Source organism: Bufo gargarizans, chromosome 6 (genome assembly GCF_014858855.1).
Source record: "Bufo gargarizans isolate SCDJY-AF-19 chromosome 6, ASM1485885v1, whole genome shotgun sequence".
NCBI classification, from domain to species: Eukaryota; Metazoa; Chordata; class Amphibia; order Anura; family Bufonidae; genus Bufo; species Bufo gargarizans.
In genome coordinates this window covers 287,874,015-288,016,415 of record NC_058085.1, presented here as the reverse complement: position 1 = coordinate 288,016,415, position 142,401 = coordinate 287,874,015, and the positions used below count along the sequence as shown (strand labels likewise).

The 142,401-nt window shown below is 45.6% G+C and overlaps 1 protein-coding gene across 1 annotated transcript; it reads left to right on the top strand.

Moving 5' to 3' along the window:
* The first annotated feature begins 91,251 nt into the window (after positions 1-91,251).
* Positions 91,252-138,529, top strand: STOX1 (storkhead box 1). Its single transcript, XM_044300225.1, has 4 exons — positions 91,252-91,552; positions 130,421-130,573; positions 134,512-136,810; positions 138,373-138,529. The coding sequence occupies exons 1-4, from the start codon at positions 91,252-91,254 to the stop codon at positions 138,527-138,529; spliced, it is 2,910 nt and encodes a 969-aa protein (XP_044156160.1).
* Positions 138,530-142,401: the final 3,872 nt, after the last annotated feature.

Here is a 142,401-nt window from a genome sequence, read left to right as displayed (position 1 = left end):
AGAGGGGGCAGATTCCACTTGTCTTCCATCAGCACCCAAAAAATGAGATTGCGGGGTGCCGATGTGTGTATAGGCAGGCTGGAACCTGGTATAGACCTCAAGCCTGCCTTGAGTAGTCACTGACATTTGATTGCTTTTGAAATACAATGCACTATTCCTTTTTTTAAAGCATGTATTTTTTTTGTTTTCAATAAAGAATCAAATTTCTCATACACAAATTTTCAATGTTTGTCAATATTTCAATAACAAAGGATAACATGAAAAACAGGGTAAGGGGTAAGGCAAAAAAGGGTAAAAGTGACAAGGGGTAGCAAGCTCTATCATATATTTGATACAACTTTGTTGTATCAGGATTGTAGCCAGTAATGCCATGTAACTCTAAATTTGGCTTGATTATTACTTACAGAAGCATTAATCAGTTCACAAAGACAGTGATTGTTAACCAAATCAATTATTTCCATTAAAGGGCTTCTGTCACCCCACTAAAGTAATTTTTTTTTTTTTGGGGCTACTTAAATTCCTAATACTGCGATATATCAATATATAATGCTCTTACTCATTTTCGTTCAGCAGTTTCTTCAAAAAAGAGACTGTTATAATATGTAAATTACCTCTCTACCAGCAAGTAGGGCGGCTACTTGCTGGTAGCTGCCGCATCCTCCTTTCATAAAGATGCCCCCTCCTCATGTTGATTGACAGGGCCAGCGAACGCGCTCGTCCTCTGGCTGGCCCTGTCTGCGTTCAAAATCTGGTGCCTGCGCCTTACCTGTCTTTAGTAGGCGCAGGCGCACTGAGAGGAGGACGCTCGCTCGGCCGCTCCATCCTCAAAGCACCTGCGTGATGATGTCACATCTACACCCGGCGCAGGCGCACTGAGGAAGGAGCGGCCGAGCGAGCGCCCTCCTCTCAGTGCGCCTGCGCCAACTGAAGATAGGTACGGCACAGGCGCCAGATTTTTAACGCAGACAGGGCCAGCCAGAAGATGAGCGCTTTCGCTGGCCCTGTCAATCAACATGCGGAGGGGGCGTCTTTATGAAAGGAGCATGCGGCTGTTTTTAAGAAACTGCTGAAGGAAAATGAGTAAGAGCATTATATATTGATATATCGCAGTATAAGGAATTTAAGTAGCCCAAAAAAAATGACTTTAGTGGGGTGACAGAAGCCCTTTAAGGGAGAAGGAAATTTTCATCCTAGTTGCTATGATAACGTGAATAATAACTGTTCTATAGGTCTTGGGGAAAAGATCCAGATCAATGGAGAGTAAGCTTTGGGCCAATTAGAGTGAAATGGAAGTATTACAAATTTGGAATAAAATGAGGTTAATTGAGATCCAAATTGGTTTAATCTCACTACATTCCCACCAAATATGTTCCATATCGGCTTTTGCTCCAGCAGGAGATGATGTGGGGTACATTTTGGATAATCTATGGGGAGTAAAAAAACATCTGTATAGAATTTTCCTGGAATTTTCCAGATTGTTGACACATCTGGAAGTGGTACATGAATGCCGACTCCCATTGTTCTGAGGATACATTTAAATTTATCGTTGATTCCCATTTTTGTAATAAGGGAATGCCCTGAAACAGACCTGGCTCTCTCCCTAGCTGCTTAGCCTATGCAAAAATCTCAATGGTAGATGATCGCATATCCTCGTTCCTCGACTGTATAACACCTAAACACCATATAATAGTGAGGGGACACGACCACCGGCTCCCTACACTTGATACGGAGGGAGTCAGGGTCACCTGGGATCCAGCAAACAGGAAAACACAAATGAATGAACAAAACTTATCTGTAGAAGACTCAGTAGTAGCATCCAGCATGCACACACTCCAGGAAGTTGTATAAACCGCAAAGTGATGCAGTATGGGAAGGGATTTAAAGGGATGCAATCAGTGCAACTACATGACAGCTGAGAGAGGCTAACGAGATGAGAAAACGAAAGCAAAACAAAAGGAACCTCAAGCAGGAGGTTCTGAAGAACGTCTGACAGAGCTTCTCAGATGTCTGGTGGTGACAAGAAGTTTCAGAGGTCATGGGGAAACCCATCCCAGATAAAAAGTGCCTAATTTGTACGTTCAAGCTATAATAGGACACTGAGCTAAAGGACTTTAAAATTTGCATCACTGTAGGTAGAGACTTATTGGGTTGGTTAATGCCAAGATAATATCATCAGCAAATAATCCAATTTTATGGGTTATTTCTCCTACTTGTATGCCTGTAATATGTGGGTGATATTTAATACATTCAGCTAAAGGTTCGATTATTAGTGCAAATATAATGGGCAATAGGGGACATCCCAGCTTTGTTCCGTTATTTATTAGAAATCGGTTGGATAACACTCCATTAATAAGTACTCTTGCCGAAGATGTAGAATAAAGTGCACCCACAGCCCTGGCAAACTGTCCCTGTATTCCAAATTTTGACAGTACTGCCTCCAAGTACCCCCAATGCACTCGGTCGAACGCCTCCTCCGCGTCCAGAGACAGGAACAGGGAAGGCGTTCGTCCTGTTTTCACTAAATTAATGAGATCAATTATATGTCTAGTGCCACCCAAGGCTTGTCTCGATTTTATAAATCCTACTTGGTCATGGTGAACAAGGTGTGGAACTATGGACGATAACCTATTTGCTAATAATTTAGAATAGATTTTTAGGTCAGAATTTAGGAGAGAAATCGGGCGGAAATTTTCTGGATAATCGGTGGATTTACCCGGTTTTGGGAGAGCCACTATGGTGGCTTGAAGCATTTCAGGTGGTATATTTCCTGTAGTCATTATATGAGAGAATTTGGAAATGAGATGTGGAGATAACATATCCCCAAAGGTTTTAAAATATTCATTAGTTAATCCATCAGGTGCTGGGGATTTATTGTTTTTTGTTAATTTGATGATATGCTAAATTTCTTTACTCTCAATCGGTTTATTTATTTGCTCCAATTGTTCTAGGGACAATTTAGGTAGTGAAATGTCGGATAAGAAGTTGTTAATTAGATCCGAGGTTCCGGGCCCCTTACCCTTTTTTTTTTTTTTCCCCCTGTATAGATAACAACATGTTAAGTGGGATGTTTTGTGTGGTTGTTTTGCCGTATTAGGCTGTGGATGACGGACGTATCCCGCATTTCCCCCAGCAAGTGAGATCTCCATTTGTATTCTTGTTGTCTCCACAAGCATGGATACTTGTATGAAATTGTTCTTAATCATGTTGCAAATTACAAATTTTACGGACTGTAGGATTTTATAATTGTAATATGGATATAAATTTTTGTATTATAAATTAATAAAATATATAAAAAAAAAAAAAAAAAATTAGATCCGAGGTTGGATGGGCACTAGTTTGTTGTTCTTAAGATTATATAATTTTACATAATAATCGGCAAAGGTATTAGAGATTTCCTGCGGATTGATCACTTTTTCTTGGCAGGAGTTATAAATAAATGGTATTTTTTTCCTATTTTGTGTAGCTTTAATTTTATTAGCCAGGATCTTACTCGCCTTATTGCCTTGTGAGTAATATTTTGCTTTTGATTTCCTTAAGTTATGTTCATAGTTATTTTGATAGAGTTGATATAATTCATATCAAAGTTCTCTAAGTTGGTTTTTAATGGTCTGGGAGGGGTTTGTCTTATCTTTAATTTCTAAATTAGTTATATAGGTGCATAGCTGTTCTGTACGCATTCGTCTTTGTTTTTTTAAGAAGGATGAAATTCGGATGAGATGGCCTCTTATGTAGGCCTTGTGAGCACACCAAGTTGTCATTAGTTGTATCTCCGGAGTGTAGTTGTACATGAAGTATTCTTTAAGTGCCTCGCTGATTTGAGCTTGTGTGGATGGTAAGGATAAGTGGTAATTTTATGACAAGACACGGAGGCTCCTATTGCTTTAACTCTCTTTACTGTTACCATAGCAGCAAAGAATGAACCAATCAATCAAAAGAAGAAACCATAGCAACCAAACTCCTCCCCACTATCCCAGTATATAATGCCTCCACACTCTGGGATCATCCTCTTTCTTTGCTGCTACCTTAGCAGATAAGTAGCCTGTATTTCAGCATTGTATTTATGAACGTTATTGAACTTATTTTGTTCCTTTTCTGAATTATTCCTTTCACTTTCTGGATTCTGACCTCCTTAGTTGCCTTGGCAACGTTACCTTATTTATACAGCTTTCTCTTTTGTCTGTCTGTCCCTGTTTATTTACCCACTCGGTTGTCCGCGCCTTTTTTTGTTGTGGTTTTTCCTCCCAACACCTTTTTCGCCGCCTTCCCCCCCTTCTCTCCTACCTCCCGGTTTTCCGGTGTATATCCTTCACCGCTCTTCGCTCCGCCCGAAGTCTCGCGATCGGCGAGATTTCGGGCGCCATCTTGGTTTCCCTCTTCTGCGCTCGGCCGAAGTCTCGCGATCTCCGAGACTTCGGCCGCCATCTTGCTGGGAGTCGTTCTATCGGCGGCAACTCTACCTCACGTCCCGCCCTCTCTTTCGCCCGCGCGATCCCGCGATATCTCGGCGTACACCACAGGGCTGCGCGCCAACTTCCCCACGAGTCTCCCAGCTCCTCTCGGCATTTGCTGCTTGGTTTACCTCCGGTAAGAGTCTTCCCCATTGACGGCCCCCCTGTTTTCTTTATCCAGACTCTGGCCCTCATTGTTTTCTTTCTTTTTCTTCCAGGTGTATCAAGTTCTTGTGGTCTGGGGTGACTAACTCCTACCACTTTCAGACATGTCGCGCCGTAGTTCCTCCTCTAGGCAGGATGCCCCTACTACCCCCCCTGTCCCCTCCACTGCCCCCAGCCGCAATGATGAGCCTCATGGGCTGCAAAATGCTGCGCTGCAGCAGTCTATCTCGGATGCGATCACGGCTGCTATGGGCTCTATGTCCTCAGCACTCTCGCAATCCATTTCTCAGGCCTTATGCGCACATCCCACTAGGTCCGTTTCGGACCCAGCGTTGGACCTTGCCAGGCCATCTGCCTCCAGAACCGTTAGAACCGATGGTAATCCATCACATGACCACGCGGTTGTCCCGCGGAAAAGAGCCTGCACGCGACAGGCAGAACGATCTCGCGCATGGAAAACGGCCAGGACCATGCCTGAGCCACGGTCTGATTCCGAAAGGGAATCGAACGAGGAGGCTCAGAACGAGTCACTGTATGACTCTCTAGAGGAGCTTGAGGACGTTGAGGTTGATCCTCTTGACTTATTTCCTGACCCCAGACCGCCCACCCCAGCGGTACCCGCACACGAAAACCAGGTGCTACCGGGCGACCTCCTGGTCGACTCCCTGGGCGCTCCTCTTTTCAATCCGGATGAACTCCATCATCCCCGCTCCGCGGAATGGCTCCCCACCACTCAGGTGGCACTCTACTTGGAAGAAAAAATACGTACTCCTCTAAGCAAGGAGTCCCGCAACAAATTGCGTGCGGAATGCCCCCGCCCTTTAATACCCAATAAGGTGTGTGAGACGCCTACGGTGGACCCGAAGATGGTCCAATTCCTTACCAAGACCAAATTTAACCCAAAGAAAGGCTTAGACTCCGCTCTGCGGGCCGTTCAAGATAAGCTCCTGGACATCACAGGTCCCCTCGCCAGGATCTTCGACATGGCGGAGTCCGCCAAAGCGGAGGGCAGAACTGTTGACCCGGTCGAATTGGCGGGATGGGTCCAGAGGGCCATCTGCATCGCGGGCAACGTAAACACGTCCCTAGCCATAGAACGGCGTAAAGCCATCCTGATGAGGGTGGAGCCAAAGCTCTCCAACCTAGCATTGTCTGAGTCGGGCAAGAACGCCCAGGGTCTTTTGTTTGGAGACTCTTTTATCAAAGAGCTGGGCAGATACGTCGGGGCCTTTACGGCTTTGGACAAAGCCCAAACATCTATGAAACGTGTATTTAACAACCGTTTTTCCAGTAGGGCCGGCAGTTCTAGGGGCCGCCTGTCCGGCCGGTCTGATTTCCATTCCCGCGGGACGGGACGAGGCTCCTTCAGTTATCGATCCTCCCTCCAGGATCCCAGGCACCAGCCCTCCTTCTTCCCGTCCAGGGGCGCTTCAGGACGGTCCAGAAGTTACCGAGGAGCTCCCTCCTACCGCCGACCAGTTGGTGAGTGCCCAACCCATTCTACCTTTGCTTTCTTCAACAGGTTGTGTCGGGGGCAGACTCCGTTTCTTTTTCCATGCCTGGTCCGAGATCACCTCAGACCAATGGGTGCTCCAGTCCGTCAGGGGTTTCACCATAGACTTGGTGGCTCCACCAAACCTGCTGCCTGCTCCCCGCCCCATACACCTATCCGGCCCTTTGCTACGACTTTTACACAGGGAGCTGGTGGAGTTAGTCCACAAAAAGGCAATAGAACCCGCCTCCCCTCACTCCGCCGAGGTGATCAGCGGAATGTTCCTAGTCCGGAAGAAAGGCGGCCAGATGCGCCCCGTTATCAATTTGAAAGCCCTCAATTCACTGGTTCGATACCGACATTTCAAGATGGAAGGCATCCATCTTTTGAGAGACATGCTTCTGCCGGGCGATTGGATGGTCAAACTGGACCTCAAAGATGCGTATCTTACGGTTCCGGTGGCTGCGACCTCCAGGGACCTGCTGTGTTTTCCTTGGGGAGACCAGCTTTGGCGTTTCACGTGCCTGCCGTTCGGTCTCTCGTCGGCTCCTTGGTGCTTCACCAAGGTGATGAAACCGGTGGTGTCTTGGCTCCGCAGCAGAGGGGTGCGCATGATAATTTACCTCGACGATATCCTTATCATGGCGCAGAGTCCATCCCTTCTCCGGTCCCATCTTTCCATGACCACCGGCCTCCTTTCCCGGTTGGGGTTCATCTTAAACCACGAGAAGTCTTGCCTCATCCCGGCGACTTCTATGGAATTCCTGGGTTTCAGGGTAGATTCTTTGTCCCTGTCCCTTCACCTCCCTGTAGCCAAGGTCCGCTCCATCCGCAAGGAGCTGCGCCATGCGCTTCTTCGGCCGCAATTGTCTCTGCGACACTTGGCACGCCTGATTGGTCTCCTGGCGGCCTCTATCCAGGCCATTTTCCCGGCACCCTTACATTATCGGGCTCTCCAGAGACTCAAGATTGCCCATCTTCAGGCGGGGTCCACGTACTCAGACTTGGTCACTCTGGACTCGGAGACGAGGGACGAGTTGCACTGGTGGATCCAGAATCTGTCCGTCTGGAATGGCAAAGCTTTACTGGGACCTTTGCCAGACCTGGTTATCGAATCCGACGCCAGCTTGCACGGTTGGGGGGCACACTGCAACGGGATTTCCACCGGGGGCCCGTGGTCACCGGAGGAGTCTCGTCTCCATATCAATGGCCTGGAACTATTGGCAGGGTCTTTGGCGATTCGCAGTTTCGCCAACGGCACAGTCACGACCTGTATCAGACTGCGGATGGACAACGTGTCCGCAGTTCGATATGTCAACGGGATGGGCGGCACGCGCTCTTCGGTTCTGACGTACCTGGCGCAGGACTTTTGGGAGTTCTGCCTCTCCAGGGGTATCGTAGTGATTGCGGAACATCTTCCTGGACTCCGCAATGTGGTGGCGGATTGGAATTCACGCTACTTTTCGGATTCCAGCGACTGGAAGCTAGACGAGGAGGTGTTCCTAGCTTTGTCATCACGTTGGGGTCCTCCTTCGGTGGATTTATTCGCGAACCGCTTGAACGCCCAGACCTCCAGGTTCTTCAGTTGGCGACCGGATCCGTTGGCGGAGGCGGTAGACGCTTTTCTTCAGCAGTGGGGGAGTACGCTGATGTATGCGTTCCCTCCGTTTGCGTTGATTCCCAGGGTTCTTCTTCAGGTTCAACACCAGCGGGCCGAGTTGATCCTTGTCATTCCTCTCTGGCGGTCTCAGCCATGGTTCCCGATAGTTCTAGACCTGTTGGTGGACACTCCGCTTCTCCTCCCGGACCTCCCATGTCTCTTGAGAGACCCTTTGGGGGAGTCCCATCCCCTCATCCAGTCACGTTTACTCCGTCTTCTCGCCTGCAGAATCTCGGGTGTCCCAACGCGCTGTCTGGGGTTTCGGAAACGACTGTTTTCCTATTGGAAAACGCATGGGCCCCGGGTACCAGACGTGCTTACCGAGCCGCCTGGGACTCTTGGGCTCGCTGGTGCGGAGAGCGGGATCTGGATCCCATTCGAGCACCTGTGATGTCGGTTCTGTCATTTTTGTCCTCCTTATACGATTCCGGTAAGGCCTATCGTACGATTAATTTGTATAGGTCGGCCATATCGTCACGCCACGGGGGTTTTGAGGGTTGTCCTGCGGGACAACATCCTCTTGTGTGCCGCTTGTTGAAGGGCTCTCGTCTGTCTCGCCCCCCCAGGCCTCGTTTTTCTGCTACTTGGGATGTTAGTTTAGTCTTGAACTTTCTGCTTTCTTGGTCTTCTAATGATCAGTTATCTCTACGACACTTATCAGCTAAGTTGGTTACGCTCTTATGCCTCATTTCTTGTAAACGGGTGTCTGACGTCCGGGCCCTGGATTTCGATGCGCGATCCTTTACTCCGGATGGGGTTCTCTTTAACATTTCGAGACGCACTAAGACTAACATTCGCTCTGTTTCCTACCCAGCTTTCCGACAGTCGCCTCTGTTATGTCCGGTTGCATGCCTTCAGGAGTACGAGTCTCGGACCGTTTCCTTACGTGTCTCTACGTCTCCTAATTTGTTTATTTCTTTTCGGAGGCCCTATGCCCCCGTCTCTAGTGTTACCCTTTCTCGATGGGTCAAAGAGATTTTGGGTCTGGCTGGGGTGGACACCGCTATTTTTACGGCTCATTCGGTGCGCAGTGCTTCAGCTACATCCATGTCGGTCGCGCGGGCCCGTCTGGAAGATGTGATGCGCCTAGCGGATTGGTCCAGAGTATCCACCTTCCGTGAATTTTACTTTCGTCCCGAATCGCATGCTTTTCATTCGGTCATTTCTCAGCTTTGAACTTGCAATAGGAGCCTCCGTGTCTTGTCATAAAATTTCATGATTTTCCTATTCCATGACGTAAAGTCATGATTTTATTAAAGACACGGAGGCGAGTATTGCCCTCCCTTCCCACCCCTTTGTTGGTGATTAGTGACGCTATTGTATTTGTTTCGTTTACACACATTATTGTATGTCAAGTTAGGATTGCATTCCTGGATGTGAATGTTCTTATTTCGTGCCATGATCATGCGATGTTACCTCGTGTTTTGTTTCATCCTGCAGGTTGAACGGTCACTCTTCTGGAGTTCCTGGTCCAGTTGGCGCTGTTGCCGCTTACGTGTTCGGTGAAGTCCGGGTTTCCCGGTCGGTTTCGGTTCCGGGATGTTGGTTGGTTCGGGAAGAGCCGGTTTCCGGTGAAGTCTGCGGTCGGTGTAGCCGCTGAAAGAAAGAGGATGATCCCAGAGTGTGGAGGCATTATATACTGGGATAGTGGGGAGGAGTTTGGTTGCTATGGTTTCTTCTTTTGATTGATTGGTTCATTCTTTGCTGCTATGGTAACAGTAAAGAGAGTTAAAGCAATACTCGCCTCCGTGTCTTTAATAAAATCATGACTTTACGTCATGGAATAGGAAAATCATGAAATTGTTAATTCTCCAGGGATTATGTGCTGGTTGGTTAAACCGTTCTAAGATTCGACATGAGATTGGTGTGTGGTCAGACCAGGTTATGGGTCCGATGTTGGATGATTGGACATTTTGTAAGGTCCATTTGTCAGCAATTATCAAGTCAATTCTAGAGTACTGTTTATGGGGGTGTGAATAAAAGGTATAATCGCGTCCTGATGCGTGCAATACTCTCCAAGTATCATATAAATCTTCTGCTAATAAGTATAGTGCAAATTGTATAGAGGGTTGGGATTTTGTATGGTTGGATTTATCGATATTTGGCGCTGGGGGTAAGTTAAAGTCTCCACAAATAATCAGAGAACCTTGTTTAACGGATTGAGCAGTGGATTTTACTTCTTTAATGAATACTAACTGGTTTATGTTTGGTACGTACAGAGAAACCAAAGTGAAAAGTGTATTGTAAGGCTCCTTTCACACTTGCGCTCGTCGGTCCGCTCGTGAGCTCCGTTTGAAGGAGCTCAGGAGCGGACCCGAACGCCTCCGTCCAGCCCTGATGCAGTCTGAATGGAGCGGATCCGCTCAGACTGCATCAGTCTGGCGGCGTTCAGCCTCCGCTCCGCTCGTCTCTGCACGGACAGGCGGACAGCTGAACGCTGCTTGCAGCGTTCGGGTGTCCGCCTGGCCGTGCGGAGGCGAGCGGATCCGTTCAGACTTACAATGTAAGTCAATGGGAACGGATCCGCTTGAAGATGTCACCATATGGCTAAATCTTCAAGCGGATCCGTCCCCCATTGACTTTACATTGAAAGTCTGAACGGATCCGCTCAGGCTGCTTTCACACTTAGATTTTTTTCTAAGTTATTAATGCAGACGGATCCGTACTGAACGGAGCATCCGTCTGCATTAATATGATCGGATCCGTTCAGAACGGATCCGATCAAACGCTAGTGTGAAAGTAGCCTTAATGGTGCATACAAGTATAACATATCTTCCATTGTCATCTATTTTGCACTGAATTACTTGGAAAGAAAGGGAGTCTTTCACGGCAATGATTACCCCTCTTTTCTTGTTCACTGCAGGTGATACAAATACATTAGAATTTTTTTTATTTTTAAGTCTGTGAGTGTCAGATTCATTCAGATCAGTCTCTTGAATGCAAATTATGTCACATTTAAGAAAATTAACTTCTTTCCAAAGTAATGAACGTTTAAGAAAGGGCTATTTAGACTGTTTGCGTTAATTGAGGAAATTTTTATAACCATCACTGGCAGTGAAAATAGTAACAGTTCAGCAATACGTTGTGTCGTACAGTGAGCTACAGAGCAAGTGCAGCACCGTCACCAAGATGGGGCAGTTGCTCCGCAACTCCAAGCACAAAATATATTGAGCTCGCTTGTCACTTAGAAGGTGATAAGGTAGATGGGTAGGAAAGGGGGGGAAACAGACAATGCATTATTCTCATTAGTGCATTGTATTTTAGAAGCAATCAAAAGATCGCCTGTTATAGTCCCCTTGTGGAACTATTAAGTGGTTAAAAAAAATTGAAATGGTCTTTACCTGCTTTTCCGCAAGGGCGAGAAAATAGAATGTTTAAGAAGTGGAGAGAGAAAAACATCTACACGCTGAATGACTTACTAACTGGACCAGACTATAAATTGATGTCGTGGGAGCAATTTGTCAATGGGCATCAGATGGAGACATCTCACCCACTGGCATTTTATTGTAAAGCCCAAGCGGATTCTTTAGGAGAAGTGGACAGAATGACCTGGTTTGAAGCTCTTCTGGGGAGAGGCGGGGTTATGATCTCCTTGGCAGATACATATAGACATCTAAGAGATATTAGTCTTATGAGCCTAGCGAAATCTGTTTTTGCGCACTGGGAAAGAGATGTGGGGGTGGAAGATTTGACCCTTAAAATGAGAGAGGGTTTAGAATATATCAGGAGGACTGTATACAGTGAGCAATGGAGAGAATCGCAATGGAGGATTCTACATAAAGCGACATATGCGTACAATCTTTCATACTCTAATGCCCCGGCACATTATCTGAGGGAATGTCCTAAGTGCTCGCTGCCCAAAGCAGACCTTTTACATGGGCTGTGGAGTTGCCAACGGCTGTGGGAAGATGTGATCTCGCTTATTAACCTCTTAAGGACATAGGGCGTACAGGTACGCCCTTGTGCCCTGGTACTTAAGGACACAGGGCGTACATGTACGCCCTGTGCATTTTCGATCACCGCCGCACGGCGGGCGGTGATCGGAACCCCGTGCCTGCTCAAATCATTGAGCAGGCACTTGGAGCAAATGCGCCGGGGGGTCCGGTGACCCCCCCATGTATGCGATCGCAGAAAACCGCAGGTCAATTCAGACCTGCGGTTTTCTGCGTTTCCGGGTTATTCGGGTCTCTGAAGTCCCGATAACCCGGAACAGGATGGTGATGGTGGTGTGATTTCACTCCACCAATCACCATCCAGCGATCCTGAGTGGTGATGGTGACATCACCACTCAGGATCGCTTTCTGATTGGTCTGTGGGCGGTCCGGCGGCAGATTCAAAAGAGGCAGGCGCTCCTCTCCTCCTCCTTTTGTGTTCCGGAGCCGGAGGAGAGAGGAGCTGCCTGCACGTGTCTGCTGCACCCGATCTGTGCCCCCCAGGACCCGATCTGTGCCCCCCAGGACCCGATCTGTGCCCCCCAGGACCCCATCAGGTACATAGGGACAGCTAGGGAAAGTTTGGTTTAGGCAGGGAAAAAAAAAGGGAAAGTTAGTTTTTGAACTTTGATTGCATCACCCTAGTTAGGGTGTCTGGGGTCCACAGCACAGCTGTGTGACCCTAGACCCCCCAGGGGTGCTGCCACTTGCCCAGAGCGATACGAGCCTGTGATTCCTGATTTTGTAGGCCAATCAGGAATCCAGATTTCCACAGTGGGCTACACTGAATATGACTTTTTTTGTCATTTTTTCAGTGACCCACTGGTAAATCTGATGGTGGAGCAGACGAATCTGTACGCCCAACAGTTCGTCGCTCAACACCCGGGCTCCTTTTTGGCCAGGCCCGGTGGCTGGACGCCGGTCAGTGCAGCCGAAATGAGGACATTTTGGGGCCTCGTGCTGCATATGGGCCTGGTCAAAAAACCCAGTGTCAGGCTGTACTGGAGTGGGGACGTCCTATACCAGGCCCCACTTTACAGTACAGCCATGACACGCTCCCGGTTTGAGGCCATCCGGAAATGTCTGCATTATTCCGATAATGCAGCATGTCCCCCCCGAGGTGATCCTGCCCATGACCGTCTGTACAAGATACGGCCGGTCATCGATCACTTTGGGGCCAAATTCATGGAGGCCTATGTACCTGGAAGAGAGGTCGTGGTTGATGAGTCTCTCATTGCGTTCAAGGGGAGACTCATTTTCCGCCAGTATGTGCCCTCCAAGCGGGCGAGGTATGGCGTGAAGCTATACAAAATTTGTGAGAGTACCTCAGGGTACACTTACAAATTTTGTGTATACGAGGGGCGAGATTCCCGGATTCAACCCCCAGAATGTCCCCCCACTCTGGGTGTTACCGGGAAACTTGTGTGGGACCTTATGTACCCACTGCTGGATAAGGGTTACCACCTTTACGTGGATAACTTTTATACCAGTATCCCCTTGTTCCAGTCCCTTGCCGCCAGATCCACGTCCGCTTGTGGGACCGTGCGGAAAAATCAACGCGGCCTCCCTGCCCACCCCCTCCAGGTACCTATCCCCAGGGGTGAGACCCGTGCCCTTACCACTGGAAACCTGTTGCTGGTCAGGTATAAGGACAAGAGGGATGTCCTTATGCTGTCCACAATTCATGGTAACGGCATCACCCCTGTCCCTGTGCGAGGTACCGCGGCAACGGTCCTCAAGCCCGATTGTATCGTCGCTTACAATCGGTATATGGGAGGAGTTGATCTCTCTGATCAAGTCCTCAAGCCATATAACGCCATGCGCAAAACCCGGGCATGGTACAAAAAAGTTGCGGTCTACTTGGTGCAGGTTGCCATGTACAACTCTTTTGTACTATCCCGAAGCGCTGGCAGCACAGGGACATTCCTCCAGTTCTATGAGGCAGTCCTCAAGGCCCTGATCTTTTCGGACCGGGAAAGAGCAGGCCGGAGTACCTCGGGAACTGTAGGTGCCCGGATCGTCCCTGGCCAACACTTTCCAGGTGTGGTCCCCCATACTGGAAAGAAGGGACGAACCCAAAAAAAGTGCAGAGTGTGTCGCAGGAGGGGGATACGGAAGGACACGACTACTCAGTGCGACACTTGCCCCGATCATCCGGGCCTCTGCATTGACGGTTGCTTCAGGGAGTATCACACTTCCATGGAGTACTAAATTTATATCCCAATTTAGCACTGACATCGGATAAAAAAAAATGGTTCTCAGACTTGAGACACCCAAAAAAACTAAAATAATTTATTAAAAGTAGACATAGGTATTGCCGCGTCGGTAATAATCTCCTCTATAAAAATGCCCCATTACCTAACCCCCCAGATTAACACGGTCCAGAAAAAAAAAAAAAAGGTGCAAAAAAAGTTTTTTTTTGTCACCTTACATAATAAAAAGTTTAATAGCAAGCGATCAAAAAGTCATATAGCCCCCAAATTAGTGCCAATAAAACCGTCATCTCATCCCGCAAAAAATGAGCCCCCACATAAGATAATCAGATAAAAAAAAAAATAGAAAATGACTCTTAGACTTTAGAGATACAAATTTTTTTTTAGGGTATCAAAAAGGATAATATAGTCTAAAACCTAAATAATTGTAAAAAAAGTTGACTTATTAGGTATCGCCGCGTCCGTAAGAATCTCCTCTATAAAAATACCCCATGACCCAACCCCCCAGATTAACACAGTAAAAAAAAAAAAAAAAAATAGGTGCAAAAAAATATTTTTTTTGTCACCTTACATAACAAAAAGTTTAATAGAAAGCGATCAAAAAGTCATATAGCCCCCAAAATAGTGCCAATAAAACCGTCCGCTCATCCCGCAAAAAATGAGCCCCCACATAAGATAATTGGCTAAAAGAAAATAAAAAAAATGACACTTAGACTTTAGAGATACCCAAAAAAAAATGTTGTATCAAAAAAGATAATATAGTCAAAAACCTAAATTATTGTAAAAAAAAAGTAGACTTATTAGATATTGCCGCGTCCGTAAGAATCTCCTCTATAACAATATCCCATGACCTAACTACCCAGATTAACACGGTTAAAAAAAAAAAAAAAAAACGGTGCCAAAACCGCTATTTTTGGCACTTTTCCATTTCAGTCCGTTTTTTCCGGTAACAAAACAAGGGTTAACAACCAAACAAAAGTTAAAATTTATTACCCTGATACTGCAGTTTACAGAAACGCCACATTTGTGGTCGTAAACTGCTGTATCCGTAAAAGGGAGGCCGCAAAAGGAAAGGACCGACATGGTTTCTGGAAGGCCGATTTTGATGGCCTTTTTTATTGACACCATATCCCTTTTGAAGCCCCCCTGATGCCCCCCTAGAGTAAAAACTCCCTAAAATTGACCCCATCTAAGAAACTACACCCCTCAAGGTATTCAAAAATGATTATACAAACTTTATTAACCCTTTAGGTGTTCCTCAACAGTTAATGGCAAATGGAGATGAAATATCAGAATTTCTATTTTTGGTAACCTTGCCTCACAAAAATGTAATATAGAGCAACCAAAAATTATATTTGCCCTAAAAATACTCCCCCAAAAAATGCCACCTTATCCCGTAGTTTCCAAAATGGGGTCACTTTTAGGGAGTTTCGACTCCAGGGGTGCATCAGGGGGTTTGAAACAGGACACGGTGTAAATAAACCGGTCCATAAAAATCAGCCCTCCAAAAACCAAACGGCGCACCTTTCACTCTACGGCCACATATTGGGTGTTTCTGTAAACGGCAGAGTCAGGGTAATAAAGATACAGTCTTGTTTGGCTGTTAACCCTTGCTTTGTTAGTAGAAAACATGGGTTAAAATGGAAAATAAGGCAAAAAAATGAAATTTTCCAATTTCATCCCCATTTGCCAATAACTCTTGTGCAACACCTAAAGGGTTAACGACGTATGTAAAACCAGTTTTGAATACCTTGAGGGGTGTAGTTTCTTAGATGGGGTCACTTTTAGGGAGTTTCGACTCCAGGGGTGCATCAGGGGGGTTGAAACAGGACACGGTGTAAATAAACCGGTCCATAAAAATCAGCCCTCCAAAAACCAAACGGCGCACCTTTCACTCTACGCCCCGCTGTGTGGCCGTACAGTAGTGTACGGCCACATATTGGGTGTTTCTGTAAACGGCAGAGTCAGGGTAATAAAGATACAGTCTTGTTTGGCTGTTAACCCTTGCTTTGTTAGTGGAAAACATGGGTTAAAATGGAAAATAAGGCAAAAAAATGGAATTTTCAAATTTCATCCCCATTTGCCAATAACTCTTGTGCAACATCTAAAGGGTTAATGACGTATGTAAAACCAGTTTTGAATACCTTGAGGGGTGTAGTTTCTTAGATGGGGTCACTTTTAGGGAGTTTCTACTCCAGGGGTGCATCAGGGGGCTTCAAATGGGACATGGTGTAAATAAACCAGTCCATAAAAATCAGCCCTCCAAAAACCACACGGCGCACCTTTCACTCTACGCCCCGCTGTGTGGCCGTACAGTAGTTTGCGGCCACATATTGGGTGTTTCTGTAAACGGCAGAGTCAGGGCAATAAAGATACAGTCTTGTTTGGCTGTTAACCCTTGATTTGTTAGTGGAAAACATGGGTTAAAATGGAAAATAAGGCAAAAAAAGAAATTTTCTAATTTCATCCCCATTTGCCAATAACTCTTGTGCAACACCTAAAGGGTTAACGACGTATGTAAAACCAGTTTTGAATACCTTGAGGGGTGTAGTTTCTTAGATGGGGTCACTTTTAGGGAGTTTCTACTCCAGGGGTGCATCAGGGGGCTTCAAATGGGACATGGTGTAAATAAACCAGTCCATAAAAATCAGCCCTCCAAAAACCATACGGCGCACCTTTCACTCTACGCCCCGCTGTGTGGCCGTACAGTAGTTTGCGGCCACATATTGGGTGTTTCTGTAAACGGCAGAGTCAGGGCAATAAAGATACAGTCTTGTTTGGCTGTTAACCCTTGATTTGTTAGTGGAAAACATGGGTTAAAATGGAAAATAAGGCAAAAAAAGAAATTTTCTAATTTCATCCCCATTTGCCAATAACTCTTGTGCAACACCTAAAGGGTTAACGACGTATGTAAAACCAGTTTTGAATACCTTGAGGGGTGTAGTTTCTTAGATGGGGTCACTTTTAGGGAGTTTCTACTCTAGGGGTGCATCAGGGGGCTTCAAATGGGACATGGTGTAAATAAACCAGTCCATAAAAATCAACCTTACAAAAACCATACGGCGCACCTTTCACTCTACGCCCCGCTGTGTGGCCGTACAGTAGTTTACGGCCACATATTGGGTGTTTCTGTAAACTGCAGAGTCAGGGCAATAAAGATACAGTCTTGTTTGGCTGTTAACCCTTGCTTTGTTAGTGGAAAAAATGGGTAAAAATGAAATATTAGACAGAAAAATGAAATTCTCAAATTTCATCCCCATTTGCCAATAACTCTTGTGCAACACCTAAAGGGTTAACAACATATGTAAAATCACTTTTGAATACCTTGAGGGGTGTAGTTTCTTAGATGGGGTCATTTTTGGGTGGTTTCTATTATGTAAGCCTCGCAAAGCGACTTCAGACCTGAAATGGTCCCTAAAAATTTAGTTTTTGTAAATTTCAGAAAAATTTCAAGATTTGCTCCTAAACTTCTAAGCCTTATAACATTCCCAAAAAATAAAATATCATTCCCAAAATAATTCACACATGAAGTAGACATATGGGGAATGTAAAGTCATCACAATTTTTGGGGGTATTACTATGTATTACAGAAGTAGAGAAACTGAAACTTTGAAATTTGCTAATTTTTCAAAATTTTTGATAAATTTGGTATTTTTTGGTGCAAAAAAAAATATTTTTTTGACTTAATTTTACTAGTGTCATGAAGTACAATATGTGACGAAAAAACAATGTCAGAACGGCCTGGATAAGTCAAAGCGTTTTAAAGTTATCAGCACTTAAAGTGACACTGGTCAGATTTGCAAAAAATGGCCTGGTCCTAAGGTGTAAAAAGGCTGTGTCCTTAAGGGGTTAAAGAGGTCTGGGATATTGAGGTGAGAACAGATCCGCAACAATGTGTGTTCCAGTATATTCCCGTCGGCCAAGATGTCTCGTTAGGTAAAGGGGTAGCGGAATCAGGTGTACACATTACCCCTATGGCAGTCAAAAAATGTTTGTTGCGACATTGGTTGGTACCAGATATTCCTATTATAGAGGAAGTGATGGGTCTCATAAAAAAAAAATCTGTATTTAGAAAGATTAGAAGTATGTAAGAACAAAGAGAAGGAAGTAGCAAAGTTTTTTAAAAAATTGAAAAAACTGGTTGAACATATCCTGACGAGAGAAGAAATTAAGGAACTAGTAACCCCATTCGAGCAAACCAAGTGGTATCTAGAGGCAAGATTGAAAGGTACTCTTGGTTTATTAGAAATCTAAGTGTAGGCTCCTAAACAGTTTCATAAATGTGAATTTGAGAGGAGGCGAGCAAGATTGGTATGAGTAGCAGAAGTTGGGATGGGAGAAGGGAGGGTGGGTGGATAGGGTGGGGAGAATAAAATGTAAAAGGATGTATTTGAATGCGGATAACATGGAATATGACTGTATATCTCATACGATGTATACCTACTGTAATATATGACTGTATGCCTCATGCATCCGAATAAATAAATGTTTAAAAAAAAAAATGAAAAAAAGTATTAAATAAAAAAAATTTCAATAAAAAAAAAAAAAATTCTATTGAAAAAACTATTTTCAATAAAAAAATTGTGAAAATAAAACCTCCCCCACATGCTTGATATCGCCACGTACATAACGACCCACACTACATAATTATAATGTAAATTATCCCCTCATACAGCTCCATAGACGGAAAAAAAAAAAGTTATAGCTCTTGAAAGGTGACGATGAAAAAATGAAGAAAAATGCTTGGTCGGGCCCAAAACAGGTTGTCATTAAGGGGTTAATAAAGCACACTAAGTGAATGGGATGTTTCAAAGCTGATGCAAAGGAAAAATTTAATAATTGCCCAGTCGTCCTATCAAATTCCACGTCTCATTTTACAGAGGACCTTTGGAAAATAAAAGCAGCAACCTGATTGACATGGGAATGTACTCTACTTTTCAATTACAACAGTTGTGATACATCTCCACCAGTGTGCTCACCTTCCTATATAGCATGTGACTCAATTTGGCCGCCAGCTAAGGGGCTGCCAGAAGGAGCCATTGTTTACGGCTCCATCTTGTCTAAGACGGATATGTGCATGAATGTTATATGTGAAAGAATAATTTGCCTGATACGCACCTCCAGTACATGCCCAGTGCTGAATCAGTATGTCCAATTACAAGACCCTTTGACTCCTGACCACACACGGGCTACACTGTGCATAGAACACATACCTTCCTTGACTCTGTAGAACTGCCTGGTTTTACCAGTAGGTGGCATCAGTGACATTTCAATGTTACTACATTTATCATGACCCAGTGGAAATGCATCAAAGAGCAGAAGAGTCGAAATGTTTCCATGCAGAATTAGGGAGCCTGTATGGTGGCACACAAAGTCCTACTGTATGAAGTTGTAGAAATACTGAGGACTGGTCTTAGGTTGGATGATACCCTCATCAAACCTATGGTCTATTGCAGTACCTCCTCAGTATGATGTACCGCCAAAAACAAAACGGAGTGTGCCAGAATGCACTCCGTTCGGTTGCATCCCCATTGCGGACAGAATAACGTTGCAAGCAGCATTTTTCTGTCCGCGATGTGGTGCGGAGGTGCGGTGCGGACGGATCCATCATGACTCACAATGTAAGTCAGTGGGGACGAATCAGTTTTCTCAGACACAATAAAAAAACGGATCCGTCTCCCATTGACTTTCAGTGTTGTTTATGACAGATCCGTCATTGCTATGTTAAAGAAAATACAACCTGATCCGTTCATAACGGATGCAGATGGTTGTATTATCAGAGCAGAAGTGTTTTTGCTGATCAATGATGGATCCAGCAAAAACACTGGTGTGAAAGTAGCCTAATACCAACATACAGTGACCAGATAACCACTCCATAAATAAAGTACTATAGAGTGTCTAACAAAAACAAATATACCGTTAATATAAAGATTCATTGTAGTCAAGTCCTCTTCAGCAGGGCCAGCTGACGCGTTCTGTGACTGCACCTGTTGTACAAGTGTAAGGCCAACCATGGTCGATGGTGGACTAGGAGCTGAAAGTGGCCCTGGAAGAAAAAAAACTAAAAGTGGCCCCATGTTGTAGGCAGATCCAGATTGACCGAAGGCGGGAAACACAAGTAGGAAGAGACAACAAAAGAAGGTGGGGCCAGCAGTACCTTAGTGCTGCAAAAAATACCACCCCAGCAGAACATAATACTTCTGCTCGCATCTGAGTGTTCAACTGTATCATTGTCCGAGGATGGCAATATAGTTGAGGGCAGCCGGGGCTACTGGCTAGGTGCATAAGTACATGATGCTCCTAGCATTAATTATTGTTGAGAGCTTAAGATTGTTATGTACACAGCCGGACGCTGAGGAGGGCTTCAGTGGCCCCTTGGGCATTGTCCCACCAGGAAATTTCCCTGTAGGGTCTATAGCCAGTCTATTTCTATAATGGAAGCCCTCACTAGTATTCGCTTTATAAGACACACTACCATTTCCCCTCAAAAAAGTGCAGCTTATAAAATGAAAAATATGGTATGTCATGATCAGGTTTTTTTTTTTTTTTAAGAAGCATGAAGCTAGCCTTGGATCTCCTAGAACAATACCCGTCCTACGTATGATTTACACTACTCAGCAAAAAGATCAAGAGTTTAATAAAGGGTGCAGCTTTCAGAGAGAAGATCATTACTATTTCTTATTGCTTACAGTTGGTTACACTTGTGCATAAAATCTACCGTGCTCTCTTTTGAACAGTCATCTGTCTTCTCCGAAATTGGTTTCAAAGTAAGCGTACCGCCATGGAGTGTAATTACCCTGAAACATAACCATACCTTTTTAGTGAAAATCTGGTCCTCAAATCCTGGTAAATGCCTAATTTAAATTTTATACAAATAAGGTTTTCAGTGCACTGTGGGCAGGGCCACTCCGTTTGGTGCACCATTGCTTCGCCATAGCACCGTCCAACGCTTCCCCCTCTTGTTCAGTTCATGAGACTTCAGAGCTGGTAGCGATGACACAGGGGAGGCCAAGTGCACTGAATGGAGCATCTCTGCCTACAGTGCACTAAAACCAAAGCATTTCTCCAGAATAGAGGAGCAGATTTTCACAAGACAGTTATGGTTATGTTTTAGGCACAGGGGCGGATTAGCCATAGAGATTACAGGAAAATTTCCAGGTGGGCCGATGCCCAGGGGGCCGCCTAAGCCCTCCTTTTGGGGATGTATTTTGAGCTGCTGGCAGTATTTTGTGATGGACTGTGGTATTTGGCTCTGTTGGGGTGGTATAATGTGCCACAAAATGGCATTGCTGGCCCTGCCTTCCATCAATTTGGACCTGACTACAAAACGGTGGCCACTTTTAGTATTTTTTCTAGGGCAACTTTAAGTTCCCAGGGCCCTCCACCCTGCATCTAAGTATGCTTACCTGAAACTGATTTTGGAGGTGACAGACTCCCTTTAATGAACACCAAATACAAGGTCATCCGGATCTGCATATACTTAAAGGATAACTGCATTACGCTTCTGTGTATCACCCATGGCTAGTGGTCCGTCTGAATGATAACCAGTGAGTGGGGGATGGATGTGAGTCATGTTGTATCTATCTAGCAATGCTGTGTCTGCTATAACAATAGATATGAAAAAAAAAAGACCAAAAAGACTTCAATTTCATCACAGCGAAACTTATACGAAAAAAGTGATCAATGTGTGTGTGACCAGAGCTTTGATATTTGGTTGTTCCTGCTGCAACAATGCCAATGGATATTAATAATGTAAGAATAGCATGCCTTCTGGTTATGAGTGGATTTCATTAACATACTGTTTACACAGATATACAAATAGTATGCAAACCAAGCAATCATCATACTGAAACCTATAGGGATTCTATTCTAGCAATATGCCACCAATGTCTCAGAGGAGAAAACCACTTTAATAAAATAATTTCAGCATAGCACAATGCAATATATTCCTAAAACAGAAACATATGCCCAATCTAGCACTAATGACATATGTTAGAAGTGCCTACTCGCCGCAGTGCATTTACAATCCCCCCAGGACTGTTTCAGCAGTAATATAGTATTGCTGTTTTTTGCATAAACCAGCTCATTCACAGTGCGGGGATGGTCATCAGGCAGCCTGAAGGCTCAGTACATCATGGGGCTTTCAGGCCCTTGACAGATGACACCAAGTGCTTGGTAAAATAGGTGGGAGCGGATGGGTTACATGTGCTTGCATGAAACAATAAAGGGAAAGAAACAGTCAATTGTGCAAACAATGGGACCAGACATATGGGCAGATTTATAATGTAGAGCTGTTGACAGCATGACTACGACATCCATAGCTATCATATTAGGGCTTCTGTCACCCCCCAAAAGTCATTTTTCATTTTTGGGCTAATTAAAATCCTTATAGTGCGATTATTCAATATATAGGGCTCTTACCTTTTTCTGTGGCTTAGTTTCTTAGTTTCTTTAAAAAACACACTTTTATAATATGTTAATTACCTGGCTACCAGCAAGTAGGGCGGTTGCTTGCTGGTAGCCGCCGCATCCTCCTTTAAAAAAAACGCCCCCTCCTCCTGTTGATTGATAGGGCCAGCGAGCGCTCTCCTCCTCCGGCTGGCCCTGTCTGCAATTCAAATCCCGCACCTGCGCCGTACCGGTCTTCAGTCGGCGCAGGCGCACTGAGAGGAAGACACTCGCTCGGCCGCTCCTTCAGGTAATTAACATATTATAAAAGTGCGGTTTTTAAAGAAACTAAGCCACAGAAAAAGGTAAGAGTACTATATATTGAATAATCGTACTATAAGGATTTTAATTAGCCCAAAAATGAAAAATGACTTTTGGGGGGTGATAGAAGCCCTTTAACCTCTTAAGGACATAGGGCGTACAGGTACGCCCTTGTGCCCTGGTACTTAAGGACACAGGGCGTACATGTACGCCCTGTGCATTTTCGATCACCGCCGCACGGCGGGCGGTGATCGGAACCCCGTGCCTGCTCAAATCATTGAGCAGGCACTTGGAGCAAATGCGCCGGGGGGTCCGGTGACCCCCCCATGTATGCGATCGCAGAAAACCGCAGGTCAATTCAGACCTGCGGTTTTCTGCGTTTCCGGGTTATTCGGGTCTCTGAAGTCCCGATAACCCGGAACAGGATGGTGATGGTGGTGTGATTTCACCCCACCAATCACCATCCAGCGATCCTGAGTGGTGATGGTGACATCACCACTCAGGATCGCTTTCTGATTGGTCTGTGGGCGGTCCGGCGGCAGATTCAAAAGAGGCAGGCGCTCCTCTCCTCCTCCTTTTGTGTTCCGGAGCCGGAGGAGACAGGAGCTGCCTGCACGTGTCTGCTGCACCGCTGCCTGCACCCGATCTGTGCCCCCCAGGACCCGATCTGTGCCCCCCAGGACCCGATCTGTGCCCCCCAGGACCCCATCAGGGACAGCTAGGGAAAGTTTGGTTTAGGCAGGGAAAAAAAAGGGAAAGTTAGTTTCTGAACTTTGATTGCATCACCCTAAGTTAGGGTGTCTGGGGTCCACAGCACAGCTGTGTGACCCTAGACCCCCCAGGGGTGCTGCCACTTGCCCACCAGTTAAATCCACCGGAGCCCCCTGCCGGTGAACTTGTCTGGTGTAGCCCAGAGCGATACGAGCCTGTGATTCCTGATTTTGTAGGCCAATCAGGAATCCAGATTTCCACAGTGGGCTACACTGAATATGACTTTTTTTGTCATTTTTTCAGTGACCCACTGGTAAATCTGATGGTGGAGCAGACGAATCTGTACTCCCAACAGTTCGTCGCTCAACACCCGGGCTCCTTTTTGGCCAGGCCCGGTGGCTGGACGCCGGTCAGTGCAGCTGAAATGAGGACATTTTGGGGCCTCGTGCTGCATATGGGCCTGGTCAAAAAACCCAGTGTCAGGCTGTACTGGAGTGGGGACGTCCTATACCAGGCCCCACTTTACAGTACAGCCATGACACGCTCCCGGTTTGAGGCCATCCGGAAATGTCTGCATTATTCCGATAATGCAGCATGTCCCCCCCGAGGTGATCCTGCCCATGACCGTCTGTACAAGATACGGCCGGTCATCGATCACTTTGGGGCCAAATTCATGGAGGCCTATGTACCTGGAAGAGAGGTCGCGGTTGATGAGTCTCTCATTGCGTTCAAGGGGAGACTCATTTTCCGCCAGTATGTGCCCTCCAAGCGGGCGAGGTATGGCGTGAAGCTATACAAAATTTGTGAGAGTACCTCAGGGTACACTTACAAATTTTGTGTATACGAGGGGCGAGATTCCCGGATTCAACCCCCAGAATGTCCCCCCACTCTGGGTGTTACCGGGAAACTTGTGTGGGACCTTATGTACCCACTGCTGGATAAGGGTTACCACCTTTACGTGGATAACTTTTATACCAGTATCCCCTTGTTCCAGTCCCTTGCCGCCAGATCCACGTCCGCTTGTGGGACCGTGCGGAAAAATCAACGCGGCCTCCCTGCCCACCCCCTCCAGGTACCTATCCCCAGGGGTGAGACCCGTGCCCTTACCACTGGAAACCTGTTGCTGGTCAGGTATAAGGACAAGAGGGATGTCCTTATGCTGTCCACAATTCATGGTAACGGCATCACCCCTGTCCCTGTGCGAGGTACCGCGGCAACGGTCCTCAAGCCCGATTGTATCGTCGTTTACAATCGGTATATGGGAGGAGTTGATCTCTCTGATCAAGTCCTCAAGCCATATAACGCCATGCGCAAAACCCGGGCATGGTACAAAAAAGTTGCGGTCTACTTGGTGCAGGTTGCCATGTACAACTCTTGTGTACTATCCCGAAGCGCTGGCAGCACAGGGACATTCCTCCAGTTCTATGAGGCAGTCCTCAAGGCCCTGATCTTTTCGGACCGGGAAAGAGCAGGCCAGAGTACCTCGGGAACTGTAGGTGCCCGGATCGTCCCTGGCCAACACTTTCCAGGTGTGGTCCCCCATACTGGAAAGAAGGGACGAACCCAAAAAAAGTGCAGAGTGTGTCGCAGGAGGGGGATACGGAAGGACACGACTACTCAGTGCGACACTTGCCCCGATCATCCGGGCCTCTGCATTGACGGTTGCTTCAGGGAGTATCACACTTCCATGGAGTACTAAATTTATATCCCAATTTAGCACTGACATCGGATAAAAAAAAACTGGTTCTCAGACTTGAGACACCCAAAAAAAACTAAAATAATTTATTAAAAGTAGACATATTAGGTATCGCCGCGTCGGTAATAATCTCCTCTATAAAACTACCCCATGACCTAACCCCCCAGATTAACACGGTCAAGGAAAAAAAAAAAAAAAAGTGCAAAAAAAGTTTTTTGTTGTCACCTTACATAATAAAAAGTTTAATAGCAAGCGATCAAAAAGTCATATAGCCCCCCAAAAAGTGCCAATAAAGCCGTCCGCTCATCCCACAAAAAATGAGCCCCCACATGAGATAATTGGATAAAATATTTTTTTACAAAAATGACCCTTAGACTTTAGAGATACCCCCAAAAAAATTTGAATCAAAAAAGATAATATAGTCTAAAACCAAAATAATTGTAAAAAAAAGTTGACTTATCAGGTATTGCCGCGTCCGTAAGAATCTCCTCTATAAAAATACCCCATGACCCAACCCCCCAGATTAACACGGTCAAAAAAAAAAAAAATAGGTGCAAAAAAAGAATTTTTTTGTCACCTTACATAACAAAAAGTTTAATAGCAAGCGATAAAAAAGTCATATAGCCCCCAAAATAGTGCCAATAAAACCGTCCGCTCATCCCGCAAAAAATTAGTCCCCACATGAGATAATTGGATAAAAAAAAAAAAAATGACCCTTAGACTTTAGAGATACCCAAAAAAAGATTTGTATCAAAAAAGATAATATAGTCAAAAACCTAAATAATTGTAAAAAAAAAGTTGACTTATTAGGTATTGCCGCGTCCGTAAGAATCTCCTCTATAAAAATATCCCATTACCTAACCCCCCAGATTAACACAGTTAAAAAAAAAAAAACAGTGCCAAAACCGCTATTTTTGGCACTTTTCCATTTCAATCCGTTTTTTCCGGTAACAAAACAAGGGTTAACAACCAAACAAAACTTAATATTTATTACCCTGATACTGCAGTTTACAGAAACACCACATTTGTGGTCGTAAACTGCTGTATCAGTAAAAGGGAGGCCGCAAAAGGAAAGGACCGACATGGTTTCTGGAAGGCCGATTTTGATGGCCTTTTTTATTGACACCATGTCCCTTTTGAAGCCCCCCTGATGCACCCTAGAGTAAAAACTCCCCAATACTGACCCCATCTAAGAAACTACACCCCTCAAGGTATTCAAAACTGATTATACAAACTTCATTAACCCTTTAGGTGTTCCTCAACAGTTAATGGCAAATGGAGATGAAATTTCAGAATTTCAATTTTTGGTAATATAGAGCAACCAAAAATCATATTTACCCTAAAAATAGTCCCCAAAAAAATGCCACCTTATCCCGTAGTTTCCAAAATGGGGTCACTTTTAGGGAGTTTCTACTCTAGGGGTGCATCAGGGGGCTTCAAATGGGACATGGTGTAAATAAACCAGTCCATAAAAATCAGCCCTCCAAAAACCAAATGGCGCATCTTTCCCTCTACGCCCCGCTGTGTGGCCATACAGTAGTTTACGGCCACATATTGGGTGTTTCTGTAAACGGCAGAGTCAGGGCAATAAAGATACAGTCTTGTTTGGCTGTTAACCCTTGATTTGTTAGTGGAAAAAATGGGTTAAAATGGAAAATTAGACAAAAAAATGAAATTTGCAAATTTCATCCCCATTTGCCAATAACTCTTGTGCAACACCTAAAGGGTTAACGACGTATGTAAAATCAGTTTTGAATACCTTGAGGGGTGTAGTTTCTTAGATGGGGTCACTTTTAGGGAGTTTCTACTCTAGGGGTGCATCAGGGGTCTTCAAATGGGACATGGTGTAAATAAACCAGTCCATAAAAATCAGCCCTCCAAAAACCAAACGGCGCACCTTTCACTCTATGCCCCGCTATGTGGCCGTACAGTAGTTTACGGCCACATATTGGGTGTTTCTGTAAACGGCAGAGTCAGGGTAATAAAGATACAGTCTTGTTTGGCTGTTAACCCATGCTTTGTTAGTGGAAAAAATGGGTTAAAATAAAAAATTTGACAAAAAAAAGAAATTCTCAAATTTCATCCCCATTTGCCAATAACTCTTGTGCAACACCTAAAGGGTTAACAACGTATGTAAAATCAGTTTTGAATACCTTGAGGGGTGTAGTTTCTTAGATGGGGTCATTTTTGGGTGGTTTCTATTATGTAAGCCTCGCAAAGTGACTTCAGACCTGAACTGGTCCCTAAAAATGTAGTTTTTGTAAATTGCTGAAAAATTTCAAGATTTGCTTCTAAACTTCTAAGCCTTATAACATCCCCAAAAAATAAAATATCATTCCCAAAACAATTCAAACATAAAGTAGACATATGGGGAATGTAAAGTCATCACAATTTTTGGGGGTATTACTATGTATTACAGAAGTAGAGAAACTGAAACTTTGAAATTTGCAAATTTTTCCAAAAATTTGTTAAATTAGGTCTTTTTTGGTGCAAAAAAAAATATTTTTTTGACTTCATTTCACCAGTGTCATGAAGTACAATATGTGACGAAAAAACAATCTCAGAACGGCCTGGATAAGTCAAAGCGTTTTAAAGTTATCAGCACTTAAAGTGACACTGGTCAGATTTGCAAAAAATGGCCTGGTCCTAAGGTGTAAAAAGGCTGTGTCCTTAAGGGGTTAACTCTTATCAGAGCTAAAGGGCCCTTTACATGGTGCGGGAATTCGCCAGATAATCGCTAACGATTGTTCAGTGTAAAGGTGCCGCCGATTACCCAATGAACAAGTGAAATGCTTGTTCATAAGCTAATTGGATCGTTTGTGTAGGCACCTAAATCGTCATTTGCCAGCAGCAGATTGTGCCTAAACACGCCCTGATGCCAGCAAACAATGTAAATTCATCGATCTCCTTAATCACCTGCTGAACTGTCCCATCTAAATGGACCTGTACCTCACATGGATCCAGAGATCTCCCCATTCATTGCTCCCTATCACAGCTCAGTAGGCAGTTGAAGGATGAAATTACTAAGCATGTGTGGCCATCAGGGTTGCCAGACATACAAATCCAGAAGGACAATTGCAACGTGCCGGTCCGCAGGGGAGAACACGTGAGGTTCACGGTGGGCCGACGGGTGCAACAGTTCATCGGTACTCACGGTTAGCAGATGCCTCCGTGGGTCAGCAGTGCAGTGAAGGGGAGAACCGCGCTGGATACTCCGGGGCACACTCTATTACAGGGGACACCGGCCAGGTGGTGATCGAGGTGCCCTTGATGGTGATTGGGTTTCTGAGTGCTTGGGCGGCTGGGCCCCTGAATTAGGTCATATCGTGACGCCAGCACCTTGGTGGTGCAAAATGATGAGAGTGGTTGCAGTATGGAGATAGAAGAATGAGGCAGGGTTGAATCCAACTAAGAACTTTACTATAACCAGGATCTTGATAACAGTTTACATCCAGTTATGAAACAGTCTCTTATGAACATGCAGGTTGGATGTGGTGAATCCCAGTAACAGGCTGTCAATGTAGTTATGTCTCAGGCTATGGTAGGTAATTGTGTACTCACTGGTATTCAGCTCCTTCGTTGCTTTAGTCTCAGTAGAGGTATTTCAAGACTTTATCTTCTACACACAAGTGATGCAACAGAAATCTTATCTGTCCTTAAAATAACGATGAGGCTGCCAGAAGCTAATAAATCCTTCACCTAGATACAAAGCGCCTAGAGCCTAGAATAATGGCTATTGTCCTTCCTTTGTCTTTTCCACAATCAACTTAGCAAAATCCCCTTGGCACTCCGGAAGAGTAGATGGTAGAACACAGATTTCACTTCGGCCTATTTTCCTGGCTTGACACTGAGATGTAAATTGGCTCCTCTGGGCCGTGGAGCCCAAGAGAGTGCTGATAGGAGAGGGGTCCTCTCCTTCCTCCCTGCTCCTCACTCCATCTCCTTCTTCAACTCCCACACTCTAAACCAGGCATCCTCAAACTGCGGCCCTCCAGCTGTTGCAAAACTACAACTCCCAGCATGCCCGAACAGCCTACAGGTATCAGCCTACAGCAGGGCATTGTGGGAGTTGTAGTTTTACAACAGCTGGAGGGCCGCAGTTTGAGGATGCCTGCTCTAAACTCTACCCTAACTAGGCCTGCACTGAGCTATACTGTATATACTGTGGTGCTATCCCCATCTAGTGGTGGAATGTGTGTAGTGCACCTGACAGCCTGGTAACAGGGGTTTCACATAAGAATGTAATACAGCATGATACAACATATGACATAACAAGTTTTTGCAGTGCCCACGTACACTAGTGGGACGCTGCACAATCCTAGCACAGGAGAAGCGTACACTTCGTAAGCATAATGCTGCAAATGCTGAAACAAAAACATCCATATTTGTCTGTTCAGTGTGTAACAAAACATGTAATGCTATCATAGGCCTTATTAGCCATCTAAGGATACATTGCTAATGGCCGAAGATCTATCTATCAGATGTCAAGGTCCTCATCGAAAAAAACGATGGACAAACAACAACAAAAATTGAATAACTCAGTGGCTGTGCTAAATTTTTAATTACATGCAATTACAAAAGTATTCAGATCCAGGTGCTGATTTGAAAACTGTAGAATATTTTTTGTGGGAAAACCCCTTTAAGGCCCCTTTCACACGGGCGAGTTTTCACCCGCACTGAATCTGAACCCATTAATTTCTATGGTACTGTGCACATGAGCGGTGATTTTCACGCATCACTTATGCGTTGCGTAAAAATCGCAGCAAGCGCTATATTGTGCGTTTATCACACAACGCAGGCCCCATAGAAGTGAATGGGGCTGCGTGAAAATCGTAAGCAAGTGCGGATGCGGTGCGATTTTCACGCACAGTTGCTAGGAGACGATCGGGATGGAGACCTGATCATTATTATTTTCCCTTATAACGTGATTATAAGGGAAAATAACAGCATTCTGAATACAGAATGCATAGTACAATAGCGCTGGAGGGGTTAAAAAAAATAAAAAATAATTTAACTCACCTTAATCCACTTGCTCGGCAGCCCGGCTTCTCTTCTGTCTTCTTCTTTGCTGTTCACAGGAAAAGGACCTGTGGTGACGTCACTGCGCTCATCACATGATCCATCACTATGGTAAAAAAGATCATGTGATGAGCGCAGTGACGTCACCACAGGTCCTTTTCCTGTATACAGCAAACAAGAAGACAGAAGAGAAGCCGGGCTGCGCGATCAAGTGGATTAAGGTGAGTTAATTTTATTTTATTTTTTTAACCCCTCCAGCGCTATTGTACTATGCATTCTGTATTCAAAATGCTATTATTTTCCCTTATAACCATGTTATTAGGGAAAATAATACAATCTACACCACCCCGATCCCAAACCCGAACTTCTGTGAAAAAATTCGGGTTTGGGTACCAAGCATGCCGATTTTTCTCACGAGCGTGCAAAACGCATTACAATATTTTGCACTTGCGCAGAAAAATCGCGCATGTTCCCGCAACGCCCGTGTGAAACCAGCCTAAGGAACTCTCATATCTTCTAAGGTAGATAGGGTTGGTGGCAGTTGAAGGATGGAACTGAGCATGTGCAGGCTCAGACTGGCCCACAGGGGTACAAGTGAATCCCCTGGTGGGCCCCTGAGCAAGGTGGGCCCCTAGTCTCCCACCCCCTGCACAAGTGGCACATAACACAGTGGACTTACTGCACTACATACATATATTCAATGTACAGCACCTCAACCAGCCTGTGTTCATATAAAACACTTGATAGATTATTATAGAAACTCCCCAGTGTATTATCATAGACACGATCAGAGCTGAGATGACTTCTAGGTATAGAGGAAAGCTGCCAGTGTCCTCTTCTCCCCAGGACCTACCTTCTCAAAGATACTGCAGGGACCCCCATATTCCATCATCTGGTAGCATCTTGCTGCTGTGTGAGCAGGTTATATTTGAATTTATCCGTATGTTGGGCCCCACAAACAATTTTTATACTGGTGGCTAGGGATGAGCGAATTGACTTCAAATGAAACATCTGAAGTCGATTCGCATAAAACTTAGTTCTAATACTGTACGGAGCAGGAGCTCTGTACAGTATTAGAATGTATTGGCTCCGACAAGCCGAAGTTATTACTTTGCAAAGTCTTGTGAGTAATAACTTTGGCTCATCGAAGCCAATACATTCTAATACTGTTCGGAGCGCTCGCTCCGTACAGTATTAAAACAAGGTTTTATGCAAATCGACTTTGGATGTTTCATCCGAAGTTGATTCACTCATTCTTACTGGTGGACCCTAGGCACCCAAGTCAAACACTGAGCATGTGTGTCCACCTCAGTGAGGTGGACAGAGAGATAAGCAAAAAGAAACATTATATCAACAGACCTATCCAATATATTGAATAACGCAGTGGCTACACAAAATTTTTATTTACATGCAATTACAAAAATACTATGATCCGGATGATGGTTTGAAAAATGGAGAATATTTTTAGTGGGACAACCCCTTTAACCATTGATAAGTTTACAACTATTGTTTCTCGTAAACTGGCACTCGCAATGGGGGAGAAGGAACCAGTCAGTGTAAGGCTACTTTCACACTTGCGGCAGGACGGATCCGACATGCTGTTCACCATGTCGGATCCGTCCTGCGGCTATTTCGCCGGACCGCCGCTCCGTCCCCATTGACTATAATGGGGACGGGGGCGGTCCGGCGGCACGGCAAAATAGCCGCAGGACGGATCCGACATGGTGAACAGCCTGTCGGATCCGTCCTGCCGCAAGTGTGAAAGTAGCCTAACACACAGCTGCCTAATGGAACACAAGTATTCATTTAACCATTTACACTCTAATATAGAACACAACAGGAGCAAGGAAGAGGATATTCTGATGAGCCTTACTTATTTATGAGAATGACTTTACCATTGAGTCGTTGAACGACTGAGTAGCCGGTTTGGTTGCCTGAGGCATGACACCTGCTTGAGTACTATTTCCTTTTGTCTTATTGTACTTTTATAGTGCACTGGGGCCATGAATGTTTACACAACACAAATTTGGGACATAGTCTGTTAATAAGCAGATCTGTGGCTATTTATAGCAGAGCTGTCACCATAACACTAAAAATGCCTTTCTATAGCCGCAGCAAAAAAAGAAATGTATCTGTTTTCTTTAGGCCTCTTTCACACGACCGTATGGCTTTTTCAGTGTTTTGCTGTCCGTTTTAAACTGATCCGTGGTTCAGGTTTTTGTTTCCGTTGTGTTTCCGTTTTTCCGTATGGCATATACAGTATACAGTAATAACATAGAAAAAATTGGGCTGGGCATAACATTTTCAATAGATGGTTCCGCAAAAATGGAACGGATACGGAAGACATACAGATGCATTTCCGTATGTGTTCCATTTTTTTGCGGACCCATTGACTTGAATGGAGCCACAGAACGTGATTTGCGGGCAATAATAGGACATGTTCTATCTTTCAACTGAACAGAAATATGGAAACGGAATGCATACGGAGTACATTACGTTTTTTTTTGCGGAACCATTGAGATGAATGGTTCCGTATACGGAACGTAAAAAACAGCCCATAAACGAAAAAAAAAAGAGGCCATAGGCTGTGTGAAAGAGGCGATAGGCTGTTTCCAGGGTAAATGCACAGGTTCAGGAGAATCCGCACTGAAATCCGTAGGTGTTCGCAGGGAAATCCTTGTGGATAATCCACATCAATTGGTTTGTATTTACATGCGGATTTGCATGCAGATTTTTTGCGGACTTTACTTTTTCAATTGAAGTGAATGGAGAAAATCCAGTCAGTAAAAATAAAATAATATGACATGCTGCAGATTTTTAAACCCGAACTGCAGGTCAAAATCCTTACGAAATCTGCATTGTGTACATGAGAATTTCAAATTCTCATAGAATACAATGTGCGTGACCTGCGGTGCAGATTTTCTGCGCCAAAAATCTGCACGCAATCCTGATCTTTAGCCTTAAAGGGTTTGTCCAGTCTATGGGACTTTTTTTAAATTTCACCACTAGTGATGAGCGTCAGGGGTCATATTCGAATTTGCGATATTTCACTAATATTTCGTAGAATATTTGTTGAATATTCGCAAATTCGAATATTAGTTAGGAGTAGTGTTGACTGCAAATTTTCGTAATGCAAATTTTCGTAATGAGAATCAATGAGATCGTGATGGTATATTCTAAGGCCTCATGCACACGACCGTTGTGTGCATCCGTGGCCGTTGTGCCGTTTTCCGTTTTTTTTCACGGACCCATTGACTTTCAATGGGTCCGTGGAAAAATCGGAAAATGCACCGTTTGGCAGCCGCATCCGTGAGCCGTGTTTCCTGGCCGTGAAAAAAATATGACCTGTCCTATTTTTTTCACGGCCAACGGTTCACGGGCCCATTCAAGTCAATGGGTCCGTGAAAGAACACGGATGCACACAAGATTGGCATCCGTGTCCGTGATCCGTGGCCGTAGGTTTTAGTTTCATACAGACGGATCCGAAGATCCGTCTGCATAAAAGCTTTTTCTGATCTAAGTTTTCACTTCGTGAAAACTCATTTCCGACAGTATATTCTAACACAGAAGCGTTCCCATGGTGATGGGGACGCTTCTAGTTAGAATACACTGCAAACTTTGTACAAGACTGCCCCCTGCTGCCTGGCAGCACCCGATCTCTTACAGGGGGATATGATAGTACAATTAACCCCATCATATCCCCCTGTAAGAGATCAGGGCTGCCAGGCAGCAGGGGGCAGACCCCCCCCCCCCCCTCCCCAGTTTGAATATCATTGTGCGGCCCCCCCCCCCTCCCCTGTTGTTAACTCGTTGGTGGCCAGTGTGCGCACCCCCCTCCCTCCCTCCCTCTATTGTTTTAATACATTGGGGCCAGTGTGCGCGCCCCCCCCCAACCCCCCCTCCCTCCCTCTATTGTTTTAATACATTGGGGCCAGTGTGCGCGCGCCCCCCCAACCCCCCCTCCCTCCCTCTATTGTTTTAATACATTGGGGCCAGTGTGCGCACCCCCCCAACCCCCCCCCCCCCCTCCCTCCCTCTATTGTAATCATCATCGGTGGCAGCGGAGTAGAAGATTTTCATACTTACCTGCTTCTTGCTGCTGCGATGTCTGCGTCCGGCCGGGAGCTCCTCCTACTGGTAAGTGACAGGTCTGTGCGGCGCATTGCTGTCACTTACCAGTAGGAGGAGCTCCCGGCCGGACGCAGACATCGCAGCAGCAAGAAGCAGGTAAGTATGAAAATCTTCTACTCCGCTGCCACCGATGATGATTACAATAGAGGGAGGGAGGGGGGGGGGGGGGGGGGGGGGTTGGGGGGGTGCGCACACTGGCCCCAATGTATTAAAACAATAGAGAGAGGGAGGGAGGGGGGGTTGGGGGGGCGCGCGCACACTGGCCCCAATGTATTAAAACAATAGAGGGAGGGAGGGAGGGGGGGTTGGGGGGGCGCGCGCACACTGGCCCCAATGTATTAAAACAATAGAGGGAGGGAGGGGGGGGGGGTTGGGGGGGCGCGCGCACACTGGCCCCAATGTATTAAAATAATAGAGGGGGGGTTGGGGGGCGCGCGCACACTGGCCCCAATGTATTAAAACAATAGAGGGAGGGAGGGGGGTGCGCACACTGGCCACCAACGAGTTAACAACAGGGGAGGGGGGGCCCACTGGCCACCAATGAGTTAAAAACAGGGGGGGGGGGTCTGCCCCCTGCTGCCTGGCAGCACCTGCCAGGCAGCAGGGGGCAGTCATGTACAGTTTTTTTGTATATTCTAACCTGAAGCGTCTCCATCACCATGGGAACGCCTCTGTGTTAGAATATACTGTCGGAAATGAGTTTCACGATGTAGCTCATATCCGACAGTATATTCTAACATAGAGGCGTTCCCATGGTGATGGGGACGCTACAAGTTAAAATATACCATCGGATTGGAGAAAACTCCAATCCGATGGTATAACAGAACTCCAGACTTTACATTGAAAGTCAATGGGGACGGATCCGTTTGAAATGGCACCATATTGTGTCAACATCAAACGGATCCGTCCCCATTGACTTGCATTGTAATTCAGGACGGATCCGTTTGGCTCCGCACGGCCAGGCGGACACCAAAATGACTTTTTTTTCATGTCCGTGGATCCTCCAAAAATCAAGGAAGACCCACGGACGGAAAAACGGTCACGGATCACGGACCAACGGAACCCCGTTTTGCGGACCGTGAAAAAAAACGTCCGTGTGCATGAGGCCTAACCCTCAGGCGTTCCCATGGTGACAGGGAAGCTTGTCGAGGAGGAGTATGCTAAAGTGGAACAACTGTACAGATTTAAAAAAAAAGACGAATATTCTAAAAAAACAAATATATTAGTTTTTTAGAATATTCGGAATATTCTAAAACAAGAATATTTAGCAATATAGCGAATATTCAAAAAAAAAAAAAAACGAATGTAGAACAATTTAGCTAATATAGTGCTATAATCTTTTTTTTTTTATAGTTGTAATTTTTTTCCAATCCGAACTTTAGATGAGAAAAAAATTACAACTATTAGACAAAGAAGATTATAGCACTATATTAGCTAAATTGCTCTATATTATTATTTTTTTGAATATTCGCTATATTGCTATATATTAGTTTTTTTGAATATTCGTAATATTCTAAAACGAGAATATATAGCAATATAGCAAATTATTATATTACGAAAATTCTCATTACAAAAATTTGCATTATGGAAATTCGCATCAACACTACTCCTAAAGTCAAAGATATTGCAGCCTTCTCATTGGCCCACAAGCTAGAAGCAGGGAGGGATCATGTGTACTGATTTTAAAAAAAATATCTTGAATATTCGAAATTACGAATATATATCACTATATTCTAAATATTCGCGAATTCTCGAAGTGCCGATATTCGCAATAAAAATTTGCAATTCGAATATTCGTGATCAACACTATTCACCACCACTCCATTCCGGCTTCCTGGCTCCATTCAGCAATCTTCTGGTCCCCAGCCTGGATGCTTCCTGACGAACAGAGGTCACGTGCGCTGTTAGAGCCAATGACTATGTGACCTAACAGTGAGTGACATGCTGCTTGGGGACACGTCACTTCTGAAATTGGCTGCTGCAGTCCACGTGACCCCGTCCTTCTGGACGTTTACAGGCTGGGGACTGGAACATGGCTGAACAGAACCCGGGAGCTTTTGCTTGATTTTACGATTTTTTAAATGATTATCTACTCAGCCCCTAAGGCTTTTAAATTCCTTGTTTAACAAAGAAAGACAAACAAAAAGTTCCCTGCCTCCAGGGCCCACTGAGATTAGCGCTCTGCATAAACATTGCAGCACCGCTCAGGTCTGTACATAGCCCCCTTCCTTAGGCTCCTTTCACACTAGCGTTCGCTGGTCCGCTCGTGAGCTCCGTTTGAAGGAGCTCACGAGCGGACCCGAACTCAGCCGTCCAGCCCTGATGCAGTCTGAATGGAGCGGATCCGCTCAGACTGCATCAGTCTGGCGGCGTTCAGCCTCCGCTCCGCTCGCCTCCGCACGGACAGGCGGACAGCTGAACGCTGCTTGCAGCGTTCGGGTGTCCGCCTGGCCGTGCGGAGGCGTGCGGATCCGTCCAGACTTACAATGTAAGTCAATGGGGACGGATCCGTTTGAAGATGCCACAATGTGGCTCAATCTTCAAGCGGATCCGTCCCCCATTGACTTTACATTGAAAGTCTGGACGGATCCGTACGAGGCTATTTTCACACTTAGCTGTTATATGCTAAAAATAATGCAGACGGATCCGTTCTGAACGGAGCCTCCGTCTGCATTATTATGAGCGGATCCGTTCAGAACGGATCCGCCCGAACGCTAGTGTGAAAGTAGCCTTAACTTGGCCATACACATTAGCCTAAAATTGATCAAAACGGATGAATTCAACCAAAATGATCATTCATATGGTCCGATAATTAGACTAAAGAGTTTTCGCCCAAAGAAATAGCGTTCATGGGCAAAAGATCTTTCTTTGTAAGAATGTTCCCAGAAAGATCTTTCTTCCATTGCCCGTTTTCATTGATCATGTAGGGGCAGTTTGGACAACTGTAACGACCAATGTGGACTAAAATGTGTATGGCTGTGTCTGCAAAACGACCGTCCACCAGATGACTGTTCTACAGATGTACAACCATCAACCAACTTCAATCTAAAGCTGCGTTTACACAATAATCGTCCAGATTATTAGGAATGACCGTTCCTTCACTGAACGAGCAGCCGACTGTTGGGAAGTAAGGCTACGTCTACACGACAACATTTGTCGCGCGACATTTTGTTGCACTAATGTCGCGCGACAATTTTTATAATGGCAGTCTATGGTGTCGCACTGCAACATGCTGCAACTGCGACGCAACAGTCGCAGAAAATCCATTCGAGATGGATTTTTCTGCGACTGTTGCGTCGCAGTCGCTGCATGTTGCAGTGCGACACCATAGACTGCCATTATAAAAATTGTCGCGCGACATTAGTGCAACAAAATGTTGTGCGACAAATGTTGCACCCTATCTGTCGCGCAACTTATTGTCGCGCGACAAATGTCGTTGTGTAGACCTAGCCTAACGTTTCCCTCCCGACAATCGGCTGCAGAATCGTCCAGTGTAAATTCAACTTTAGACTCCCTACATGCCACCGGCAGGAGTTCTGGCAGAGAATAGCCTGCCCCGTTGACTATAATAAGGTCCGCTTGAGATCCGGACACTACCTGTGCAGTGCAGTTTGTCTGTCCAAATCCCAATATATACGGGTTGCGGACGGATCTCCGTTGGACTCCATTATAGTCAATCGGACCAGCGGGTATTCTGGTAACATCTTTTTCTTTTACTTTGCTGGATAAAAAAATGTAGTGTACTGCGCTTTTGCATCTTTTTTTACCCCAACGCATATGTTTAACATAGGGCAAAAATGTGATGTGAACCTTTTCTTCTCTGTGCACAGTTCACCCGGGGCCCATGTCACAAACCCTCACTTTCCCTGTCCTGTACACAGAGGGCTACATTTAAAAAAAAAAAGAAAAAATTATGATTTTAAGGCCTCATGCACACGACCGTTGTGCGTTTTGCGGTCTGCAAACCGCGGATCTGCAAAACACGTATGGCATCCGCGTGCATTCTGCAATTTACGGAATGGCACGGACAGCCTTTTATATAACTGCAAAGCGCGGACAAGAATAGGACAGGTTATATTTTTTTTGCCGACCACGGAACGGAGCCACGGATGCGGACAGCACACAGAGTGCTGTCCGCATCTTTTGCGGCCCCATTGAAGTGAATGGGTCTGCATCCGAGCCGCCAAAACTGCGGCTTGGATGCGGACTAAAACAACAGCCGTGTGCATGAGGCCTATATAAAACATGCAGTGTTCCTTTTCCATTGCAGCAGTGATGTGTTTTCTGTAAATCTGCTGATGTAATCGTTTAAATCCCAGCTTTTGATTTACAGTGTTAATTTGTTAAGGTTCATGAAAATTCTAATAAAGCAGCAAATGTAAGGTATAATGTCATTAGTAAAAGTGCTTGTGATAAAGTGCAGGTAGAATAGCTGTTTGTACAAGTATTATTCTAGACCGCATGAATAATTTAGAAGGTGCAAAGGTGAATTCACTGCAATGTGATACAAAAGATACAAAAGAATCAAAGGTAAACAGTGAAGCTGTCAGAAAGTGATGGAAAAGCGAATGCAGGGAACACACACAAAAGAAAATACCGTTCTGTTCCAAAGGAAATAAACATCTGACAAGCGAGAGGTGCGCACCACAGCAATGTTGTAGAAGTGTAACAACCTCTACTTCTACTGTAGGCGATGCTACAAGTCTGCAGTATGTCAAGGCAGGGCCGTCTTTAACGCAGGGCAAAAGGGGCAGCTGCCTCGGGCCCAGTTGCTCCTGTGGGAGGCCCAAAGCAGCTGCCTCTTGAGCCCCGCTGGCCACTGGTGATGTGGGGGGCGGTGGCAGGGTACAGGGAGATGAGCCCTTCCATTGTGGAAGCGCTCATCTCCATAGTCATCTGTATCGCCGTCCTCAGGACAGTGATACAGATGGAAGTGCTGCGGCAGGCCAGGGGAGGGAGAGACGTCTTCCTTCCCCATTCCTCTGATAGGCTGCAGGCACTAGGCCTGCAGCCTATCAGAGGCCGGTGCAGGCCGCCTGAGCCATACAGCGTGGGACACAGGCCGGAAGAGGCCTGCTTCGCATCGCTGCCAGCCTGATGGAGGTAAGTATAAGTGTTTATTTTTTTCATATGGTACTACTACTGGCACATGATTGGGGGGCATCTATGGGAGCACCTGTTACTGGCATATGATTGGGGGGCATCTATGGGGGCACCTGTTACTGGCACATGATTAGGGGGCATCTATGGGGGCACTTGTTTCTGGCACATGATTGGGGCATCTATGGGGGCACCTGTTACTGGCACATGATTGGGGCATCTATGGGGGCACCTGTTACTGGCACATGATTGGGGGCATCTATAGGGCACCTGTTACTGGCACATGATTGGGGGGCATCTATGGGGGCACTTGTTACTGCCACATTATTGGGGGGCATCTATGGGGGCACTTGGAGGCCTATAGAGGCTTCTACTGAGGCCACAACGAAAGGGTATTTTATATGGGGGGCTCTGTAGATGGGTATTTTATACTGGGGCAGATTATGGTGGGTACTATGAGGAAGGGGAGAGATGGATACTATTGGCTCATCGATGGGGGGCACTAAGAAGGGGTATTTTATACTTACAAATTATGAGGGACACTGAGGGCATCTACTTAAGCATTATATATGGGGCATTTTATACTGGTACATTATGGGGGGCACTAGGAATAAGGGTGGAGAGGAACACTATGGGGCATTTACTGGGGGCACTATATAGGGGTATTTTATACTGGCACATTATGGGGGCACTATGGGGACATTAGCTCAATTGGGGGCATTTTTTGCACTGGCACATTATAAGGAGAATTATTACTACTGAGGGGCATTATGATGGGCTTTATTACTACTGGGGGTCTATGGGGAACATGATTAATAGTATGGGCACTATGTGAGCATTATTACTTCTGGGGCACAGTGGGGACATGTTGGGGTCACTGTAGGAGCACTATTACTATCATGTGTGATCTAGCAGAGAATTATTCCTATTGGTGGGACTTTTGGGAGCACTATTACTGTGGAGGACGTTATGTTTACACTATTAGTGTCAGGGGCACTATTCGCTGGGCGCAGTTATTTTAGGGGCAGTGTGCCAATAATTATTAAAGGGCACTATCTGCATGGTACTTCTATTATCAGGGGGTTTATCTGTTCCTGCAGTATAGTATTGGGGAGCACAGCGGCACAGTATTGGGGGTGGTAGGATGATTTGTCCAGAAGATGGGAAGATGATGGAAAAGTAGTAAACTAAGATTTTATTTGTCAAACTGCAGAGACGCGAAATGGCTGAAAAATGGGGGTCTGGTCTGAAGGTCTGAAAGATGAGGAAAGATAACATCTACATCAAAGAGACGTCACTGGATGTAAGAGGTATGGGCGCTGTATTACCCTGTATGTAGGGGTGGATGGAGGGGTTAGTAGTACAGTACTATCTGCACAATGTAATAAAATAAAAGTTGTGCTTTGTTAATTTTTAGAATAATGATACAGCCATTTTATTTGATAATTTTGTGCTGATTCTTCCCCCCCCCTCTATATTAAAGGGGTTATCCCATCTTAGACAATGGGCGCTTATCGCTAGGATATGCCCCCATTGTCTGATAGGTGCGGGTCCCACCTCTAGGTCCCGCACCTACAAGGAGAATGGAGCCGGGGAGAGTTGTGGCTGGAGGACCCCGGGGTCCGTCCACCACCAGGCGCAGCTCTCTGCCTCTCCCATTTAAGTGAATGGGAGCGCACCACACATGCGCGGCCACCGCTCCCATTCATTTCTATGGGGCCGACGGAAATAGCCGAGCCAGTGCGCCAATGGAGTGCGCCCTTCTCAACTTTCTCCGCTCCGTTCTCTTTGTATGTGCGGGTCCCAGAGGTGGGACCCGCACCTATCAGACAATGGGGCATATCCTAGCGATATTCCCCCATTGTCCAAGATGGGATAACCCCTTTAAGGGACACTATAGTCACCAGAACCACAACAGCTAAACATAGTAGTTCTGGTGTCTATAGCATGTCTCTGCAAGCGTTTTACTATAAACACTGCCTTTTCAGGAAAAAAAAGGCAGTTTTTGCTTCACCACCAAGGAACACCTCTAGTGGCCACTCATCATTATTAAAGTTTACTGCTCTACGAGGTGTGTGTGTTTTTTTTTTGTGTGTGTGTTGTGGTCGAGGGCGTGATTGCATGCTAGGGTGTGGGAAGGTGGGATCCAGGGGGCCCAAGTAAATTCTTGCCCAGGGTCCAATCAATATTAAAGACAGCCCGGTGTCATGTTTGTCCAATGTTCTTTGAAGAGGATCAAACTCCCAGTAAAGATAGCCATACTGATTAGGCCTTATGCAGACAATTGTATGTATTTTGTGGTCCTCAAATCACAGATACGCAAAATATCACTGACGTCTGTGTGACATCCATGTTGTATAGTTTTTTTTTGTGGACCTATTGACATCAGTAGTTCCCGAGACTGCATTTTGCAGCCAAGTATACATGTTCTATCTTTTTGCGGAATGGACATATGCATGTAGAAAGCACATGGATCACCCATGTGCTTTCTGCATCCGTATGTCTATTCCGCAAAAGATAAAACATGTCCAATCCATGGCTGCAAAATGCAGTCGCTGGACCCATCAAACTCAATGGCTCCTCAAAAAAAGGGATGAAACATCATATGTATTTTGCACATCCGTGTTTTGAGGACCATAAAATACATATGGTTGTGTGCAGTAGACCTAAGGCCTTGTTCACATTTCTTTAAAAATTCTGTCCGTGTTTCATCTGTGAAGATGTCCATGTGTCCATTTTTTGCCCTCCATGTGTCAGCCGTATTGTAACGAACCAGCTGGTGTATACCCACTGTGCCACTGACTAGCAATACTCTGGAGGGGCATAACTAAGCAACACCAGGTCTTCACTAGCACCTCTGGTGATGAGGATAGACTTGAGCCACAGTAGTTGCCAGGGGCGACTCCAGAGCATAAACAGAGTCAGTGGCAGCTGGTCCAGCAGACCAGAAGATACCAACAAAAGGTACTAGCAGAGACAGACAGCAATACTGATACAGATGCAGGTACTACAGACAGGCAAGGCATAACAAAGGTAGAAGCAGTTACCTGCGCCGCAAGCGATAGAAGCTAAGCGGCCCCCGGCAGAGCTGCACACAGATGGCGGTTCCCCCTCCAGGGAAGCCAGGGACCCCCTTCCGGAGGCAGACATCAAACAAGAGCAGAAGCAGTAAGGACTGCCAGACAGACAATAACAGGACAGGGAACAGATGCAGATAAGCTCTGCTAGGCTCTACAGGAATACAGACATGACAACAGACGCAGTTAAGCACTGCTAGGCTAGCAAGGAACAGAACAGGAACAAATAACATAATACAGGGCAGATACAGACAGAACAGGACATGGCAAAACAAGGAACAAAATACAACAATGTGAACCATATAAATGGAAAGACCCCCTGGGTCAGCAGCAAGGAGCAACACCAAGAATGGAACAGGATAAACTAACAGACAGAACAACTAAACCAGAATTCACCCCAGGAGCAGTACACACAGGGAGAAATAGGTGCTGAACGAGTGCCCCTGCAAAACCACACCCATGCACAACAGACAGGGGAGTTACCCACATCAGCACCAGAGCTCAGAACAGGACACACAAGAACAGAATCAGGCGTTGCCCATGGCAACTGGCATACACGGGATACAGAAATGGGCGTTGCCCATGGCACCCCGGACCACTGAACAGAACTACAGACACAGTCAAAGGGGTACACACGTACACGCGCAGGCTCACACCAGATACCGCAGCCAGCACGCAGCCAAAAGCTACCAGCCTGCACGGAATCACCGCAGCCAGTACGCAAAAGACGTGCAGCCAGCACGCACGGCAACACACGGCACGGTGAACCGCACACTTCCCGGAAGTGTGTTATTGTAAATAAAAGAGCCCTTGCCCTGCGTGATCCAGCGTGATACAAATAAAAAAAATACAAAAGTTCAAATTAATCCCCTTTCCCCAAAATGAAAATAAAAAATTAAAAAAATAAAATATACACATGATGGGTATTACTACGTGCATAAATGCCCGTACTATCAAAATAAAAAAGGCAAAACGAAAAAAAGGGACAACATTTTTTGGTTGCTTATCCTTCCACAAAAAAATTAAATTAAAAATTGATCGAAAAGCCGTACACACCCCAGAATGGTATCAATAAACACATCACCCCGCAAAAAATGAGCCCTCATACAGCTCCGTACACATAACTACAAAAAAGGTTTTAATTTCTTTTTTCAGCATCAAAACGCAAGGAGAAGTATACATAAGTGGTATTCCCAGATTCGTACTGACCTGGAGAATGAAGATCACAAGCCAGTTTTACCGCATAATGAACGCCGTAAAAAAAAACAACGGAAAACTGTGGCAAAATTTAATTTTTTTTCCAATTCCACCACTTTTGGAATTTTTTTCCCACTAGATTCTATGCAATATTAGGCCCCATGCACACGGCCGTGTTTCACAGCCGTGTGCGGGCCGTGGAACCGCGGCCTGGATCCCTCCTGAGAGCAGGAGCGCACGGCGTCACTGGTTGCTATGACGCCGTGCGCTCCCTGCTGCCGGCACAGTACAGTAATACACTGGTATGATCTATACCAGTGTATTACTGTACTGTGCCGGCAGCAGGGAGCGCACGGCGTCATAGCAACCAGTGACGCCGTGCGCTCCTGCTCTCAGGAGGGATCCAGGCCGCGGTTCCACGGCCCGCACACGGCTGTGAAACACGGCCGTGTGCATGGGGCCTTAAATGGTGGCGTTGGAAAGTACAAATTGTCCTTCAAAAAATAAGTCCTATTACGACTATGTGAACCAAAAAATAAAAAAGTTATGGCTCGGGGAAGGCGGGGAACGAAAAAGCGAAAATGCTAATTCGAAAAGAAAACTCCGGAGTAGAAAGGGTTAAAGCAGTTAGTCCTGTGTGAAGTAACGTGTGCTACATTCCTGAAGGGGTTTCTAGGACTAACTTATCCTAGACTAGGTCTTCACTATTAAATCGTTGGGGGTCCGAATCCCCCATCGATCAGCTGTTTTCACGAGCTCTGGCACCAGACCTGTACAGCTCTGTACACTGTGTAGTGCTCATGCCTGTTTACTGCAGGGTTGCTTCCTTTTACCAGTTTGATATTGATGACCTGTCCTTAGAAGTTAGTCCTGGAAACCCCAGGATTAGGCCTCATGCACACGACCGTTCCATTTTTTGCGGTCCGCAAACTGCGGATCTGCAAAAAACGGAAGCCGCCCGTGTGCCTTCCGCAATTTGCAGAACGAGCAGCTCATTGTAGAAATGTCTATTCTTGTCCGCAAAACGGACAATAATAGGACATGCTATATTTTTTTTGCTGGGCCATGGAACGGTACAACGGATGCGGACAGCACACGGAGTGCTGTCTGCATCTTTTGCGGCCCCATTGAAGTGAATGGGTCCGCATACGAGCCGCAAAAACTGCAGCTCGGATGCAGACCCGAACAACAGTCGTGTGCATAAGACCTTAAAAGGTGAAGGTATTGCTGGATAGAACAGAAAATCACAACATTTGGGTTTGGTCCATGGATCTGGCAGTTTTTTTTTTTTTTACAGGCTGATTCCCCTCTATGATTTATGTAAGAACCCTCAGTTTTCTCTGGTGAAGTGCAAGTCTCCGGGCCATAATCTGCATTCTCAAGCTGTAAATGGATAAGAAGCCCATCAAGCTGGTATCAGAGCCAGCGTTGGAATGGGAGTTCCCTATAGGCCACTTTGCTGTAGGGTGAACCAAATATCTGGTGCTCTTCTGGTTGTAGCCATTTTTAGTCATTCTAAGATTACTCCTATGTCAGATCACTGTGTGAACAAGTGTAACATCCCAGAGTATGTTATTAAACTCTGTTTCCCTGCTACAACATGTCAGGTGTATATGTATTGTCATTTTGTGTAATCTAACTTTGCATTTTCTTGTTTTATTCATTTTGCTGCAATTTCCATGTACACCAGCAGGTGGCAGCAATATGTTCAGCATACCTTAGCCAGTTTAGTATGTCTAGGCTGGAATAGTTCATTCCAGTCTAGTCTCCCCTGTGTGAGCAGAAGTGGGCTGTTCCTATGTCCTGTCTCATGAGGAGGAGAAGGAAGTTAAGTTAATGTAGCAGACACCCCTGCTTGGGGAAGGCTATGTTAGTAGGAGCTCCCAGAAGCAGGGATCCCAACCTAGGATCCAGCCTCGGCTGAGGCCAAGGATCACTCTTCCCAGTCTGAGCCCTTCAGCCTCGACTGTGGACAAGCAAGCAACACCTCCAGAACTACAGATCTCCAGGAAGAATCATTCCCTGCGAGCAGTCCTGTGAGTACTTATCCAGAGTCCAGGAGAAGCCAAATTCCTCCTCAGCTAGTCAGGCCCATACCAAGCAGAAGACAGACAGAGCAGAAGATAGATACCTGCCATATTCTCCAGGCACATAGTATAGAAGCAGAAGAGATACTGATCCCTGCCATACATTGCCTAGACCTGCTGGGACCTAAAGACTACCGCTGTTACTCGTATGGATTCATGTTGCCATTCAGTAAGTTGGATTATATTACCAGTCTGGATCTCATTTACTGCTACCAAAGTTCCTCAGTTAGTCCTATTACCAACACTCATTTTATTGCAAGTGAGCCAGGATCCAGGAGTCCAGCCGTACCAAGGTAGGAGACACCGTTGACACTACCCTATCTGCTATACAGAGACATCATCCCCTTCTGGCATTCCTCACCTGGTACGTGAGTTATAACATCTTAAAGGGCCCTGCTACAGTACCTGCGCAAGCTGCAATTGGCGTCACAAACAAACCATAAACTTATATACACAAACTCTGATCCACTGCATCATTGGCCATCGTACCAGTGTAACACAAAAAGAGTAACAGAGGTTATCTGATTTCTGAAAAAAATATTTTATAAAATTTGCTTCCTTTTTTATGCACCATATTTTTTGCCCTATTGGACGCACACCCCCCCCCTCCCCAAAGTGGGGTAAAAATGGCAGTGTATCTTATAGGGAAGCACTCACTAGTAAAGTAGGACCGGGGAGCGATGAATGCAGTTCTTCTTGTGTTAGCTCTGTACTCACCACTCACTGCCTGGACATCTTATGCATGAGGACTTAGGCCCCTTTCACACGGGCGAGATTGAACGCATTACACCCGCACAGAATCCGAGCAAGTGCGGATGCGGTGCGATTTTCACGCACAGTTGCTAGGAGACGATCGGGATGGGGACCCGATCATTATTATTTTCCCTTATAACATGGTTATAAGGGAAAATAATAGCATTCTGAATACAGAATGCTTAGTACAATAGCGCTGGAGGGTTAAAAAAAATTTATACAGGTCCTTCTCAAAAAATTAGCATATTGTGATAAAGTTCATTATTTTCTGTAATGTACTGATAAACATTAGACTTTCATATATTTTAGATTCATTACACACAACTGAAGTAGTTCAAGCCTTTTATTGTTTCAATATTGATGATTTTGGCATACAGCTCATGAAAACCCAAATTTCCTATCTCAAAAAATTAGCATATTTCATCCGACCAATAAAAGAAAAGTGTTTTTAATACAAAAAAAGCCAACCTTCAAATAATTATGTTCAGTTCTGCACTCAATACTTGGTCGGGAATCCTTTTGCAGAAATGACTGCTTCAATGCGGCGTGGCATGGAGGCAATCAGCCTGTGGCACTGCTGAGGTGTCATGGAGGCCCAGGATGCTTCGATAGCGGCCTTAAGCTCATCCAGAGTGTTGGGTCTTGCGTCTCTCAACTTTCTCTTCCCAATATCCCACAGATTCTCTATGGGGTTCAGGTCAGGAGAGTTGGCAGGCCAATTGAGCACAGTAATACCATGGTCAGTAAACCATTTACCAGTGGTTTTGGCACTGTGAGCAGGTGCCAGGTCGTGCTGAAAAATTAAATCTTCATCTCCATAAAGCTTTTCAGCAGATGGAAGCATGGAGTGCTCCAAAATCTCCTGATAGCTAGCTGCATTGACCCTGCCCTTGATAAAACACAGTGGACCAACACCAGCAGCTGACATGGCACCCACAGACCATCACTGACTGTGGGTACTTGACACTGGACTTCAGGCATTTTGGCATTTCCCTCTCCCCAGTCTTCCTCCAGACTCTGGCACCTTGATTTCCGAATGACATGCAAAATTAGCTTTCCAGTCCAGTGCTGCTTCTCTGTAGCCCAGGTCAGGCGCTTCTGCCACTGTTTCTGGTTCATAAGTGGCTTGACCTGGGGAATGCGGCACCTGTAGCCCATTTCCTGCACACGCCTGTACACGGTGGCTCTGGATGTTTCTACTCCAGACTCAGTCCACTGCTTCCGCAGGTCCCCCAAGGTCTGGAATCGGTCCTTCTCCACAATCTTCCTCAGGGTCCGGTCACCTTTTCTCGTTGTGCAGTGTTTTCTGCCACACTTTTTCCTTCCCACAGACTTCCCACTGAGGTGCCTTGGTACAGCACTCTGGGAACAGCCTATTCGTTCAGAAATTTCTTTCTGTGTCTTACCCTCTTGCTTGAGGGTGTCAATGATGGCCTTCTGGACAGCAGTCAGGTCGGCAGTCTTACCCATGATTGCGGTTTTGAGTAATGAACCAGGCTGGGAGTTTTTAAAAGCCTCAGGAATCTTTTGCAGGTGTTTAGAGTTAATTAGTTGATTCAGATGATTAGGTTAATAGCTCGTTTAGAGAACCTTTTCGTGATATGCTAATTTTTTTAGATAGGAATTTTGGGTTTTCATGAGCTGTATGCCAAAATCATCAATATTAAAACAATAAAAGGCTTGAACTACTTCAGTTGGTGTGTAATGAATCTAAAATATATGAAAGTCTAATGTTTATCAGTACATTACAGAAAATAATGAACTTTATCACAATATGCTAATTTTTTGAGAAGGATCTGTATATATTTAACTCACCTTAATCCACTTGTTCGCGCAGCCGGCATCTCTTCTGTCTTCATCTTTGCTGTGCACAGGAAAAGGACCTGTTGAGACGTCACTGCGCTCATCACATGGTCCGTCACATGATCCATCAACATGGTGATGGGCCATGTGATGGACCATGTGATGAGCGCAGTGATGTCATCAAAGGTCCTATTCTTACTGCACAGCAAAGATGAATACAGAAGAGAAGTCGGGCTGCGCGAACAAGTGGATTAAGGTGAGTTAAATTATTTTTTATTTTTTTTAACCCCTCCAGCCCTATTTTACCAAGCATTCTGTATTAAGAATGCTATTAGTTTGCCTTATAACCATGTTATAAGGGAAAATAATACAATCTACACAACACCTAACCCAAACCCGAACTTCTGGGAAGAAGTCCGGGTTCGGGTCTGGGTACCAAACATGCCGATTTTTCTCACGCGCGTGCAAAACGCATTGCAATGTTTTGCACTCGCGCGGAAAAATCGTGCATGTTCCCGCAACGCACCCGCATCTTTTCCCGCAACGCCCGTGTGAAACCAGCCTTAGGGCTCTTTCACACTTGTGCTGTCCGGATCCGTCGTGTACTCCATTTACCGGAATTACATGCCAGATGCGGAAAAACGCAAGTGAACTGAAAGCATTTAAGACGGATCAGTCTTCAAAATGCGTTCAGTGTTACTATGGCAGCCAGGACGCTATTAAAGTCCTGGTTGCTATAGTAGTGGGGAGCGGGGGAGCAGTATACTTACAGTCCGTGCGGCTCCCGGGGCGCTCCAGAATGACGTCAGAGCGCCCCATGCGCATGGATGACGTTATCCATGCGATTACGTCATCCATGCGCGTGGGGCGCCCTGACGTCACTCTGAAGCGCCCCGGGAGCCGCACGGACAGTAAGTATACTGCTCCCCCGCTCCCCACTACACTTTACCATGGCAAACAGGACTTTAGCGTCCTGGCAGCCATGGTAACCATTCAGAAAAAGCTAAACGTCGGTAATGCGCCAAAACGACGTTTAGCTTAAGGCCGGATCCGGATTAATGCCTTTCAATGGGCATTAATTCCGGATCCGGCCTTGCGGCAAGTGTTCAGGATTTTAAGCCGGAGCAAAAAGCGCAGCATGCTGCGGTATTTTCTCCGGCCAAAAAACGTCCGAATTTCTCTCCATTCAGAATGCATGGGGATAATCCTGATCAGGATTCTTCCGGCATAGAGCCCTGACGACGGAAATCTATGCCGGAAAAGAACAACGCAAGTGTGAAAGAGCCCTTAGTTGTGGTCTGTGACCTCAGGCTGTGCAACATCCCGGATGGCAACGCTGTATGAAGCTGGAGAGGAGAGTTGATGTGTTTTTTTCTGTCTAATCTGAGGTCTGATTCACATTATGATTCTGATATCAGGTCTGATTAGTTTTGAGGGGTCTGATTGTTGGTCTGAGCTGAGGTCTGATATTCTGAGGTCTGATATTATTATTCTCCTCTAAAACCTAGGTGCATCTTATTGGCAGGTGCGTCTTAAAAGGTAAAAAGCATGGTATTTATTTATTTTTAGAATTCAGGTTAAAGGGGTTTATCAGAACCAAGATATTGTTCACCTATCCATAGAATAGGTCATCAATATCAAATCGGTGGAGGTCTGAACACCTGGTTTCCCCACTGATCAGTTACTTGCAGCTGTGGTTCCAGGAAGTAAACACTGTATGGAGCCAGAGCTCCACAGTTCCGTGCACGGTGTGGTGGCCATTCCCGGGTACTGCAGCTCAGCTCTCATTCACTTGAATGGGAGCCAAGCCTCAGTAAGCTGACACACCCACTACACACAATAAATTCGTAAGATTATTCAAAAGTGCGAGTGCCGGTCTTGTTCTTCACGAACAGCCACTACACAGTGAGCAAAGCTTTCTGCTGCTGAGTTGTTTCCGGTGCCAGCAGTTGCCAGATACATCTATTAAGGCTACTTTCACACTTGCGTTCAGAGCGGATCCGCCCAGACGGATCCGCTCATATAATGCAGATGATGGGATCAGTTCAGAACGGATCCGTCTGCATTATATTGTCGAAAAGTAGCTTCAGACGGATCCGTCCAGACTTTACATTGAAAGTCAATGGGGGATAGATCAGTTTGAAAATTGAGCCATAGTGTGTAAAATTCCAACGGATCCGCCCCCATTGACTTACATTGTAAGTCTGGACGGATCCGTTTGCCTCCGCACGGCCAGGCGGACACCCGAACGCTGCAAGCAGCGTTCAGGTGTCCGCCTGCTGAGCGGAGGACAACCGCTGCCAGACTGATGCATTCTGAGCGGATCCGCATCCACTCAGAATGCATTAGGGCTGGACCGATGCGTTCGGGGCCGCTTGTGAGAGCCTTCAAACGGAGCCCCGAATGCTAATGTGAAAGTAGCCTTAGTCGGGGGACCTCCACCAATATGATATTGGGTGACCTCCTCGATGAACATCTTATGGATAGTTCATCAATACCGTAAAACCCCTTTAAGGCCTATTTACACTGGCCAATTGAGTGATAATTTTAACCAGCAGGAAAAGACCAATGTATAAAATATCATTGACAGAGATGAGCAAATAGATTTTATAGAATCAAAATTGAGGGAGAGAAAAAGAGAAAGAGAGAGAGAGCAGAATGTTGTTCGCAGCTTTTCAGGGAGGTTGAAGCACTTTAGATTTGGGTAAAACTGATTCTGATCCAAATCAGAAATGACTGTCCCGGTATCCCCATTTGTTATAATTTTGCCTGACATAAACCCACTTATGATCTGCTAGTAGATATTTTGCCCTAATTAACCTGAGATGTTTTGCAGAAAGTGGTTTCACATGATTGTTCCTTAGGATTAAATGTCTTTCTTGTGGACAATCCAGCTCCTTGCGGTTGTTTTAGAAAGGCCTCATTATGGCTGCATTAGACAAATCCTTTCTTTGGATTTGTGAATGACTGGTATATGTCCCATAATAAGTTATATCCCCAGAGCCACAAAGCTATTACCTTTTATCTGATTTTGCTCCTAGGGACTTTCTCACCATCCTCTGTAGAACATTCCTGAAAGCTACGGTCACATTCACTCGCCCCTTTCCTGTCCTCTTCATCACGCAGACACCTTTAGAAATGATGACTTTGGTGGAGTCTCCACTTTAGTGACGGCTGGAGAAAAGGAGGTGCTCTGCTCCTAGGACAGCAGATTTATGAAATGGCCTGCAGCAGAGGTGGTGCTTGTGACTGAAGCGAGAGGATCTAAAGGAGCTTTAAAGTTTAAAAGGCTAAAGAAAGTTATCTTTTCAAGTTTGATTGAAACACAACTATGTTTTCCCAAGACCTTAATTACAAGCTACTTCTCTCTCTTCTCACAAAAGATCCACAAGTGTGAAGGTACATCTATGTAATGACAGTTTAATATGTTAGGTAGTGACAAGATCATAAAACCTTCCTATGCATCTATATGAAATCAGAGGCGTACATTGGTACGGTAGAGTCTTAAAGGGTTTGGCCTCTTGCACACGACCATATGACTTTTTCAGCAAAAAACGGATCCACAAAAAATACGGATGACGTCCGTGTGCATTCCGTTTTATGTCGAATGGAACAGCTGGCCCCTGATAGAACAGTACTATCCTTGTCCGTTATGCGGACAATAATACGACATGTTCTATCTTTGAACGGAACGGAAATACGGAAACGGAAGGCATACCTTCTGTTTTTTTTTTTTGTGTGGATCCATTGAAATGAATGGTTCCGTATACGATCCGTATACGGAAAGCAAAAAACGGAATGTAAACTGCAAATATTAGCGGCATATCGCTAGGATATGGTACCAATGTCAGACAGGTGTGGGTTCCACCTCTAGGACCCACATCCGTCTCTAGAATGAAGCTCCCAAAGTGTACAAGAGCACACCACGCAAGAGCAGCCACCCACAGGTCCCAGAGGTGGCATATCATTTCAATGAGAGGCAGAACTGGGGATCGTGGAGTGGTGGCTTAAAGCTGCGGTTCTGCTACGAATGGTCAGTTACCTTTTCGGTGCATCCGCAGCTTTAAGCCGCCACTCCGCGATCCTCAGTGCTGCCTCCCTTTGAAATGAATGGGAGGCAGAAACCACACGGCCGCTGGCAAAATATCAGCAGGTGTCCGTGCCACCGTTCCATGGCAAAAGCTGCCATGTGAACATACCCTTTATTAATTACGCATCAGTTTTTTTTCAGTGCTGAAAATACTCTGTGTGAACCTAGCTTTATCAGTAAAAACAAAATTAGGGTACTTTCACACTAGCGGCAGGACGGATCCGACAGGCTGTTCACCCTGTCAGATCCTTCCTGCTGCTATTTCGCCGTGCCGCCGGACCGCCGCTTCGTCCCCATTGACTATAATGGGGACGGGGTGGAGCTCCAGCGCAGCATGGCAGTTTGCGGTGAGAGGCCGTGGACTAAAAAGTCAGACATGCAGTACTTTTAGTCCGGCGACCTTTCGCCGTGCACTGCCGTGCTGCGCCGGAGCTATAGCAATGTTAATGTGCTTAGAAAAGGGGAGAAAACTTCAGAAACGTCACGGCACTCTTGTTCTTGAATCAAAGCTTAGTTTTTAATCACACCGAAAAAATACAGCAACGTTTAGACACACAGGTCTTTCTCAAGCTACATGCGGTTTACAAGTGAACTTCAATACTTATAAAGGTGTGACATTCAATCCGGATTGATTGAGGGGTTGTCCTACAGAAGGGTCACAGAAAAGGGGGCGTGGCGCGGAAGAGGGCAGAAAATTACTTAAAGGGGATGTCTGATCATAGACAATGGGGAAATATCGCTAGGATATGCCCCTATTGTCTTATAGGTGCGGGTCCCACCGCTGGGACCCGCACCTATATAGAGAACAGAGCCCCAAAAGTGAAGGAGGGCTCACTGCGCATGCGCAGCCGCCCTCTATTCATTTTCTATGGGGTCGGCGAAAATAGCCGAACATTGGCTCTGCTATTTTCATCGAGCGTATAGAAGTTAATGGGAGCGGTGGCCGGTCATGCATAGTACGCTCCCATTCACTTCTATGGGGAGCCGGCTTGGTGGTGGTCGGACTAGAGTCCTCCAGCGACCACCTTGCGGGGCTCCGTTTCCCGTTATAGGTGCTGGTCCCAGTGGTGGGACCCGCACCTATAAGACAATAAGGGAATATCCTAGCGATATGCATCCACTGTCTATAATGAGACAACTCCTTTAAATCTACGCCAGCAAGGGAGCTAGCATTGATTTTAGTATGTCGAACATCCTGCTGGAGGAAGCGGCAAAGTTATATAGAGGCCTGCGCCTCCACATAACTTAGCGCATCCACCGACTAAGACCACCATCTAAATCGCCAGTCTTAATAAATGTCCCCCAAAGCTGAATACATTGCAACATATTAATTGATTATGCTGAACTTTTTCTAATAAGGTGTGTGCGTTTTCTTTGGGGGAATACAAGGAAGGTGATTGCTTAATCTTCATTAAGGAGCTCCTGTTTGCAAAGAGAAAGGAGAATATAGAGACTGAACTGTAGACTTGCAATCATTCCCTATTTTTAATTTTTTTTTTGCAGCATTTTTGGCCACAAGTGCATCTGGCATTTTTTTTATGTTTTTTTTTTTTTTTTTTGCATGGCTAGTGTTTTTTAAAGGAAAGTATGTGCTATTTCCGGAATTCCAATAGAAATTAATGGAGTGGCCACACGCATACCCGACCAGCCACTCCATTCATTTCGGGGAGCTCTACAGGATACAGAGCCCCCATTCTCATGTTCGGTGGGGGTCTCAGCGGTAGGACCCCATGGATCTTATAGTTCTTATAGTATATAACTGGAAGACCCTTTTAATATTTTCCATAGACTTGCAAAATCTGAAACAAGTATTTTAATTGTCAAAAACTGCCAGCACAAAATAAAGATAACGTAACATCCCGAAAAACCACCAAAAAAACCTGTGTGTTACACCAGCCTTAAAGGGAACTTTACTCAATGGATTTGGGTCCGTTCACATCATGTTTTTCATCTTGTTGAAAGGTACTTTTTCTTTTTGGTCAAATTTACTGTGAATAAAACAGGATAGAAAAATGGTGCAGCCTTCTTCTTCTTTGGAAGAACAAGATCCAAATGGAAGCCAGTGGCAACAAGATAGGCGTTGAGTTGCATGCTGTTCTAAAGGTACCTTATTCTTATATTGTTTTAAACAAAAAGGGGTGTGAGCCTAGCCAACAGCAAAGATTTATTTTGTTTTAAAAATACTATTCAGTAGTGATAGTGATTAGAGTTGTCACCATGACCCCTGACGACTAAAAAGGACAAAAACTGCAGGGAGCCGTCACACATGTAATTTTTCACAAAAGCAAAAACAGGAGCTGAAATTAGAGCCTGTGCTGGAGGGGAATCAGTAATGAGTACTTCTAGATTATGTCCACAGTGATTGAGTGTACGCTTACAGTGTCTCTGGCTAATGTATTCTGAACTGTCCCAAAATATGCAGTTGATGGTGATCATTAATCCCCGTGACAGCTTCTTCTCTGTACGCAGAGTTGGTTAGCCTCATGTAACATGCATAGCATTGGTCAGCCCAACCTATCACTTGTAGAGGGATAAGGAAAAGGATTTTAAAGGTTTTGTCGGTGATTTTAAGAAAGTTTTCTATAAGCAGGATAAAAAAAAAACTCATTACTACCTTCCTGCTCCTGTGGTCCTTGCCAGTCCTGCAGGCAGGGGCGGACTGGCCATAGACCCTACAGGGAAATTTCCCGGTGTGCAGATGCCCGGGGGCCACCCAAGCCCTTCTCTGGCCGAGCACATAATGAGCTAACATCAGTAATTAATGCAGTGAGAATCAGGTACTCATGTACCCCACCAGCGACCGCACGTGACTTCCTGAATTCAACTGATGTGGCCCGCATCTCACCTCCTAAGCCCTCAGCTCCATATCTTAATCAGAGCCAACTAGAGAAGAAGGACAGAAAAAGGCATCTACTGACGGCCACAACAAAGGGACAGCGTTTGGGGCAGTATTTTGTGCTGCACTATGGTTTATGGTTCTGCTGGGATGCGACTTAAAGCCACAGCCAAGCTGAGATGGGGTGTGTCCTTTCTCAGTGCGTCCATGGCTTTATGCGGCCGCTCCACGATCCTCAGCACTGCCCAGGGGCGGATTAAGTGCATGATAGGCCCGGGGCTGTCTACCCAACTTGGGCCCCCCCCCCCCCTCAATTTTAGTTTAGTTTTTTTTTTGTATGAAGAGGCTGCGGTGCTTTATGAGCGCCACAGTCTCTTCTTAGGCCATATGACATCTTCAGACAAAAAAAAAAATACCCCAAATTGGGTCCTAAACTGAAAAATGTGGTTGTCAAATTTAAAATACATATAATTGTAATAAAAAAAGACATGGAAGAGAATACAGCACCACATACCTGTTACATCCAGTGACATCTCCTGTCATGTAGACCTTCTCTTTCCTCTTCTCCTCCATTTGACCCAGACCACCATGGCAAATTCTTTTAGCCGCATCTCGTCTCTACAGTTTGTAACACAGACACGTTAGATGTCTCAATTTTTCCATCAACCTCCTCATCCTGGTGTCCCCACAGTGTCATCCTGCCACCCCCAATACTGTGCCCGTTGTGCTCCCCAATGCCCCAGGAACTATACTGCTGAAAAAATAGTGACCCTGATAGATATAATTGGGGTAATTTATCAAACTGGTGTAAAGTAGAACTGGATTTCCAAAAGAGCTGTCAAATATGAAAGGTGGAATCTGATTGGCTGCTATGGGCAACTAAGCCAGTTCTGCATTACACCAGTTTGATAAATTACCCCAAATGTTCCTATAGTGTCCACAGCAGCTATAATGTCCCCTAGAGACCCCCAGTAATAATACCACCCTCTATTGTGCTCCAGGCAATAATCCCTGTATAGTGTCCCCAGAAATAATAGAATTGCCCCTATAGTGCCTCCCCAATAGCAACACCCCCATATAGTAATTTCCACCACACTGCCCTCACATAGTAATCCCCCCATAGTAATTTGCCCCCACACAGTAATTTCCCCCAAACTGCCCCCATATAGTAGTTTGCCCCCACACAGTAATTTGCCCCACACTGCCCCCACATAGTAATTTGCCCCACACTGCCCCCACATAGTAATTTGCCCCACACTGTCCCCACATAGTAATTTCCTCCACACTGCCCCCACATAGTAATTTCCTCCACACTGCCCCCACATAGTAATTTCCACCACACTGCCCCCACATAGTATTTTGCCCCCACATAGCAATTACCCCACACTGTCCCCACATAGAAATTACCCCACACAGAAATTACCCCACACTGTCCCCACATTGCAATTTCCCCCACACAATAGTTTCCCCCACATAGTAATTTGCCCCCACACTGCCCCATCTAGTAATTTGCCCCCACATAGTAGTCCCTCTCATAATAATTTGCCCCCACATAGTAATTTGTCCCCACATAGTATTCCCTCTCATAATAATTTGCCCCCACACAATAGTTTCCCCCACACTGCCCACAGATAGAAATTTGCCCCCACATAGTAGTCCCTCCCATAATAATTTGTCCCCACACAGCAATTTGCCCCCACATAGTATTCCCTCATAATAATTTGCCCCCAAAACTGCCCCATCTAGTAATTTGCCCCCACACTGCCCCATCTAGTAATTTGCCCCCACATAGTAGTCCCTCTCATAATAATTTGCCCCCACACAATAGTTTTCCCCACACTGCCCCCACATAGTAATTTGCCCCCACATAGCAATTACCCCACACTGTCCCCACATAGCAATTACCCCACACTGTCCCCACATAGAAATTACCCCACACTGTCCCCACATAGAAATTACCCCACACTGTCCCCACATAGAAATTACCCCACACTGTCCCCACATGGCAATTTCCCCCACACTGCCCCCACACAATAGTTTCCCCCACATAGTAATTTGCCCCCACATAGTTCCCACATAGCAATTACCCCCACACAATAGTTTCCCTCACACTGCCCCAGATAGAAATTTCCCCCCACATAGTAGTCCCTCCCATAATAATTTGCCCCCACACAGCAATTTGCCCCCACATAGTATTCCCTCATATTAATTTGCCCCCACACTGCCCCATCTAGTAATTTGCCCCCACATAGTATTCCCTCCCATAATAATTTGGCCCCATAGAGCCCCCACATTCCCCCTCATGTAATCGATTTATCTTCCCTAATAGGTCCTCCTGTGTCCCCCCCCCCCCCCCCCCAAGTAGGCAAATGAAATAAAAAAATTAAAAATGAACAAAAAATGAAAAAATAAATACCTATGTCCAGGGCCAGGCGCTTGCTCGCAGAGGAAGGCGGGCGGGAAGAGTCAGGCGCGTCACAGTGCTGCGTCCCGACACAGGCGCGCGATGACGTCATCGGGAATGTCAAGCAGAAGCAATAGCCACAATTGTCTGAAGAATGACAACACTGTCACCTTTTTTACAATGTGTTTTAGAGTGGCTGCTTGCTGTGACAGTTTTGATGATACTACATCAGATTACACAGCAGAGCTGATAGTGTAAATGACACTTCGTAAATACCCCTGACAAAATCAGACAGCTGACCAGTTGAGACCCTCTCCCACAGATGGGATGTTAAATAAGGGGCAGGGATTGCAGGAAAACATGTACTTTAGTAAATGGTAAATTCCTGATTTGTTGGCTAATTCACACTAGTGGTTTAATGAATTTTTTATACTTTGTAAAGGATCCAGTTTCCTGAGTAAACAGATATGATGTCAGACCCTATTCTGTGGCGTACAGCATCCCAAGCTCTCGTGGAGAAGAATCAAGCTAAAATGTACCGCTAGGTATCGGAGGACGTTATCAGGGTGGTAGATGTGTGTGATAATGTAGTGGTCATGCACATTTTCAGTAATCCAGTAAACATTGCAAGTCAATCTCTGTTCTTCTAAAATGACTGATAACAGAAAGCAGCATAAGTAGATTAATATCAGCCATGTCCAAGGGTTCTCACGGTATTTGGATTGAAGTCTTTATCAAACAAAATAGTTATGAGGACTGTTAAGACGGCATTGAATCCAGGGGCACACGCTTTTTTGTCGGCTGATTGGATCTTTTATGTGGTCAGAGAAATGATCCTCAGAACATCTTCCCATGTAAGTAGGATAACGGCCATGGTGCAGTCAAGTACCGCTTGGCCAATGAGGCCGCAACCGCCTCTTATTTAACTAATGAAGACCACACTGTGTAGGCGGTCTACCTTGTTAATGGCTGCGTGGTACCGAAGATGCTGTACGGACATGAACAATGCAGACAACATATACAGTTCTGTCTTCTTTAGTTCAAGGGGTTTTCCCATCTCAGACAATGGGGGCATATCGCTAGGATTTGCCCCCATTGTCTGATAGGTGCAGGTCCTACCTCTGGGACCGAGAACGGATCCTTGAGGTTTGTGGAGGGCGCACTGCTCATGCGCTGCTGCCCTCCATTAATTTCTATGGGCCACCGAAAATAGCCGAGCGCTGGCTCAGCTATTTCCATCGGCCCCATAGAAATGAATGGGAGCAGTGGCCGCCCAAGTGTGGTGTGCTCCCATTAACTTCTACGGGGAGAGCGTTTAGCGGTGACCGGACCCCAGAAAACCCGGGGTCCTCCAGCCACCATCTTCCCCACTCCATTCTCGGTGTAGGTGTGGGTCCCAGAGGTGGGACCCTCACCTATCAGAGAATGGCGGCATATCCTAGCAATATGCCCCCATTGTTTGAGATGGGAATACCCCTTTAAATAGCTGCTGCCTAACTAGACCGTACGCTGGTCTATGGCACACTGCTGCATGCTGCGTCTAATTTATGACGAGGCGTTCCCCAGAAACTTGCATAAAAGATTATAAATGTGGTGGGGCCGCTGGCTCCACCACTACCTTGACACGCTCTGTTCGCAGGAAACTGGTTAGGTCAGCGGAAAAATGCCACTTGTCCAAAGATTTTTGCACAAGTGGCATTTAAAAAGTTAAAAACATGCAGTTTGCGGCTTTTCCAGGCCACAGAAGTGGCAAAACTAAGTGATAAATCTGCCCCTAAGTATTAAAATTGCATGATTTTCCTAGTTTATGGCGTAAAGTCATGATTTTATGAACGACACGGAGGCGAGTATTGCATTCTCAATCTTTACTGAAACCATAGCAGCAAAGAGAAAAAATACATCAAAACCAGAAAACCATCCCACAAGGGTAACCCCTCCCCTAGTCCAGTCCATAAGTAGAACCTCCCACCGGAAATCTTCCTCTTTCTTTGTCATGAAGAACTCCCAAACAGAAACAACCAGACCGGAACAACCTTTAACTCAGGTCCAACTGGAAACTCAACCGAGCTGGGCAGGAACGGAACAGGAACCATCCGGAACACCGCCACAACGACAATCCTGGGAGGCTGCAGACCAAAAATCGCCACAGGAAAAACCCTTGACAACAGCAAGGCAGGACCTCAACCTAAAAGAGGGAAATATAAGGGCACATGGTAATCCGCCAGAAAACAAAGGACCCGGTAATATAGAATGATTGTAATAAATAAACAAACAATCAATGATCAAACGGAAATAAGAGCACGCAACAGAAATCAGAATAATGTTAAACATAAACAATAAAACGATGATAAGAAAATCAACAACAATAATAATAATAATAATAATAATAATAACCACGAAACACCAGGGAGGGAGCAAAACTTTATTAAAGGAAGAAGTAATAAAGATAAGCCAAATCGGGAGGGGCAATACTCGCCTCCGTGTCGTTCATAAAATCATGACTTTACGTCATAAACTAGGAAAATCATGCAATTTTATGTCACGACACGGAGGCTCCTATTGCAAGTTTAAAGTGCAGAGATAACGGACTCAAAAGCGTGAGGAGCAGGCCGAAAATAAAACTCCCGGAACGTGGAAGATCTAGACCAGTCTGCCAACCTCATGATATCCTCCAAGCGAGCCCCCGCCATAGCCATAGAGGTAGCAGAGGCACCTCGAACCGAGTGGGCAGAAAACACAGCAGTGTCCACCCCGGATGAGGTAAGGATCCACTTCACCCAGCGGGACAGGGTGACACTAGCAACCGGGCGGAAAGGTCTACGAAAAGAAATGAATAATTGTGGAGAAGAAGAAGAAGAACGGAGGGACGAAGTGCGAGATAAGTATTCCCTCAGGCAACCCACCGGGCAAAGGGCCGGAGAATTAGGGAATTCCGGATAAGAGACCGATTTTATGTTAGTTTTTGTACGGCGGGAAATGTTGAAGGAAACTCCATGAGGGGAAAAAGAGAGAGCATTGAAGTCTAGAGCCCTGACGTCCGAAACTCTCTTGCAAGAAACAAGACAGAGTAACGACACTAATTTGGCAGACAGTTGTCTGAGCGAAAGATCCGAATTGGCAGGCCATTGCGAAAAGAAATCCAGAACCAAACGGACATCCCAAGAAGAGGAGAAAAGGGGCTGAGGGGGCCGGGAAAGGCGAGAGCCCTTGAGGAGACGACAAACCAGGGGATGCTGGCCAACTGGACAACCAGCAATACCCTGGTGGCGAGAAGAGATAGCCGACCTAAAGACATTCATAGTCCTGTAAGCTTTACCCTCGTCGAAGAGAGAGGACAAGAACATAAGAACCTCGGTCACAGGGGCCGAAACGGGATCCAAACTCCGTCCAGTGCACCAACGAGACCAGATGCCCCAAGCTGAGCGATATGCCCTTCTGGTACCGGGCGCCCAAGCGCTCTCCAAGAGGAACTTAGCCGTTCCCGATACTCCAGCGACCTCCCATTGCGGCCCGATAACCTGCATCCCAGGAGACGGAGGGAGCCGTCTAACACGAGAGGATGTTGCTGGCCCGTCGGGCCGAGGAGAAGACTCCGGGAAAATGGGATGAGGCGAGGATCCTCCGTCAGAAGTTCCAGGAGCTGAGGAAACCAAACCTGAGCTCGCCAGAAGGGAACTATCAGGACCACCTCCGCCAACTGGTGACGAATCTGTGACAGAACTCGAGGGATCAGCATGAAAGGAGGGAAGGCATACGAAAGGCTCCCTGACCAGTCTTGCAGTAGAGCGTCCACGGCTTCCGACAGCGGGTCCGGTCTCCAGCTGTAGAACCTGGGGAGTTGGGAATTCCATCGCGACGCGAAGAGGTCTAGGGTAAACGGGCCCCAAAGAGAAACGATAGAGGCAAACACCGTCGGATCCAACCTCCAATCGCTGAAATCCGAGGTGTACCGAGAACTCCAATCCGCGAAGGTATTGTGAAGCCCCGGGATATATTCCGCGACCACTGTGAATCCATTGTCCAGGCAATATGTCCAGAACTCCTTCGCCAACTGGGTCAGAACTGCCGAGTGAGTACCCCCCATGGCGTTGACGTACCGGACCGCCGATACGTTGTCCATCCGGAGCTTGATGCAAGCCGAGATCCTGTTGCTGGCAAAGCTGCGAATGGCGAACGACCCCGCCAAGAGTTCCAGAGCATTTATGTGAAGAAAGGATTCGTCCGTCGCCCACGGATCCCCCGTGGAGACTCCCTCGCAGTGGGCACCCCAGCCGAGAAGGCTGGCATCCGCCTCTATGATGAGATCCGGTTGAGGGCCCACGATGGCTCTGCCGTTCCATGCATCGAGGTTGGAAATCCACCACATCAGCTCGTCCCTTGTCTCCTGATCCATGGTCACCAAGTCCGCATACGCTGCTCCTGACTGTAGGTGAGCGATCTTCAGTCGTTGAAGGGCCCGATAGTGTAACGGAGCCGGGAAAATCGCCTGGATGGAGGCCGACAAAAGGCCGATAACCCGAGCCAGATGACGGAGCGAGACCTGGGGGAGCCGCAGAGTATGACGCAACTCCTTGCGGATAGACCTGACCTTGGAACCCGGAAGACAGAGACTCCGAGTGGACGAATCCACCACGAACCCCAAAAATTCCAAGGACCTGGAAGGCTGAAGGGACGACTTCTCGGTGTTGGTGATAAATCCCAGGTCCGTGAGCAAGGATACTGCCATCCGCAAGTGAGACCGAAGGATGTCGGGGGATTGGGCCAGAATCAGGATGTCGTCCAAGTAAATTATTAGACGAACCCCCTGGAGGCGGAGCCAAGCTACCACCGGTTTCATCAGCTTGGTGAAGCACCAAGGAGCCGATGACAGACCAAAAGGAAGGCAGGTGAACCGCCAAACCTGACCGTCCCACAGGAAGCGAAGGAGGTCCCTGGAAGTCGGAGCAATGGGGACCGTCAGGTACGCGTCCTTCAAGTCCAACTTGACCATCCAATCGTCCGGAACCAGAAGGTCTCTGAGCAGATGAATACCCTCCATTTTGAAATGGCGGTATCGTACGAAGTGGTTGAGACGTTTGAGGTTTATGACCGGCCGAAACTGTCCTCCTTTTTTCTGCACTAAGAAAACGTCGCTGACGATTCCTCCATCCGGATGAGGGGCGCGCTCTATCGCCCCCTTCAAATGGAGAGACAATAACTCCGTGTTCAGACAACTTAGGGATTGACCTGAAAGTATCCTCGGCTGCGGATAGGGAAGGAACAGAGGGGATACAGTCAGTTCGATGTGAAACCCCCGGATCGTGGACAGGACCCAAGGGTCGGACGTGATGCGAGACCAAGCAGCCAAAAAATGCTGGAGTCTGCCCCCTATGCAATGGTCGGAAAAAGACATTAGGCTCTGGTGACTTACCGAGGGGACGTCTTGCTCCTGAGAATCCTCTGAAGGATCGGGATCTAGCAGATGACCCTCTGGAAGGGAAGAAGGAGGATTGTGGCCTCTGGTCCTGGAACATCTGCCGCTGGTGGAAGGAGCCTCGACCGCCACGGGTCTGGAAATGAGCACGGCCGGACAGGCGGCCCCTGAAGCTGCCGGCCCTGGAAGAGACTCGTCCGTGAAAGACCTTCCGCATGGAGCTTTGAGCCTTATCCAATGCGGTGAAGGCCCCTACAAACTTGCCCAGATCCTTGATGAAATTATCACCAAATAAGAGGCCCTGAGCCTCTTTGCCCGATTCTGTAAGAGCCATGTTGGACAACTTCGGCTCAATTTTGATGAGGATAGCTTTCCTCCGTTCCATGGAAAGTGAAGTATTCACATTTCCTACCATACAGATGGCGCGCTGAGCCCAGCCGCGCAGTTCATCTGGGTCAATGGGGGTGCCATCGGATCTGGCAGATTCCGCCAATTCAAAAATTTTGGTTAGTGGGCCTAAGCTATCCAATAATTTATCTTGGCAGGCACGAAGTGCCGAGTCAAGTCCTCTGCGAGGATTAAAGCCAGTCTTGGCCAAGAATTGGATCATTTTCGGATCCACATTGGGGGTTTCGCAAACTTTATTAGGGACTAAGGGGCGCGGGCACTCAGCTTTTAGTTTACTGCGCGTCTCCTTAGAGAGGGACTTCCTAACCCTGTCCTCCAAATACTGGGCCACATGTGGTGAGGGTAACCACTCAGCTGACCGCGGATGGTGTAACGTATCCGGATCGAACAACGGTTCGCCAAGAGGATCAGTAAGGGCCGTGGATGACCCTTGGGCCTCAGGGGCAGAACTAGTTGATGGGCGTGACAATGGAATCTCCGGATCAAAATCCTCATCCTCAACCAGTACCTCTTCTAGGTCTGGGTCCGAAGCACTATGGCCATCACTATACGCCTCCTCCTCGGACTCCAACTCTGAGTCTGAACTAGGGACGGGCTGAGCCCGTGCCGACTTCCAGGGGCGCGCTTTTTCTGCCTGGCGCGTGCAGGCTCGTTTGCGTGAACTAAGCACGCGATCCTGTGATAGAACTAAGCTATCTGATTCAATTATTCTGGAGGCAGTGGCAGCAGAGGGAGTAGGGGCAGGGTTCTGAGCCTTTAACGCCTGAGCAATGGATTGGGATATCACTGATGACATAGAGCCCATCGCATTATTAATGGCCTCTGTGATGGACTGTTGTAAACTAGCCTGGGGCAAGGCTGGTGAGGGACACGGTTGTGTAACAGCAGGAACAGCAGCAGGTAATATGGGTGGGGTAGGGGCATCAGAGGCTGGCTGCTGAGGTGTGGACATGATGGGAGTTAGTCACTCCAGAGGGCGCAAACCTGTGAGCAAACGAAGCTGGCTGACGGCGGCGACCGGAACAAGAAGAAAAACTCCGCCCCCAAATCGCGCGCGCGAAGATTCGACACGCCCCCGATCCGGCCTAAAGTAAAGTCGGCCGGAGGGAGGCGTAAGATGGCGCCCGAGACTCTCGGGGATACTGGGACATGCAGAAGACGCCGAGATCTCGTTATCGCGAGATCTCGGGAGTAGAAGAGGAGAAGAAGCGCAACAGCCCAGGGAAATGGCGCCGCGCGAAACGAGGTATAGGGGATGGGGGGGGGGGGGGAGCGCGCAGACCGCACGAAGCAACGGCGCACAGCACAGGCAAACGGGAAATCCCCTACAGGATGAGAACAGGCAGTGAACCCGAAAGCCTAGGGAAAAAATGCAGGATTAATACAATAACCTGGACATGGGCAGCAGCATACCACTGAGCTACCCAAAACGGCAGTAGCCGGATATGTAAATACAGAAACTACGCAGAATACTACAGAAAACCAAGGGAAGAAAAACTCCAAAAGCTAACTTAAAGAACGAATAATATCAGTCACAAGGAATCACACTTATCTTGCCATGGAAGCAGCAAAGAAAGAGGAAGATTTCCGGTGGGAGGTTCTACTTATGGACTGGACTAGGGGAGGGGTTACCCTTGTGGGATGGGTTTTCTGGTTTTGATGTATTTTTTCTCTTTGCTGCTATGGTTTCAGTAAAGATTGAGAATGCAATAGGAGCCTCCGTGTCGTGACATAAAATTGAAAGCAGCCATCCTTTTCTCTCCTGATAGATGATGTCAGGAGCTCCCCATACACATAAGATTGTCATCTGATCCTGCAAAAAAACAACAACTGCAGATTTGTCCGAAAGTATACCCTGGTTGTCTCACGCGGCGTATTGGTAGGACAGACCATGTCTGCATAAATGGCACTGTAGTACTTGAAGTGATATATTCCTGTCAAAAGGGAGTACAATATTGATATCCTGTCCTTAGGTCAGGTCATCAGTATTTGATCAATGGAGGTCCGAGTCCCAGCACCAATGCTGATCAGCTGTTTGAAGAGGCCGAGGCGTGCTGGTGAGCACTGCGGCCTCCTCCCAGCATACCAAGCATAGCGTCGTACATTTCACATGAAAGGGACTGAGCTGCACATAGGCCGTGTGACCAGTAAACGTGATGTCACTGGCTTAGGACGCTCCAGTGGGTCTTTTCAAACAGCTGATCGGCAGATATGCCAGGAGTCGGACCTTCACCGATCAGATATTGATGACCTATCCTGAGTATAGGTCATCAGAGAACCTCTTTAGGGTATGGCTACACAGCAACTCCCAAGTATCACAGTGAAGCAGTGCAGCCAAAGACATGAATGGGGTCGCAGCGCAACTTTCACATTTGCCGTGACGTGACCCCAGAATCCCAACAATTCCAGCAGTGTTGGAATTTTTGCAATTGTGAGGTTGCAGTTGTGGCAAATGTGCAAGTCGCGCTGCAACCCCATTCATTTCGATACTTGGGCGTGCGACACATGGCTCTCAAAGTCGCCATGTATGAAATGACACTGCTTGTTGACCTTACTGAACTGACATGAGCAAACCATATCACTGTGCCAAAGGAGGTGTGAAGAGCTGACATTCTAAAGATATCTATACCCCAAACAGAGGTCCAGGGTATCATTGCACATACACATTTTTTTATTATTATTATTTTTTATAATTGCCCCCGCTTAAAGGGGTCTTTTATGGCCATAGAAAGGGATAAGCGAACATCATATTTTGAAGTTTGGGTTGTGGTATATGCAGAATTGCGTTATGGATTCCGTTACCACGGACCATAACGCAATTCCATGACGGAATGCCTTTAGAGGCATTCCGTTATTTATTCCGTCATAATAGAAGTCTATGGCCTGCATAACAGATCCGTCCGGTTTCTGTTATTCTGGAGTCCTCTGCTGCATAACGTAAACCGGACGGATCCGTTATGCAGGCCATAGACTTCTATTATGACGGAATAAATAACGGAATGCCTCTAAAGGCATTCCGTCATGGAATTGCGTTATGGTCCGTGGTAACAGAATCCATAACGCAATTCTGCATATACCACAACCCGAACATGAAGTTCGCTCATCCCTAGCCATAGAGTTTATATAAATTTCAGGTGAAATTAATGATTTTTTTTCTGAAGTCTGTAGAAAATGTGGTCTATTGTGTTGGATTTTTCTGATAGTCTGTGGACATAGTGCAACTCAATCAAAACCCCATCCAACCCAAATAAAGAAAGCACGGATGGGGTGCCATTTTCTGCATGTTGTCTCTTGTGTCCACCTGCCTGAGCATGTGGTCACTTGCCAATTTTTCAGAAAGGTCTCTGTAAGAACATATCTCACTGTAGTCTCCCATATGACCAGGCCACTTGGCTCAAGTACCAAAATGTCATTCATACAAATGGACAACATTAAAGCCTGGGCCAAGTTATGGTGGAAATGCTGCATGTTGTCTTATGTCTGCAGGGCTATTCTGATCTAGTGAGTTGTAATCAGGAGCGGACCTTAGAAAGTCAAATATTTAGAAGTCAAACTGTTGCAATAAGGAGCATTTATCTTATCTCTTGCAGATAATGTTGGCTGTTAATCATCTAAAGCCAGGTATTACTGCTGATTTATTTGCAATTATGGAAGGATCTAAGTCAGGAGAATATCAGCACTTGGTATGTCCAAAAAAAGCTAATTACCAAATCTCCAAATCTGAAAACGACTTGGTCACCCACAAAAGGGCAGCTCTTAAAAGGCTTGTCTCATCATGGACAATAGGGGCATATCGCTAGGATATGCCCCCGTTGTCTTATAGGTGTGGGTCCCACCGCTGGGACCCACACCTATATCAAGAACAGAGTCCTGCAAGTTAAGGAGGGCGCACTGTGCATGCGCAGCCGCCCTCCATTCATTTTCTATGGGGCCAGCAGATTAATAACATCTACAGTGTACAGGTCCTTCTCAAAAAATTAGCATATTGTGATAAAGTTCATTATTTTCTGTAATGTACTGATAAACATTAGACTTTCATATATTTTAGATTCATTACACACCAACTGAAGTAGTTCAAGCCTTTTATTGTTTTAATATTGATGATTTTGGCATACAGCTCATGAAAACCCAAATTTCCTATCTCCAAAAATTAGCATATTTCATCCGACCAATAAAAGAAAAGTGTTTTTAATACAAAAAAAGTCAACCTTCAAATAATTATGTTCAGTTATGCACTCAATACTTGGTCGGGAATCCTTTTGCAGAAATGACTGCTTCAATGCCGCGTGGCATGGAGGCAATCAGCCTGTGGCACTGCTGAGGTGTCATGGAGGCCCAGGATGCTTCGATAGCGGCCTTAAGCTCATCCAGAGTGTTGGGTCTTGCGTCTCTCAACTTTCTCTTCCCAATATCCCACAGATTCTCTATGGGGTTCAGGTCAGGAGAGTTGGCAGGCCAATTGAGCACAGTAATACCATGGTCAGTAAACCATTTACCAGTGGTTTTGGCACTGTGAGCAGGTGCCAGGTCGTGCTGAAAAATGAAATCTTCATCTCCATAAAGCTTTTCAGCAGATGGAAGCATGAAGTGCTCCAAAATCTCCTGATAGCTAGCTGCATTGACCCTGCCCTTGATAAAACACAGTGGACCAACACCAGCAGCTGACATGGCACCCCAGACCATCACTGACTGTGGGTACTTGACACTGGACTTCAGGCATTTTGGCATTTCCCTCTCCCCAGTCTTCCTCCAGACTCTGGCACCTTGATTTCCGAATGACATGCAACAGTCCAGTGCTGCTTCTCTGTAGCCCAGGTCAGGCGCTTCTGCCGCTGTTTCTGGTTCAAAAGTGGCTTGACCTGGGGAATGCGGCACCTGTAGCCCATTTCCTGCACACGCCTGTACACGGTGGCTCTGTCCACTGCTTCCGCAGGTCCCCCAAGGTCTGGAATCGGTCCTTCTCCACAATCTTCCTCAGGGTCCGGTCACCTCTTCTCATTGTGCAGCGTTTTCTGCCACACTTTTTTCCTTCCCACAGACTTCCCACTGAGGTGCCTTGATACAGCACTCTGGGAACAGCCGATTCGTTCAGAAATTTCTTTCTGTGTCTTACCCTCTTGCTTGAGGGTGTCAATGATGGCCTTCTGGACAGCAGTCAGGTCGGCAGTCTTACCCATGATTGCGGTTTTGAGTAATGAACCAGGCTGGGAGTTTTTAAAAGCCTCAGGAATCTTTTGCAGGTGTTTAGCGTTAATTAGTTGATTCAGATGATTACGTTAATAGCTCGTTTAGAGAAACTTTTCATGATATGCTAATTTTTTTTTGATAGGAATTTGGGGTTTTCATGAGCTGTATGCCAAAATCATCAATATTAAAACAATAAAAGGCTTGAACTACTTCAGTTGGTGTGTAATGAATCTAAAATATATGAAAGTCTAATGTTTAGCAGTACATTACAGAAAATAATGAACTTTATCACAATATGCAAATTTTTTTAAAAGGACCTGTAGTGGTCCACGAGCCCCTGAAACATCTAAAACTTCTCAACGTGGAACAGCAAAGAAACACCTATGACTGTGGGGTGTTCGCCATAGCATTTGCCTTTGAGTTTCTGGCAGATGACGGTGAACCCACGGCGATCTTCCAGCACAACGTGATGAGAGACCATCTAATATCCTGCCTGCAGAATGGCAGGATCACAGGCTTTCCCAAAAAGGTCAATTAGCAACTCCATGTCTTTCATGTCTAGTCTATGATGGGCCAAGAGATCGCCCTGACCAGAAGCCTGATATTACCGAAACAGACCTGGATGGCACATGCAGGTCCAAATTGATAAAACAATGTGCCTCATATTAACAGCATGTACCTGATGCCATTAACCCCATATTGTCCATTATGTTAAGCAGGGTACTTGACGAGGTTGCTATTAATATGTGGCACATGGTTTCATCAATTTAGACTCCATGTGCCTCACATTAATAGCAGGTAACCAACCCACACATTAACCCCATGCTGCTCAATGTCCATTATGTCAGGAAGTACTTGCTGGTGTTACCATTATCATGAGACACATGGCTTTATAAATGTACGGCTCTTTCACACTTGCGTTGTCCGGATCCGTCGTGTACTCCATTTGCTGGAAGTGCCCGCCGGATCCGTAACACCGCAAGTGAACTGAAAGCATTTGAATACTGATCCGTTTTCAAAATGCGTTCAGTGTTACTATGGCAGCCAGGACGCTATTAAAGTCCTGGTTGCCATAGTAGTAGTGGGGAGCGGTATACTTACCGTCCGTGCGGCTCCCGGGGCGCTCCAGAATTACGTCAGAGCGCCCCATGCGCATGGATGACGTGATCCATGCGATCACGTAATCCATGCGCGTGGGGCGCCCTGGCGTCACTCTGAAGCCCCCCAGGTGCCGCATGGACGGTAAGTATACTGCTCTCCCCACTACACTTTACCATGGCAAACAGGACTTTAGCGTCCTGGCAGCCATGGTAACCATTCAGAAAAAGTTAAACGTCGGATCCGGTAATGCGCCAAAACGACGTTTAGCTTAACCACCTCCCGACCGCTGTACGCACCGATGCGTCCGGGAGGTGGTTGATTAGTTCCTCCTGGACGCATCGGCGCGTCCTCTCGCGAGACGCGAGATTACGTCACAGCCGGCCCGCGCATGCGCATCGCGGGCCGGCATTTCGCAGCAGAGTATTTCGTCAGCAGCCTGCCGGCCACGATCATTGGCTGGCAGGCTGCTGATTTTCAAAAAAAACAATCAGCAGCCATATAACCCCACATATTAGTAAATATGATGGGGTTATATGGCTGCTGTGCTCCTCTGCTCCTTCTTTTGGTCGGTTGGTTCCAGCAGAGGAGCACATCATTACTGTGAGTACCCACCACACCACATTTAGCCCCCAGATCACCCCAATTAACCCTTTGATCACCCCTTTTATCCCCCCCTGTCAATCACTAGTGAAAGGAAAAAAGTGATCAGTGCAAACTGTCACTTTTTTTTTTTCACTGGTATTGACCGTTAGGTTTCAGTATAGTTTAGGCCCCTTGGTTAGGTAGTTTAGGGATCGGTTAGCGCCCAGCCCACCGCACCGCAGTCCGTTATTCGCTGATTAGCGTATCGCTAATCAGCATTTGTACTTTTATAGTATCTGGAAGTGATCAAAACTGATCACGGTCAGATCTATAATTGTACTAGTGTCACTTTAGTTCGCCCTCCACCCAAAACGCAGTGTTTGCCCGATCAGGCCTGATCGGTCGCCCACACGTGCGTACACCCACGCCCGCCCCACCGCAGTGACAAAAAAAAATTTTTTTTTTTGATCGCTGCACATTCACTTTACACGCACTGCGGCGATAAAAAAATCAGTTTTGATATTTTTTATCAACCGCAGCGGCCTCCGGTACTTCGCTAGCCTCCCATTTGTAAGACAGGCTTGCTTTTTTTTTCTTGGGTAGTCTCAGGGAATACCCCGAAATTTAGTTGCCCACATGTCTAACAGGGGGTATTCTTCTGAAGAGGCCTACAGGCTTCTGACCCAGTCGGATGAGGAGTGGGAACCCTCATCTGATGAATCCAGCGGGTCAGAATACGAACCTGTAGAAAGCAGTGGCTCTCTGACCCAAAGTTCGGACGAGGAGGCTGAGGTCCCTGATAGCACCAGGCGTACCCGGCCCCGTGTCGCTAGACCGCAGGTTGCGCAGGATCCGCTTCAAGAGCAGCAGAGTGGGGCTGGTGCTGTCGGATTACGTGGTGAGGCATACACCAGCAGCCCAGCCCTTCCTGGACCTAGTACCAGCACTGCCGTACAACCTGGTGAAGTAGCGAGCACCAGAAGGGCAGTTGAAGCTGGTACGGTGGCACGTGCAGTAGTGACCCCGTCGCAGCCACCGCAAAGACGTGCCCGTAGAGCCCCTAGAATCCCAGAGGTGCTGGCAAACCCTGATTGGCAGTCCCCAACTTCAGCCGCACCCGTAGTTTTCCCTTTCACCGCCCAGTCTGGAGTTCGGGTTGAGACAGCTCAGATCGATTCGGCCCTGGGATTTTTTGAGCTGTTCTTGACTGCGGAGCTTTTAGACTTAGTCGTGGCAGAGACAAACAGGTATGCCACACAATTTATCACCGCTAACCCGGAAAGCTTTTATGCCCAGCCTTTCCGGTGGAAACCAGTCCAAGTTTCCGAATTTAAAACTTTTCTGGGCCTCCTCCTCAACATGGGCCTGACAAAAAAGCATGAATTGAGGTCATATTGGTCCACGAACCCGATTCATCACATGCCCATGTTCTCTGCTGCTATGTCCAGGACACGATTTGAGGTCATCCTGCGTTTCCTGCACTTTAGCGACAACACCGCCTCCCGTCCCAGGGGCCACCCTGCTTTTGACCGGCTCCACAAAATTCGGCCCCTCATAGACCATTTCAACCAGAAATTTGCAGATTTGTATACCCCTGAGCAAAACATCTGCATAGACGAGTCCCTGATACATTTTACCGGGCGCCTTGGCTTCAAACAATACATCCCAAGCAAGCGCGCCCGGTATGGGGTCAAATTGTATAAGCTCTGTGAAAGGGCCACAGGCTATACCCACAAATTTCGGGTCTATGAGGGAAAAGATCAGACCCTGGAGCCGGTTGGTTGCCCTGACTACCTGGGGAGCAGTGGGAAGACAGTTTGGGACTTGGTGTCACCCTTATTCGGCAAGGGGTACCATCTTTATGTGGACAATTTCTACACAAGTGTGGCCCTCTTTAGGCATTTGTTTCTAGAACGGATTGGCGCCTGTGGTACCGCGCGAACTAGTCGCGCGGGCTTCCCCCAACGGCTCGTTAGCACCCGTCTTGCAAGGGGGCAGAGGGCCGCACTGTGTAACGAAGAACTGCTCACGGTGAAATGGAGAGACAAGCGTGACGTTTACATGCTCTCCTCCATTCACGCAGACACGACAATACAAATTGAGCGAGCAACCCGTGTCATTGAAAAGCCCCTCTCAGTCCACGCCTATAACCTCCACATGGGAGGGGTCGACTTCAATGACCAGATGTTGGCTCCGTATTTAGTTTCCCGACGCACCAGACGCTGGTATAAGAAGGTGTCTGTATATTTAATTCAATTGGCTCTGTACAATAGTTTTGTTCTCTACAGTAAGGCTGGGAGAACTGGATCCTTCCTCAAATTTCAGGAAGAGATCATCGCGAACCTCCTGTATCCAGGAGGTTCCGTGGCCCCATCCACCAGTGTAGTTAGCCGTCTACACGAGCGACACTTCCCCAGTGTCGTTGCTGGTACCTCAAACCAACCGCCACCCCGAAAAAAATGTTGTGTCTGTAGCAGGAGTGGAATAAGGCGTGACACCCGCTATTTCTGTCCTGACTGTCCCGACCACCCTGCCCTATGCTTAGGGGAGTGTTTCCGAAAGTACCACACACAGGTACACCTAGCATAGGGATCACATCTCACCAGGATAGGCACACAGGGCTATTAGGGCCCATTCACTCACAGCTGCTGCAAACGTCTCCTTTCACATGGGACAAAGTGCATAACGCACTTCGCCACATCTTTGGGCGATTTGCGCTTTGCACATTGACCCATGGGGAAGGAGAGGTTTGTTCTATAAAGGTAAAAAAACACCTTCCAGGTGGACCAACCGATCTACTAGCTGCAGCACCGATGTGCATTCTGACAGAAGCATTGCGCTGCTGTCAGATTACACGCAAGTCGGTGTATGCGGCGCTGCAAGACGGGATTTTCTCCTCTGCAGTGACAGATACGTTTGCCGAGGCATACGAGCTGAGGAGGAGGCGGCGTTCCTATGCTTTGGCAAGCACTTTGTATATATATATATATATATATATATATATATATATATATAAAAAAAAAATTCCCGGCAATGATTTATTCATCCACATCGATTGATGCGAATGGAGAAATCTGGTTTGCCAGGGCATACGAGCTAAGTGGGTATGGATGTAGGGCGGAGCTCCTATGTCCTGGCAGACGCCTTTCCCCTCCATTTTTTTTTTTGGGCAGAGATTTTTTCATCCACATTGATCGATGCGAATGAAGAAATCTGTGCCGTTCATTTTTTTCTTTCAGCCCAGAGGCTGAACGAAAAAAAAAAATCTCATTACCTGTATGCTCAATATAAGGAGGATAGCAGAAACTCCTAATGCTGGCCATACATGTAATGATTGCGGAGACCCTCAAATGCCAGGGCAGTACAAACACCCCACAACTGACCCCATTTTGGAAAGAAGACACCCCAAGGTATTTGCTGAGGGGCATATTGAGTCCATGAAAGATTGAAATTTTTGTCCTAAGTTAGCGGAAAGTGAGACTTTGTGAGAAAAAACAAAAAAAAATCAATTTCCGCTAACTTATGCGAAAAAAAAAAATTTCTATGAACTTGCCAGGCCCCTCATTGGATACCTTGGGGTGTCTTCTTTCCAAAGTGGGGTCACATGTGGGGTATTTATACTGCCCTGGCTTTTTAGGGGCCCTAAAGCATGAGAAGAAGTCTGGGATCCAAATGTCTAAAAATGCCCTCCTAAAAGGAATTTGGGCCCCTTTGCGCATCTAGGCTGCAAAAAAGTGTGACACATCTGGTATCGCCGTACTCAGAAGAAGTTGGGGAATGTGTTTTGGGGTGTCATTTTACATATACCCATGCTGGGTGAGATAAATATCTTGGTCAAATGCCAACTTTGTATAAAAAAATGGGAAAAGTTGTCTTTTGCCAACATATTTCTCTCACCCAGCATGGGTATATGTAAAATGGCACCCCAAAACACATTCCCCAACTTCTCCTGAGTACGGCGATACCAGATGTGTGACACTTTTTTGATGCCAAGGTGGGCAAAGGGGCACATATTCCAAAGTGCACCTTTCGGATTTTGCAGGCCATTTTTTACACATTTTGATTGCAAAGTACTTCTCACACATATGGGCCCCTAAATTGCCAGGGCAGTATAACTACCCCACAAGTGACCCCATTTTGCAAAGAAGACACCCCAAGGTATTCCGTGAGGGGCATGGCGAGTTCCTAGAATTTTTAATTTTTTGTCGCAACTTAGTGGAATATGAGACTTTGTAAGGAAAAAAGAGAAAAAAAAAAAATCATCATTTTCCGCTAACTTGTGACAAAAAATAAAAAATTCTAGGAACTCGCAGTGCCCCTCACGGAATACCTTAGGGTGTCTTCTTTCCAAAATGGGGTCACTTGTGGCGTAGTTATACTGCCCTGGCAATTTAGGGGCCCAAATGTGTGAGAAGTACCTTGCAATCAAAATGTGTAAAAAATGCCCTGCAAAATCCGAAAGGTGCACTTTGGAATATGTGCCCCTTTGCCCACCTTGGCAGCAAAAAAGTGTGACACATCTGGTATCGCCGTACTCAGGAGAAGTTGGGGAATGTGTTTTGGGGTGTCATTTTACATATACCCATGCTGGGTGAGAAAAATATCTTGGTCAAATGCCAACTTTGTATAAAAAAATGGGAAAAGTTGTCTTTTGCCAAGATATTTCTCTCACCCAGCATGGGTATATGTAAAATGACACCCCAAAACACATTCCCCAACTTCTCCTGAGTACGGCGATACCACATGTGTGACACTTTTTTGCTGCCAAGGTGGGCAAAGGGGCGCATATTCCAAAGTGCACCTTTCGGATTTCACCGGTCATTTCTTACACATTTTGATTGCAAAGTTCTTCTCACACATTTGGGCCCCTAAATTGCCAGGGCAGTATAACTACCCCACAAGTGACCCCATTTTGGAAAGAAGACACCCCAAGGTATTCTGTGAGGGGCATGGTGAGTTCCTAGAATTTTTTATTTTTTGTCGCAAGTTAGTGGAATATGAGACTTTGTAAGAAAAAAAAATAAAATAAAAATCATCATCATTTTCCGCTAACTTGTGACAAAAAAAAAAAAGTTCTATGAGCTCACTATGCCCATCAGCGAATACCTTAGGGTGTCTACTTTCCGAAATGGGGTCATTTGTGGGGTAGTTATACTGTTTGGGCATTGTAGAACCTCAGGAAACATGACAGGTGCTCAGAAAATCAGAGCCGTTTCAAAAAGCGGAAATTCACATTTTTGTACCATAGTTTGTAAATGCTATAACTTTTACCCAAACCATTTTTTTTTGCCCAAACATTTTTTTTTTATCAAAGACATGTAGAACTATAAATTTTGCGAAAAATTTATATATGGATGTCGTTTTTTTTGCTAAATTTCACAGCTGAAAGTGAAAAATGTCATTTTTTTGCAAAAAAATCGTTACATTTTGATTAATAACAAAAAAAGTAAAAATGTCAGCAGCAATAAAATACCACCAAATGAAAGCTCCATTAGTGAGAAGAAAAGGAGGTAAAATTCATTTGGGTGGTAAGTTGCATGACCGAGCGATAAACGGTGAAAGTAGTGTAGTGCCGAAGTGTAAAAAGTGGCCTGGTCAGGAAGGGGGTTTCACCTAGCGGGGCTGAAGTGGTTAAGGCCGGATCCGGATTAATGCCTTTCAATGGGCATTAATTCCGGCCTTGCGGCAAGTGTTCAGGATTTTTGACCAAAGCAAAAAGCGCAGCATGCTGCGGTATTTTCTCCGGCCAAAAAACGTTCCGGTCCTGAACTGAAGACTGATCCGGATTCTTCCGGCATAGAGCCCCGACGACGGAACTCTATGCCGGAAGACCATAACGCAGGTGTGAAAGAGCCCTTAGACCTCTATTTGCTTCACATTAATAGTAAGTGACCCAATCAAGTACCTCCTCACATAATGGGCAATTGATACTTTGCAAAATGGTATCGAATTGGTGTTGCAATACTTTTTTTGGAGTCACATTTAAATAATAAATATAATCATTATATAGTGTTATATATTTTAATATGCACCTTGCACCTTGTGTTTTGTCATGCGCGTGAATCAGTCAGCGCCGACCAGCACCCCCATAAACCCCACCCACCCCTAAACCCTACCCCGCGCCCGACCCTTTAACATTGACCTCCACGGTGCCCGCCTTATTGTCGTCCTGTAGCTCTAGCCTAAAGCTGACCTACAGTAGTGAAGAAAAATGGCTGGGTTGTTATGGAAACCTGGAGTAAAACTGTGTGTATGGCAGTTGGGATTTGAAGAGAAAGACTTGCAGGCTTGTATTGGCTAATGCAGGTAGTTTTTTGGGAATATCTCAGGAACAGTACATCCTAGAGACCTGAGACACAGTCTAAAACCTTTCCGGAGACCTGATGTACCTGTGTGCCAAATTTGGTGAAGATCGGTCCAGTCGTTTGCAGATCGACAGACGTCCAGACAGAAACTCATTTTTCAATACTGTATATAAGATATATATATATATATAGTAAATAAACAATCACCAAAGGTTCTGGATAATCCCCACAAACATTGGCCTTTTAGCCTATGGGCCCCATAACTTTTCTGTGTCTATAGTTATACCTATTAATGAGTGGGGTGTCCTAATTTATTATTTTAACTCGGACCTAGAGATCTGATTATCAGGAAGTTGTGTCCCGGGAACATGTGTCAGACTATCAGATGATAGGGACTGCATCCATGAGAAGACCTTGTATCTTCATTGAGTATATTGATGATTTGTGATTTTTCTGCTTCTTGATATTTATGGTGTTTTCTGTATATTTTGGACACCACTGAAAATAAAAACAGCCTGGGGTTAAGAAGGCAATTGCAGCAGATCGGATCACCAGAGGTCTGAGACAAAATGAGGTGCAAAATAAACCATCTTCTGATCTTCACCAGTGACCCCTGCTGGAAGGTATTGGTCTTAAGAACCAAAAAGAGCCCTAAATAAGGTAAGATCCTTGCTACAGGAGTCATAAAATGTAATGTGATTTCTGACAGGAGCTCATAATAATAACAGACAAGATGCCAAGTTCTGGAGCACCAGAGTTAGGGTTTAGATTCTGCACGTAGATGAGCAGTGCAGTGACCATTAGTGGAAAATCATCTAAACCCCCTGATACCTGGTATATAAGTATGATAAAATCCTAACTGCCTGCAGTCACCACTAGGGGGAGCTCCCATTGACCTTGATATGTAGATCATCTTGAGCAACGACTCCCAGAATTTTAACTATGGAAGTGTGTAAGAAAACAGGGGTTTTAACAATTTGTATCAGGAAAACTAAGCTCCAAACCCTATAAAGATATATGAAAATAAATCAGCCCACTATTATAAGGTGTATTATTCTGTTTATTTTGGATACAGCAGTAGGTCCCAGTACAAGAATAACAGCTATAACAGTCAATGAAAATGATAAGTGTTGGTATCGCTGTTAAAAACACGGACCCAAGTTTAATACAGTTAAAGGGATTACAATGACCCACAGTGACCGGGAGTAAATTGTGTGTCACTTACATGTAACTTTCTGCTGCTCCATGTTCAGTCATAATTAGTTATATTTTTCACATCTGCAGATCACTGTACCAGAGCGGGGGTCTCGCTGTGTCCTGGCAATGAATATGGGATACAGCTGGAGGTGATGACTCTACCACAAGTCAACGACATGGTGGCCACCATGTCAGGATCAGATTACCTGCGCTTCAGCAAGAGGCAGATTCCGGGCTCGGTCTCTGCACTCACCCACCGGACTTTCTGCAGTCAGACGTATTCACCGAATAAGTGAGTTTCCTGCTGCACCAAAGGCAGATTCCAGGCTTGGTCTCTGCAATAATCACTGGACTTGACATTCACCGGACTTTCCGCAGTCAGATGTATTCACCAAAGAAGTGAGTTTCCTGCTGCATTAAGAGGCAGATTCCGGGCTCGGTCTCTGCGTTCACCACTGGACTTGTCATTCACCGGACTTTCCGCAGTCAGATGTATTCACCAAAGAAGTGAGTTTTCTCCTGCACCAAAGGCAGATTCCAGGCTCGGGCTCTGCACTCACCCACCGGACTTTCTGCAGTCAGACGTTTTTTTTTTTTTTTTATTCGCTTTGTTGAACACACAAAGCCAATTTTAATGACAGTCTTAGTACATGGTCTATCATTCGTTCTACATCAGTGACATCAAATAGAAGTGACAAATGACTTGTGCATTACAATATAAATAAAAACTATAAAACACCTGTGCTGCATCTGCATATTTGTGACATTTTGTCAGACAAGACTCATTTGTGACAGATAAGACTCTTTAAACATTGTACACCCATTATGACTAGTCTAGTTCACTACGTTCCATTACCTCCCACCCATCAAGCCTCACTGTCGTCCAGCTTGTTCTGCCCTTAAAGCCTCAGTTAGCCTATGGACTGAATAAGCAGTCCTCGGAGATGCACACCATATCCCCCACACCTTTTGAAACTTTGGCATACAGCCCCTATTTTTAAAGACTATGTTCTCATATAATATAACAGTGTTGACTAGTTGTTTCCATTGCGCTAAGGTGGGTGTTCTATCTTCCATCCACCTCATGGCAATTGCCTTCCGCGCCAGGAACAATACTTCTCTCAGAAATATCCTAATATGATGCGAGTAAATAGTCTCATCCAGTATTCCGAAGAGACAAATCTTCGGATGTAACGGTACTGCACAATCTAGGAGATCTGTGAGTAGATTAATCACCTCTCCCCAGAATGTTTGTATGTAGGGGCATGCCCAGATAAGATGCCAAAAATCAGCGTCTGCTGACGCACATCTGTGACACTCAGAGTGGGTAAGCCTACCCATCCTATGTAGTCTCAGTGGAGTCAAGTAGCTTTGATGTTTTATGCACACTTGAATGAACTTATTGTTTATGGCAGGTGACACTAGTGTGGGGGACTCCAGAATGTCCTCATCATCTTCATTAGTTAAGTCTGGAATCTTAGCTTTCCATTTACATAATGCTTGCAGTGGGACTCCTTTCAGCTTGACATCTAGGAGGTGAGTATACAATGGTGATATGAAACCACGTGGTCCTTGAGAGCGTATAACTCCAATCATTGGACAGGTTGACAGTAGGATTGGCGTATCCCTATAGTGGGTTTGCATGGCGTGTCTTAATTGCAGGAATCTATAGAATGTCTGTCTAGGGAGTTCATGCCTGCGACTCATGGATTCAAAATCGTTGAAAACATTGTTACTGTATAGGTTTCACAGTGTGACAACCCCATGTTCCTTCCAGAACGCTCCTTCTCGCAGTGACATCAGGTCAGGGAACATGGGGTTATCCCAAATCGGGGTTTCCAACAGATCCGACTCGCAGTCAGACATATTTACCAAAGAAGTGAGTTTCCTGCTGCATTAAGAGGTAGATTCCAGGCTTGGTCTCTGCAGAAGTCAATGCACCTGACATACACCGGACTTTCTGCAGACAGATGTATTCACCGAAGAAGTGAGTTTCCTGCTGCACCAAAGGCAGATTCCAGGCTTGGTCTCTGCAATAATCACTGGACTTGTCATTCACCGGACTTTCCGCAGTCAGATATATTCACCAAAGAAGTGAGTTTCCTGCTGCATTAAGAGGCAGATTCCAGGCTTGGTCTCTGCAATAATCACTGGACTTGTCATTCACCGGACTTTCCGCAGTCAGATATATTCACCAAAGAAGTGAGTTTCCTGCTGCATCAAAAGGCAGATTCCAGGCTTGGTCTCTGCAGAAGTCAATGCACTTGACATTTACCATTGAGTCAAGGAAAAATCTACCGTCCTTGTCACGTGCCATTGTTTTCCTCCACCGCCTAGGGGAAGGGCAGTCCTTCAGCCATGGTTCCCTAGAGGGTTCCTCCACTGGGGGTTTTTCCTCTCCTGAGTGCTGAAGGCCCGACTCTTCATGAGTCAAAGGCCCATCATCAACAGGGCCACATTTAAGAACAGTGCCCTGACTTCTAATGAGAACATCTATTACTGTACATTTGATACCTTGTAGTTAATAAAGAAGTCAGTGTATATTAAGTAGTGGTGAGTCTGAGCCTCTTTATGAATCTTCTGTGGTAATGGGAACAGTGCTGGAAGGCGTGTATGTCACACTCAGGTACCTTAGCTGGGTGAGACAGCTAAAATCCAGAGAGAGGCAGTCGTCTCAGCAAAGCATAGTTTGCTGAGACAGTTTTGTTTAATAATTCTGGGCTGGATTGTAGTTGGATTGGCAGATAGGACTGGAAGTGGGATCTGCCAATCCACACCCTTCCAGGATGGATATTTCCTTCTACCTGAGGTGATCGCAGCTGAGGCCTGCTGTAATCAGGCTGGCATAAAGCACCTCCCAGTATGTCAGTCTGGGGGGAGAGTGTGATCCTGGAACCGAGGCCTGCAAGGCTCTGTGTGGTCTAGCTAGCAGGGCTAAGAGGTCATGAGGCTGTGTAGCCAAATCTCTTCCCTGGGTAGAACTGTGCATGGTGTAGTTACAGCCTGGATGCTGCTAGACTGGCTGAAAAGCCGGTCCTAATGTCACATGTGAACTGTGTTCTGTAGGTGAGTCAGGGATACCATTTACTGTATGTACTAGGCAGTGCCTAGACAGGCAGGTGTTTATTTTGGATTTGTTTGTTTGTTTTGCTAATGTGGAACAATAAAGCACAATTTTGGACCTTAATCCTGGTGTCCGTGAAGAAGTATGTGGTTGCGACCCCCCCCCCCCCTGAAGGAAAAGTGATCCCTTACACTTCATAGTCAACTGGATGGGGGTGCAGGGTGTCGGACCCTGCTGATCAGATAGTGATGGCCTTTCTTGGTTTTACAGCTCAACTTATTTTTTCATCCCCTACCTACAGGATAGGGGATAAGTATCTGATCGGTGGGGACTGCTGGGTCCCCCATGATCATGACAATGGATATCAGGTGTCCCCAAAGAAACGGAATGGTAGGTCAACCATGTTCCTTTCTGCTTCTTTCAATGTCTATGGGACTTCTTGGCTATTTCCAGAAGTCCCATAGAGAGTGAACAGAGTATCTATGAGCACGCTCGACCTGCCACTTCATTAGTAAGGGGCGCCGGATCCAGTTCTCGTGATCAGTGGTGGTCCCAGATATTCTGTGGATAGGGGAAAGTTTTGTTTGACAGAAACTATCTCTGGACCATGTACCCACTGAGGTCAACTGGTCTGCAAAAAATATGGATGTAACATGGACCACATCCATATTTTTTTGCAGATCCTCGATTTGCAGACTGCAAAACAGATATAGTTATAGGCATGGGGCCTTAAACAGTCTAGTAAAAAAAATAATTAAAAAGCGGTACAGTCAGCGGTGTGCATCCAACGGAGGCAGATCTCGCAGGGGCCCTGTCTTGGACTAATTACACTTAATTCTCGCTCCTGTCTTGAGTAGTGATGAGCGGCATAGGCAATATTCGTTTTCACGATATTTCGCGAATTTTTCGCATAATATTCGCAATAAATTTGAGAATTCTAGAATTTGTGATCTCCGGTCATTATTTTTGCGATTACGCAAATCGGCACTAATGATGCCCTTATTTTTTGTCCAATACATGCAACTTCACATTTTATCAAGTCTGAGTAGATATTACTGATTGGTGCACTAAGTATTGTTGTGACATCACAGCCCTATGTCTGTAGCATGTATGTATGGACAGCAGAGAAACAGTAATTCCTATCACACTACCTAACACCCTGCACTGGAACCTATCAGCTACACTATATCCCTATCTAACCTACACTGACTGTCTCCCACTAACTATCTGTATCATATATATGAGCTAACTATCTAATGTAGTGGAAAGTACAGAGCGCAGCAATGACACTGCTGTCTCTCTCTCTCTCTCTCTCTCTCTCTCAGAACTGCAAAAAAAACTGCAGAAAATGGCTGCTGGGGAGGTTCTTATATAGTAAGGGGTAGGCAGCTTTCCTATTGGTTGCTAGGGATGTTGCTAAGCTCAGACAAAGGCATTGCAGCCTTCTTATTGGCCCACAAGCAAGAAGGGAGGTTACTGATGAAAAAATAAATCTAGAATCAGGGCCGTTTCTAGGGGCGGGCGGGACGGGCGGCCGCCCGGGGCGCTGTCAGAAGGGGGGCGCCGGCAGGGGCGCCCTCTTGTCGTTTCTTGGCTGTGCGCCCTGGCTCCCTCCCTCTGACATCTCGCCTGACCTGCGCGGAGTGCCGAGTCCTCTCACTCTTCAGACAGTGCGGGCGGCACTTACTGACGTCACGCGCCTGCTCCTCCCACTAGGTGGCGCAGGCGCGTGACATACAGTGAGTGAGTGAGCGCCGCACTGCCTGCCTATTACCGCCCGCCCTGAGCCCCTGAGCAGTGCTGATGCCGGCTGTGAGGCGAGTGATGGTCTGGGGGGGCATTAATTACAATAGGGGGGGCATTAATTACAATAGGGGGGCATTAATTACAATGGGGGAATTAATTACAATGGGGGAATTAATTACAATGGGGGGGCCACTGTGGGAGACATGAAAATGGGGGCCACTGTCACTGTGGGGGACATTAAGTTTAATAAGGATCACTATGGACATTATTTAGAATGGAGGCTGCTGTTGGTGTCATTACTCATTATAACTATAATGTCTGATAGGCCTAGTCCTGAGCTGAGTTATATTACCCTGCCCATGCCCTGTATAATAATGTACCCACCCCTGATACCCCTTAGTTATATTACCCCGCTGGAGTAATATAACTAGGGGGTATCAGGATACATTATTATACAGGGCAGGGTAATATAACTCAGGACTAGGCCTATCAGACATTATACAGTTATAATGACATCCACAGCAGCCTCCATTCTAAATAATGTCCATAGTGATCCTTATTAAAAATAATGTCCCCCACAGGCAGGCAGTGCGGGCGGCGGCGCTCACTCACTGTACCTCACGCACTGCGTGACGTACAGTGAGTGAGGTGAGCACCGCCGCCCGCACTACCAGTGGCGGATTACAATAGGGACGTTCGGGTCGGCAGCCCCGGGCCCAGCACCGAGCGTATAGCTCCCTGTCCCGTCGCCGATCACCGGCATTCACCGCATAGGCCTCAGGCCTTGTAGGCCTGAGGCCTATGCGGTAGTGAAATCCCGGCGCAGGCGTGCGTGATGACGTCATCGCGCGCCTGTGTCGGGACGCAGCACTGTGACGCGCCTGACTCTTCCCGCCCGCCTTCCTCTGCGAGCAAGCGCCTGGCCCTGGACATAGGTATTTATTTTTTAATTTTTTGTTCATTTTTAATTTTTTTATTTCATTTGCCTACTTGGGGGGGGGGGGGGGGACACAGGAGGACCTATTAGGGAAGATAAATCGATTACATGAGGGGGAATGTGGGGGCTCTATGGGGCCAAATTATTATGGGAGGGAATACTATGTGGGGGCAAATTACTAGATGGGGCAGTGTGGGGGCAAATTAATATGAGGGAATACTATGTGGGGGCAAATTGCTGTGTGGGGGCAAATTATTATGGGAGGGACTACTATGTGGGGGGAAATTTCTATCTGGGGCAGTGTGAGGGAAACTATTGTGTGGGGGTAATTGCTATGTGGGAACTATGTGGGGGCAAATTACTATGTGGGGGAAACTATTGTGTGGGGGCAGTGTGGGGGAAATTGCCATGTGGGGACAGTGTGGGGTAATTTCTATGTGGGGACAGTGTGGGGTAATTTCTATGTGGGGACAGTGTGGGGTAATTTCTATGTGGGGACAGTGTGGGGTAATTTCTATGTGGGGACAGTGTGGGGTAATTGCTATGTGGGGACAGTGTGGGGTAATTGCTATGTGGGGACAGTGTGGGGTAATTGCTATGTGGGGACAGTGTGGGGTAATTGCTATGTGGGGGCAAATTACTATGTGGGGGCAGTGTGGGGAAAACTATTGTGTGGGGGCAAATTATTATGAGAGGGACTACTATGTGGGGGCAAATTACTAGATGGGGCAGTGTGGGGGCAAATTACTAGATGGGGCAGTTTTGGGGGCAAATTATTATGAGGGAATACTATGTGGGGGCAAATTGCTGTGTGGGGACAAATTATTATGGGAGGGACTACTATGTGGGGGCAAATTTCTATCTGTGGGCAGTGTGGGGGAAACTATTGTGTGGGGGCAAATTATTATGAGAGGGAATACTATGTGGGGACAAATTACTATGTGGGGGCAAATTATTATGAGAGGGACTACTATGTGGGGGCAAATTACTAGATGGGGCAGTGTGGGGGCAAATTACTATGTGGGGGAAACTATTGTGTGGGGGAAATTGCAATGTGGGGACAGTGTGGGGTAATTTCTGTGTGGGGTAATTTCTATGTGGGGACAGTGTGGGGTAATTGCTATGTGGGGGCAAAATACTATGTGGGGGCAGTGTGGTGGAAATTACTATGTGGGGGCAGTGTGGAGGAAATTACTATGTGGGGGCAGTGTGGAGGAAATTACTATGTGGGGGCAGTGTGGAGGAAATTACTATGTGGGGGCAGTGTGGAGGAAATTACTATGTGGGGGCAGTGTGGGGCAAATTACTATGTGGGGGCAGTGTGGGGCAAATTACTATGTGGGGGCAGTGTGGGGCAAATTACTATGTGGGGGCAGTGTGGGGCAAATTACTATGTGGGGGCAGTGTGGGGCAAATTACTGTGTGGGGGCAAACTACTATATGGGGGCAGTTTGGGGGAAATTACTGTGTGGGGGCAAATTACTATGGGGGGATTACTATGTGAGGGCAGTGTGGTGGAAATTACTATATGGGGGTGTTGCTATTGGGGAGGCACTATAGGGGCAATTCTATTATTTCTGGGGACACTATACAGGGATTATTGCCTGGAGCACAATAGAGGGTGGTATTATTACTGGGGGTCTCTAGGGGACATTATAGCTGCTGTGGACACTATAGGAACATTTGGGGTAATTTATCAAACTAGTGTAATGCAGAACTGGCTTAGTTGCCCATAGCAGCCAATCAGATTCCACCTTTCATATTTGACAGCTCTTTTGGAAATCCAGTTCTACTTTACACCAGTTTGATAAATTATAAATCACAGAAAAAATGCACCACACGGATATGCCACTGACTATACTGGCTAGTCATAAATGCAGATATTAAAAGCTGAGACTTTTGCCAATATATTCCTGTCAGGAAGATATCGGAGCCCCAAGCACCACGTCACGGTTCTCAGCATGGCAAGGGGTCCTACCACTACGCTACCTATGGTGTGAACACGGTCTGAAGGTGATGTAATCCAGCTCACAGCCAAGCTTCCACACAACCGCCTAGCAGGACAACTAGTGCAATGTGAACAAAGCCAGACTGTAAGCCACACCCATATCAGACCATGTGATGGAGGCTACCAGGTGCACAGGAGAGTGTTTGAATGCCAGGTAAAGGCAGTTTGATAAATTACCCCAATTATATCTATCAGGGTCACTATTTTTTCAGCAGTATAGTTCCTGGGGCATTGGGGAGCACAACGGGCACAGTATTGGGGGTGGCAGGATGACACTGTGGGGACACCAGGATGAGGAGGTTGATGGAAAAATTGAGACATCTAACGTGTCTGTGTTACAAACTGTAGAGACGAGATGCGGCTAAAAGAATTTGCCATGGTGGTCTGGGTCAAATGGAGAAGAGGAAAGAGAAGGTCTACATGACAGGAGATGTCACTGGATGTAACAGGTATGTGGTGCTGTATTCTCTTCCATGTCTTTTTTTATTACAATTATATGTATTTTAAATTTGACAACCACATTTTTCAGTTTAGGACCCAATTTGGGGTATTTTTTTTTTTGTCTGAAGATGTCATATGGCCTAAGAAGAGACTGTGGCGCTCATAAAGCACCGCAGCCTCTTCATACAAAAAAAAAACTAAACTAAAATTGAGGGGGGGGGGCCCAAGTTGGGTAGACAGCCCCGGGCCTATCATGCACTTAATCCGCCCCTGCGCACTACCTGCCTGTCTGTTACCGCCCGCCCAGAGCAGTGCTGAGAAGGAAGCCTGCTGTGAGTGAGAGCCTGAGTCTATGGGACAGTGGGTCACTGGGTGCGTCACTGTGACCGTCCGTGCAATGTGGTTCCACATTTTTTACAATGGGGAGACACTTATTTCATCGAGCAGTTGTGAGGAGGGGGGGGGGGGGAGTTTTTTTGACACTCGCCCTGAGAGAAATTTTACCTAGAAACTGCACTGTCTAGAATATTCACGATTATGAACATATAGCACTATATTCTACATCTTCGTGAATTCTCGATGTGCCGATATTTGCAATAAAAATTTGCGATTAGAATATTTGCGGTCAACACTAGTCTTGAGTTACTGTCTGGGGTTCAGGCTCTGCTTTCCAGCTCCCTACTTCCTCTGTCCTGTCCTCGGGGCCCCCCTTTACTCAGCACATCATCAGTGGCTAGCGCTGCACATGCTGGAGTCCCGACTAGCACTCTATGTTGTCTCACTGCTGGGCGCTGGGCTGGCCAATCAGCATTAGTAGTGTTTCTACTAAAGTAGAAACGTTAGTGTCCTGTGCCGCAGGAGTCGGGATTTCATTTCTCTGCAAGCAACTAGCATGTGACAGTTGTGACACAGTGAGGGGTTGTGTCTGGCAAGGCAGGTATTTTCCTCCCAATATGTGCGGCTGGGCTGGTTTCCAGCCAGGTGAGGTCAATTACCAGACTGGAGTTTAAGTGCCGGTCCAGGTTTTGGCACCACCTGGCTGTCCTTAAATAGGCAACTGGGCTCAGCAGAGATGTCTCGCTTCTTGGGATCTGAGGCGTTGTGCCATGCTGGAGGGCTGAGAGCCGCCCGCCGGGGGAAACAGGCCCCCTAAAGCCTGCTGTGGACTACTGGAGGCAGAACTACCAGCAAGGTGACTTGTGTTATAGGAACTTTCCATTGTGTGTGAATTAACACCAAGACGGCAAAGTTACATGCTGTTTTGTGCAATTGTCTCAAGTGTGAATAAACACTGATGTTTTGAGTTAAGAACTTGTATTTTGCCTCTGTACTGCACCCGCTTACCCTATCTACCAGAGCGAAACCCCACACAGTGTAGAAGATGATGAGAGTGACTTCTGCGGAATCGATGACTTTGGTCTCAAGCACACGACCGTTGCGGTTTTGCGGCCCGCATACAGCTGGTCAGCAATACACAGGCACCGGCCGTGTGCACCCCGCATTACCGATGCGGACCCATTCACTTGAATGGGTCCGCAATCCGGGAGATGCGGTGCAGTGCGGAACGGAAACACGGATCGGATGCCCACGGAAGCACTACGGAGTGCTTCCATGGTGTTTCTGTCCGTGCCTCAGCACCGCAAAAAAAATAGAACATGTTTTTTTTTTTTTTTTTTACGGTGCGGACGGATCACGGACCCGTTCAAGTTGAATGGGTCTCGATCCATCCCGGCCGCCGCACGGATGTTGTCGTGTGCGTGAGGCATTAAGGTGATGACTTTAGCAATTCCTCAATACAATATAATTTAATTGCTTCTGTTAGCGAATAACAAATACAGCAGTCTGAGATTTTTAGCAGTAAGAATGGTGAAGAACGATGGTGACATCTGTGGCGCTTGGACCTGAATGCTACACCTACAAGAATGAATCAGCCAAAGCAATTAGCACAACAAATGAAAGAATGTATTCCTCAGGGCCACTCGTTTTCAGATGTGGCTAGACAGTAGCCCTTCCTACATGACTCAGTGCAGTTCACTCTCACGTGTTTCATCTTAAATCGTTCTTTTCCCCCCCAAACTGATTAGTGCCTAAAACGATATAGGTTGGCATCTGGTTTCCAATCACTTTCTTGCATCTGGCTATACATATCGCATGTGGCAAAAGTGTTGTCCACATTTAGGCCTCATGTGTACTCCACCATATTTTTGGTCCCTTTCCAATGCGCAAATTTTTGGGGATCGCTCGCGGACCCATCCATCTCGATGGGTCCGCCAAATAAACAGACAGCGCACGGATGTTATGGGTGTGGCTGGTCTGTAAATTATAGAACCTATACTATTCTTGTTCCTTTTGCAGACAAGAATAGGCTGTTCTACAGAAGGTCCTGTGAAAATTGCGGGATGCACGCGGACCGCATCCGTATTTTGAGGATCTGCAATTTACGGAACGCAAAACAGATGCAGCCGTTAGCAATGAACATCGAATAAACAATGTGGTTCTTAGTAATTAATATGATGCTGCCCCTGCTTGTATGGCTATGTGGTACTTGGGAACGAGGTGGCTGCTTCCCAACCGCAGCACAATGTGTGACCGTACCCTTAGTCCCTGTTCACATCTCGTTTTTACTTCAGACATACATACGTCAGAATACCCCTAATACCCACTTTTGGTCAGGGTTTGTATAAGCTCCACTCATTTTGTGACTTGGTTTGGGGAATTTTCCTACCTAAATTGGGACTTTTTTCTAGTATGCTTAAAGGGGTTATCCCATCACAATGATCACTGTTAAATCTGTTAATGATTTGACAGCGATAATTTTTGTAAATATATTTGATTAACCCATTCCCACCGTTTACGAGAAAATTCATCCCCACTTACCTCATTGTTGTCATTCGGTCTCCCCTGGTTACGGCCACCGTTCTTCTCCTGAATCCCGGTGGCCGCGCTTGCGCAGGAGACTCCTTCTTTTCTCCTGGCCGGGCCGCTCGCTGTCCTGAATGCGCACGCCGCCGCGCATGCGTGATAGTGACTTCTTCCTGGCCAGAATAGTACGTAGTCGCGAACGTGCACGCCGGCTCTGTACTATACTAGACAGGAATAAGTCACCATGGCGCATGCGCGGCGGCGTGCAGGTTCAGTCCAGCACGCGGCCCGGCCGGGAGAAGACTTCAATCAAGATGAAGCCCGCCCCCAGCCAGAATTCAGGAAGTGAACAGCGTGCAGGCAGCAGGTAAGTATGAAAATGCAAAGTGGGATAACCCCTTTAAGGCCTCTTTCACACTGGCGTGAAAGAGGGCCGCAATACACGGGCGCCGTTCCCTAGGCATTCCGCATCACGGATGCGGACCCATTCACTTAAAGGGGTCCGCAAATCCGGAGATGTGGAATGGTGCGGAACGGAACCACAGAACGGAACCCTACGGAGTGCTTCCGTGGGGTTTCGTCCCGTACTTCCGTTCCGCAAAAAGATAGAACATGTCCTATCTTTTTGCGCAACGGCAGGATTGCGGACCCATTCAAGTGATCCGCTGCAGCTGCCCCACGGACTGTGCTCGTGCATAGCGGGCCACACACGCCAGTGTGAAAGAGGCCTAAAGAGGAGCTGTCATCACCCTGACATGTCTGTGTTCATGCATTCTCCAGTGATAACAATTCTGGAGCATCTATTCTTATGTCTCTATGTTGTGTCATTCCTGGATTATTTCTAGGGATGAGCGAATCGACTTCGGATGAAACATAGATAGATAGATACATATATAGATAGATAGCACGTGGTGTATAGTGCAGGAGATAATGTCATACTCTCTGTGTGATGGACGCACTTCACGCACTGCCGCTGATGTGTGACCTGAACTCAGGGTATCACAGTGACTTCTGATGCTGTGAGTACAGTCCAGCAGACCCACGATCTGGCAGGGACTCTCCGCAGGGACCGGAATTCCGGATTCGGTATTAATTTACATTGAAATGTATTATTGTCGGATCCGGCATTAACAATACAATGTGAAATAAAAAATAGTAACGGATTTGTTTGTCTGTATGACAAACGGAGAGACAGATCCGTTCTTGCAATGCATTTGTGGGACAGATCCGCATCCGTCTACAAATGCTGTCCGTTTGCATACGACGGAACTGCTTGCCTGATCACTCTGCCGCAAGTGTAAAAGTAGCCTTAGGCCTTATGCACACCGTTTTTGCGGCTCGGGTGCGGACTCATTCACTTCAATGGGGCCGCAAAAGATGCAGACAGCATTCCGTGCTGTCTGCATCCTTTGCTCTGTTCCGTGTCCCAGCAAAAAATATATAGCATGTCCTATTATTGTCCGTTTTGCGGATAAGATTAGGCATTTCTACAATGTGCCGCCCGTTCCACAAATTGCGGAAGGCACACAGGCGGATTCCGTTTATTGCAGATCCGTGGTTTGCGGACTGCAAAAAACAGAACGGTCGTGTGCATGAGCCCTTAGGCTTTGTCCTGCACACTATTTTTCACAGGGGCTCAGGCTGGGTGGTGCAGGGATAGACACTTTTCTCTGACTGTATACCAACTATTGGTTGACTTAGGGGCTATTCACACGACCATAAGTGTTTTGCACTCTGCAAGCCGCCGGGGTATAACTTATAGATTGGTGGGGGTCCCAGCTGTAGGATCACAAGAACCCCACATACCCCGCAGCCCACCTAAAATGCAGGGACTTCCAGCCATAGCAGAGCACAGCGCTCACCTATCCCCAGAATTCCCATAGAAATCAATGGAGCGGGTGCAGTGTGCACACATAACCGACCGACCACACCGTTCATTTCAGGGGGCTGCAGAAGGTATGGGGCCCCTGTTCTCAGTGGGGGTCCTGTGAATAGGGGATAAAACCAGAATACCCTTTTGTTTTCATGGTGTTTTTCTTTCTGCTAGTTTATTTCCATTTCTCGTCATTTCCAGTCAGTGAATGACTGGATGTCTCTTATTTTAGACGAGAATGTCCTGCAAACAGCTGTCTCCTCCATTTACACAGAGGTGACGTCACTGTAGTTCAGGTGTAATATATAGTATATTGACAACTCGTACTGCGGGGTCTGCACATCACGCCTCAGGCGCGGGAGACATGAGCAGAGGCCATCTGCAGACCCTTCCCTCTCCCGCACCGCCCGCGCCATCACTGCACCTCAGCCCACAGCTCCACCAAGGTGCGCAGCTGTCCCGCCCCCTGCCCGCTGCGGCTTCCCATTGGACGTCCAGCAGGTGATTGGCGCGCTGTGGCCACGCCCCGCTGGTCGCAGTAACCCGGGCAGCAGTGTGTAATTGATGAGTTGCATGCAGTGTCCCGTAGCGCCCGGAGCTCAGCATGTCCCGGGACAGGGTGGTCCAGCTGGCCCCCTCCACTCTCGCCCTGGTGCTGTGCAGACTGGACGGCACCGGGACGGAGGAGAAGGGCAGCCAAGTCTTCCAGGACTTCCAGGCTGCCAATGCGAGGTGCTTCTGGAACAGGAGGTTGGTCCGGGCCGTGGCAGAGGTGTCCTTCCAGGGCTGGCTGGAGAGCTGGGTGCTGCTGGTCCAGGGCCAGAGTGCCAACCTGGAGGTGCTGCGAGACGCCTGGGTCAGGAGGGCGCTGAGACCCCCGGGGGGCTTCCTCATCACTGCGCTGGGTGAGTAATGGTGGAGCTTGTGCATCCCTGACCTGTACCTGAGCAGTGTGTATTATTAACCCTCTGTGGCCCACAGCCAAGCCTGGCTTCTGGATTATGTTCACTGTATGGCGCTGTTCACATTAGGCTCATGGCTTGATGCAAACTGTAACTGACATTGATCTGTAATGGGATTGATAGAGGTTCCTATAGTATGGCTGCATGATTCTTGTCAAAAAGTGCCAGACCCCAACTGGATAGCATAGTGTGTGCGAACAGAGCCCCAGTGTGCCAGAATCAACATTTACCAACTATCCAAAGGAAGGGGGAACATTCTCAACCTCTTTACCCCAGAAAGCTGGCATCAAAAAGGTTCGCAAGGTTTGGTGCATGCTTTGATTGTGCAAATTTTCAGGCTTGCAGAGCGAGGAGTGGGCGATGTGGGCACATTTCTTTATAATCTACACCAGGAAACTGGCATAGATCATACCTGACATCGACACCAGCTCCCTTGGTGGTGTAGATTTAGATTTTGGCACCAGGACCTGCAGAGATGTGCCAAATTAATAAGAGGTGGGGGGGATAGATTAAAGGGGTTGTGCACGGCTACAATATTAATGACCTGATCCTCAGAATAGGTCATCGCTATCCAATCAGCAGGCGTCCAGCTCCCGGAAGCCATGCCGATCAGCTGTATGAAGAGGTATCTGTGCTTGGCGGGGGGTGATATGGACCTATCCTGAGGATAGATCATCAGTAGGGATGAGCGAACTTGTGTTTCAAGTTAGGCGTTCAAGGTTCGGGTTATCTAAGAATTCCGTTATTGTCTGTGGTAGCGGAATCCATAAGTCACGGCCCCCGTGGTAGCGGAATCCATAACGGAATTCTTAGATAACCCAAACCTTGAACACAAGTCCACTCATCCCTAGTCATCAGTATTGTAGGACTACACAACCCTTTTTAGACCTACATGTAAATGCCATTCTTAATGTCCCCCAAGTGTCCGATCTCTGGGGACACCATGGTTTGGACCTCCACTGATCATGAGAATCTAAGTCCTGTGTACCTCCTCACTTCACCCCCGCGCAGTGATGAGGAGCTTGAGTGGAGCGACGATTGAGCATGTGCTCCCGCTATAGTCAAAGTCTATGGGACTGCTGGAGATCAGCGCTTGACATTTTTGTCAGTCCCTAAAGGTGGATTTAGAGGACGATTGTGAGGAAAGAAGCGTTGCTTCCTGACAGTCAGCTACTCGTTCAGTGAAGGAGACCAATGCATTTACACTGTATGAGGTCCAGTGGTCGCTATAGCCATCCCTCATCCTCAGGCCTCATGCACACGACCGTTGTGTGCATCCGTGGCCGTTGTGCCGTTTTCCGTTTTTTTTCACGGACCCATTGACTTTCAATGGGTCCGTGGAAAAATCGGAAAATGCACCGTTTGGCAGCCGCATCCGTGAGCCGTGTTTCCTGGCCGTGAAAAAAATATGACCTGTCCTATTTTTTTCACGGCCAACGGTTCACGGGCCCATTCAAGTCAATGGGTCCGTGAAAGAACACGGATGCACACAAGATTGGCATCCGTGTCCGTGATCCGTGGCCGTAGGTTAGTTTCATACAGACGGATCCGAAGATCCGTCTGCATAAAAGCTTTTTCAGAGCTGAGTTTTCACTTCGTGAAAACTCCGATCCGACAGTATATTCTAACACAGAGGCGTTCCCATGGTGATGGGACGCTTCTAGTTAGAATACACTACAAACTGTGTACAAGACTGCCCCCTGCTGCCTGGCAGCACCCGATCTCTTACAGGGGGATATGATAGTACAATTAACCCCATCATATCCCCCTGTAAGAGATCAGGGCTGCCAGGCAGCAGGGGGCAGACCCCCCCCCCCTCCCCAGTTTGAATATCATTGTGCGGCCCCCCCCTCCCCTGTTGTTAACTCGTTGGTGGCCAGTGTGCGCACCCCCCTCCCTCCCTCCCTCTATTGTTTTAATACATTGGGGCCAGTGTGCGCGCGCCCCCAACCCCCCCCCTCCCTCCCTCTATTGTTTTAATACATTGGGGCCAGTGTGCGCGCGCCCCTCCCTCCCTCCCTCTATTGTTTTAATACATTGGGGCCAGTGTGCGCGCGCCCCCCCAACCCCCCCTCCCTCCCTCTATTGTTTTAATACATTGGGGCCAGTGTGCGCACCCCCCCAACCCCCCCCCCCCCTCCCTCCCTCTATTGTAATCATCATCGGTGGCAGCGGAGTAGAAGATTTTCATACTTACCTGGCTGCTGCGATGTCTGCGTCCGGCCGGGAGCTCCTCCTACTGGTAAGTGACAGCAATGCGCCGCACAGACCTGTCACTTACCAGTAGGAGGAGCTCCCGGCCGGACACAGAGATCGCAGCAGCAGCAGCCAGGTAAGTATGAATCTTCTACTCCACTGCCACCGATGATCGGGGGGGGGGGGCACACTGGCCCCAATGCTATTATTACAATAGAGGGAGGGAGGGGGGGGGGGGGGGGCGCGCACACTGGCCCCAATGCTATTATTACAATAGAGGGAGGGGGGGGGTTGGGGGGGGCGCGCACACTGGCCCCAATGCTATTATTACAATAGAGGGAGGGGGGGGGGGTTGGGGGGGGCGCGCGCACTGGCCCCAATGCTATTATTACAATAGAGGGAGGGAGGGGGGGGGTTGGGGGGGCGCGCACACTGGCCCCAATGCTATTATTACAATAGAGGGAGGGGGGGGGGTTGGGGGGGCGCGCACACTGGCCCCAATGCTATTATTACAATAGAGGGAGGGAGGGAGGGGGGTGCGCACACTGGCCACCAACGAGTTAACAACAGGGGAGGGGGGGCCCACTGGCCACCAATGAGTTAAAAACAGGGGGGGGGGTCTGCCCCCTGCTGCCTGGCAGCACCTGCCAGGCAGCAGGGGACAGTCATGTACACAGTTTTTTTGTATATTCTAACCTGAAGCGTCTCCATCACCATGGGAACGCCTCTGTGTTAGAATATACTGTCGGAAATGAGTTTCACGATGTAGCTCATATCCGACAGTATATTCTAACATAGAGGCGTTCCCATGGTGATGGGGACGCTACAAGTTAAAATATACCATCGGATTGGAGAAAACTCCAATCCGATGGTATAACAGAACTCCAGACTTTACATTGAAAGTCAATGGGGACGGATCCGTTTGAAATGGCACCATATTGTGTCAACATCAAACGGATCCGTCCCCATTGACTTGCATTGTAATTCAGGACGGATCCGTTTGGCTCCGCACGGCCAGGCGGACACCAAAATGACTTTTTTTTCATGTCCGTGGATCCTCCAAAAATCAAGGAAGACCCACGGACGGAAAAACGGTCACGGATCACGGACCAACGGAACCTCGTTTTGCGGACCGTGAAAAAAAACGTCCGTGTGCATGAGGCCTCAGACAGCAGATCGCTGTTTAGACCACACGATCTGCTGCCCAGAAACTATCATCAGTGGTGCCTGCAGGAACGACAGGATCACCCGATGAATGAGTGTTTAGCACATTTACATGGGCAGGTTGTCGAGAACGAGCAGGAACGGTTGTTCCCGATAATCTGCCTGATTCTTGGCCATCTATAGACTTTGAATGCAGTGGCAGAAGTCCAACAGTGAGATGGATTTTTAACTGGGAATTCCAGCAGAGACCAAGGTTTCCAATTTTTAATGCATTCATTCTTTAATAACGTACACTGGTGGGCGGCAGGTCCTGCATGAGTTTGAGAACTTCTTTAGTAATAGAACCCATCTCCACTCCACAGGTGTCCACGCTAGATCTTCTCACTCTTGTGGACACCAGTGAGGTTACCTGGATGTCCGCCTCCTGCACGTTGCAGTAGATAGCTCCCTAGCTCCTGTGGTATGCCAGCACTTATCTGCGTTCACATATCAGTTGTTTTATGCCGGAGCCAGACACAACTGTAACGTTTTTGTGCACAGGTCTTGTGTCTGTACCAGTGGGAAAACCTGCGTGCTGCTTTTTTTCTGTCTGGCGCAAGGTGGAAGAACTGGTACGCCGGGTGCCAAACACCATGAGAGCGATTCTGGCACCAGTTTTCCTCCGCCACTCACTACCATGCTGGTTGGGAAGCTACAACATATATTGCATGACATGGCTGAACTGCTTTAACACCCCGGTGTCTCCCCGCTGGAGGTTTTATTTCATTGAACCAGATATTGGGGGTCCTTCATCAAAGGCTAGCATTTTACCTCTGCCCTATCTGAGGATGCGCCTAATTTATGATGAGGCACACTCCGGAGGTCCGTGCACCTAGTTTGAAATTGACACCAGTCCCTGACTGGAGTAGATCTGAAACGTCATTTGCAGTGGTGAGGATGGAGTAAAAACGCCTGTGTGACAAAATGTTGTCAAAGAGTCACCAAACGGGGTCCTGCTATTTTTTTTTAACTCTAAAAGCTTGATAAATAACCCCCATTGTCTATATACTGTTCAGTCTCTTTGTAATGGTCCCAGCTCCTTTCTCTCCTCTGTTCTTGTGAAAATCCGCACTTGTGAATTTCCATTAGTTTTTCACGCCTTGGTTCCTGGCCTTCCACCCTGGTTCGCACGGTGTACCTGCTCAGCTCATTGCATTTAGGCTACCGGCACACGGATGTGGGCTAACAGAAATTCCACACAAATTTCCATGCGGATTTCTGTGCATTTCTGCACCAAATCTACACCAGAAATTGCATGCGTTACAAGCGGATTTCAGAGCGGTTGCATTTTTGCTGCAGATCGCACCCTTCCATTTAAAAGGGTGAAATCTCCACAAAACAATTGACATGCTGCGGATTTCCAACGCCACATGGCAGGTCAATTTTCTGCACGGAAGAATAAAGAAAAGTGTACGTGAGATTTGTCTAATCGAATACACTTTGCTAGTAGCGTGTTTTCTGCATGAAAATGCGTGGAAAACCGCGCCTAATCCTCACTGTGCGCAGATAGCCTTATTTTACAGATGGAGACGTAAGCATCGTATGCGTTTTGCAGGGACTTGTTTTTCAACCCAATACAAGATCGGCTTCTTGGTCAAGATTCACGCTTTTCGTAAACCTGTTAAATTTATACGATACGGGTAGATAAACAAAAGGCGGCACTCACCACTGCAATAAAAAACTTACTTTATTCTTCCATCTGCATATAATAAAATTCGGACAGGGGCGGACTCTTGCCTCTTACACAGAATGCAAAGTGGTCTGTGTAAGAGGCAAGAGTCCGCCCCAGCCCGAATTTTATTATATCCAGATGGAAGAATAAAGGAAGTTTTTTTTTTATTGCATTTGTTAAGTGCTACCTTTTGCTTATCTACCCGTATCGCGTATAAACTTCTTGTGTTTCTGAGGCTGAGCACCATAGTCCCTGCTGATACAGACAGGTATTCATAGGAATCCACCATTTACTTGGAGACATCGGCGTTCCGCCCCCCTCTCACTATTTTTATTTCTGTTAAATATATATAATCTATTGACTACAACCATTTCACTGCCGATGCCTCGGGTGTCGTAGCTTCCGGTCATGACAGCTACGCCAGATCCGTCTGGTTAGGCTACTTTCACACTTGCGGCAGAGTGATCCGGCAAGCAGTTCACTGCCTGCCGGATCCAGCAAAACGTATGCCAACTGATGGCATTTGTAAGACTGATCAGGATACTGATCAGTCAGAAAAATGCATTGAAATGCCGGATCCGGCATCCGGCATTCCGGTGTGCACCCTTAGGCCTCATGTACACGGCCGTGTGCCGCGGCCGAGAGTGGACTGTGGAAACCCGGCCGGGATTCCTCCTGACAGCATGAGCGCACAGTACAGTAATACACTGGTATAGATCATACCAGTGTATTAGTGTATTGCGGCAGCAGGGCGCGCACGGCATCATAGCAACCAATGACTCCGTGCGCTCATGCTGTCAGGAGGAATCCCGGCCGGGTCCCCACGGTCTGCTCTCGGCCGTGTGCATTCGGCCTTAGAACAGAATTTTTTATTTTTATTTTATAGAAAAGCTGCGTTTCCGACACTTTCCAAAGTTTGCAAAACAAAGTAATACAAAGACTAATAGACAATGCTGGAAATGGATACATGTGGACATCCTGCTGCAGGTGTGCGGAGAAGGCCTTGCATAATGCATTGTAGGACAGTGCATGTTAATGCTCACACTTTCAAATGACCTAACTTTGGGGGGGCCATGGTTACAGGTTGGGGGTGGGGGGATGGTTTGCATAGTCTCATTCATAGGCCATTGTCTATAGACAAGCAAATATAAGCAGTGTCTCCTGCAGCTGTGACCCCAGAGATCACTGAATCTCATAGTGAGCGCATTACTTGTCCTCTATTATATACAGTGTGTGTGTGTATGTGTGTGTGTGTATATATATATATATATATATATATATATATATATATATATATATATATATATATATATATATATATATATATTTTTTTATGTGTCTCCATAATATTGCCTCTGCTGACCACACAACTGAAGACAACCATTGGACGTGTCCCATGCAGGGACATCCACATCTGCACAGGGATGCCCAACCTGTGGCGCTCCAACTGTTGCCAAACTAAAGCTCCCAGCATGCCCGGACCGCCTACCGCTATCAGCCTGCAGCAAGGCATGGTGAGAGTTGTAGTTTTGTAACAGCTGGAGGGTCTCATGTTGGGCATCCCTGGAGTAGCATATCCAAGACAATAATACTGCTTGTTACTAGTTAAGGGAACCTGTCATAACTGTAATGGCCTCCCAACCACACGGGCTACCTCACATCTCTAGGCATCATGGCTCCAGTGATGGTTTTGTGTCGTTTGTCTGATGGATAACTTTGCCAGAAAGCCACTTTATTCCTACCGTGCGCCATATGCTATTAGACCTTTTGAGGTCAAGGGGTCAATCTTTCTTCGCCTCCATCCAACCTCTTCCCTCTTGATGGCCGCCTATAAGGTTGTGTACGTCAGACAGGACCTCATCGTGTGTGACTTATACAAGCTCCGAGGTATGCTTCAGTAGTGAAGAGGTGGGATGGGGACGTCAGGAACGCTGTCCCCTTGATGGTCTGTTTGGCGCACAGAGGGAATACGTCAGCTTGTGTGGCCAAGATATCCATCAGGCAAACTATCCTAAAACATTGTTGTGGGCATGATGGCCAGTGCTGAGGTACTCCGGACGGTGAGGCGGCTGTTATAATGGTGACAGGTTTCCTTTAAAGCAGTGTTTCCCAACCAGTGTGCCTCCAGCTGTTGCAAAACTACAACTCCCAGCATGCCTGGACATCCTTTGGCTGTGCAGGCATGCTGGGAGTTGTAGTTTTGCAACAGCTGGAGGCACACTGGTTGGGAAACACTGCTTTAAAGTATTTATTTCTAGCGTTTAAAGCTCCAGTAACGTATGAGTTAACCCCGTCCTTTCACTAATCTCTCCATTGTTCTGTACTGTGTACTCTGGTTTTGCCACTCAGTATTGGCTGGCAGTAGCGGGCAGCTTTTATATGGCCCGGAGTTGCTTTGTACATATTCATTGGGAAGGAATGATTAATATGACAGCGAGTCCGGTAAACAGGCTGCTCCTTCATTTGTTCAGAGCGGTGTGTACAGCGCCCTATTGATGGGGTCGTGTATCCAGGGGCGGTGGAGTGTCAGACGGATGTATAGTTTATTATGTTATTAACCATTTACACAGTGATCTCAATACTTTTTCCACATATTTGGGTACTGAGCCTCTTGAGAGGTGTTGGGGCCAGTGAACCTGGGGGAGGGGTGTTATTTTTCGTTGTAGTTGCTAAATAGGTTTGCACTCCGCTGAGGCCTGGCACACTTTACCCTTCTATCTCTGCCATTACCATATTCCTACAGTATGCAAGAAGTCTTATCTCCAGATGTGTATTCGGACATTGTCCTCTCTTATCTGGTACATTGATATCTCTATAGCAAGGATGCCCAACCTGCGGCCCTCCAGCTGTTGCAAAACTACTATTCCCAACATGCTGTAGGCTGTTGGAACATGCTGGGAGTTGTAGTTTTGCAACAGCTGGAGGGCTGCAGGTTGGGCATCCGTGCTGTATAGGGTATCTAACAAGTAATTTGAAATGAAGTAGATGCTTGCAGCCTTCATGGTCTGTAGATCACCTTCCAGTATGTAGGTGATACCGCCCTAGATCTACTCCTATTAAGTGCATCGTATTCCCCACTGGAAGTGGATTCTGTCTGAAAAACGTGTTTCTCGCAGCCTAAGAATCAACGCCTGTTCTAGAACTCAAGCGATTACTCGGTGAGACATCTCGCGGTTTTCAAAACCCTTCGCGATGGATTAGCGGCAGAGCTGGACTAATTGGCTGAGGCATGTAACTGGCTCCTGTATCACTTTTTCCTTCCCTTAGGGGTACATTCATACACAGCAAATTTTTTGGAGAAATTTCTGCAGCTAAAAGTTAGTGCCATTCATCTGAACGAGGTTGTTTTGGACACAAGGCCATGGATTTCTGAAAGCCCCGTTCTGAGGGTTGGGACAGACTGCAGCAAACGTACAACACGGTGGATGTACCAGGCTTCCCTTTTTCTGGAAGAACGGTGTAACCTCAACCTTTTTGTGGTATTTGTGCACATTGCGAATCTCAGATGAATTGTCGCAGCAGCTTATAGAGCAGGAGAAGCTGAGCAGTTCTGCAGGTTACTGTACATTCATAAGACACATTAAAAACGGAAACTTTCAGTTTTTAAGGTCATTTTGCATCCTTCTTTTATACATTTAGCATTTCTTTGTACTGGCGATTTAAAACCAGGATTAATTTCATTGGCTTTTTTTATTTTATTATTATTGTTGTTTTTATTTTACCACCACCCTATACATAGTCACTAATAAAGTATGCCATGTACAGCAATGACTGGACTGAAACCAGGTTTGTGGTATCAAGCCTTAAAGGGATTATCCAGGAATTGATAATGATGACCTATCCTCAGGATAGGTAATCACGTTAACATCAGTGAAGGGTTTGAGTCCCGGCACTCCCGCCAATCAGCTGTTTCAGGGAGCAGTTCTGGTGAGCGATGCAGGCTCCAAGCACAGCGCTGTACATCATATAGTGGCAGTGCTTGGTATTGCAGCTCAGCACCATTGACTTTAAAGGGGTTTTCTCATCTCTGACAATGGGGGCATATCACTAGGATATGCCCCTATTGTCTTATATCTCCTTTATGTCTTATGTCCTATATCGAGAATGGGGCCCCGAAAGTGAAGGAGAGCGCACTGCGCATGCGCAGCCGTCCTCCATTCATTTCTATGGGGCCGTCAAAAATAGCTGAGCGCTGGCCACCGCCACATCACTCCCCGCTCCGTTCTCGATATAGGTGCGGGTCCCATGTGGCCCTCCCCTGAACATAAACCCCTCCCTCCCCTCGCCTATCCACAGTTTTCCTGCCGCTCCATTCCTGGCTGCTGCTCTGGTCTCTGCAGGACCAGGAGTAGCTTGGGCCCATGATCGCTGCGGCCAGTCACAGGCCTCAGCAGTCACATCTTCAAGGCTATGTCACAGCAGTGATGTGCCATTCAAGCTGCTGTCACTGCTGCGGCTTGTGATTGGCTGAAAGCAGTCATGGGACCATGCCGCTTCCTGGTCCTGCGGGGACCGGATGGAGCAGAGGCAGGGCCGCTGACAGGTGAGTGGGGGCTTCTATGTTCAGTAGGACAGGGAGGACCCCAGGGATTGAGGGTTCCAAGGTGGAACAACCCCTTTACCATACTGTGGGTTTGGGATTTCACTCTTTACTGGAAAGGTACAAGTATTTTTTGGGGGATTGATGGTGGCCATTTTCTTAGAAATGTGTACAAACGTCCCCAGAACTGTAACAGAGAATCTCAGCAGGACCCGATGGATATGAACACAGTATTGAATGGGCGGCCTAATTACTTGTGCTCTTGTGAATATACGGCGCTGTGATGGGAGCGGTGTTCTAGCTATTCATACGAGATCGTTTGCTGTGGAACTGGTAACATAAGCTCCTGTTTGGAAATTGTCCCATGTCACCCATGCTTACAATAGAGAAAACATTGTGAAATGACGGAAGCCGCGGGTACACAGCCATAGAAATGTTCTGCCAGAAGCATCAGATGTACTGAATTATTTATTCTGGAAAATGGAATGTTAAAGAGCGCACGCATCTGACATACCGCATGTAGGGAGAGGCTGCTATATGGGCACACTTGCAAATGTGGACCTAGAGAGTCGACTTTAGGGACGTAATTTCATTATATTGATGTCTGTCACCAGGAAATTCACTGGTAAACCAGGCACCACTTCCTTCTGGGATTCGCGTCCCCAACTTTCCCTTGGTTGAACATGATGGACGTTTGTCTTTTCTCAACTGTATTAACTATGTAACCATGTCTTGTAGGGCTAGCTCAGCTGACTGTAGTGATATCATTCACTTGTCGATCTGCTCCAGAATGAAGGAAAAGTGCTATTAATTCATATGCTAATTAGCAGTCAAGTGCACCCTAGGCTGGTCCGTATCACCCTTGCTTCTCTAGGTTATGCATCATGCACACGGCCGTGGCCGTATTGCAGCCCGTAAACCACTTGACGTGGTGCTTCTGTCCGTGCCTCCGCTACGCAAAAATATAGAACATGTTCTATTTTTTTGCGGTGTGGACGGATCACGGACCCATTCAAGTTGAATGGGTCTCAATCCGTCCCGGCCGCCGCACAGACGTTGCCCATCCATTGGGGACCGCAAATTGCGGTCCCCAATGCACGGAACGGCAGCACAATGGCCATGTGCATGAGGCCTTACTCTGCAGCTCTTTCTCGATTGACTGGACCAGGTGTGAAGACTATGGGCTTGAGACTTGGTAGGGTGCGTTTAAGTGCCGATTTCCATATGGATTCGGGTGTATTCGTGTCTGTTTTGCAGACCACAAACCACAGACACCAGCCGCGTGCACCCCGCATGGCGTTGCGGACCCCTTGAATTTAATAGGACTGCAATCCACATGTTGTGGCCAAGGATAGAACATGTCCAATTTTTTGCGGCGTGGCCACATGGACCAAGAAGCACATGGGCTTCCGGATCTGTGCAGCCTGATACATAGCTGTCTGAGACCATGGTGGCATATCACTCGGTTATGCCACCAATGTCAAATAGGTGCAGGTCCCACCTCTGGAAACTGCACCTATCGCTGGAATGGGCCCCCTAAAGTGCTGTGTTTTGTATGTTTTTATATATTTCATTGTACTTTGATCTGCCTACGGTAATTGCTTTCTGAAATCACATTTAGACCTGATCTCTGCTGTCGGGCTCAGCAGTTGCCTTTAGCCCAAATGGCAGAATTCTCAGCTGCCGGTATCCTGGTACAATGCACCTGTTTAGGTTGTCAGCCACATATCATAGCGACTCGTGTAAGGCTGGCGTAGCACAGAGTTTATTTAGTGTTTTTGGTGGGTCTTTATCTGGCATTTTTGTGTATACTTTTAGGGTAAATGCACACGTTCAGGATTTATGTGCGGAGAATCAATACTGAAATCCGTGTGGACAATCCGCATCAATTGGTGCAGATTTTACTCTCCGTATTGAAGTGAATAGAGAAAATCCGGTCAGAAAAAAATTACATTCATTGACATGCTGTGGATTTTAAAATCTGCACATGAGAATTTCAAATTGTCATAGAATACAATATACATGGCCTACGGTGTGGATGTTCCGCACATAATCCTAATCGTGTACATTTAGCCCTTGGCTCCAGAATTTGCACTCAAGTATCCTGCATGTATTATTTCCCATACAAAGACATTATTTTGTACAGTAGTTTTCTCCCCTTTTCCAGGATCCTTGGCACTTTTGTAAAAATTTTGCATGGGTATGGGGACCTCTGTAGCGTTTACCTCCATTGAGGGTCCATTCACACAAAACACGGACAGCGGCAATGTGCGTTCTGCATTTTGTGGACCGCACATTGCCAGCACTAATAGAATATGCCTATTCAAGAATAGGACATGTTCTATTTTTTTTTCGGGAACGGAATTGCGGACCTGGAAGTGCGGACCCGCAATTCCGTATCCGTGCAGCACATCGTGCTGCCCCATAGAAATGAATGGGTCCGCAATTCCTTTCCGCAAAATGCGGAACGAAACTGCGGACGTGTGAATGGACCCTTATGGGGCGGCTGTGAAGAGGAGGGAGGAGCTGTAATTACACTTACTCGCCGCTGCAATGTTGATGGCGAGACGATAAACAGTGAAGAAAATTCAGCGATTATACGAACACAGCATTTTCTTCAAACAGCTGATAGTCGGAGGTGCCTCCAGTGTTGCATCCGCCGACAAACCCTGCGACAGTCTAAAAGCTACAGATATAGCCATATATTTCATTCACTCAAAAAAACTGATATAAATAATAAAGAGTAACTATTTTACTGGTGTGAATAAAGAATAAATGTGGCAGATCTGCTGCAATGCCCCTTTTCTTGCCACAGGGGCGTGAAGGGGGGAAAAGTCGCAGATTTTGAAGCGAAGCATGGCGTGCCACAAAATCTGTACTAATGGCGTAAATCATATGATAAATATCTCCCCATTTTTTGGGGCTACTAAGGAACAGCTATGCCGCATGTGCAGGGGTCTCGTTGAAGCTTGGCAGTACTTGATCCGTTACTGTGACCCATTATGATAAATTGGACTGTGAATGAGGAATTGTTCTAAAATATGTGATCCTCATGTAGAGTAGAGGCGAATGGTGTTTGCATTTTTCTGATGAAGTCAACTTTAGGAACCAGTTAGACCATTTCAGGTGCCAGCCAAAAAAACATCAGCCTCCTTTTAAGCCTCATGCAGACGTCCGTGGAACACGGTCCGTGAGATACCGGACTGGCATTGCGGGAGCGCACGGCGTCATTGGTTGCTATGCCAGTCCGGTATCTCACGGACCGTGTTCCACGGACGTCTGCATGAGGCTAAAGAGAAGATTTAGGCACATTGGCTGTCTGGCTCCTGAGAATTGTCGAATTGTTCATCCCCAGTAATCCAAGGATCAGTTATTACATGCAAACACGTTGTGCCCTGTAATATAATGTAGCTAATTGTCCTACTCTGAGGGAAAGGAGTGAAATACCTGCTTAGCCTGCCGTTTGTATGATGTACCTGATATCATATAGTAATCTCTTGTCCCATGTGCATTTTAAGCACGACCGGTGAAGATTTTTCGGCAACTCCCCTCATTTAGCCGTCTAGGGAGTTTTGTGGAATGCAGTCATTATAATTTAGGTCTGAAAATTGCGCCGGATAAAGGAGTCTCAGACCGTCCTTGTATAATTGTAAAAATATGCTAACCAAAGCGGTGACCTTCTTTTTAGAAGAGATTGACCTTGTACCAACATTCATCTCGGAGGGACGGGTGGAAGTGTAAATATAATTATCGTCATGTTAACATCTTATTTCCAAAAGCATTCCACTGAAGACCTGCCTGGCCCGAGATTATTCCAGAATGCTGCCTCCTGCTTATTAAACGTGATCTGTGTTCCCCGTACCATGTGGTTCAGCTCTGTGCACCGCTGAAAGAGAGGGTTTGCAATTGAACATCACATATGTATGTTTTTCCTGTATGATTAAAGCCGAGCTTCCCACTTGGATCAAATGGCAAGTGAAAGCTTTGTGTCTTCACTGCCTTCATTTTCAGGACTTCATCTGTGAAGTTCATTGCTTTCGATGCTTGCGCTAAAGTTCTGGGAAAGCACAATTACCGCACCTGAAGAAAGGTTCTTATGAAAGTACCGTATCTTAAAGACTCCCAGCAATGGTAGGTATAATATGAATATAAAATATGCCACTCGATTGCTTCCTGCCATCTTATCTTTGGCTTCTAGTCTCGTGAAATGAAAGTCTGCAAATTGCTAAAGATTTTTCTGGGTATTCTGGGATTATTGGATGCTGGAGTAGAAGAATTTCACTGTGTAAGTTACATCATTCTTATATAGAGTATAATTACCGTATTTTTTTTTTTGCCCTAGGTTTTAAAGGAGGAAAATAAGAAAAAAATATATATATTTTTTAAGATTAGAGCTCAGCTCAGACCCCCAATCAGATCCCCGATGTTAATCAGACCTCAGCTCAGACCCCCAAAAGACCCCAATCAGACCTCAGATTTGACATTTATGTAAATAAACCCCCATGTGAATCAGACCTCCTTGTAAATAAGTCCCTGTTTAAAGCAGACCTCAGATCCGAAAAAAAAAGGTAAAATAAACGAACGAACCTCTCCTGCTCTGGACGCCGCCACTCCTAACATCCCACTGCATTCACCACTTCCTGGTCCTCCTCCATAATGGAAGTGCTAGGTAATATTCGCACCATAAGAAATCCCGACATCCCCCCCCCCCCCCCCCCCACGTTGGGGGGAAAATGAGTCTTACAGGGTGAAAAATACAGTATAATCATATGTTTTATAATTATAACAGTTTTGATGTATGTAATGCATACATACACATTTTATACATGAGTACCTACATTTTAGCTAAAGATTTTACCTCAACCCCCCCCCCCAACTCTTTCTGATCTAGGATCCCCTTTTCCAAAACGTGGTCACGTGCCTTCAAAAACTGTTGGCCGATAGCCTTCCGCCCTCTCCATACACATGCATGCCTGGTTTGGCCCCCAACATGCATGTGTTCTTAATGGTGAGAGGGAAATAAGCCACTGGCAGACCAGGCACCTGGGTTTTGTTGTAAAATTATTTTATTAAGGATTTTACATGAAGTCTTAAATAACATACATTGAAATACAAGCGTATATAAAAATAGGCGCCATTAAGACATAAGAATATATCAGATATACACTGGCAATGAGGTAGTTATATTCAAATGGCTCAGGCGTTAGCTTGACCTCTCGACAATGTATTTTTACAGTTCAATATAGGTAACCAGTAATGAGTCCTAAAGGATGGTAAAGGTGGGTTTTCTCCCTTGAGAACTAAGGATCAGATCAGTCAAAATTCCACATGATCTTTTTTTTTTTTTTTCCTGACATCTCAACATCAGATAAACTTGAATACTCGTTGGTTGTCTGTCTGGTCCAGATGAAATTAGCAAGTTCTGCTTACATTAGTTTAATCATGTGTATGAATGGAGCATGCTGGGAATTGTAGTTTCACAACAGCTGGGAGGTTGCCTACCCCTGACCTAGGGTTTGTGTGAATCCGTTAAAGTAAAAAAAAATCCGTTATATATAAAAATATTTTTTTATATTGTTGACCTATTTTTAGTATCTGATCGCCTGGGGTCCTACACACCGCCGATTAGCTGTTCTGATAGAGCTGCGGCGCCGGAAGTTCAGTTCTGTCCATTATGTGTAGTGGAAGGAGAAGTAGATGCTGCGGTAACAAGCTCTGTCCACCACAAAGTATAATGTAGAGTAATGTAGCTCAGATGCTACAACAGATCAGCTGATTGATAGTGATACGGGGTGTCGGCCCCCTCCTATCAGATATTAGAGGCCTATCCACAGGATACACCATCAGTACAAAAGAAAAATAGAAAACCCCTTTGAAGTAAATTAATGGACGCGTAATACACAAATATCAGAAGTGTTGATGGGAGTCCAGGTGATGAGACCCCAACAATCACAAGAAAGGAGGGGCACAAGTACCTGAGTAATTGCTATTGTCTATTGAGGACGGTTACCTCCAGTCCAGCATTATCTCTGGTATATCAGACATTTATTTCAACAGTTAGTCCCCTTTAAACTTGGGGGACACATCCCCACTGCCTTTAGATCAATTGCTTGCATAAGCTTGTTTTTCATGGTTTCTGATGCATTGTGGTTTTATTCATGACCTGTAAAAACCACAGCCGCATTGAAAACGGCAGCAAAAATGTACACGAGTCTTTATGATGCAGTGTGGATGTGGTTTTAGAGGATCAGTGATGCCCAGGTCATTACATTTCAGGTCGGGCTGGGACACATGTGCAGAACCCCGACCTGTGAATTTCTCCAATTCTCATTACAATTAATACCATTATCACCCTTTTTATATGTAGATCTTAGATCTTTTGCGATACACTCGGGTCGCAGGGGGTCTCTAACCTTTTGATATGGGGCTCAGCTATGTCTGGTGGCATATTTAGCTATGCTAATATGTGCACATCCATCTAATCTATAGCCCTTATACAGTATAATGTCATTGTAATCTTAGTATAATGCGTGTTTTCTTTACCTCCGGCTTCCAGTCACACGAGTCAAGTTCTTGGTCAGCTTGGGACTCCGGTTTGTGATCTCTTAATTATGTGTTCCCTGTGGACTGGTTTAGTATGCGAGCTCGCTAGGAGCCAGTAACCAGATAGTGTATTTTTGTTTCCATTCTGTTTCACAGACTTTTGGAACAAATAGCGTAGTCTTGGGTGAATTATATTAACATCCATACAAAGTCAGCCTGAACCTTTCGAATAAAGCAGGATTTCAAGACAGTACTTTTATTTTTTAATCCAAATCTTTACCTAAAAGAGTCTGGTTGTTATGTGTATAGAGCATTTCCCCCCCCCCCCCCCCCCCCCCCCCAAAAAAAAACTACCAGTAAAAATCAGTACTTGCCAGTGTTTTATATTTCTTTATCTGATTTATGTGAAAGCTCCTCCTCAAAGGAAGATGGTTTGTGGATGATAGATCTTTCTTGGAAGCAACATTCCCATAAAGATCTTTTGTCCATCGCCCGATTTCATTGAACATGTATGGCCGGTTTTAACATGTGTAACGGCCAATATGACTAAAATGGTTATGGCTGTAACTGTGGTATGATCGTTCACCAGAGGATTGTTCAGATGCAGCCATCAACTAACTTCTGTCTAATGTGTATGGCCACCTTCAGAGGCAGATCCTTTAATCCAGTGACTTAAGACATTGCCAATAAAACTTGGGCGACAATGACCATGTTGCCGATTGTCCTTCCCTGGACTACTTTTTCTGGGTACTACGAGCAGCCATAGATATGCAATAGCTTTTGGCAGCTTTCCAATATACACACTCAGCGGAATGTGTATGTGGGGAAAAGGAAGCAACCTGCTGCCAGACACTTCCCCAGGGAGAACACAAGAATCGGGCGAAAATATTCACTTTGTCCGTTTTCTTCTGTCTCATGGCATCTTCTGTCGGAGGAGAGTCGGGAGCTCTCCACACACTTTAGACCAACCTACTATTCTCAGCTAGTTCAGCCAATAGTACACTAAGGCTACTTTCACACTAGCGTTCAGGGTTCCGCTTGTGAGTTCCGTTAGAAGGCTCTCACAAGCGGCCCCGAACGGATCCGTACGGCCCCAATGCATTGAGTGGATGCGGATCCGCTCAGAATGCATCAGTCTGGAACCGTTTGACCTCCGTTCCGCTCAGCAGGCGGACACCCGAACGCAGCTTGCAGTGTTCTGGTGTCCGCCTGGCTGTGCGGAGCCAAACGGATCCGTCCAGACTTACAATGTAAGTCAATGGGGACGGATCAGTTTGAAGTTGACACAATATGGTGCAATTTCAAACGGATCCGTCCCCCATTGACTTTCAATGTAAAGTCTGGACGGATCCGTCTGACTAACTTTCACACTTAGAATTTTTTCTGAAATATAATGCAGACGGATCCGTTCTGAACGGATCCCATCGTCTGCATTATAGGAGCGGATCCGTCTGTACAGACACCAGACGGATCCGCTCCGAACGCAAGTGTGAAAGTAGCCTAATGTGTATGGGGGCCTTAACTCCAGCATATTGGGAATACCCCACAACTTCTGCCATTTTAGAGATGCTCTGATTCCGTTGTCTAGCCTTCACAAAATATCCACTTCAAAACCTGAACTTTTTCGTTGCTGCCTAATATATCCCACACCTTGGCAACTGTCATGGTCATGAGATAATTAAGGTTTTTCCCTTTTCATTTATCTTCCAGCTTTCTAAAGGTGCTCAAAAACATTAGTCTTGTGTTGTCACAACCCACGGAGAATGGCCAACTTTGTTGTAGGAGACAAGGGTCAGGTTAAATTAATATTTTCTACCGATAGGCCGCCACCAGAAGTGTCTCTGCTGCCCCCATGGAATACACATACACGTTTGGCCGGAATACACACAACTTGAGATGCGCTGCAGATCCTGAAATATCTGCTGTGGATTGACCCTTTGGAATGCAGAAGGTTGGACCCCTCATTAGGAGCATTTTTAGTGCTGCATCAGTCCTGAAAGTGGCAGGTGATTTCATTTTTTAAGTCTGAAATTATTTCTTCTTGTCCAGACGGATATAATGGATCGAGTTATTTTGCAAGTATGTTGGAGTGCTGACTTTTCTTCTTTCATTGCTTTGGAAAATGTGGGCTCCAGTGGTCGGTCCCTGAACGTGATTTTTTTGGTTACCTCAGTGAAGAAATAAATTATTTGAGAAGGTTCCAGGTTCAGTGTGGTTGAATCCTTCAAGATAAAAAGAAATGTCTGGAGTAATGATCTTCTTGTCCTTCTCTAGTGTACTATTACATGTGCAGCCAGATCTCATACTGCATTGTAGTCAGACACCTTGATAAATGGCCCTGGGGCCCGCATTTCCAGAGGGAAATAAACATTCATTCTTCCACCAGCCAGATATTTATTTTGTTCTCTGGGCAGATGTGTGTCGGAAAGGTGGAGAACGTCTATTTCAGCATTGAATTGCATGTATGACTTGATCTCCTTGACAGAAAGATAAATCTAGATTTAACTTCAAACTGAAACTTATTTGCATTTTCTTGGTCTTCAAAGTGATTGAGAATAAGTCTACTTTGTACAAGTGCAATAGGGTGTGGATATCTGGTAGAAATGTCTCTGAGGGCCAAATCCTGCTGCTCTTCATACCACGTTTACCCATGGGGTGCATTTCCTAAGGCTTTAAAGAGAAGTGTCAAACTGTGTTTACTGTTGGAGAGGGCTGGAATTTTATTGAATTCCTGCAATAGGGATCTGCTAATTGTATGGACCTCTGCTGTGACTATGCTAATGAATTGTTCCACCTCTTGTTAAGGATGTGTAGCTTCCCCCAAGGCTGTTTTTCTACTATGTGTACTCCTTATGGAAGCCATCTGATCAGATCACATAATCTGGTGCAAGTTACAGCCGAAGGGGGTAAAAAAAAAAAAAAGTATAATTAACATGTGCATAGAATTTTCATGAGGTCGCGTTGCAACTGATGCTTGGTCCAGTTTGGCTTTTCTTCAGTGTTTTATTTTACATCGTCCTCTTTAGAAATTGTAAAATAATGTTATCCTTTGCCCTGTGTGGATAAAAGTATTTGGACACCTACATATCACAACTACAGGAGCTTCTATGACCTCTCATTCTAAATCCATAGGCATGAATATGGAGTTGGCCCTCCATTTTGCAGCTAAAACAACTTCCAGTCTTCTGGCGAAGGTACTGTGGGAATTTTTTTGTCCCATTCATCCAGAGGAGCATTTGTGAGGTCAGACATTGATGCTGGGCACGAGGGCCTGGCTGGTAATCTCTGTTCTAGTTGATCTCCGTTCTGTTTGATGGGGTTGAGGTCAGGGCCGCGTTCTTCCAGAGCAAACGCCCAACCATACCTTTTTATGGACCTTGCTTTGTGCACTTGGTCAGAATCATGCTGAAACAGAAGAGCCTTCCCCCAAACTGTTCCTGCAAAATTGGAAGGAGAAAATTGTCCAAAATGTCTTGGTATGCTTAAGGCATGTTGTGAACAGTCTAAGGGTCCATTCACACGTCCGTTGTTTCTTTCCTGATCTGTTCCGTTTTTTGCTGAACAGATCTGGACCAGATCTGGACCCATTCATTTTCAATGGGTCCTGAAAAAAAATCTGACATTGTGCTGTCCGTTTTTTTTCAGGACCCATTGAAAATAAATGGGTCCAGATCTGGTCCAGATCTGTTCAGCAGAAAAACGGAACAGATCAGGAAACAAACAACGGACGTGTGAATAGACCCTAACACTATCCATTCAGTGCTGCCAGTGTCAGATTGTGTAGGGACACTCTCCCAACTGGTAACACCCAGTTGGACCTTCATTCATAAAATTCAAGCAGTAATAACTGAGGAATGGCACAGCATAGAGCCATGCTACAGAATAGACAGATGTTGGCTGAAACCACCAATTTCATCGGGACCAAATTACCAATTTGTATGTATAGCGACATCCTGACTCTGCCTCAGGATAGGACATCAACATCTGTTTTGTGGGGGTCCGACTCATGGCACTCCCGCAGATCAGCTGTTGTGAGGGACATATTGTACTCCAGGGAGCAGCAGCACTCATCTTGTGGATTTTCAGGTGCACACCCTCAATGCCATCTCACCAACAGGAAAATATATACAGAAACATTCCAATAGAAGACAACACTCTGTAGATTATGATTATTATTATAGCAGGGTGTGCACTGTATGCAATGTTTTGTGCCTATATTTGAACTCCTTTCTCGAGCCAGACAGTGTGCACGCTTGCCTCTCACAGTGGACTATAAGCTGTTGTAAGGGGCAGCGGCACTCATCCATTGGACTGTAATGTCATGTCCAGGTGTTGTGGTGCCTTCAAACAGTTGATCAGCAGGGGGTGCCAGGAGGTGGACTCTCCTTATCTAATATTGATGACCTACAGTATCCTGAGGATAAGGCCTCTTGCACATGAATGTTGTGTGCACGTGGCCGTATTTCGGCCCGCATAAAGCGGGTCCGCAATGCACTGGCATCGGCCCGTGTGCACTCCGCATCAGGGATGTGGACCATTCACTTGAATGGGTCCGCAATCACGGAGATGCTGAACGGAAGCACGGATCGGAACCCCACAGAAGCACTCCGGAATGCTTCCATGGTGTTTCTGTCCGTGCCTCTGCACCGCCAAAAATTAGAACTTGTTCTATTTTTTGGGCGGTGTGGATGGGTCTTGATTGTTCCCGGCCGCATGGACGTTGCCCGTGCATTGGGGACTGCAAATTGCGGTCCACAATGCACGGAACGGATGCACAACGTTCGTGTGCAAGAGGCCTAGGTCATCAATGTTTAAAGGGTGTATTAGACTGCCATTGATTTTCTGGCAAATGATTGCTAATGAGCATTCCTAGGAACGCTTGTTAGCGATCATCTGGCAGTGTAACACTGCCTCCAGATGGCCGATGAACGAGCAAACGTTCGTTCATCGGGCAATTGTGATTTTTCACCATGCTTAAAAATTACAATGGTGTCAGTGGCAGATTGAGCTGTGTAATGGCAATCTACCGTCAGCACACCGCTGCCCTGCATAGGGACGTGCGATGGCATAGCACTCACTCCTCCACATGCCTGCATGTAATAGCTAGTGGAAGACACCACTGCTATCTGAGGATTGCCGTGAGGCAGCGCTTTCCTCTCGACAATCGTCTGCAGCATTGGGCTGTCTAATACGCCCTTAACTCCCAGAAAACCTTTTCTAAACCAGTTAAAGAGGCGACCACCGGTGGCAGCCAGCACAGTGCCCATTGAGTCATCCTCCAGGCTAGAAAACACTGGTCCAGAATTAAGTTCATTATATAGGTGTATTACAGTTTCTATATGACAGATATCTGCATTTGCCAATAAAATAATTACCGGTATAACCTGGCCACCATTATGACATGATCATATACACCTATTTCTAGGCTACATGGCGACCATGTATTGCTGTGTGAGCGGTGCAGCCATCAAACCGAATGCGGTTGCAGCTCACACGTTGCCATAACTGTGATCCAAGGATCACAAAATTTTTTTTTTTTTTTTTTTTTTTTTTTGTGATTCTGGGGTTGTAGCAACTTGCAAGTAGCACTGTTACCCCATACAGTACAATGGCTGCTCTTCTACATAGTGATCTTTGGCCATGTGGCAAGTGTTGCTGCCAAGATCGCCGGGTAGCCCCAGCCATGATGCAACCTTTGCTGCTTTATTTGACAGACTCCTATATGATCAATGATAAGACATCTGTAAATAGCCTAAAGGATACACGAGGTGAAACCTGTCTTTTAGAAGAGTGTCTGCTCTTTTGTGAAGGTGCTGAGAGCTCCTGACACATGGCATTTACATTCTTAGGGTTATGGATTCTCCTTTGGTCTAGCTTGTATTTCCATCTCACGTCTGTGGTTCAGGGGTTTAGGCCTTTGTACATAAATCAAATAAACTATCTTGCCAGCATATCGCACATGGCACGGTTAAAGGGGCTGCTTAGTATAGACATGTAAACTTCTCTGTAGGACACTCTGAAACAGAAGCAACGCTTTGCAGACATGACATGGTGGCGATTGAAATCAATGCGTATCCTTTCATCGGACAGAGAAATGCATAGGGTTCAGCAGCGGTTATTTCAGTCTCTGTTGCACTTGATATTCCTCTGAAGCTGACTATATTGATTGTCTCTGAAAAGTTTCCTCTAATGTCCATGTGGTTGGAGCTTGTGAGTACACGATTGTGCAGTTACCTCACTATGTTCCTTTTCCACATATGTTCCGTCATTATATTGGCCACAATCCAAGAGGGAAACCACAAGGGTTTACTGATGCTAACTATAGTGTTACATGCAATCCGCGTTTAGTGCAAAGTATTTACACGTGTTTACAGCTTGTGTGTCCTAAAATGCTTCATTTCAGTAGCTGTTCCTGTAGGGAAATGAAGAGGACATTTCAGCCTAAAAATAAATTGGAGCCTATGGCATGTCAGTGGAGGTTTGATCCATGTGATATTAATGTTTTACGTGGTATATTTCATACTGAGAGCTGTGTAACACAAGAATGGATATTCTCTAGCTGTAAGAACCTAGCAGAGTCCAGCTGTACCGATGAGACAAGTCCACAAATGGAGACATTTGGGGGAGATTTATCAAAACTAGTGTTAAGGAAAACTGTCTCTTAGTTGCCCATAGCAATCAATCAAAGATTCCACTTCCTTTGGAAAATGAAAGGAGGAATCTGATCGTTTGCTATTGACCACTAGATGCTGGATATCCTCCTGTGGGATGTCATTCCAAGCTCTTTCAACTTGGACCTGTAGTTTAGCCATGGTGGTTGTAAATGGGAGATCTGTCGCCCCATCCAGTACCAGACATTCTCAATGGAGGAGAGATCTGGCGATGGAGCTGACCAGGGACTCTGCTGATACCCTGAGGAGCACTTTGTATAGTGTCGGCAGTGTGTGGCCATTATCTTATTGGAGAACCACATCTCCAGAGTCAAAAAAAGGCAGTAGGACTGGTTCCACAATTTCGTGGACATACCGAAGGCTGGTCAATGTTCCCTCCATGAATTCCAGATGGTAACGGCTATGGTAACTAATGGTGCCCCACGTCATGACACCTGGTGTTGGTCCTGTGTGCCTCTGCACTATACATGATGGCAGTATGTGCTCTCCAGCCCTCCTGTGAACTTTAGTATAAAGGCATTTCTGACAGTAAAATTTAGCTTGGTATTGGCTATTAAGTGTCACATTCCTTTTAGTATTATTTCTAATACTGTACTATATCATCTGTACCAATAACCTGTGGCTCTCCAGCTGTTGTAAAACTATAAATCCCATCATGCCCTGACAGCTTACATGAATGAAGCTCCATTCTAACGACACTTGTGTCTGGGATTTGCATTGTGAGTGATATCCTAATGTAATATGTTTGAGAACAGGGCAGTGGTGGACTATGAGTAGGATACAAGAGAAAGAAGAAAGGTTACGGCAGCATCTCCGGTATATCCTTTATTGAAGCCATGAGTGTGTACAAGTAGCAAACAAATACAAAGTTTCAGCTAAATAGTAGCCTTTATCAAGCACGGATCTGCGGTCCTGTTGTGGCTGATGCATTCTGGGCTTGGTCGGTGAGGTCCGTTGATGCTGCTCTATCTCTTCACTTTTACTATGAGTAGACTACAGGGTCTGTTCAGTGACCGCCGACACACGCATCCTTCTGCTGACAGAGCCTTCATTAGTCCTGAGCGTCGGACTAATGTCTACACTTAAATAAGAATGAGCCGTCCCGTTGCAGGTAAACAATGAAGGGAAGGCTGCGCTGCAACGCTCAAACTGCTTCTGCCTTCTCTTCAACCCGCTGATCGACGGGGGTACCGGCTGTCTGACCCCCGCCAATCTGAGGATAAGTCATCAATAATAAAATCTCAGAAAACTTGGGAGGATCTTCTGGTACTCTGGTGGGCCAATTCGACCCTGTTAGTCCTACTAATATAAAGAGAAATTTGGGAATAGGGAGTTGCTTATGTTACAACCTCTACTGCATGATATAAAGTGATTCCACACTTACTTATCCATGGTTTCTGTTGCGCTTTTTATGTTCTATAGCCTTATTTTTTCTTCAGTATTATAGTCTTTATGCTATACTAGCATAATGTTTTCCATACGTTCTCCCTACCCCCTCACGCTGTGCCCCAGCCACAGTCCCTCCGAGCCATGTGGTGTGGTTTGCCTTGTGTCTTGGCTTAGGGAGGAACCCATAAACCTCTCCGGGGTGGTAAATCCACAGGAGGCCGCTTCTCTGCTCTTTCCATTCTCATTTGGCATCTTTTATGTGTGAGTGTGGCTCAGGGATAGCCCGGGAGCTGCTGCGGCTGGAATTCCCTAGGATGCATTAGCTATGAGCATGTGTTTCCAATGAAATTACTACACGTTGGAGAGGTTCCACTTCCATGCGGCTCCTGGTGTTTTCTTTCATTATAAAAAGCTTTTCTCAATGGATCTGCATGAGAAGTTTAAACAAACTGCATTAAAAAGTAGCCGTCCCCACATGATTGTAAACCTGAGGCTGCCCGAATGGGCCCGTGCCGCTTTGTACCAGGCTTTTATGGGACTAAGTGGTAACGCCACTTCCCGTTAGGAGTTCGTAAACTTTCTATATCACCACTTTAACCCTTTCCTTGGGTTGATATTTAGACCCCCACTTACAGCATTTCGCTTCCTTTCACAAAGTGTCTTCCAGCTGGGATACATCCTACATAAATGTGTCTTTTTGCTGAGTAGGATTAGACATGTTTGGGGGGGTTGGGGCTTCGACCATATGTCTTTATAATCCAGGTTTTATTGGCTATGCCATATTAATTGGGTCATCTTACATAAGCAGGATAAATCATTGTGTCAGTGGAATAAATCCAAGTTGTGCATCTTTCTAATGTACTTGGTGTTTCCATTTCTTACCAGAGGCAATGAACCTGTACAGACCTAAGGGCTCTTCCACACTTGCGTTTTTCTTTTCCGGCATAGAGTTCCGTCACAGGGGCTCTATTAGGGGTGGGCGATATGGCCTAAAATCTATATTGCGATATAATTTTAAGCATGTGCGATATGCGATATATATTGCGATATATTGTTTTCTATATTGGGGGGGGGGGGGTGTTTAAATTTTATTTATTTTTTACTTTTTATTTATTAACTATTGGCCTCCTTAAGGGCTAGAACCCTCGTCATATTCACCCTAATAGAGCTCTATTAGGGTGAATAGGACTTTACACTCTCCCTGCTGCCCTGTGCATAGTGCACACAACAGCAGGGAGCTGACCATGGTTGCAGCCTCTGATCTGCCCCCCTTCCCCAGCCTCTGATCTGCCCCCCTTCCCCAGGCCCTCAGCCTCTGATCTGCCCCCCCTTCCCCAGCCTCTGATCTGCCCCCCTTCCCCAGCCTCTGATCTGCCCCCCTTCCCCAGCCTCTGATCTGCCCCCTCTGGTAACGCAAACCCCCCCTCCCCAGTATTAATCATTGGTGGCAGTGGCCACAGGGTCCCCCTCCTCCCCCCCAACATTGGTGGCAGTTTGCAGTTCCGAGCGGAGCCCCAGCAGTGTAATGCTGGGGCTCCGATCGGTTACCATGGCAGCCAGGAGTCACGCTGCTGAAGTCCTGGCTGCCATGGTATGTTAGTGAGCAGAGAGCAGCGCATTATACTCACGTGCTCTGTGGCCGCCGGTCGCTCCTTCTTCTCATAGGTCTGTGCGGCGCATTGCTAATGCTGTAAGCATTAGCTATCCATATCGTGGCCCAAATTCATATCGCCTATACCGCCCACCCCTAGGCTCTATACCGGAAAATAACTGATCAGGCATATCCCCATGCATTCTGAATGGAGAGTAATCCGTTCAGTTTGCATCAGGATGTCTTCAGTTCAGTCGTTTTGACTGATCAGGCAAAAGAGAAAACCGTAGCATGCTACTTTTTTATCTCCGGCGAAAAAAACTGAAGACTTGCCTGAATGCCGGATCCGGCATTTTTTTCCATAGGAATGTATTAGTGCCGGATCCGGCATTTAAAATACGCATGCGCAGACCTTTAAAAATGAAAAAAAAAAAAAAAAAACAGATCCGTTTTGCCTGATGACACCGGAAAAACGGATCCAGTATTGCAATGCATTTTTCTGACTGATCAGGATCCTGATCAGTCTGAAAAATGCCTGATCAGTCTGAAAAAATGACATCCGTTTGCATACAGTTTGCCTGATCAGGCAGTCAGTTCAGGCAACGGAACTGCCTGCCGGAATCAAACAACGCAAATGTGAAAGTACCCTAATGCTTTTTACTGCTGAGGGGTTGTAACAATGTATCCAGTAATCCTCTGTGAAACTAAATGGCTTGGATTTTGGATTGCTACCACATAGATTGATACATTGTAGCAAACCCTCAGATTGCTGTTGATGTGTTTGTCTCAAAGAGGATTTCTGCACACCATGGTTGCAAACCGGACTAGGTCTGGAAATGTTTTTGACCTCTGGCTGTAAACTAGAATTTTCATATGACACTGACAGCAAGCATAGTTCTTGTAAATTATTGAAACTTGAAGTGTTGGAAAGTTGCTTACAATGATAAATTATTAGCGACACAAGACCACTAGTTACATAACATGTCATTGGTTCCCGTTCTGGAAATAGGAGGTGGTTGCAGAGGTGGAACCTGTACATATATGCCATTGATGGCATATCCGAGTAATATGACATCAATGACCCAGATGGGAATACACCTTGAACTATTCTCAGGATAGTGATAAATGTTTAATGTCTGGGTGTTTCACCAGCCACACAGATCACTGGTACCAAAATCTCCTCTTCCTCCTTACCTGCATGACTTCATGGCTGTTTTTTTTAGAAGATGACCATAGACCTTAAATAGCTTTAGGCCCAACGTTCGACTACCGGGTTATTCTTCTGAGCCCCCCATACTCATGCACACTTGGGTCACATTTTGCATGTGTTCTCAACTTGAAAAGGGAAATAAGCATTTGCCAGATACCTTTGGTGGCAGACTTAACTCCCATAAGAACAAGGGATTGTTGAAATCCAACAAGACGTATGCTGTTGGGGTAAAGTCAGGAAACCACCATGCACATTAGATAGTCCACTGGTCCAACCTAAAACATTGGGTTTGGCAGACATTCATCTAATGTGTGTGACCACCTTCTAGAGCTTGCATGGTCTGGCAACACAAATTGTAACTTCAGTTTATTACTTGCCAGGGTTTGAGAAGATGTGTCCATGTCATTCATATCAGGGATGCTTTTGGATTCATGAAAAAACATTTTAGATGGTCCTGCACTTTCATGTTCAAAACTGGGGCAGGGCCTCTATAAAATACTCTGTTTAGGCTTATTTGCACTCGCATAGGGCTTAAAGGGGTTTTCCAGATTCATTGTTATCCCCTATCCACAGGAGAAAAGTGTAAAAAAAACTAGTTGTAACATATATATGTAAAACAATTATATAATTGTTTTACATATGTTTCAACTAGTTATTTATTTATTTTTTGCACGTTCTCCATACAGTACTGGGAAGTGAGTGCTAGCCCATTTATTATTTATTCACAAATTGATTATTTTGACTCTGGGTGTGTCTAGAGGAGTGTGTACCTACTCCATGCCGGGGTGTAGTTGATACGTATCTTTTTGTGTTCTCCATATCTTAGATTGGTGGAGTCACCGATCACCAGAAAGGGGGGTGGCCCGTACACCTTGCAGGCAAGAAATTAAATGAACGGAGCAGCTGATCCGGCATGCACGTGGCCACCCCATTCATTTGTATTGGAGTTCCGCCCCATTCATTTATATGTGAGTTCCGGAGATAGACGCGGAATACCTCTTTAAAGGGTTTGTGACTGTTTGTTTTTAAAGTTATCTTGTGGATAGTGGGATGAGGCTCCAAACATCAGGATGATGAGAACATAGGTTTTGTATCTCCCCATATTTCAATCCCCAGACTTATTATGTGTCATGAATAATGGGAAGGGACACCAGAAAGACAACAGAAGGTAGAAGACAAAGAACTAGGCCTCAAGCGAGAAGGGAAAGGTCACCTCCTAGGAAACCCCTAGATCTGGCCTTAACTCCTGTCAGTATGTATAGACCCTGAAGGTGGGAAAATACATGTGCCGGGACCTAAACCCTAGGAGCCCTGAGATGCCCTAGAGGTAGTGAAAGGGAATGAGACTACTGGTTCCTTCCCAGGTGAACATCTCCCTAAGGCCTAATAACTAGCACAAGGGAACAACCAAATACAAAGAGCAGTACAACTTATCTTATAGAAAATGGATGAGCAGGAACACAGGTAAGTCCACACACCAACTCTTTCAAATCCAAGCAGAGAATATCAACCGCATGGTATAAAGTGTGAAACCAAACTAAATAGGGAAGCGGTGATGACCGCCAGCTGCACCTGACAAGAGGTGTGGTCATTACCAAACGACAACACTGAGAATCAAGAGACTGTCAGTTAACCTCACGTGCAGTCAGTCTCTCTGGTCTTCTAACCTCTGCCACAGACAGGTGACATTATGCATAAATGGGACATGAGTAGAAACATCACCCATATTTTGGGCTGATGTTATCTCTTAGATTGCCGATTTAGAGCTATGTAATGTCCACCAAAGGTCGACCTCTCTGGTTGTAATTTAGAGACCTGTTCTTGTGTGTGGGAACATGAGGTGTCCATATGATGTCTGGTAATCACGATGAAAGCTTCAATTGGACTTTATGGTAGGTGAGTGGCTTTTTCTCACACACAAGTATTGTTTGAGGAGAACGGTAGAAGTCATTAGCAGTTTACACACATAAAACAATTGCTGGGACAGCAGGATACAGAGCACTTCAAAGAACCTAGTTCAAAGAACACAGCCTGATTTTGTTTGTACTTTCATGTTGTTGGCTTGTACGCACCCCATTTGTCATTTTATGTTTGCTGGGCTGTAAATGGAACACCTGACTGGCCTTGAAGCCTGAATTTGGCCATCCACTTCTGAATATCTATGGTTCCTGACACCCTTGTTAGTAAACATGGACGTGCTGGGCATTAATTATTTCAGTATGGAATCAGTATAGGGAATGTAAAGTCTGACATGGATAGGCCATAAACACTTGATTTGGGAACTAAACTTCTCAAGAAAATGGGAGTACCATGATTCTGGCTGGTTGCTCTGCCCATAGAGGTCAGTTGAGAGGAGGCTGCACTTGGGAGTCACAAAAAGAGCCAAACAACTAGCGTGCCCACTTCTTCATTGACCCCCATGCGTAGAGCGGCTAGCTGGAAATAGCTGAAGGTCCCAGAAGCCCTTTAGATAAGCCCTTTAAGATGTGTTTATCACAGGAATACTACTTTAAAGTTGCATGTTATTGTATACTGAGAACGTTAGGGAGATAATGGGTATCGTGCAGAGGTAGGCTTTAACTTCAAGCACCTTTTGATTCCTTGGATGGGATTTCTCCAGTGCGTCACCAAAAGTCCAGTGCATATTACCTCCTCAATCCAGTGGGATTTATCTATTGTATATGGTTAGCCTGGGGTCACATCTGCGTTGTAAACTCTGGCACTCTGTTCCGGCGGATATCCGGAGTCCACCGTATCCAGCATAGCCAGATAAAACCATGCACCGCCGGATCCTCATTCACTGCGGTAATAAGGCTGCTTTCCAGAATATATGCCGAATTTCAGCCGGACAAGAAATGTTGCATTTTTTTTGTCTGGCTTAAAGCTGGCAAGTACACCAGATATACTGGATTACAGTGCTGGAGTTCACACCGCAGCTGTGAACCTGGCCTAACAAGGCAAATCATCAATTCATGCTTGCGTTTTTTCCAGTTGCAAATTGACTCTTGAGTTAAATGTCTAGTCTACAGATCACATTACATTGGAACACATTTACTTATCCTATAGATGTTGTAAGCTTTAGACAGGCTGTCTAGACCTGCACCAGATTTATCACAGGGGCTCAGGCTGGATGATAAATGTGGTCCAGGAATAGACCTTTTTGTCTAACTTTTCACCACCTCTAGGTTGGCTTAGTTTGAGACAGAATTTAATGCCAGAATTGTGACTCAGTTATGAACAAAATGTTGCATATTAAACTGTGTCCTTTTACCATAAAGCTACGCTGTTCCCAGTAAGCCAAGACCCTTGCCAGGTCAGGCGCATTAGTAAATGCAGGCCACTGTATCTAGGTAGAGCATAGTCTGCTCCAGAATGCAGAGGATTGTTATCCATGGACAAGAATGTCCAGATGTGAATCAGACATGAAAGATTTTCAGCAGCAGATAATAAGCTGTACGTTTGAGGGCTATTAAAGGGGTTGTTCCATGAAGACAACTTATCCCCTATCCCTGGAATAGGAGGTAAGTGATTGGCGGTGGACCAGCTGCTGGTCACGAGAACAGAGGCCCATTCTGTTCTGTTTAAAGGGAGTCTGTCACCACATTTTAGCATGTTAGACCGTTAAAATAGGGTTATGTGATCTACCCAGAACATAAAAACGGTACCTTTGTTGTAGAAAACGGACTTTTCTTTTTGCCGAAAATGAACTTATAAGATTATGTTCTGAGCCCTCTCAAGTGCCCAGGGCGGTCTCTCAATCCTCGGAGCCCCAGGCAGGCACCTCCTAAACGGCTCATAACCCCGCCCTCCGTGCGCCTCTGCCCGCCCGTTTACTCCCCTCCCCTGTCCTTTTCCACTGCTGCTGTGCGGTCCAAATCGTAGCGGGCACATGCGCAGTAGGTATTGCGATGCCCTGCCAGGAGCGGGCATCGCATTGCGCATGCGCCCGCTACGATTTGGACCGCACAGCCGCAGTGGAAAAGGACAGGGGAGGGGAGTAAACGGGCGGGGTTATGAGCCGTTTAGGAGGTGCCTGCCTGGGGCTCCGAGGATTGAGAGACCGCCCTGGGCACTTGAGAGAGTTCAGAACATAATCTTATAAGTTCATTTTCGGCAAAAAGAAGTCTGTTTTCTACAACAAAGGTACCGTTTTTATGTTCTGGGTGGATCACATAACCCTATTTTAACGGTCTAACATGCTAAAATGTGGTGACAGACTCCCTTTAAATAGAGCAGAGGTCTGTTCCGATCGATGGGGCTTCCGGAGATAGACAAGCACTTGTACATGGCTTTATCTTTGGTAGTCACACAGAGTTGAATGGATGGGCTGAGACGCATGTGTGTCTGCCACTCCATTCATATGGGGAGCACAGGCTCCCATTCTAGTGATTGGTCGTTCCCCCACTGATCAGATACTTATCCCCTTTTGTATGACCAAGTTTCAGTCTAACATCAATCTAATCACATTTTGCTATAAGGAAGTAGCTTGTTGTAGTGTGCCGAAAAGGACATATGTGAAGGGTTACTTCTGGCTTACAGGTCAGTAGTATAAACATACATATGTAGGATGCAAGGTCACCAGATCGTAACACAAAAGTGACAGCACCTGGTAAACACATTGACACCACCGTCATCCTGATTGTATTGTCATGTTCTAAAAAAACATTAGCAAAAACTTTGCTTGGCGAGGTCGAGCAGTGTGAGAAGATAAACATAGCCTGGATATCCCACCAAGCTAGGGCTCTGTTCTTTGGTTAATTGCAACCATTCATGGTCAGAAGGTCTGTCTTGATAAAGCTTTTATTCTTTATAAAGCGATCGTTGTTTGCACGTATCAGAATCAATTATGGACGTCTTTCCTTCTCAAAGCAAGAAAAACTGTGCAAGGTTCCTTGTAGAAACAGAGGCACCAAATGCTAAAGTCAGTCAGGAAGGAAAAGGCATAATTTGGTCTACAGCTGTTTTCTCATTTGGAGAAATGTAAAGCATGTGGCAGCTTTGTCCAGGGACATGCGAGTAACCTTGTTATGATTACTGGTAGGAGGCATCAAGAAGAATGCGAATGAATGGTACTATTGGTGGTTATTTTCTTTTGAAGGAGAGGAAGATCTCCAGATGACTAGCTTCTACATGTTTAGTTGGTCTCAGGTGGTAAACACCAGATACTTGAATACAACCGGTTCATGTGTTGGCCGTTCAGCATCTCACAGACTGCCGTTTTGTTGTGCAATTAAGCCTCTATTTCCAGGGATATATTCTCAACTTCAAAATGGGCTCTCTCACCTCACAAGCCACACGGAGACGCCACTGACCACAACGTTACATGCGATTACTGCTAGCTGCGTTATAAACAGGATCCAATTCACCCACCACCCCGAGTCAGTAATGCCCAGTCATGTGTACACTGTACAATAAGAGGTCTGTAGCACAGAGATGTAGAGATGGACAAATGTGCAAGAAGCATTCATGTAGAAATACAAAATTAAGGACCAATTTATGATTGTTCTCTCTGGTTGGTCTTGGGACCGTTGAGGTCTGTTCATTTTTGGGCGGAAAGCTGAATTGAATCACATTTTCCTCTTGATGGTTTGCATCCCAAATAGAATGGGACCAAAATACACAAGAGGTTCAAATCTCTCCGTTAGGGCTCATGCACAGGACTGTGATCGGCCCGGGAAATACCGTGTTTTTTTTTAACATGGCTTCCCTGACCCAAACTGACTGTTTTATGGTAGTCAGTTCGCATGTGATTGCGGGGATATTGCAGTGTACCCAGTTAGGTGATTGAGTACGCTGCAATAGCCTTGTGATCACATACACTGATTGTATCAAATTACTATGATAGTCTATTTAGCTAGGGGAGCTGCAGTCCGCCCGGGAGATGGGACTGACACGTGGACTGTGTTTCCCAGGCCAATCACTATTATGTCCATGCCATGTGAAAGTAAGTGCCCCTTTACATGGGCTGGTAGAGTGGAGGAGGAGGTTACGTTCCTGCTTACACAGGACGATGTATGAATGACGTGATCATCTGGCAAACAAGTGTTTTTTGCCAGGTGAACAGCAGCAACAATCGGGAATCAATTAATGGAAAGATTTGCTGAAGAAATTCCTGGGACTGTCCCATTCATCTGGATGGAACTTGAAGAAATCCATATGTTTACTGATACTATGTCTCCTTTTGGAGAGTGCCTAAACAGCATGATGAGTCTTATAGGCCAGGCAATGCTCCTCTGGGGATTCTGGTAAGAGGGTATGAACTCTTAGCAAGCCTTGCTTCTAAAGCTATCCCTCAGTGAGGGTGGCATAGTACAGGTGACAGGTTCCCTTTAAATGTTAAAGAGGACCTTTCACCGATCCTGACATTTTGAACTAAGTATACAGACATGGAGAGCAGCGCCCGGGGATCTCCCTGCACTTACTATTATCCCTGGGCGCCGCTCCGTTCTCCCGCTATACCTTCCGGTATCTTCGGTCACTAAGTTATGGTAGGCGGAGGTTATTTTCTCCCAGGCTGTGAGCTCTGCGCTGCGATTGGACAGCGCTACAGCAGAACAAGGGCAGACTCCGCCTACTATAACTTAATGACCGAAATCTCCGCCTACCATAACTTAGTGACCGAAGATACCGGAGGGTATAGCGGGAGAATGGAGCGGCGCCCAGGGATAATAGTAAGTGCAGGGAGATCCCCGGGCGCCGCTCTCCATGTCTGTATACTTAGTTCACAATGTCAGGATCGGTGAAAGGTCCTCTTTAATTCTTTCATGTCTATGTAATGAAATCTGAAAACTGATTCACATTTCTTTTGGAATTTTTGGTTAATTTCTAACCAATATCAATGTGAAACAAGCGACTGGAAAAAAAAAAAAAAGCTTGATACTTTTGGTTTTCTTCAAGGAACAATCTAAAAGGTTAATAAAAATATTGTATGAAATCACATGGTGAATGGAACTGTGCCCGGATTTCCACAACTATTTTACTCTATTTTAGCAAATGTCAGTCTTCTATGGAGCCTTATACGTTCCATATTAAGTAGGTTCGTAGACAGCCCTACTTAATATGTGTGCACTGTCACTTTAAATGGGTGATTGTGTTACCGATTCCTGTGTGCACTGAGAACTCATGAAACAGAGAAGGTTAGGTCAGGTGACTCTATTGTCTTCTCATGAGGGAGAGACAAACCCAATGCTCCACCACCTGACAGAAGGTTCTCCAGTTCACTGTGGAAAATTGTAGCATTATATGGAAATGAAGCATCATTTTTGTCAATGTGTAGCTATACTGCCGACATATTCTGCACAGAATATTCTGCATATTCTCCGTACCGTATTACAATGTATGAGCTCCGATGAGCCGAAGTTAGTTATTCACAGTCATGCGTGACTTCGTTAAATAACGTTGGTAGTTGATTTTGTAAAACCACTTCGGTTCCGAGGTACTAGTTGTATCTGCAGCGGTGTTAATGCTACCAAAAATGTGTCCCATTCTGATGTGCCACTGATTTATTACTTTTTTTTTTCAGTCCCCCCCCCCCCCCTCCTATATGAAAATATTCTTACGGTGCCCATACACATTCAATAGCTGTCGGATAAATGCTTGTTCCCAACTCCTCCATACACATACACACTTGGCTTGGAATAGGGTGTACGAGGGGTGCTCAATAAGTTATCTACCCCAGCATGTTCTGTCAGTGTTAGGCTACTTTCACACTGGTGTTTTGGCTTTCCATTTGTGAAATCCAATCGGGGCTCTCACAATCCGGTCTGAAACGGATCAGTTTTGCCCTTATGCATGCTGATGGAAAAGGATCCGCTCAGAATGCATCAGTTTGCCTCCATTCTGCTTTGGAGGTGGACACCAAAACGCTGCTTGCATCGTTTTGGTGTCTGTCTGACGAAACTGAGCCAAATGGATCCGTTCTGACACACAATGTAAGTCAATCGGGATGGATCCATTTTCTATGACACAATCTGACACCATAGAAAACTGATCCGTCCTCCATTGACTTTTAATGGTGTTCAAGACTAATCTGTCTTGGCTATGTTAAAGATAATAAAAACGTTTTTATATTTAAAAGACGTTTGTATTATCTGAACGGATCCGTCGGTGCAGATCCATGACTGATCCGCACTAAACGCAAGTGTGAAAGTAGCCTTAGAGAGCTGAGCTCGTCTGTGCAGGTTGAGACAGGTTTGGACATGCAACCCACACAGTAGCAGGTCAGTCTGATGAAAGCACTGGAAGTGACAGGATGACAAGTGCAGTACAGTGCTGTTCTACAAAGAAAGTGGAGATTTGTTCCATGATTAGAATCCTTACAAAGGAAGAAAAGAAGCCTAAAGAAATCCATGAAAGGATGACTGCTGTATATGGTGATGATGCACCTTCCTACTACCAAGTAAAGTTTTGCGCCAAACAGTTTAAATGGGGTAGAGAATCAATTGAAGATGACCCCTGTTCAGGGTGACCTGTTGAAGCATCTTCAGAGGAAATGTGCCATAAAGTGGAGGCCATGATTTTGGAAGATAGTCGGGTCAAAATGAGGGATAGGCATTTTAGTTGGCACAGTGTCCAGTGTCATTCATGATTTGATTATGTCAAATGTGAGTTCCTGGTGGATGCCACAAATGTTGCTGCCTGAGCAAAAAACTTGTCTCCAGCAATTTAGCCAAGAGAAGTTGGTGCATGCTTAGAGAAAATCTAGGAGACTTCTATTCTCAAATTATTATTGGTGATGAAACATGGGTCCATCACCATGATCCTGAGATCAAACAAGAGTCTATGCAAAGGAAGCAGAAGGGGGTCACCAACACCAAAGAAATTTTGTGTGCAGCAGTTAGCTGGAAAGATCATGGCAACAGTATTTTGGGATACAGGGAGCGTTTTATTACTAGATATCATACCACACAAGACAACAATTACTGGAGACACCTCTGCTTCAACAATGAAGGCATTATGCAAGGCAGTCAAAGAGAAAAGCTGTGGGAAGTTGTCGGCAGGTGTGTTGCTGCTTCCTGACCATGTGCTAGCTCACGAGTCTCGCAAATCATAAGCTGCTATCAGGGAATGCACTTTCATGGAGCTTAACCATCCGCCCTACAGTCCAGACCTGGCTCCCAGTGATCACTTTCTCTTTTGGAACATGAAGAAATGTTTGCGTGAGCAACGATGATGATGCAGAGAAGTCTACTATTCTGAGGGCATCAGATCACTGGAGGCAAAGTGGAATACTAGTGTGGAAGTCAAGGGGGATTACACTGAAGAGTAGTAAGTTAAATCTAAGTTAAATTATACCTTTTGGTGTTATTTTTGTCTGACAGACCCAAGCAGGAGCTGAAGTGTTCTCCACAACACACTGCAGGTGTGCATGCGCTCATGGCCTTAATTTCCCTTCATCGACCCTCTTTGTCATTCAGGAACTCCAAAATAATTTTTTGCTGGTATTTATACAGAAATGGCTTTTGGATTTTCTGCCCATTAACTCAAGTTGAGCGCCTGAGGACAATTGATTTATTTTTTTGTATGTATATAATGAAAAGCATATGGCAGCATAGGCCCTAGCTCCTTGCTATGTTCCTGGCAGTATCGAATAAGATCATGAGCCGTCTGATAGGAATTGAATAGATTGCAAACCCTGAGGTTCGTGGCAGCCGTAGGAGCTTGTTATGACTAACAGGTTACCCTTTCACCTCCGTTAAGTGGCTTTTTTTTCAGGGCATTCCTGTCTCACAGCGCTGGGGATAACGTTACAGAGCTGACATGAGCTCACACAGGAGGGAAGGGATCTGAAGTTTATATCTCTTTACTCCATTCAAAAACATTTCTCTGATTTATACACCTGAAAGTCGTAGCGTAGCAACTCCTGGGGATAAAAGGCTCTTGGAAAGCTCTCTATAAACAGGCTTTGTATAGAGGCTTACAATGGCTGGCTGTAAAACAAAGGTCAAGCGTAATCTACCAGTCTCCCCTAGATGAGCTGCAGGCCTCCGCTGTCCTCACCTACAACATGGTGGACACCAGATCTGGCTTCGTCCTTTAGGTTGCAGATATATATATATTATTATTTTTCTTTTTTCCTGTTTAATGAAAGGAGTTTTTTTTAATGATAGATATATATAGTGTATCAACCGCACATGCTGTATTGAGGATATTAACAGTTGGAGCCCCATTGACCATGAGATTTGGGTGTCTACTTGGTGGTCCTTAAGAGAGAGGCATGTGTATGTTTAATCAGGCTACCAATTTTCTGCAATTTTTTGTACTCTGAATGGGACGCAGACCACCGTAAAACAGCCTGCGGGCTGCTGAGAGGCAGGCAGGGTATTCTTTGGAATTTTAATTCACTGCAGCTCCATTGCCAAAGAGGGTCTTTTCAAAAATATTTGAGAGGCTCGCTATTTAATTTACCCCAACTAAGTTTGTGAGTGATGGTCTATTTGATGTAGGACAGTGCCATAGTCCAAATTTTGTTTTTCTTACTTTGTGGGGACAATTCTATGGACTGAAAAGTCAAACCTGTAAAGAAAGCAAAAGAGGCGGATTGTTCTATGTAAAATCAACTTTATCTTGAGACTTGGGCATATTGGCATTCGCCATCTTCTAGAGGTAGAGCTGTCTGTGCTTTTAAGAGAACCTGTTGCCTCTCCTGACATGTCTAGTGTAGTAATTACTTGCACTCCACATGTAATCACCTTTCCGGAGCATCTATTCTTATCACTCTATGTTGTGCTATTCCTTTATTATTCCTTCTAGACGTTAGACAATGATTTACTAGTACTTTGCAGTGAAGGTCCAGGTGGGTGTTACCAGTTGAGTGCGTGTTCCTGCACAGTCTGACACTGACAGCACTGATTGTATAGTGTCAGACTGTGCAGGGACACCACCCCCAACTGGTAAAAACCCATCTGGACCTTCATTGCATGCTTCTAGCATTTCATTTATAATATCCAGCAGGAATAATAAAGCAATGGCACAACATAGAATCATACGGATAGATGCTCGGGGAACAGACCAATCAGATGTGACAGATCCCATTTAATGGGATTACCAGACAAGAAATATTCTGCATGTAGAGAAGCGGGACATAATGTTTGTACTGTGGCGAGAGATAATTTATAACTACACGACTAGTAAAACGTAGGTGAATATAATAAAGTTACAGGGCTATAACACCTCTAGGGGGTGCTGTTCATTTATGTTGTGACTATAGCCAAAAATTCTATGAAATATCTTTGCTCTAGAAGTTTTATTGGTAAAGGTCCATTCACACATGAATGGGTCCGCAATGCCGCATCCATTCCACAATTTAGCAGAACGGGTGCGGACCCATTAATTTCAATGGGGCGCAAAAGATGCAGACGGCCTACAGTGTTCTGTCCGCATCCGTAGTTCTGTTCCGTGGCCTGTAAATGTAAAAAAAAAAAAAAAGAGATCATGTCCCATTCTTTATATATATATATATATATATATATATATATATATATATATATATATATATATATATATATATATATATACATATACACATATAAGCACCGGCCATGTGCGGTCCCCAAAATGCGGAATGCACATGTCCGGTATCTGTGTTTTGCGGACCGCAAAACACTTAGGGTCGTGTGAATGTATCCTTAGATGAAGAATGATTTCTCTTAATCTATAGGATCCATTTGAGGATGACTGTCCTGAACGCTGTGTTTTGCATTGTACAGTCTTTTTGACATTGTTTTATGTCTATATCTTTGCATGATTTTATCTCGGTCTTTATTCTTTATATATTTTTTTTTTTCTATCTTGAAGGTGATGTGTCTCCAGTGCAGATGAATCCCGTATCTCAGTCTCAGTTCATTCCCCTGGCAGAAGTACTGTGCTGTGCTATATCTGATATGAATGCAGCCCAGATCCTAGTGACACAGGAATCCCTAATGGAGCAGCTGATAAAACATTACCCAGGTGCCGACCATTTGCTGTCTGTATTTAGAATGTGTAATCTATATCCGTGGCAATGTACTTGAGGCGGCGGCAGCCGAAGTAGTGTCTTCAGGACACATGCATGGATTTGGGGTACTTGCACATTACTGGGTATTTTATGCAGATTTTTTTTGCAGGGATTTCACTGTGTTTCCGCACCAAAATCTGTACTTTGATGTGTATAAATCTACACAAGCAATTAACACGCTGCAAATAAAAAAATCCACACCACCAATTTCCGCACGTGGGAGATGAGATTTTAAATAGGTCATAGTTTTATCTGGCACCAGGGGCGTTGCTAGGGTCCCAATACATATGTGCCCTAAACACACACACACAAGCTCGCCCTAGGACTAAAGACATATTTTACTTGCTGCATGGACACTAACAAACATTCAGCACTATATAAAACTCTCACATCCAGTACCTCCCAGCTGATGTCTCCTCTGATGTAGACGTTTTCTTTCCCCATCTTCTCCATTCTCCAGACAACTTCTTTCAACCGCATCTAGTCTCTGCAGAGTTTACCAGTCATCTTAGGTTCCTCACTTTTCTAATATCATCCTCCTCCCCACCCTGCTACCCCAACAGTATGAGGGTCCATTCACAAATCCGCAAAATGGGTCCTCATCCGTTCAGCAATTTTGCAGAACAGGTGCGGACCCATTTATTTTCAATGGGGCCAGAATGTGCTGTCCGCATCCGCAATTGCGGACAAGAAAAGGCATTTTCTATGAGAGTATCGGCGATGTGCGGTCCGCAAAATGCGGAACACACATTGCCGGTGTCCGTGTTTTGCGGATCCGCAAAACACATATGGACGTGTGAATGGACTCTTATCCTGATGCTCCCCAATGGCCCTAAATACTATACCCACAGAAATTATTATACTGCTATACAGATTAGTCCACCTATAGTAATATAAAAGTCCTACTTATAGCAATAATTCCCTCCCAGAGTGCCCTTCTTAGTAATACCCACCCCTACAATGCCCCCAATAATGATACTGCTCCCCAAAAGTGCCCCCTGTTAGTGATAGTGCCCTCCATATTGTGCCCAATAATAATGGCCACCATAGTGCACCCAAAAGTAATAATGCTCTCTATAATATTAATAAGGCCCCCCTGTAGTACTTATCCACCACTTCAGGGGCAGCTTGGTGCCTTGCAACGCTGGGGTCTTAGGTACGAATCCGACCAGGGACAACATCTGCGTGGGTTTCCTCTGGGTACTCCTGTTTCCTCCCACACTCCAAAGACAGACTGATAGGGACCTTAGATTGTGAGCCCCATTGTGAACAGTTGGATGATAATGTCTGTAAAGCGATGCGGAATATAGTAGCAATATATAAGTGCGTAAAATAAATAGTGTCCCCACTAGTTATAATGTTGGGGGCACCACAGGAGGGCATCACTGAGTTAGAGATTGTACAAGTGTCCGGTAAAACTACAAGAATACAAATAACATGTATAAGTATTAAGCATAGCGTAGCATGTACTATAACATTACATTAACACTGAAGCACATGGTAAAATGGCTGCCTGTACATGAGATGGCATGTCTGCTGGGCAGAACACATAATGCATCCTATAGTGCTCCCCTGTAGTTTAATGCCCTCCTGTGGTGCTGCCAATAGGTATAATACCCTCCTGTAGTGCACCAGTAGTAATAAGTCTCTCTTGTTCTGCCCCCCAATAGGTATAATACTCTCCTATAGTGCCCTAGAAGTTTTACTTATAGTGCTCCCCCCCCAACAGTTATAATGGGCCCCTATGTAAAATGACCTCTTCAGTGTCCCCAGTACTTGCAAAGGCCCCTGTAGTTATAACCAACCTCCCAGTGGCTCCAGCAGGTATAATGCCAACATTTAGTGCCCATAGCATTCACAAAGCCCCCACTGTGGACAAGATATAAATAAAATACTCACCTGACTTCCCACCGCCGGAGGTCCAAGTTGCAGGCTTCTGGATTCAGACAGGCATGTTGAAGTCACTGCGCCGTCTGTGTCTTGGCGCAGGCGTGCACGATGACATAATCACGCTTCCTGAGACCCGACACAGGCTGTTGCTTGGCAACTGCCCGCCCCGTTCTACAAGCAAGCAGCGACAGTAATTTAACTATCACCGCCCTTAGGTCAGCGAGGCAGTTGTATAGCTACCAGCCGTAACATTCGGGGCCCTGGACAAAACATCAGGGGCTCAAGCCCCGAATGTTTTGACCTAGCGACGCCCCTGGCTGGCACTGTGGATGTTCTGCATGGTAATCAGCACCCTGTGCATGTGACCTAGTGGTGTAATGTGTTATATACACCGGCCGGTTATCAGGCAAATTTCTTAGCACTTGGAATGGCAAGCGGCAGAGGAAGGCTACTTTAAAACTAGCGTTAATATTTTTCGGTATTGAGATCAGTCATAGGGTTTCAGTACTTGAAAAAAAAAAACGCTTCAGTTTTGTCCCCATTCATTGTCATAATACAACCGGGTCCGTTCATAACGGATGCAGACAGTTGTATTATCAGTAACTGAAGCATTTTTGCTGAACCCTGCCGGATCCAGCAAAAACGCCAGTGTGAAAGTAGCCTAGATGAAGAATTAAAACGAATTTTTCCAGCTACAGACTGCTCACCAGTGACTTGAAGAATATGTAAAACAGTTATACAGATTACAATCTCATACATTGTATTATTTAGGTTGCACTGATCCTGAGTGACTCCCTATGTCGTAGTGCAATGCTGCATTGAGAAGTTTGCCTGTTGGTATTGGAAACAGTTGACCGCTTGGTGATGGTCTCATCTCTAACATTGTAATAGAGTTTTTCTTTGCATTGCCCACATAACTTTAGATGATCCCCCTTTTTTTTTTTTTTTTTTTTCCTCTCTCTTTAGGGCTCCTAGGGCCTAACATGCAATCATTAGATTGCCACTTCTGTTGATCAATGGAAATAAATCCATTGACAAATAGAAGATTTAGTATATTGCAGTGTAGTGTTGCCACCTGCAGGCCCACATTGAAATATACCTGTGAAAGCCTTTGGAACCTCGGCAGGTTCCAACCTTTTTACAGCCAATGAATGGCTCCCCCGTTCACTGCGTGGGGGAGCCGTTCAAGGCCCAGAAGGGCAGCTCTTCCACATTTTGCGCTTTCAGATGTGACCACGGCTTTTGAGAGGTTTACAGCCTGCGATCACCGTTATTGCCAATTGCAGACATTAGACCCAGGTGTCTGCTGTATGAAACTTGGTGGCTATGGCACCTGCTGCACTTGTCAGCTGGACTTCTGCCGTACATGTTCAGCGGAGGTCCGGAAAGGGTTAAAGGGGTTGTCCCAGAATAACATGATCACATATCCACAATGCTGCACTTGGCCATCTTTGGCAGTCGCCTGCTCAACTGCTGCTTTGTTCAAATGGGGGACACGGTAACCCCATTCTTGTGATTTGTGGCGGTCCCAATGGGGAGACCCCATATATCAGACACTTATGACCTATATAGATAGGTGATAAGTTGTTGTTCTGGAACAACCACTTTAAAGGCATGTTCTGTGTTGGAGGCTTAGTTTGGGGCCTCCGTCGGAGATTTCATAAAAAATAGCATGACAAAAAAAAAGAAATGAGTCCTCCCAAACGGAAACCGCACGGCTCTCATTGTAGTCAGTGGGATCCATTTGGCTTAGTTCCTATCAGTTATGTGCCGAATCTAGCACCTTATGTTATTTGTTGTTCTGCTCCTATCATGATCGGAGCTCAATTTCAGGTGTACTATCCATGCAGTACACTAAATAATTAGGTTGGTCTGAGGTTGACTTTTTTGTATAGATTTTACCCGGCAACCAGCTGGTAAACTCAAAAGTCAAATTTCAATTATGGTGTATTTATTAAAATATGCATAATTATATGACCTGGTATATTTTTGCTTTTTATAGGTATAGCTACACCATCCCAGGAGATTCTGTATTCTACTCTTGGAACGCTCATCAAAGAAAGAAAAATATATCACACTGGAGAAGGCTACTTCATAGTGACTCCTCAGACTTACTTTATCACTAGAAAGCCCGTGTCACACAGTAAATATGGGGCAGCTGAGGATTCTTGCGTTTCTCCACCAGCCATCACTTATCTCGTCAGCATGGAGAGCTGTGCAGATCTGACAAAAGCTAATAATGTTCCTTCAGTATCACACTGCAGATCCTGCAGCTGCTTCTCTGAAAACTCCACCCATAATATACTAGGACAACAGTCCATCAATGAGGGTAATGGAAAAGAACACAAGTCAGTCAAAGATTCAAAGCCTTCTGTTCAAAATCAGGCAACATCCACATCCCGGGATCATCACACATGCATTAAAACTAAACCACAACATTTACAAAAAGAAAAATGCAATAAAAAATTTGGAATCGGTCTCTTTTGGCGCAATGTTGCCAAGAAAGAAAAATCCAAAAAAGAGTTGGTAAGCTTCGCAGCACAATTTCCACCCGAGGAATGGCCGGTTCGGGATGAAGATAATCTAGATAATATCCCTCGTGACATAGAACATGAAATAATTAAACGCATCAACCCTGTTTTAACTGTGGACAACTTGATGAAACATACATTGATGATGCAGAAAGCCGAGGAACAGAAAAAGTACTTCAGTAAAGGAACCTCAACAGAGATATTAAAAAACAAAAATGCACATAATCTTAAAGGAAGTAACAAAAAGAAAAACAATAGGTTATCAAAACATAACAAAAAAGTGCAATCTAACAAAGAAAAAAATAGGAAAGATCCAAGGTTGACCATGCAAGTAGAACTAGATGTGCCAAAGCAATTACAGCACCAGCCCACCGTGATAGATGACATAAGTGTTCCAGATGTATTCACTGCTGGTAACGAAGATGGTAACAAGCCTGATGTTATATACAAAAAGCAAATCTGTAATCCGTTTGAGAGTATCTCCTACAGAGATAACAACATCATCAGTGGATGCAAACCTATGAAAGAGGTTAAGAAATGCAGATCTGGTAAGGACAGGAAAAATATCTCACGGCCAAAGTCTCTAGACTGCTCAGGCTTGAATGTTGAGGCTGAAACCAGACTTCTAAAAGCTGAGAGGCCTGAAGAAGAATATTGTGAGGATCTGTATCATGATCAGATAGTGCCAGTAAATGAGAAAGATGATTTAAGAGAATACCCTCCTAGTTACCCTCAATGCAGTACTTTGAGGATAGACGATAAGTTTAAACACATTAAAGAACACTGCTCCGCACTAGGTGTATCAGGTGAAGATGGAAGTCCAGTTTTTGGTGACAATCAAACAAAGGTATTGGTAAAATCAGAAAGGACTTGGGAACATGAAGTAGGGAATCCTTATTCAGCTGTGTCGTATTGCAACAAGGTGACCTCAATCAATGAATCATTACAACATGCACAAACAAGCCTTGGTAGAAGTATAAATTCTTCAAAAAGTTTTGGTAGATCAAATGTTGGTGCATTAGAGAAAAATGAGCCAGAATCCCATGTATGTTATTCCGCAAGTGAAATGAACAGTAAAGAATTACCAAAATACACAATATTTTCCAGTTCTCACAATCAGGAGCTTGTTGAGGAAGATCAGATGTTTTATAAGAAGGAGGACAACGATGCCTCAAGTTCCTTCTACTTTGAAGGCGATACTGATGAACATATTGGAACGTGTCAGAGCCTTGAAATGTGCAAGCAAAATAGGAATCATAATTTGTATGATCTACATGAAGAAAGCCATGCTGCACTAGAGACAACTCCAAGTCACTGGGACCCAACTAGGCAATCAGTACATCAGTTTTCTTCAACCAGCCATCACCAAGAAGACTATACGTCATCTGTCTTCTCTTCTGACAGTTCTCAAAGTTATAGTAGACCTGCTCTACATGTTAAAGGAAGTTCTTGTCAGCCATTGTCTCAGTATGTTCTGCACCATCAAGAAGTTGATGTGGATACTGCTGAATGTATTCAACCTGAGCTTTGTGAAGGAAGTATATTTGATTACTGCAATTCCAGTGACTGTAACTCTATGGCAGAGACTGTCCAGACATCCATTAAAGGAAGTGAGGAGAAACCAGTGAATAACTCAGGACAACACTCAGTAGAAGGAAGAACATGTTATCAGCACACCTTGAAGTTATTTAACCCAAAGAATAATCCATTGGAAGCTAACCAAAATGAAAACCATAGTACCACAGGAGACAGTGGAATTGAATCTCCACGGTAAGATATAAACCTCTCTCTCTTCCATAACATTTTAAGTTATTGTAACTTATTTGTAATAGTATCTTCAAAGTGGTGAACACAGACAAGTACTTACTAGCATTATGGCACATGATGTACAAGTGGGCTTTAGCCATATACCGACCTAAGATACCATCAAACTGGTTTGAGTTAATGGTAACCACCAGTGTATATACAATATTGGAGGATATACTAAAACAGAATGACAATAAGAACACATTTTTGGCAGACCAAATGTTACCAGCCAACAGTAAAAATTATTGGGGTTAGTTATCCTCTTCTACTAGACTAAATTGTAGGTTTTAAATGCTAAGGACAACCTTGGAACCATTTGTTAAATTTATTATATTTAGGGCCCAAAACTTTATGTAAGGTTTTTTTAAATTGCAAAATGTTGCACCTTTTGGTTTCTGCAGCTTCCATGTTTTACACTACATAGCCAGCTGCAGAAAGCCGTTTTTTTGTGATAAATCTGCCCGGTTATCCTCTCCCTCTCTGACCACCTGATCTTTTAAATTAATACCTAAATCCGTTTTGGGCATAATTCAACTTACCGGTTTAACTTTTATTTGGTTATAAATTAGCATAGATGTACCACAGGATGGCTTTCTGCAGTGTAAAAGGGTATTCCTATAGACTCTTAGCTGCAGGTCCCACCTTGCTATTCACTTTTATGGAAGTTACAGCTTGGCTGTTAATGAAGTGAATGGAGAGAAATGTTCATATGTGCAGCCGCCTCTCTATTTATTCTCCATCTGGATGCGATGGACTGCTGACGTCACACCAGACAAGGCAAGGTTTGAGGAAGCAAATACAACAAAGTAATGTCCCCAGTACTTCATAAAACAGTTTTTATTGATTTATCTTCATAAAAAACAAGCTGCATTACAGTCCGTTTTGCTTACACTTTTCAAACTATTTTTGCTGTGAATAAGAGCTCAGAAAATGCTCAAAACGCTTAAGCCACTGTATTGCACCTTATTTTTATGGTTTTCTCATAAAAAAAAACAGTTTTATGAAGCGCTAGAGATGTCACTTCAATTTTGTATTTGGTGCCACTGATAACTGGCCTCCATGCACTGGATGTTTGGAGACTGTCATGAGATGAAAGTGAAGATAAGGTGGTGAGCACCCAGCTTGTCAAGGTTTGAGGATCCCCTGTTTTGGAGATGTGGGTCCGAGAGGTCGGACCCACATCTTGAATATATGATTCTAGATGTATAGACCGTGTGGGACAGATCCATAATAACATGCCATAGCTATGAGCCCCCTCTATTACCGTACTATGGTCTTGTGTAGGACTCTATGCTGCCAGACATGGCCCATGTCATGTGCAGAATATTACAACCCAAAGTTTGTATTCTTCCTGCTGCTAAAAGCTTCACTAGATTAAGTGGTTATGGAGAGTTTTTCATACATTTTTATTTAACTCCCATGGGTCCGGGTGGATTTGGAGACAATACTTGGGAGAAAGGGATGTGAAGTCTTGATGTTCTGGAATAAATGTGTTCTTACATTGTGTTCTTTTTCTTTTCCCTTAGAACTCGGATAAGTCTAGCATCTAATAATTCTGTTATTTTTGAGAAGCTAAAGAAAAGGACATTTCTACAGAACCTAGAAGTCAATGGTGGGAACAAGAATGAAGGACTGCTTAATTCTAGCTCCCTAATGCAGTTGACCCCTGCTATGAATGTGTAGATCAAATGCCCCATTTGTATTTTCCAACAGTGATTCAAATGTACTCAAAAATTACTGCATCCACCTATGTCTGCATGTAGGATAATTATGACCGTCACCTCATTATCATTTTTTTTTTTTTTTTTTAAACCTTGAAGTGCCTGAATTACAAAGTAATATTTTTCAGTTCATAGAGCCTATAGAAACTACCTATGGCCTCTTTCACACAAACAATACTGATTGTGTCTGGATCTGTTCAGGGAAAAATTGATGGTTTTGCATGCAAGAATCCTTTTTTTTTTCATACGTTTTTCACTTGCGTGAAGAAAAACAGAATAACGCTCAACATCTATCAACCATCACTAAAAAACATATTGCATCTGGATACCTTCTGTTTTCACGCAAGCCTCATTCATTTCTATAGGGCTAGGGTGCGTGAAAAGAGGTTGGTGTCAGCTGCATGGTTTCCAAAGGGTGTCCATAGTTTTGACAGGGAAAACTGTGCATTTGAATTTTGTGGATATTGCTCCTAATGGAGGTGCAGATGTGAAAAAACCTAGAGCATAAGAGAGCTACCTGGCAACCTTAAGGGTATATGCACACAACAGTATAGTTTACGTGGAATCTGCACGGTTTTCCCTGTGTTCCCCTGTATTAGGGAGAATTCACACGAACATGTTTTTCTTCTTCAGTGTCCGTTCCGCAATTTTGGCGGACAATGCACGGACCCATTCATTTCTATAGGTCCGCGAAAATTGCGGGATGCCTTTTATTCTCATCCGTGTGCTGTCCGTTCCGTGTGTCCGTTCTTTTTTTTTTTTAGAACATGTCCTATACTTGGCCGCAAATCGTGGTCCGTGGCCTCATAGAAAGTCATTGGGTCCGTGAAAAACTGATCGCAAAAAACAGATGCATTTCTGTGTGCTGACCCCTGTGTTCATGGAGCGTCCCCATCACCATAGGAACGCCTCCATACTAGAATGTACTGTCGGATTTGAGAATTACATTGAAATCGCAATGCGATTAATATAACTTAAAGTAATCGCATTGCGATTTCAACTTAGAGTTGGGTTTCTAATGGGTCAGCTTGCTAGAATTAACAAAGTTAACGAATATGGAATATAGCAGTGCTAAGTTGAAATCGCAATGCGATTACTTCAAGTTATATTAAATCGCATTGCGATTTTAACTTGGCACTGCTATATTCCATATTCGTATTAATTCTAGCAAGCTGACCCATTAGAAACACAGCTCTAAGTTGAAATCGCAATGCGATTAATATAACTTTAAAGTAATCGCATTGCGATTTCAACTTAGACCTGGTTTACTATGGTTGGCTTGGTAGAATTAGCGATGATGAGGAATGGACATTTAATTTTAGCCCTTCCGTTTTTTTTGCGGACCGTGAAAAGCGGATGACACACGGAAGCACCACGTCCGTATTACGGAACACACGGATCCGTGATTTACGGACTGCAAAACCAACACGGTCGTGTGAATGGTCCCTTATGCTGGGAAAACTTAAGCATAAGTCGCACTGTGTGCATATACCATAAAGGGGGTTTTCAGTCCAACAGTATTGATGCTATATCTTCAAGATATGTAATTAATATCAGAGTGATGGCGGTATAACACACTGCACCTTTTTCCCCGATCACCTATGGCGTGCAGCCGCCAGAGCGACCTTTATAATTTAACACCTATCCCCAAGATAGGTTATAAATATTGGATCCTGGGTGGTTTGACTGCAGGAATCCCCTGCGAATCAGAGAATGAGTCCCTCTCTGAATGGAGCTGTAGGGCTCATTTTGGTCCACAGGTCTATTCAGTTCTATGGGGCTGACTGAGCGAGTGAATGGAGCGGTGGACTGACATACACAGTACCACTCGATTTTATGGAGTCGACTATGACCCTTTATTCTCAGGATTCTAGTGGTGGGGGACCCATCGGTCGGACCCCTGTGATCCAATATTTATTTTTTGTGGGATAACCCCTTTGAATTCTAGAGCAGGGATGCCCAACCTGCAGCCCTCCAACTGTTGCAAAACTACAACTCCCAGCATACCCAGACAGCCTGCAGCTATCAGGGCATGTTGGGAGTTGTAGTTTTGCAACAGCTGGAGGGCCGGAGGTTGTAGAATCCCTGTTCTAGAGCAGATTTAGCAGATGTATCGCACATATGCCTTCTGAAGTGAAAGATCATATGCCTCTAGAAGAATCTGTCCCATGCTGCCTCTTAGGCTACATGCACACGACAGTTGTTTTTCTCTGCGTCCGTTCTGTTTTTTTTTTTTTTCGCTGATCGGTTGGTTACCCATGCATTTCTATGGAGCCGTTAAAATTGCGGTGTAGTCAACCATTTATTTTCCGCATCCGCTGTCCGTGTTTCCTGTCCGCAAAAAAAGGATTTCATACCCTATTCTTGTCCGCAATAAACGTTTTGCGGACCCATTGAAGTCAATGGGTCCGCAAAAAAATGCGAATGACCAACAGAAGCCATCTGTATGTCATCATTTATTTTTTTTTTTTGCGGCCGGTTGCTGGGAAACCTGTATATATTAAATTTCAAGAATTACAGCCTTCAGTTTTTTTGGGCGGACCGCAAAAAAAAAAAAAAACTGAAGACGCACTAAAACACAACCTACAAAATTTGCAGACAAACGGAACGATTGTGGATGTAAAAAAAAAACAGGAACGCGGATCCGCTATTTGCAGACTGCAAAAAACAACATTTGCATGTAGCCTTACTTGTAGCCAAAGCCGCAAAATCTTTCAGCCTTTGGCTGCATTTAGATAGCCGTGACTCGGGTACATTTAACATCCTTATTATAGCCACGATACTATCACGCAACACATATGCAAAAGTGACCGCGTTACAGCTGTCTGAATGGCGCCTTTCTGTGACTATTGCTGTTGGGTGAAATCAGTGGGGCTTGCAATAAATGTTATTTTCCCAAGTGCCTTTATATTGAATCTATGGTGGTAGTTCAATGTGGTCAGCTAAAAATGCACCATGACTTGAATCCAAATGCTACATACCACTGCCACTTTCTAAGAATTTGATATCTATTTTTTTTTTTTGTAGTAAAAAATAGTTTTGGCTCCATCATAGAGAAACATAACTGAAATATTAGCCATATATTTTATTATGCATGACTCCAAGGATTTATTACTGAACTTTATAATGAAAATTGTATTTATATTTTTTTTAAATGTAAATTCAGACCGTTTTTTCTTTAGTTTCAGGTTTAAAGGTCATGTAAATTTAATGTAAATCTGTAAAATATAATTCTTTTTGTAATACTGGTTTTAATCTTTAATACTGTATTAATGACTGAAAGATTAAAGTAACACAGGAAATACTGTCATGATACATAATCTGTAGTTGCCTCAATTGTACATTTCAATAATATATATATATTTTATTATTATATATATTTTTTCTTCTTTCAATCCAGAAAAGGGTAGAAAACCCCAATATTTAGTCAACAAAAATGCTTAGTGGTTTGCAAACAGATGAGTGTGTTATTTTGCCACAAAGTGACAAGTAATTTTCCACCTTTTTTTGATCCAAAATTCTGTCAACTAATTTCTTACTATATCTTTTATTAATTGTATGATGCAGAGCTCAAATATATTGCAGTATATTTTAAAGCATAACTTGAAGCTGACACTAGAGGGAGCTTACTGCATTAAACATTGAGCTCAACAACCACAGAGTATACCATGTGCTCCACCTAGTGGTGGCAATGAAAAGCACTTAACAGGTAGTTTGCATAATTAGTACTTTTTCTCCAGAATGAAGCAACAGATCACGAAGTGAAAGGCATCATTACATTCAGATGAGCTAGCCCTACAAGGCATCAGTTTCCTGGTGACAGATTTCTTGTGG

What these genes read in the sequence shown, in the direction of transcription:
- STOX1 (XM_044300225.1), top strand. Translation starts at nt 91,252, where the DNA reads ATGTCCCGGGACAGGGTGGTCCAGCTGGCCCCCTCCACTCTCGCCCTG. An exon ending in GCTGATAAAACATTACCCAG is followed by an intron (nt 130,574 to 134,511) that starts GTGCCGACCATT and finishes TGCTTTTTATAG; the next exon opens with GTATAGCTACACCATCCCAG. An exon ending in AGTGGAATTGAATCTCCACG is followed by an intron (nt 136,811 to 138,372) that starts GTAAGATATAAA and finishes CTTTTCCCTTAG; the next exon opens with AACTCGGATAAGTCTAGCAT.